The 144,179-nt window shown below is 43.8% G+C and overlaps 3 protein-coding genes, 1 long non-coding RNA gene and 3 pseudogenes across 4 annotated transcripts in view; 3 read left to right on the forward strand and 4 right to left on the reverse strand.

Annotated features, from left to right (window-relative positions):
* Nucleotides 1–27,416: 27,416 nt before the first annotated feature.
* Nucleotides 27,417–29,621, forward strand: LOC136537005 (ubiquitin-like-specific protease 1A; annotated as a pseudogene).
* A 23,292-nt stretch (nucleotides 29,622–52,913) lies between these two features.
* On the forward strand, nucleotides 52,914–54,081 carry LOC136539574 (uncharacterized). Its single transcript, XM_066531540.1, has one exon. The coding sequence runs from the start codon at nucleotides 52,955–52,957 to the stop codon at nucleotides 53,723–53,725; it is 771 nt and encodes a 256-aa protein (XP_066387637.1). The 5' UTR covers nucleotides 52,914–52,954; the 3' UTR covers nucleotides 53,726–54,081.
* An 18,344-nt stretch (nucleotides 54,082–72,425) lies between these two features.
* On the reverse strand, nucleotides 72,426–74,318 carry LOC136539575 (pentatricopeptide repeat-containing protein At5g67570, chloroplastic-like). Its single transcript, XM_066531541.1, has 3 exons — nucleotides 74,242–74,318; nucleotides 72,638–73,770; nucleotides 72,426–72,545 (listed from the first exon to the last, which is right to left on the reverse strand). Exons 1-2 carry the CDS (start codon nucleotides 74,314–74,316, stop codon nucleotides 73,006–73,008), a joined length of 840 nt encoding a protein of 279 aa, XP_066387638.1. The 5' UTR covers nucleotides 74,317–74,318; the 3' UTR covers nucleotides 72,426–72,545; nucleotides 72,638–73,005.
* A 3,917-nt stretch (nucleotides 74,319–78,235) lies between these two features.
* Nucleotides 78,236–79,933, forward strand: LOC136537007 (premnaspirodiene oxygenase-like). The gene is made up of 2 exons (XM_066529117.1): nucleotides 78,236–78,697; nucleotides 78,815–79,933. The coding sequence occupies exons 1-2, from the start codon at nucleotides 78,236–78,238 to the stop codon at nucleotides 79,931–79,933; spliced, it is 1,581 nt and encodes a 526-aa protein (XP_066385214.1).
* An 8,251-nt stretch (nucleotides 79,934–88,184) lies between these two features.
* LOC136537008 (uncharacterized) lies at nucleotides 88,185–93,232 on the reverse strand (annotated as a pseudogene).
* A 2,923-nt stretch (nucleotides 93,233–96,155) lies between these two features.
* LOC136537009 (F-box protein At5g07610-like) lies at nucleotides 96,156–97,070 on the reverse strand (annotated as a pseudogene).
* Nucleotides 97,071–142,433: 45,363 nt separating this feature from the next.
* The window catches only part of LOC136539576 (uncharacterized), a 3,140-nt gene continuing 1,394 nt past the window's right edge, over nucleotides 142,434–144,179 (reverse strand). Inside the window, exons 2-3 of the long non-coding RNA XR_010779715.1 lie at nucleotides 143,921–144,021; nucleotides 142,434–142,845 (exon numbers count right to left, since the gene is read on the reverse strand). This is a non-coding gene — a long non-coding RNA (uncharacterized lncRNA). The remainder of the gene's footprint in view (nucleotides 142,846–143,920; nucleotides 144,022–144,179) is intronic.

Raw genomic sequence — 144,179 nt, forward strand, 5'->3', positions numbered from 1 at the left:
TGATGACCTTTGGTCTGAAGAATGCTAGTACAACTTATCAGAGGGCAATGAATTATATTTTTCATAAGTTCATCGATAGAATTGTTGAAATCTACATTGATGATGTGATGATAAAATCCAAGGGGTACAAGGAGCATCTAGCTGATTTGCGGGAGACTCTGGAATGCACAAGAAAACATGGTCTAAAGATGAATCCTAATAAGTGTGATTTTGGAGTGTCAGCTAGACAATTCTTGGGTTTCATGGTCCACGAGAGAGGAATCAAAGTTGGTCAAAAAAGTATAAAAGCAATTGATGAGGTAGTTCCCCCGACTACTAAAACAGAGTTACAATCTTTGCTTCGTAAAATCAATTTTATCAGAAGATTCATTTCAAATTTGTTAGAAAGAGTTCTGTCGTTTTCTCCCTTGTTGAAGCTAAAAAATGATCAAGAATTTAAGTGGGGTGACATACAACAAAAGGCGTTTGAGGAGATAAAAGAATATATGAAATGTCCACCTATGTTGGTCCCTCTTCAGCAAGGTAAGCCTTTTAAGTTGTACATATTGGCTGATGACAGAACAATTGGATTGGCCTTGACACAAGAGTTTGAAGGAAAAGAGCGAGTTGTTTTCTATCTTAGTAGAAGACTCCTGAATCCAGAGACAAGATATTCTCCCACCAAAAAGTTATGCTTGTGCTTATATTTCTCTTGCACTAAGTTACGACACTACTTATTATCGGCCAAATGCATGGTTGTTTCCAATACTGAATGGGAGAGTGGGAAAGTGGATTCTCACGTTATCAGAATTTGACTTGAAGTACTAATCGGCTAAAGCAGTCAAAGGACAAGTAATTGCTGATTTTGTCACCCAGCATCATAAGCCAAGCATTGATTATGTAGAGCCGGTACCTTAGAAATTATTCTTTGATGGGTCATCATGCAAGCAAGGTGGTGACATTGGTATTGTTATTATTTCGCCTTGGGGGCAAGTTTTGAGTTTGCTCTTCCAATTGAACCAATGATTACCAACAACCAAGCGGAATATGAGGCTATTCTTAAAGGACTTTAGCTTCTTCATAAAGTAAAGGCCGAAGCAATTGAAATATTTAGAGATTCACAGTTAATTATTAATCAGTTGATCGGTGCATATGGGTGCAAAGAAGATACTTTGAAAGGATACTATGATGAGTGCCAAAAATTGCTCAAGGAATTTCTTCATGTCTCTTTTCAACATATGTCGAGAGCACAGAATCAAGAGGCTAATCGTTTAGCTCAAAGTGCATCAGGTTATCGAGTGTTTCAAGAAGTCTTGAGCAGTGAAACCTCGAATAATGATTGGAGAGTTGAAATAGCCGATTACCTTAGGAATCCATCATAGAAAGTTGCTAGAAAGCTAAGATATAAATCGACTAAGTATGTGTTACTGGATGATCAGCTATATTACAAAACAGTCGATGGGGTGTTGCTCAAATGTTTAAATGAAGAGGAAGCTAAGGTGTTGAAGGGCGAAGTGCATGAAGGGATATGTGGGGCCCATCAATCAGCTTATAAGATGAAATGGATTATTCGCAGAACTGAATATTTTTGGCCAACAATATTGGAAGACTATTTTGAATATTATAAGGGGTGCTAGGACTGTCAACATTTTGGTAATGTCTAGAAATCGCCTGCATCGACCATGAATCCGATAATCAAACCATTGCCATTTCGAGGTTGGGGAATTGATTTAATTGGCCAAATTTTTCCATCCTCAAGTAAAGGACATAAGTTCATATTGATAGCAATGGATTACTTCACTAAGTGGGTTGAGGCAATTCCTTTGAAGATGATAACCTCAAAGAATATGGTTGATTTTGTCAAAGATCATATTGTGTATCATTTTGGGATCCCTCAAACTATCACTACCGATCAATGGACAATGTTCACATCAGAAGAGTTTGGAGATTTTACTGCCAGTATAGGAATCAAGCTACTAAATTCTTCTCCTTACTATGCTTAGGCTAATGGCTAGGCAGAGGCATCCAATCAGATTATGATTAAGCTGATCAAGAAAAAGATTGAGTAGCCAAGGAAGTGGCATTCAACGCTTAATGATGCACTATGGGCATATAGAATGGCCTCTCATGGATCGATTAAAACATCACCCTATGAACTTGTGTATGGCCATAATGCGGTCCTTCCTTGGGAAGTTCAGGCTGGATCGAGGCGTGTCATGTTGCTAAATGATTGTCAGCCAAAGTCTACAAGAATCTTATGATAAATGACTTAGTGGATTCGAGTTGCCATCGGCTACGTGCTCTTGAGAATATCAAAGCCAATAAACTAAGGGTTGCAAAATATTACAATAAAAAGGTCAAGAGCAAGAAATTTTATGAAGGAGACTTGGTCTGGAAAGTGAAGTTGCCGATCAGGTCAAAAGACAGCAAGTATGGCTAATGGTCACCTAATTGGGAAGGACCTTATCGGATCAAGCGTTATGCGCTTGACAATGCATATATTTTGGAAACACTAAGAGGAGAGGAAAAATTTGGCAGAGCAATCAATGGGAAATATCTAAAGAAATATTATCCTAGCATTTGGATCAATACTTGACAACCGATTTGTTCGGTCGTCGGCTCTAATAGCCGATACCAGAAGGGTATCGCCTCTAAACCAAAAATAAACCCAAAGGGGTAGAAGCCAGTACAATGTGTATCGCCTATAGGAGCAGAGCAAACATGGATAGATTGATGCATGGAATATGAAGTACGAAGCAAAAGAAAATCACTCGAGATGGAGAAATTGTTTGCTAAATATCACCTATTACAAACTATGGGCCAGAAAACACTTTGGTTATTATATCATTGGCCTAGGAGGTAAGGGCTATAGAGTTAGCAACGCCGAAGAAATCCCCGACCAGGCGCTCTTGATCCCTAGGGTGTGCCATGGCTAGAAAACCGTGGGGAAGAAGCCGAAGCTCGTGGCTAGAACGAGCTTGCGTAGCAACCAACGCCATGGCAGCACCATGACGAATGCCATGCAAAGCGACCTCCCTGACACATTTTGGAATGTCATGCAGGCGAACCATTGGGACGGTGCCTCTGGCGTTGACAAATCCTGTCGTGTACTCCATAGCCAATTGGAGGCTTTCCAGCTAAGCTGACAAATCTAAAAAGATTCAAAGGGGATATGATCAGAATCTTGAAGATGAAATTGAGAGGAGACAAAAGTTATGATAGATATCTCACCCATGATTCTAGCCTCGGCCTTGGCCAACCTATCCTCGACCAAATCAGCCTCGGGAGGCGATCGACATCGGACCATGACCAGAGCCAATTCTATGAGGGAGAGACAGTCAGTGAGATTCTAGCCATGCCTATCGATGGAGGCGAGGAAGTCATCATTGTTGACCCACCTCCTTAGATAGCAGGGGAGCTGGTGGCAAGCTATTGATGAAGAGAACCCCAAAGGCTAAACAGAGTCGGCCCTATGCCCCAAGGCAGTGAGAGCATCATGAGTTACACCCTCCTAATGATGAAGGCGCTAGCATGATGACGTAGCTCCATTGAGGGCCTCCTTAGCAGACCTCTTGCTATTCTCCATGATCTCAAACTTATGGGAAAGTAGAAACTGCACTAAAGACATGAAAGGTTTGAGACAAAGCAGGATGTTTTTCGATCCACAGCCATGGCCCGTATATATGGCCCAAGAAAGTGAGAAGATAGATTTCACTGGGGGTATGGAATTGAAGCCAGATATAGAAACTGATCGACACTCTAGAAATTTAGGGGACGGATAACAAAGAGATAACAAATTTGAACTTATTGCTTCCCATAATTACAAAATGTCATGGGATGGATATGAAAGGTTTACATTGACCAGCGATCAACCCACCAACACTTCTTTGGATTGAAGGGAGTCTGGGTCCCCATAAGGCCGAAGGTCATCATGAACCGAGTCACATTAGCCTGTTGATAAAATTATGCCATAGGAAGGGGAAAGGCCGCCTGCTTAACAGATGCCCAGCTGATTTCTCATTGACTGGGAAACTATGGGAAAGAAGTCTGTGGCTTTCCCAATGGGCATTTGATGGAGCAAATAAGGGAAAGGTGTCCACATGTTTTAGCCCTTACAAACACTAGAACAGCTCTGTGAGCATAGCGAGAAGACTCAGGTGATATCACAAGAATTCTTCTAACCGCAGTAGCTGATCCTCTTGTTTGACAAGGCGCTAAGATGAGCAACACAATCACCCTATGCACAAGAATTCTTCTAACCCCTCAAGATCTTCATGGCAAAAGATAGACCATGGAGGGTTCGACAGAGTCAGAGGCATTCGAGGAAGCAGATAGAAGAGAAACATAGCTGAATTGTTGAATTGCTCTCTCTAGAGTTGAATAGATATTTTATAGTCAGCCTAGAAAGATGGATCCAAGCGCCCATGAAGCAATGATGCTCTCATAAAAGTTTTGAAGTATGGGCTCATGAGCTGACATAGACGGTGACAAACAGTAGACCCTAGGTCAAGATTCTCTACCCATGACTGTAGGACCTATCAGGAGTACAGACATGCTAATTTTAGAATAAAATTACTTTTATCCCAAAATTGGGGGCATGTGTTTACACCAGAATTTGGAAGAAAGATTGCAGGAACTCAAAAGCTCCCAAGATCATGTCATCAAGGAATCGATTGCATAAAGGTCAGTATTAGCTGATTCGAATGCAGCACTGGAATCGGCTCTCTTCAGATAGCACCAGTAGATAACTATAATAGCTACAATCGACGCTAGGGAAAAACGTGTTGGACTCTACAAAAAGGGAAAGATTAGGGTCCAAGTTATCTTAAATTAGGAATGTTCTCTCTTAGGCCAAAAGTTATAATGAGTCGTGCTTAAGTAGGATCCATGCGTAGGTTTTGGGTATAAATATTGGACCCTTGCTATTGTAAAGGACAACAATCAATCAAATACAAGTAACTTACTTTTTTGGCTCCGGCCACCCCTTAGGAGTAGGAGTAGAGTAGATCTCGATGAGTTCTTCAACGAGTAGGGCTGCATCGGTCCAGCCGACCTCCGGCTTGTCTGTAAGTACTGTCATGGCTTATACTTCTGTTCGTATGGCTGTGTCAATCCGGTTGACCTCCAATGCGACTCTGGTATAAGCTAGTTATCTACTCTTGTCTAGTTCAAGTATGACTGCATCGATCTGGTCAACCTCCACTGCTCGAATTAGATTAAGGTCAAGTTATTGACTCTATCTAAGGGTAGCATCCTTCAGATAAATTTATTAAGTTACCGATATTGCTTATTGCTTTCATTATTTAATTAATTATAGCAATATCACTTTGCCCGATTGGGATTGATCTAGATCGGACTTATATCCTGTTTAACCCATCATTTATTAATCTAAACTAATCTAATCTTCATCTTAAACAATGAGTTATGTTTTATCAGCTGTTTTATGTCAATCTTGGTTGTGCGTAGTGTGCGGTTAAGGCATGCCGGGTGTTGAATGGATCTATCGATTAACAAAAACTGTTCCATGACCCATTATCACGGCCTATGTGATTCTGCCTCACACCCCACTATTATTACCGTGGAGCGGGGATCAATATTTCGTAGATCTGTTCCTGATAGGGCATGACCTTAATTGCGCGCTATGCCTGAATTGGCTGTTTTAGCCAATATCGAGTGCTTTCACATATACGGTTCACACCACGAGACCATTGAAGAAAGGGTAGGTTGAAAGATATGTTAGCCCCATGATCTTATTATTATATTACGGTCTGCATGAGTTTGCCTCATGCCCCACTGATATTAGTTATAAGTTAGGATCATCGAATCTATTATTATTTCTACAGCCTCCATGATTCTGCCTCATGCCCCAATAGTCATATGTAGCACCCGATTTTAAGAACAAAACCAGATACACACCATATGTGAGCCCAGGAAGTCAAATATCACATATAGCAATAAATAAGGGTAATATCAAAAGACAATGCTTAAATACATAACGTATTAGTATAAAGAATATAACCTCATTGGATAGGCAGTGGAAAGACAACTCCGAACTTCAAGCGAAGACTCCAAATCCACAGGGACAACTAACTGGTTGATCACAAGCCTAATTCCTCCAAACTCTAGCAATCTAGTACCCATCTGAGATTTTTATCCAAATAATTGAAAAATAAAGCAAGCGTAAGTATATGTCGTACTCAACAAATATAACATGGGGTTCATGAGGCTCAAAAGGCTGACTCTGGTTTAACTGCGATTAGCTTTTAATTATCATAATTTTAGCAATTGAGTAGCAACAAGTTTATCACAAGCCCATATAACACACATGATCAGGTAAACATGAATAATGAATAGCATAAACAATAATCACTAGTGAGCATTTTCATCATCAGTATCATTTGTGTTCATCATTTGTTCCATAAATGTTCCAAGGCCGCTCGTGACCATGAGCATAGCTGATATACTAGTTTTACACTCTGCAGAGGTTGTACACTTTCACTGAGTCATAATTTACCCTTTTGCCTGAGGTCGTGAGGCTCTTAACCCACTACCAAGGAAGGTTGGTAGGGTTCACTATGAAGCCTTTCAAAGGTTCGTCTAACAAGTTAGGGTCATTAGATTCACTCGGCAAACAGATATAGAGCCCCCCTTCCTGATGGCACAATGACGCGCAGCTTATACTCAAGGGGACAGAGGCCACACTATACCAAATTCATCAAGCCATTCTTACACTAATAAAGGTAACCACTAACAAGCTAGAAAAGGTCCTCATACTGAGCTAAAGCCAGAGCCATATAACCCTCATAGCTGTACTGTAAGTCCCGGATGATCACTTACAGATAAGTCCTTAGGAAGAGGAATCTAGAGCACCATAAAATAGCCCAATGCTCTAGCCCCCCTTGTTCCATGTTGCTAAAAACATCTTTTAATGTTTATTGCATATACCATTAGTCAAGTTATAAGATCATGGTTGTAGTTGAGCACTAGCATCATACTACCCAACACAATAACCAAAAGGTATCAAGGTACAGGGTAACAAAGTACTAGAAAATCCTTAGTGGCGATCATGGTAGACACATCCAGTATGAATTAAATGATTAAAGGTGTATAGGACAACAAGAAAGATCCCATGCTATACTTGTCTTAAACACTAATCCTTTAGTAAGCTTTAATCTTCAACGTTCTTCTTCTTCTTGATCACCACGTATATCTCACCGACTGGACGTAATCATAAAGCACCATGCAAGCATCCATACAATCATACACGAAGCAAACAATAGATCTAAATTAGAACAGTACACCAAACATAAAATCAAGATGAAAAGTTTATAAAACGAATCTACGTCTCGCTACGAACACATAGATGCGAAAAACACTCTAATCGGAGCTACGGTGAAAAAGATACATCTACCAAAAGATCTGCTTCATACGTGGAAAAGAAAATTGTAGGCTTCATTTATTTTAACTATATAAAATTATATATATGAGATATTTTATAAATAATATAAATCAAATCAAGTCAATTTTAGATTTGAATTATAAAACTAAAGTAAAACAAACCATATTTTATTTATAAAATCTAGTTGCAGAATCATTAATCAAGATATGATTTAAAACATGAAATTTTAGAAATAGTAATATGATAAACACTGTTACTAACACGTAAATCTCATTGCAATGAATCTAGCACAACTTGAACGGGTCAATTCGGAGCTAAAATGTAGAAGATATGAAATAAATAAGATTTTCTTTAGTAAAATAATAGATTAAATCTAACCTTTGAATTTTAAAAGTTGAAAACATATTTAACAGTAGTATGAACATGTAGATTATGAAATTACGAACCTAATGCAAGTTGAACGGATCAAATCGGAATTAAAACGAAGAAGTTATGGCCAAAACAAAATCAGTGGCAAATCTATAAATAAGTGAAAACATATTTTTGAAGTCAACCGAATAAAATACGCTTTTAAAAGAAGAAAACAGAAGCTGTGGAATACGCAAAGGACAGTGGGTTCTATTTTTAAGAAACCAAGGGGCTCTTTAAAAAGTTGGCAGGCGAAAGGGTACGGATGAATGTTGGCCGTCAGATCTAACATCAACGCATCAAATCAGATGGAAGCGGGGAAAAAGAAAACCGACGGCCAGAATAGTAACGCCGGCAAGGTGGCACCATGACCGGTGATGGAGCTATGCCAAAATAGTGATATCGAGCGTGGTTTACAATGGGAAGGACTTGGGGAGGTGGAGAAGAGAACGGCGAGCTTACTTCGGCAGGTCTCGGTGGCGCGGAGCAAGCGGAGACAGCGCTGTGCTTGACTTTTGACGAAGCGGACAGCAGCGCTAGGTCACGGCATGGCTACGAGTGCTCAGGCGATATGGTGCAGGATTGGTGGCACAACGCGGGCTCGCTATTTATGGGACGGCCAGGCATAGCGCACACGGCAGGGGAGGAATCGGGAGCGGCGTGGACACAGAGTCCATGGCGGCGGCGGTAGAGTCCGCATCGATGACGGACCGAGGTAGGAGGTAGAGCTAACGGGTGGGCCCATAGTGTCAGCGAAACAAGGTGGGAATTGGGTGTTGGCGCGGCTTCGGCCTGGGCTGGCCTTCTTGCTGGGCCATGCAGAGGGGAAAGAGTGGGCCGAGCGGGAGGGAAGCGGGGAAGGTGAGTGCGGGCCATCCTGGTGGGCTGCGCGGGAAGGGAGTTGGGCCGGAAAAAATGAGAAAAGAGGGGAAAGAAGAGAAGATGGGCCAAGGGAGAAAAGACAGGCCAGTTGGGCCAGGCGGGAGGGAAGAAGCTGGACAGAGAAAAAGAAAAATTGGGCCTCGGGCTAGATCGAGAGAAGAGGGAATTTTCCATTTTCCAAATCTTTTCCATTTTGTTTCCAAATTCAAATCCAACTGCAAACCAAATCAAATTTGAATATGATTTGAAATACACTTTTTAATTCAAATAAAATTAAGAAGTTTTGGTAAGTTCTCCAAACATAAATTTTACACCTTTTTAAATTCTTTTATTTTTCTAATTCTCTTTTCCCTCTTTACTTTTACTTCAAAGCCATTTTCAAATTTATTTTTCAGAAGCATTTCAAATGTTTTCACTTTGAATCAATTCCACACAATTCAAAGAAACAAATGCACCAGCACGTATGCACAAACACGTTGCTAAACCCTATGATGAATTTTAATTAAATGAAAAATTTTATTTTCCTATATTTCATATGCACAAAAATTCACAACTAAATCATTTTAATCATGTTTTCAAAAGAGGAAAATTTTAGGGCATTACAATTCTACCCCCTTAAGATGAATCTCGTCCCCAAGATTTAGAAGACGTCGACTTGGAGATAGGGATACTCCGTCTTTAGACTCTTCTTTATTTCCTCATGTAGTTCCATCGTCTTGATAAGGATCTCACTTTACTTTGCATACCTATTGACCTTACTCCAAATAACTTGCCAAACTAATTTCAAGATTTTAACAGGCACCTTGAACAACTCTCAGGTAGCTCCAATCACTAGGCCACCTTTCCTTTTTAGTTCGTAATATCAATTCTTTTTCTTAAAACATTCACCTTCCAATGAAGCCTAACAAATCTCCTGGTCAGAAGGAAATTCTACTACCAATCTTCAAAACATTAATGACTCCAGGTGATAGCACTTTTCCAAGTCATAAGCAATTTCATTCCAACAAGGATAACACAAGCTCAAGACCAACTTAGTGAAGATGTCCTATAGATTCTTGTGTTCCTCCTAGATATCACTTTTACTTCTAAAAAGACAGTATTTCCATGCTCCACAATGGATAACTCTAGATGCATGTTAGGTAGTTCAACTCACACTTCCTTAGTTGACTTAATGAACAAGGTACTACATTTTTCTTCTTGCACAAGGACACATCCCACCCCCTGAAGCTCTTGACCGGATCTGGCAAAGCTAATTCTTAGGTTTTACTCCAACCTCTTCTTGGATTCCTTCAAACACTTAGTTGAGGTCTCTTGATCCAAACTAACTTAAAAGCTTTTTTAGTAGCATTATCAATATCTTGATGATCTTGGTTAAGCCTCCCTTGAACCTTTAATCAAACCTCATTGAGACTCTAAACTTCTTTCACATCTTTGGGGTACCACCATGCTTCCACTGCGCAAACTAGAACAGTAGGACACTTCATCTTACAAATTCTTCAACTTGGCTACCCTCTTAAGAAAAGATAAACTAGGGGACACCAAGCATAGCTTGCACATTCTTTTAGATGAGCTAACTAGTATCAAAATGTTCTGACATCCCAACGATACTCTTGTGTATGGGTAAGGACAAGAAATCTAAATTCCCCACGAGATGGAAAACAGTAGCACAGTAAAACAACTATAACTCTCATTCTGTTAATCCAATGATATTGTAACTTATACCGTTGGAAAACTTATAAAATTATCCACAACTTCCTTATAACACTTTTCCAAATTATGTAGTTAATTTGATCGAATATAGTACACAATAGAAACTGTTCTAGGTTCCAAACAACACGGATGCATCGCCTTGTGATTTTCGTATCTCCATAACCAAAATAGTTATCAGGCTTATTCTTGTGCTCAGAGAAAGATATTGAAGTCTACTATTGTCCAGAATTTTCTTATGATTTTTGGTCATCTAAGATTAGAGATATAAGCCAAAGAGTGTAGGCTACTCTAAAAAGATTGGATAGGGAAAATAGAAGAAAACCATAACCCAACTATTTATTTCACTAATCCTTATACCTTAGGCCTATAAACTAAATGAAATTGTGGGAACACCCAACAAGATCATTGCGATCATTACAAAGATGCAAAACAATCATAAGCATAATGACAATTCAACAAGCAATAAAGATGCACAATTTAATCACTGACTCAACTTGCGATACTATCATTTTTATTACATAAAGGGCACCAACTCCTATTCCTTAAACACGGTGTGGTTACATGAGCCTCTAGGGTAGCATCTCTTGCATGGGAGTGAGAGCGACACATCATCCACTTCATCAATTTCATCATGGGTTTCCTTCGTGTTGCATGTCACTTATCACTTGCTGGTGGTAGTCCAGTAGTGATCTAACTCTGGCTACTTCCATGGTGTAATTGTTGATTCTTCCATGGGCAAAATTTAGCATAATGTCCTTCTTGTTGGCAACGATAACACATGATCTTAGCTGTATATTTTGGGTTGTAAAATTCCACATAATTGTTGCTAGGTGTGTTGCTAGCTTGCTAACTTCGAAGGTTCATCTTTGTTAGACTTGACCGCTTTTTAGCTCATTTGATCTTTTGGGGTTGAAACTCCTTGTAGGTGATCATCCACCCATCTATGCATACCTCCGGTGGAAAGAGTGGAGTAATCTTAGCTTGAGAAACTTCTGACTCTTTAGAGTCTAAGTTTATCTAACTAGGGATTAGAGCTAGATGTGACAATGTAGTAGAACTCGAATGTTGATTGCTTCCCAATTCTAGCTCTAGAGAGACTACCTTCCTTTTCTTATCCACATTGTTCTCAGGTACAAGCTGAATACCTTCATACTCAATTCTTTCTCCTGATGGTGTTGTTAGAAGAACCAAACATTGGGCATGCTGAATCACTCCTTTATAGGTAGATAACCATCCCTGTCCTAAGATAACATCAATTTTCATTAACTCCAAAACAATAAGGTTTGCCATGAAGTTCACCCCCTTTATGTTAAGACTAACTTTTGGGCATATGTGGTCTACCTTCACTTCACCTCCTAGAGAGTTAATCATCATTGGTTTCCTTATCGGAAGCATAGTTATCTTATGATCTTCTATATATTGGCTAGAGATAAATGAATGTGAAGCTCTAGGGTCAAACAGCACTGTGGCGGGAGCTGAGTTTACTAGAATGAAACCATACACAACCTCCTTAGCTCCATGAGTAGTAATCATATCCACATTATTCAATCTTCCTTGGATGTAGTTTCCCTTTACTTTACTTCCTTGCTCCTATTTCTTCTTATCGAAGGCAGTTAAGGACAACGTAGCTTGGTCCCCTAGACCTTTGAAACTGGTGGTCTCCTCATTATGACCTATCTATATAGATGAAGAGAGAAGGTTCAGAATAGAGGCAAGGTTTTCATAACAGAACAGAGGCCAAAGTGAGCATAACTTTTAGAAAATAATAAGGTTGGAGGGAAAACAAGAAGTAAGCAAAGATAAAAGCATGCTAAAACATCCAGTTCTATCTAGGCTTGCATCGTATAGTCAGCATTGCTCTGATACCACTTTGTAGCACTCGATTTTAAGAACAAAACCAGATACGCACCATATGTGAGCCTAGGAAGTCAAATCTCACATATAGCTACAAATAAGGGTAATATCAAAAGACAATGCTTAAATACATAATGTATTAGTATAAAGAATATAACCTCAGAGGATAGACAGTGGAAAGACAACTCCGATCTTCAAGCGAAGACTCCAAATCCACGAGGACAACTAACTGGTTGATCACAAGCCTAATTCCTCCAAACTCTAGCAATCTGGTACCCATCCGAGATTTTTATCCAAATAATTGAAAAATAAAGCAAGCGTAAGTACATGTCATACTCAACAAATATAACATGGGGTTCATGAGGCTCAAACGGCTGACACTAGTTTAATTGTCATAATTTTAGCAATTGAGTAGCAACAAGTTTATCACAAGCCCATATAAAGACATGATCAGGTAAACATGAATAATAAATAGCATAAACAGTAATCACTAGTGAGCATTTTCAATATTAGTATCATCTGTGTTCATCATCTATTCCATAAATGTTTCAAGGCCGCTCGTGACCATGAGCACGACTGATATACCAGTTTTACACTCTATAGAGGTTGTACACTTTTACTATGAGTCATGATTTACCCTTTCGCTCGAGGTCACGAGGCTCTTAACCCACTACCAAGGAAGGTTGGCAGGCTTCACTATGAAGCCTTTCAAAGGTTCATCTAACAAGTTAGGGCCATTAGATTCACTCAGCAAATAGATATAGAGCCCCCCCTTCCTGATGGCACAATGACGCGCAGCTTATACTCAAGGGGACAGAGGCCGCACTATACTAGATTTGTCAAGCCATTCTTATGCCAATAAAGGTAACCACTAAAAAGCTAGAAAAGGTCCTCATACTAAGCGAAAGCTAGATCCATATAGCCCTCATAGCTGTACTGTAAGTCCTGGATGATCACTTACAGATAAGTCCTTAGGGAGAGAAATCTAGAGCACCATAAAATAGCCTAATGCTCTAGCCCCCTTGTTCCATGTTGATAAAAAACAACTTTTAATGTTTATTGCATATACCATTAGTCAAGTTACAAGATCATGGTTGTAGTTGAGCACTAGCATCATACTACCCAACGCAATAACCCAAAGATATCAAGGTACAGGGTAACAAAGTACTAGAAAATCTTTAGTGGCGGTCAAGGTAGACACATGCAGTATGAATTAAATGATTAAAGGTGTATAGGACAACAAGGAAGATCCCATGCTATATTTGCCTTAAACATCGATCCTTCAGTAAGCTTTAATCTTCAACGTTCTTCTTCTTTTTCTTGATCACCACGTATATCTCACCGACTGGACGTAATCATAAAGCACCATGCAAGCATTCATACAATCATACATGAAGCAAACAATAGATCTAAATTAGAACATACACCAAACATAAAATCAAGATGAAAAGTTTGTAAAACGAATCTACGCCTCGCTACGAACACATAGACGCGAAAAACACTCTAATCGGAGCTACGGTGAAAAAGATACATCTACCGAAAGATCTTCTTCATACGTGGAAAAGAAAATTGTAGGCTTCATTTATTTTAACTATATAAAATTATATATATGAGATATTTTATAAATAATATAAATCGAATCAAGTCAATTTTAGATTTGAATTATAAAACTAAAGTAAAACAAACCATATTTTATTTATAAAATCTAGTTGCATAATCATTAATCAAGATATGATTTAAACCATGAAATTTCAGAAATAGTAATATGACAACCACTATTACTAACACGTATATCTCATTGCAATGAATCTAACACAACTTGAACGGGTCAATTCGAAGCTAAAACATAGAAGATATGAAATAAATAAGATTTTCTTTAGTAAAATAATAGATTAAATCAAACCTTGAATTTGAAAAGTTGAAACATATTTAATAGTAGTATGAACATGTAGATTATGTATTTATGAACCTAACACAAGTTGATCGGATCAAATCAGAGTTAAAACGGAGAAGTTATGGCCAAAACAAAATCAGTGGCAAATCTGTAAATAAGTGAATGTATTTTTGAAGTCAACCGAATAAAATACGCTTTTAAAAGAAGAAAACAGAAGCTGTGGAATATGCAAAGGATGACGGGTTCTATTTTTAAGAAACCAAGGGGCTCTTTAAAAAGTTTGCAGGCGAAAGGGTACGGATGAATGTCGGCCGTCGAATCTAACATCAACACGTCAGATCAGATGGAAGCAGGGAAAAAGAAAACCGGCGATCGGAATAGTAACACCAGCGATGGAGCTATGCTGAAACAGTGATATCGAGCGCGGTTTACAACGGGAAGGACTTGGGGAGGTGGAGAAGAGAACGGCGAGCTTACTTCGGCGGTTCTCAGCGGCAAATTTTGTTTTCCTATATTTCATATGCACAAAAATTCACAACGAAATCATTTTAATCCTGTTTTCAATAGAGGCAAATTTTACGGTGTTACATCGTAGCGATAGATGAGATCTAATATGTTTATTAGATTTATCTCTATTAAATGGTTAAATGATGATGAGTTGTTTCTGAGTCTTTTATATAAAAGAGAATTTGGTTACCTGCAATCATTGGCTTAGCATAAACCAATTAGTGTTGATATTCTATTGCCATTGACTAATATTTGTCTAAATAACGATATTCATCCTGAATGATAACTGGTTTTTTCTTCCATAATTTTATGAGCTTTAAACGATTTATTCTTATGAGTATGTCGGAATCGGCTATTTAGTCGATCTCCTTCCACATCGGCTCTCTGAGCCATATATTCGAAACTGTCTGGCCACACTGGCATGTTTCGCTATAAATTACTGATTAACTTTCTCTCCTTATCAATTGTAGGGTCAAATTGACTGGCACATCTCGAGAGGAGTGCGCAGGATCGATCATCACTGCGTTGGAGCTAGGCGGATCTCCAGCCCCATCGAGCGGACCCTTCTGGCTTGCTTATGTGCCTTGGCATGATTGACACATTTTCGTGCCAACACCTAGGGCCTTCTTGCGGTCGACGGTAGGTCTACGGCGTCGGGCAGAGCGGCGACGGTGAGAGAAGGAGAAAAATCTAATTTATTACACGAGGAATTTCCCAAACTAGGGCCCCCCTTACAATAGTTTTGGTGTGTTTTGTCCAAGGGGTTGTTATATATTTATAGGGAAAAAACTCCCCACATCTACATCAACTAGCAATATGATACTAATTGATGTTGCACCCTCCATATTTACTAATGGACCTAAATAATCATTAAAGACCATTAGTAAATAAATGCATGGGCCTTTAGGATTTATTAGGATTATTGCACATGAGCTTTGAGAGTTGGTTGGAAAATGAGATATATTATTTATTTTCATAATTAATTAATTTTATGAATAAAATAATTCTAGAAAAGTCCAGAATTGATATTTAAGCCACGAAAAATACTCTAAGACCTCCGAAAATTTGGGGAAAATTCCCAGAGACACTTTGGAACATGATGAACCCAAATAAAGTATTTGGAGCTCATGAAAAGATTGTTGGAAACTTGGAACATAAAGATTAAGGTGAAAGAGGTAGGAATTAAATTCTAGAAAGAAGCTGAAAAATTCCTAGAGATAGATATTCATCTCCTAAACATATTTAAAAAAACACATTTTGCACATAGACACACAAGGTGCGACCAGCATGAATGCAACAAACATGTTTCTACCTTAAGATAAATTTTAATCTAACAAAAATTTATTATTTCCCCATGTTTTCATGAGCATAAAAATACAAAATTAAATCATTTTAGCTCTATTTCAGGAGAACCAAATTTTAGGGTGTTACAATTGTACCCCCCTTAAAATGAATCTCGTCCTCGAGATTTGGAAGATGGTGATAAAAGAGATACAGATTCTCCGCCTTTGTATTCTTCTCTACTTCCTTGTGTAGTTCCATTGTCTTGTTAAGGATCCTACTTTACTTTGCATACCTATTAAACTTACTTCAAGTATCTTGCCAAACTGATTCCAAGATTCTAACAGATACTCCAAACAATACTTAGGTAACTTCAATCACTGGGCCACATTTCCTTTTTAGTTCATAATCTTAATTCTTTTTCTTTAAATATTCACCTTCCAACAAAGTTCCTTACTTTCTTGGTCTAAAGTAGGTTCTATTACCAACTTTAAAACATTAATGACTATATATGCTTAGGTTAAGATGCTCAATTCTCAAGCACAATTTAAAGTCTATGGTGTTTTTTGAATCTTCTTAGCATTCTCTCTCTTGCTAAAGACATTGTCAATGACTTTTGCCTCTCCAAGTGATAGCACTTTTGCAAGGCATAATCAATTTCATTCCAACGAGGATGACACCAGCTCAAGACCAATTTAGTGAAGATGTCCTGTAAATTCTTGTGATCCTCCTAGATGTCACTTTTACTTCCAAAAAGATAGTACTTCCATGCTTCACAATGGATAACTCCAGATAATATGTTAGATAGTTCAACTCACGCTTCCTTAGGTGACTTAATGAACAAGCCACTACTTTTCTTCTTGTATAAGGACACATCCCACACCTTGACAAGGTGCATCATTGTAGATAGAAAAACTCTTGTTCTGAACTAGCAAAGCTAATACTTAGATTTTACTTCAACCTCTACTTGGACTCCTTCAAATACTTAGCTGATGTCTCTTGATCCAAGCAAACTTAAAAGCTTCTTCAGTAGCTCTACCAATATCTTGATGATCTTGGATAAACCTCCCTTGAACCTCTAACCAAACCTCATCATTGAAAACTCTGAGTTTCTCTCTCACATCCTTGGGTAGGTTCCTATCACATCATTAACTTTCTTCAATTCAAACCTTCTTGTCATGCTTAGTATTTTGTTGGGATTTCCTGAGACTCCATAGACCCATCTATAGTTATCAAATATCTCAATCCTACTTGTCCTAGGTATGTTGAAGATTGAACTCCTAGCAGAGGATAGCTCGAATTGTAGAGCCATATTGATGAATGCATCCATTCCTCATAGATGATCCAATAATTTATCAACCGAGCAAAGGATACTTACTCTAGATGATGAAACCCTTAAGTGATATACATCCTCTGGGTACCACCTTTCTTATCAGATTAACCGATTCTTCCAAGTGAGTGCTAGAGAGCATAACTGAACTTCATATGGCACCTTGAGCATTTGGACCCTTCTTAGTTAGATAGTTTGCATAGGCATGATTGTCTATCTTATTGATCTCCTCCAAAGGTTTTGATCTTGGGACTTGTGGGTTATGGGCCCACCATGCTTCTGCTGTGCAAACTAGAACGTATGATACTTTATCTTGCAAATTCTTCAACTTGGCTACCCCCTTAAGAAAAATTAAACTAGGGGACACAAAAAGGGTAGCTTGCACCTTCTTCCAGAAGAGCTAACTAGTATCAAGATGATCTAACATCCCAATGATACTCTCGTGTATGAGCAAGAATAAGAAATCTGAAATTCCTCGCGAGCAGAAAAACAATAGCACAGTAAAACAGCCGTAACTATCATTCTATTGATCCAATGAAGTTGTAGCTTATACCGTTGGAAAGCTTATCAAATTCTCCACAACTTCCTTATAGAACACTTTTCCAAATTCTGCTGTTTATGTTGTTGAAAATAGTGCACAACAGAAACTACTCCAGATTTTATACAGCGCAGTTGCATCATCTTGTGATTTTCAACTACTCTAGATTTTATACAATGTAGTTGCATCATCTTGTGATTTTCACAACTCCATAACTTAAATAGCTATTAAGGTGATTCTTGTGGTCACATAAATATATCAAAGTCTACTATTGTCTAGAATTTTCTCATGATTTTTGATCGTCCAAAATCAGAGATATAAGTCAAGGAGGACAGACCGCTCCAAAAGTCAGGATAGGGAAAACATAAGAAAACCATAACCCAACTATTTATTCCAATAATCCTTATACCTTAGGCCTATAAACTAAATGAAATTATGAGAACAACCAACAAGATCATTGCAATCATTACAAAGATTCAAAACAAGCATAAGCATAATGACAAATCAACAAAGCAATAAAGGTGCACAACTCAATCATTGACTCAACTTGCGATACTATCGTCCTCATTGTACTAAGAGTAACAATCCTAAGACTCATATTCAGATTACGCAAGAAGGTGATGAGAGATAGTTCTAAAAGCATATCAAATCAAAGAGTGAAGATGAGAACAAAGACTTCAAAATAAGCACCAAGGTAGAGATGAATAGCAAGGGTAGAGATATAGTAGAGAAGAAAATATCAAGGCTCATAGAGCAATGGTTTTTGTAGCAACTTCTAAACCTTAGAATGACCAGTTTCTACTAGTCTTGCATCCTACAGTTAGCATTGCTCTGATACCACTTTATATCACCTGATTTTAAGAACAAAACCAGATTCACACCATATGTGAGCCCAGGAAGTCAAATCTCACATATAGATACAAATAAGGGTAATATTGAAAGACAATGCTCAATATATAACATACTTAGTATAAAGGATATAACCTTAGACAGCAGACAGCGGAAAGACAACTCCGATCTTCAGGTAAAGACTCCAATTCTATAGGGACAACTGACTGGTTGATTACAAGCCTAATTTCTTCAAACTCTAGCAATCTGGTACCCATCCGGGATTTTTTTCCAAATATGTGAAAAATAAAGCAAGCGTAAGTACATATCATACTCAACAAATATAACATGGGGTTCATGAGGCTCAAAAGGCTAACACTAGTTTAACTACAATTAGCTTTTAATGAGTCATATTTTAGCAGTTGAGTGGCAACAAGTTTATCCACAAGCCCATATAAACACACGATTAGGTAAACATGAATAATGAATAGCATAAAAGGTAATCATTAGTGAGCATCATCATCATCAGTATCATATGTGTTCATCATCATTAACCATTAATGATCATCTATTCCATAAATGTTCCAAGGCCGCTCATGACCGTGAGCACGGCTGATATACCAGTTTTATACTCTGCAGAGGTTATACACTTTCACTATGAGTCATGATTTACCCTTTCACCCAAGGTAGCTAATCTCTTGACCTACTTCTAAGGAAGGTCGGCAGGGTTCACTATAAAGTCTTTCAAAGGTTCGTCTAATAAGTTAGGACCATTAGATTCACTCGGCAAACAGATGTAAACCCCCCCCCCTTCCCGATGGCACAATGACACGCAACCTATACACAAGGGGACAGAGGCTGTCCTATACCCGATTTGTCAAGACATTCTTACACCAATAAATGTAATCACTAACAAGCTAGAAAAGGTCATCATACTGAGCTAAAGCTAGAGTCATGTAGCCCTCACCGCTGTACTATAAGTCCTAGATGATCATTTATAGATAAGTCCTTAGGGAGAGAAATCTAGAGCACCATAAAAATAGCCCAATGCTCTAGCCCCTGGTTCCATGTTGCTAAAAAGAATCTTTTAGTGTTTATTGCATATACCATTAGTCAAGTTACAAGATCATGGTTTCAATTGAGCACTAGCATCATACTAACTAATGCAATACCCCATAGGTGACAAGGAATCTAGGATATTAAATAGCTAGGAAAATTAGTATGGTTGCCAAGGTAGACACATGCAGTATGAATTAAATGATTAAAATTGTAAAGGACAACAAGGAAGATCCCATGCTATACTTCCCTTAAACTTAGATCCTTCTTCTAGTCTAAACCTTCAAAGATCTGCTTCTTGATTCACCACGTATAGCTCACCGACTGGACATGATCATAGAGCACCACACAAGCATCCATGCAATCATACACTAAGCAAACAATAGATCTAAATTAGAATAGTACACCAAACATAAAATCAAGATGAAAAGTTTGTAAAATGAATCTACGTCTCGCTATGAACACATAGACGTGAAAAGCACTCTAATCAGAGCTATAATGAAAAAAGTTATGAATTAAACAAGATTTCCATTAATAAAATAATAGATTAAATTTAACCTCGAATTTCAAAAGTTCAAAATACATTTAATAGTAGGATGAACATGTAGATTACTCAATTACAAATCTAACGCAACTTGAATAGATCAAAACAGAATTAAAACAAAGATTTTATGGCCTATATAAGACAAGTGGCAAAACTGTAAATAGAAGAAAGCGTATTTTGAATCTAACCGAAGAAACTATGTTTTCAAAAGAAGAAAATGTATTTTGAATCTAACAGAGGGATTTTACGCTTTCTGAAAGAGAAAATGTATTCTAAATCTACTAGAAAGAAACTACGCTTTCGGAATAGGAAAACGTATTCTAGAAGTGCGCCATGGACTGCGGGTTATATTACGCAAAACTGTAGGGGCGCTTTTGCAAATAAACCTGGCGAAGGGGTACGGGTGATCTTGGACCGTTGGATTGAATCTGGATGGCCTAGATTAGAAAGGAGGGGGAGAGAGAGTCACCGGCCGGAGAAGAAAACCAGCACGACGGAGCTCCATTACCGGAGGCGAGAAACTCCCTAGAGCGCTCGGTTTGGGCCGTATTGGCCACGGTTTGATGAGCCGAGAGCATAGAGAACAAGAGGAGAAGACGATGAACTCACCAAGGGCCTTCTTGCAGTTGATGATGGGTCTACGGTGTCGAGCAGCGCGGCGGTGACGGCGACGGCGACAATGAAAGAAGGAGAAAAATCTAATTTACTACATGAGGGATTTCCCAAACTAGGGCTCCCCTTACGGTAGTTTTGGTGTGCTTTGCCCAAAGGGTTGGTACATATTTATAGGGAGAAAAACTCCCCACATCTACATCAACTAGCAATATGGTACTAATTGATGTTGCACCCTCCATATTTACTAATGGACCTAAATAATCATTAAAGCCCATTAATAAATAAATGCATGGGCCTTTTGGATTTATTAGGATTATTGCACATGGGCTTTGAGAGTTGGTTGGAAAATGAGATATATTATTTATTTTTAGAATTAATTAATTTCATGAATAAAATAATTATAGAAAAGTCCAGAATTGATATTTAAGCCACGAAAAATACTCCAAGACCTCTGAAAATTTGGGGAAAATTCCCAGATACACTTTGGAACATGATGAACCCAAATAAAGTATTTGGAGCTCATGAAAACATTGTTGGAAACTTGGAACATAAAGATTAAGATGAAGGAGGTTGGAATTAAATTCTAGAAAAAGCTAGAAAACATATTTTAAAAAATACATTTTGCACATAGAAACACAAGGTGCGACCAGCATAAATGCAACAAACATGTTTCTACCTTAAGATAAATTTTGATCTAAAGAAAATTTATTATGTCCCCATGTTTTCATGAGCATAAAAATAAAAAATTAAATCATTTTAGCTCTATTTCAAGAGAACCAAATTTTAGGGTGTTATAGCTAAGAAAATTACAAATTTATTAAGGCAATTAGAGTTTGGGCCAATTGCATTGCTGCCCTTGTTTTCAACTCTAACTCCACCTTTGCTCCTATTTTTTAACTTTGCGGATTTGCCCCCTGTTTTTTGAATCTGAAGCTTCACTTGCCCCAATTTTGTGAAGGAGAGTTAACAGTGTTAAGTGAAGGCTAAAGAGACACAAATGCCCTTGACATGAATGACAACACATATTTTTTGTAAATATCAAAATATAATAATTTGCAAGCCATGCACGCAACTTAATATTTTGTGTAAATATTGTAATATTTTGCAAGCCATCCTTGAATTTCATCATCCATTTTAGCCATCCTCGCAAGCTTGCAACGCAGTCCCATCGATAGCCTATAGCTCTCCATGCCTTAGTGCCACTAGCCTGCTATGTCAGGCCACGCTGGCATGGTTGCACGACCCCATGCCACCGCGTCAGAGCTTCCTACGTCGGCCACCCATCCCCCACACCGCTGGCCTGTGAACCTACCTGCCCGGCCCATCGTGCCGCCAGTAGGGGCCTTATGCCCCCACGCCCCCTCACCGCTGCTCTACGTGTGCCGGCCACCCATGGCCCGCCTCGTCGCTGGCCGCACCAACCCCACACAATCAACCCTATTTCCTCACTGCCACAAAAGAAAGGCTAAAAGGAGAAGAGGATTGCATCTTTCAGATATGGGAGGGGTAGTATAGTCTTTTCCCCTTCCTTCATTTTTTCAAACAATTTTGTTAATTCATTATTTATCAGCAGCTCACGGAGTTGAGAAACAGGGGCAAACGACATCTTTGTATTAAAAAAGTAGGGGCAAATATGCAAACTTAAAAATGAGGACAAACGGGCAGTTAGAGTTGAAAATGAGGGCAACAATGCAATTGTCCCTTAGAGTTTTCTGTTACACAAAAGCTATGTGTTGCCCATGCGAAACTTTGGCTCCCATCACACTATTTTTGTGGTCATTGGATCTAGCCTTTGACCGATCTAGATCGTTCCTCTAGCCATCGCTCGCCCGCCGCCCACTAGCCACGTGCGTTGTCTTGTTCATTTGGCCGACATCTAGGGCCCACATGTCAGCATTTTTTGGGAAACATGCGCCTTTATTTTTTTTAAACTGTTCATTTCCTTTCCCCATTTCCTTTCGTTTCCCCTGCTCGTCTGGCGGTGGTGGCGGTGAAACCCACGGTGGACGGAGCTCTTCCTCGGTGATTTGCCATCGCAGGTTAGTTTTGGTTCCTTTTTGCCATCAGATTTGGTAGATGTTGTTGTTGTCGAGTTGATTTATGTTCTATTTGTTCTCCTATTCAATGGATTAGTCGGATGTGGAGCTTTGGTTGAAGTGGTTTCTTCTCATTGTGTTTGAACCCTAGGTCCTCGCCATGTTGGAGTCATTGGTCGAGGTCGGGCCAGTTGTGGAGGTTGATGTGGTTCCGTATCTAGTGACTGAGTTGTAGCCGGATCTTCCCCTTTCCCTTTTCATCTTTGCCGCTTGTCTAGCGGTGTCAGAGGTGGATCCCACGACGGACGGAGCTCTTCATCGTTGATTTGTCATCACAGGTTAGTTTTTTGTCCCATTTTTTTCATCCTATGTTGTATATCTAGTTGTTTTTGTATTGATTTAGGTTCTATTTTCTCTCTGTTCTTCTCCTATTCGTTCAATTAGTCATAGGTCGAGCTTTGGTTGAGGTGGATTTTTTCATTGAGTCTGAACCCTAGGTATTCGCCAACCGCAGTCATCGGTCGAGGTTGAGGCTGTTGCAGAGTTGGACGCGGTTTTGGAGCTGGAGGCTAAGTTGTAGCAGGTGCTGGAGTTGGAGGTGGAGGTTGATTCCATTTCTGATTTGAAGCGTAGTCCTCCTCCATTGTGGATAAATACCTATGGTGAGTTTGTGTAGTTGTTTTTATGTTGAAATCGGTTTTATAGTTGTGCTTCTGTTCCTTCAGTTCCTTTGTTGTTTGAATTCACCATGAATTGTTGTACTACTTATATATCTAATTTTTGGGGTTGCTATCTATTCTTTGTTAGCCGTGAGATTGTTTGGACAAATTGCTTAGTTCATCTTGTTAGTGTTGATATTAGGCATTTTATTTGGCAATTCAATAATTTAGCTTATTCAATCTTTCAATTTGTTTTGATCTTATACAATTTTTGTTGTTTGCCTTCTGTGCATTCAGCCTAATATATGTTATTCATGCATTTGTCTGTTAAGTTGTTGACCGTGTACCATAAAGTTTGTCTTTCATGAAACTTTAGTGATGTTAGTCAGAATTCAGTTGGTATTGCTAGGAAGGATGGATCATGGTGGTTGTTGGAGGCAACAGCTAGATCTGTTGTCATCCCTGGTTTGTGCACCTTTTTTTATTACTTGTCTAGTTAATGCATGATCATAAAGATGTGCTATCTGTTTCTTGAGTTATCAATCACTTGAGCTCCTTCTCTTTGCTTTTTGGTTGGTTAGCTAGCTAATGTCTTTCTAGTTTGCCATGTTTCTTGAGAATTTGGTGTTTTTTGGTACATGTAATAGTTCTATATTGGCCATATTTTGACATCGGATGCTTAATTCCTATGACCTTCAGGCTTTCAATCTTTGTCCTATTTGATTTGTACCATATTTGTTTGGTAGCAGGTGTGAGAAAATTTTATGATTTGGTGATAATTACCCATATTACCTTTATTTTGTTAGTTTTGGTTTTTTTTCTAGTTGATAGAGTACAAGATTCCTAAGTAATTATATTATAGGTGCCCTTGTTAACACATTAAGACAATTTTGTTTTGTCAAGAGCTTGGCTTTTTCATAGCTTGCTGATGTGTGGTTGGTAGAGACTAGGTGGACTATGTAACTGAGATCACATGATTTTTTCTTTTTTTGGTTCTTCCTTGCTTTTTAGAAGTGCTATGTTGACTTGATTTGGTTTGTGCAAAGCTAATCAGAGTGGGTAGGGAAGTGATTCAAAGCAACTAATTTATTTGGGTTTGTGTGTTATCCATCCAGTGTGCACAATATCAGAAACTCTGTATGAGATAGATATCTGATGTCATTTCAGACTTAGGTGGTATCCTACATATTTTGGCACTTCTGTTGCTTGTATTCTCTAAATTTAGCATTGAGTCCATTCTGCTACCTCATAGATTTCATTAGAGGTCACATCTGGACTGTAGTTTTGAAGTTATTATATAACTGTGAAGTCTATTTTTCTGTTATTTATTTACATGTCAGATGGCTAAGAAAAGGAAGTGTTTGTTCTTGGATGGTGCAACTAGTGATGCTTCTGATGGTCTTGATGATGATGAGTTGTTTTTGTCTAGGAACTCTTCTGCTGTTGAAGATTTTAATGGTTGTAGTAATGATAGACTCTTTGATTCAGATGTAAGTACAAGTTTATTTTGTATGTAGAATTAGATGTCTTTTGTTCCTTGTAGTTCTTCTAATTTCTTTTTTGTAGGATTATATGTTTGATGGTCATCATTTTGTTAATGAGGCCTTGTACAAGTAGTATATGTAAGCAGTATGACATCTTCTTTTGATTCTCCTTTTTGTATTGTTTTTGTTTGTTCTTATTTATTTATTTTTCTTTTTTACCAGTGTTCTAGGCTTGATATGTTGAAGAAGAAGCTCATAACTTCTTTGAGTCATAATGTAAGCATTGATTTTGAATTTTCTGTATCTCTTTTTTTCCTTTGTGCTTTTTTTGTTATCATTTTTCTTTGTTCTAAATTATAGGTGAAGAAGAAGTTTGATGGTAGACCTAAAGTTGGTTTTTCAATGTTCTTTGTTTCAACTTTTTCCAATGTGATAAAATCTCTTTCAACTAAACGTCAAGAAGTGGTTTGGAAGTATGGTTTTGGATCTTTGCTTTTGTTTGATGAGTGTTTTGTTCCTAGAAATTTTGTTCATTGGGTTGCTCGCCTTGTGAACTTCAACTCTGGAGATATAGTTGTTAATGGTAAAGTTATATCTCTTACCAAGGAGGTTGTTCATTTGGTTCTTGATCTCCCTTTTGGTGGTGAGCCTTTTCCTGCTGACTATACCTCTAGCAAGGCATGTTTACTGTCAAGGTTTGGGAAGGACAATGCACCTCCTATTAGCTACTTCTTTGAGGCCCTGACTTCTAAGAATGAAATGTCTGATGATGACATGTTTGTTTGTTTCATTGTTGTTGCAATGAGTACTTTTCTCTGTTCCAATTCTTCTGTTGTTCCAAGTTAGAAATTCTTTGGCATTTTTGAAGACCTTGAAAAGATTTGATCTATGATTGGTGTGGGTTCATTCTGTCATGGTTGCTTAAGTATATGAAGTTATTTAATCAGTTGAAGAGGTGTAAAAATCTACTCAGCAAGCCACTCTTGGTGGTTGTCTATATTTTCTTGCTGTAAGTATATTTCTTCTTCTTCTTGTTCTTCTTCCCTTTTTTTAAATTATATGTTTATTTTAATCTTTATTCTTTGTTTAGGTTCTATATCTTGATCATGTTAACTTTGGATCACATCAAGTTCCTTCTACTATTCCTCAAATTTTTGTTTGGAAGAAAGATATGATTACTCGTTATGCAAGTCTTGATATGAAAGAAGAAGGCTGCTATGGTTATCATCCTATTATGTATTATTCAAGGATTTGCTATGCTAAGGTTCTTTCATCTTTTAATCTTTTTGTCTTTTTTTTGTTTTTATTTTTGTATAAGGAAGCTTTTGTATTGCATTTCTATGCTTAGGATATGCGATTGCTTCCTCAGCTTCGTGAGCAGCATATTGATCCTAAATTTGTTAGTCAGCTTGATTCTTATGCTCAGTGCAAACTTTCTGTTGAATTGAAGGATGCAATTTGCAAGCTTATTGAGAAGCAAGCATTGTTTGAATTGTGGTGTTTCCATTAATTTTGATGTTAATTCGATGAATGCTTTGTTTAATGATATGAGATTGACCTTTATCAAGCTTTGGAAGCATGTGTATTCTGTTACCAAGATGTCTCAGCTTTTAGTTTTGGAAGTTATTAAACTTTTGTCTGAGATTGTTGAAAAAGATGAAAATTTTGGTTATGATGATGGAGGCCTTTAATCATCTCCTGTTATTCCTGAACCTGATCCTGTGCCTTCTGTTGGTAATGGTAAAGGTATGTTATAATTCTTGTTTTTTCTGTCTTTTTGTATAATTTGTCTTTTTTGTTCTTTTTATCTTATTTTTTCCCTGTATGCTTCTTTATTTTTTAGCTAAATTTGATCCTGATATTCAAGAAGTTCATGCTTCTCAGTACAAACTTCATCGATCTGTAGCTGATGTATGTGTGTGTCACCTAGTATCTTCTTTTTATTTTTTATGTTGTTACATGTTCTCTTGATATACTGTATTATCTTTTTTTCTTTTTTCATTTTTTAGGCTTCTCAGTATAGTCGTGCTAAAGGTATGACCTAGTGGATTAACTATTAGTTTAAATGTTATTTTTCTTTATAAGTTGTTTTATATATGATTTATTTTGTTCTTTTTTTACTTTTAGGCATTGATGATGTTGGTGGCAGTAATTCTAAAGTTATGTCCAGATCTAGGAATTCTCTCGCTGATATATCTAATTCGAATTCTGTGAAGAAAACTTGTCTGAAGAAATCAGTGTCTATTAGACTTGATAGTTCTCTAGTTATAGAAGTTGTTAATCTTGAGAAGAAATATGTTCCTGATTCTATATCTCCATCTTCTGTTCCTGGGTTTACAAGATATTTTTCGTAGAAGGTTAGTTTTTTCATCTTTATTACGTATGTTCTTTTTTTGGTATATTTTTACTTATATGCCCTTTAGATGCTTTAATTTTGTATTTATATTTTTTAGTAGGGTGGTGGTGGGTTGAAGAAACCTAGCTTGCCATCTTCCAGTGTTAGTGTTTTTACCTTTTTTTTGTTCATTTTATGTTTGTTTCTCAGGCTCCTTTGGTAATACAAACTTTAGATTTTACTTAGTACTCTCCTTCCCCTCATGAGGTAGTCCCCAGTTTGAATATTTGAACTTCTGGTGGTAAAGTGTGTTCTTCATCAAGATCTAGGGAGCAGGTACTCTCCTTTGGTAATACAACTCCTACTAGTCCTAGTTTTATTTTGTATCATTAATGATCTATATTTATTTTTTATAATATATTTCTCCTGTGTGTTTTTTGTGGATGCTTGTGAAATTTCTATGTGTAAATGAGACTATCTTTAACTTAGAATGAAATAGGTAGTTCTTTGTGCATAAGTTCTTGTCGTCTGTTCTGTGGTCTTTAGTGTTTGTTTGTTCACTTTATTCAGGCAATTAGCTGTATCATTATATAGAATGGATGAGTATTGTTCTGCTTTAGAGTTTTTAGCATTAAAAGCTTTGGCGATTATCAGTGGTCTATGCTTGAGAAGGTAAATGAACTAACGCTGATCATGGCTAATTAGTATTTTATTTATGTTTTTTGTGTTTCCAGGTGTCTCCAGATGTTAAAGGTTGTTGGTTCCAAAAGTTTTGTTCAAAGTGTTGGTGAAATGACCAAGAAGACCAATGCTCTATACAATTCTAAATTGGATTTGATTGGGTCTAGTAGGAGTTCTCCTGTTGTCCAGCCTTCTGTTTCGACTGATGGTATTTTGTCTAGTTATGCTCACTCGAGTCATTCTTATGTCCCAAAGTCTCAAGGTTTATCTTTAGGTGGGAAGGCTCCTTTGCATGGTCCTACGCGTTTTGTTAACCCTTGTCCATTGTTCCATGGTGATTATGAAACAAAGAAGTTCAAGTTCTATAAAGTTAGTAAATCTAAAGTTGATAACTACAAGATTCTGTGTCAGTTGGCTTCTTCAGAGTTTTAGAAGTAAGTTTTCCCCCTATTTATTCTTCTTTTTTTATATTTTTGTTTTGACTTTATTTTGCATGTTTCAGTGAAGATGCAGTGTCTTTGTCTGGTGTTCGTTGCACCTTTTGGTCCCATGGAGAATCATTAAAGCCTAATGATCATCCAGATTTCTAAAAAATGCACTACTTTTTCTCCAATATTGGTGTAAGTTTTTGTTGGTTATATTGTTCTCTGTCTTTCGATAGTTATATTGTTATTATTGTATTTTTGGTTCTGATTATGGTTTTATTTAGGACACTCTATTACTTGATTTTGAGCAAGCTAACCAGGATCTGTTGATGCGATCTTTTCGAAGGTCTGCTAAGGCTAGACCTTTGCATCAATCCAATATGCTACAATCATTTTTCTTTTTACTATTTCTTGTTCTATTTTCATTTTTTTTCTTCCTATTGCTTTTTTTTGCAGTTGTTCTTCCCTATTTTGCACCAGAAGCATTGGTTTGTGTTTGTAGTTGATATCAAGGATCGTCATTTTGTTTTTCTTGATTCATACTACAATTAGAATTCCAAGTATCATGAAGATATTAAGGACATGCTTGTATGTATCTTTCCTTTGTTTTTGTATTGAGCTGATTCTTTGTGTTTTTAAAATTTTTTGTTCTAATTTCTTTTGATGTTATTGCAGATAAACTCATTTCAGTATCATTGGGACAAATTTGTCCAAGTTGACATGGATTTCAGCTTTTATGGTGTTGTGTATCCTAAAGTTCCTAAGCAGCCTCTAGAAAATTCGTGAGTATATGATATGTTTCTATTATTTTCCTTGGTTCTCATGTTATTGTTGTTATTATTCTTTGTTTTTTCTTGTCTATGCTTCATGTTTTTTTCTTTTCCATGTTACTTTATTAGTATTGATTTAGTTATATTTCTAGTTTCTTGCATTTACATTCAAGTTGTATAGTATTTATGTGTCTCTGTTTGGTGTAGCTCTTATGCAATATTACAATAAGTGAAGTCAAGATAGTATTTTTTATGAAGTCGAGTTTTTTTAGTTTTTTTTTGCAGTTCTAATTTTGGCATCTATGTTATGATGTTCCTTGAGTATTGGACTTCTCCTCAGGTTCTTTTAGGCAACATGTTCAGTGATGAAGATATTCCATCAATCAGAGTTAAGATTGCTAATTAGCTTTTTTCATCACAAGAACATTGGTATGAAGCATCGTGTCTATGACTACAAACTTCAGGTTTGTTTTGAAATTTAATTTTCTATTTTTATGTTTATATCATGACCTTTGTTTTTTCTTGTAACAGGACTAGATCCTGCTGGAGCTCTGTGCTTCATGATTCAAGCTATTTGAAATCTATGTAGTTCTTTTTTTACCTTTCTCTATCATTTAGGCAGTTGCATCTGTGTTAGGAAATTTAATTGAAACTCAGCATCACATATTGTTTTGTCCTTCACTAAAGTTGTAACACCCTAAAATTTGCATGTTTTCAAAATCGTTAAAATTGATTTAATTATGCATTTTGTGAGCATTTAACATAGGCTAAATAAATAGTTTTGTGAAATTTAAATCAAATATAAGGTTAGATACATGTGTGTGCACTCATGCTGCTGCATATTTTCTGTTGTGTTGATTGGTTTTAACTAAAGATGAAAAGGAGTTCAAAATCTCTTGAAAATGAATTTGAAAAGCCTTGGAAAATTCAGTTTCAGAAAAAGGAAAACTTCTTCCTCTGTCTTGTTTTTTTGGCCAGCTGGCCACTTTCCTTGCTCGGCTGGAGGCAGCCCGAGCCGCTTCGCTGGCCCATTATCTCGGCTTGCCCTCTCCCTCTCTCTGGCTGACATCATGGTCCCATGCCATCTATCGCTGACGAGGAGGTCCCACGCGTCGGCGTCGTCTCCCACATCCAGCCGAAGCCGAGCGGGACTTGTTCCGGGATAGGAAATCCACAGCCACGCTCATATCTTCCGCGAATTGTGGCGTGCGTGCCTCACCCTTGCCCCTATAAAAGCTAAAGCCCATCATCCGTGCCCCGGGTCCCTTGTGCGCTGCCACCTTTGCCCTAGCTTTGCCCCAAGCTGTGCCGTTTGGATCTCGTTGACAAGCAGACGAAGTCGCCACCGCTGTTGACGACCTTTGCTGCCCTGCCATCTTGCCTAGATAGTTGACGTATTCTGCATCAAGGTGAAGAAGCTTCAGGCGCGGTTCCTCCTCTATGTCTTGTTCTGCATTCATCACACGTCGCCGTCGAATTCGTAGGTAGCCGCACGCCGAGCCGTTTCGTTGCATCACCGATGAATTCGACTCCTTGCCGAGCTCCACCGTCATCGTTTTTAGTTCATGCATGGCTCTGAGTCAGCCCAAAGCAAGATGAGCCAAGCACACCGTCGGCATGCCTTCATCGTCCTTCAGAAATCCCTACGTGAGCTCTCTGGATCCTCTGTATCTTCATGTTCCTTTCCAGAGTCAAACCAAGAGCTTGCATGCCTTGTTAGCTTGACGATGTCATTGTTAGCTTTGATGACATCATCTCATGTTTTCTTGCCGTTTTCCTTTAGAAAAAAATCCACAAATACAATGAAAATACGGATGCTGGACCTTATCTGCTTTTCTTTCTTTTGTTCCATGCACCTTTTGCCATGTGCGATCTTCATAATCTAAAGACGCAAAGCAACTAGGCCTAGCGTATCTGATACACGTTAGCCTGTTGCTGGCCTCGATTCTATCGTTAACTATGAGGAATCCGACCATATTTCCTATACCAAACTATAGGCCGCAACATCCATCTCACTACTACAGAGCTTTAGTCCCGGTTGGGAACTAGCTCTACTCCCGATTTCCCAACCGGGACTAGCAATCCGGGACTAAAGGTGTTGTTCTTTAGTCCCGGTTTGTCACAACCGGGACTAAAGATCCTCCCAACTTTAAAAAAAATAATGCCTCCCACCGCTGCGTCCTGTGAGATTCGAACCCAAGACCTCATGCACTGCCTCGCGCGTAGCTTACCACCCCACCTACACAACACATCTAACAATAGATAGGATGCTTTCCTTTTGAACTAACCCATCCAGGGACCAACCGGGACTAAAGGGTCTACCTTTAGTCTGGGTTGGTATTACCAACCGGGACTAAAGGTTGAAGGACTTTGTCACGTTTGTCATGTACGTCTTTAAATAGGAAACTCAGCCATCGCATCCTTTTCCAAACCCTTGCAATCCCAATCTAGGTAATCAAATTGTACGCAGCCCTATGCTGTCGCCGCCGCCGTCTCGTCTTGCATCACCGGCCTCATGCATGATCCTAACCGCCATGCCCGACCAAAGCTGTCCAAGGAGTACCTTCGCCGCCCTACCTCTGAGCTGCTCTGTGCCTCGTCGTCGTCGTCCGCTCGCAGTGGGACCTACGCGCTCCAAGACTGCTCAACCACGTCCGGTCATTGCTGATTCCATCGTGTTTGTTCGCTATCTTGTGAACCACCGTCACGCCCGTCGATTCTGCCTTTGTGCCGTGGATCGTCGGATTCATTATCAAACTTGATCGGTGAGAACTCTAGGCACACGTTCATGTCTCCCTCATCCATCACGTGTGAATTGCATCTTGCCTCGGCTTGGTCGAGTGTCTATACCAAGCAAGCTATCCATCCATATACTGCTCAACCCGTTGCCTAGCAAGCACACCTGCATGCTTCCAACTCAGCGCCATGTATGCTTGTATACACACAAGCCAATACCTTCATCCATGCACTACGCCATGCAGAAACAACTACTCGTCTACACCTCCAATTCCCTGTAAACTCTTGTGTATAATCTGGCCGTATTCTCATCTTAGCTTTGTTTTATTTAGTCCTTTCTTTCTGTGTTAGTTTCCTAAAGATGTGACGTACCCGATAGTCTGTACGTTCACCATGTTATCTATTTAAGTGTTTATATAATCAAATAATAATTTTATTAATCTACACGCAACTAGTTTTATAATAAAAACAATATAGGTTTAACGTCCCCCTTTTATATATCAAATGTTAATTTGATTTATTAGAACATGAATATATTTAATTTATACCCTGCTTGGTCTAAACGCGTTAGGCATGAATCTCGTTTAAATTCTTATTATAAATAATGTTTGTTTGCTTATAACGATTCTTCAAAATAAAATATGACTAGACTAAACTTGGTGTTTTAATTAAAAAAAATATAAATTGACTAAGTTATATTCTGCACATGATCCTATGTAATTAAAAGCAAACCATGCGCCTAGTCTTTTCTTTTATAATATAAAACTCCCGTATCTTGTTCATCGTAGTTCCGGTTAGAGTGTTTCTCCCGTCTGTGTGATCGTAGCAATGCGTATGTTGGTTTTCAAACCTTTTTATTGATTGGTGTATTGTTCTAATCTACTATGTTTGCAATGCATGTTTGTTCGGATGCTTGTGTGGTGCTTTGTGATCGGTCTCAGTCGGTGAGTTTTGCGTTGGTGATCTATAAGAAGTTGGAGATCAAGAAGAAGTTTACTGAAGGTTTTGGCTACAAGAAAAAGAAGATAAGAGCTTAAGGCAAGTATAGCTTGGGTTTTCTTTCTGTGACCATGATCTTGGGCTTGTTTAATGAAATGTGATATAAACTTAAATGATGAATATTATTCTTTGGCAAAAGCTGGGACTTACAGTACAGCTGTGAGGGCTATATGGCTCTGGCTCTAGTTGCTTAAGAAACCCTTTTCTAGCTGGTTAGAGGTCTATGTGTTGGGTATAGGACAACCTCTATCCTATTGAGCCTAGCTTTGGAAGCGGCCTTTTACTTTATTTTTGGAAGGGGGGTTCCTATATCTGATGACCCCGTGGCCCTGGCTGGTTAGACGAGCTCTTGGGTGGCTTTATATGGTTCTCTGTGTTTTGGGCCTAGCTAACCTGGGCATACGAGAATCATGACTCACAGTGAAAATGTACACCTCTGCGCAAAGTTTGATAAACTGGTATACTAGCCGTGCCCACGGATACGGGTGGCCCGGAAAACTGAGGGAATTGTTGTATGTTCATTTAAATTGTTTATGTGCAATTCATTATTCAATTGCACTTGATCATGTGGTTATGGATTACACTACCTTGTTGCTATATTTGCGGAGTTCGACATGGACTCACTCTTGCAATTTCCCCCACACCTCAGGCTGGATAACAGTCTGTCAGAGACTTGAGAAGTTGGGCTTGTGGTCAACCAGTCAGTTGGATCCAGTGGAGTGGAGTCTGCACCCGAAGATCAGAGTTGTCTATCCATTGATTGCTTTCTAAGGTTATCTCTTTTGCTAAGTTCGCTATATACTAAGCATTGTGAATTGATACTGCCCCTTCATTTGTAGCTATATGTGAGGTTTGATTACCAGGGCTCACATATGGTGTGCATTCGGCTTTGTCCTTAAAACTGGGTGTTACAGAAGTTTTTCATCTAGATACATGATAATACCTCTTACATCATAGTAGTATGTTTCGAATATAAATATATGCTATTTCTATGTCCTCATTTGTGGTGCTAATGCTTTTTTTTGTTGATGGTCTTCTCTTTTCTTGTGCATTGCCTTTAGTTGCCAACTTCTGCTTCTTTTTGCTTTTTTCCACTTGGGCCTGCATTTCAAATTTTGTTAGTAATTATTTATGCATAGTATCATGTGTTGCTTGTCTATTGTAAATTATATATAAATAATGCTTAGTTCTGACCCCTTACTTCTATTTGCTGGTTTCTTATTCTTTTTGGCTTGTTTTGCTGCCATCTTCTCTCTGATTTCTTCTACTATTGTCTTTAGCCTTACTGGTTTGTTTGGTCATCCTTTGTTCTTTATCCTTTCTGGATCCTCTAGATGTAGACTCTCTTCATTGTGTTCTTCTTCATCGTGTGTGGAATCATCTCGTTCTTCATCAATAGCCTGTTTGATTAGGTCTATTTCTTGATCAATCCTGCTGAATTCTTCATCAAGGTAATTCATCAGTTCTTCACTCTTTGATCCTTTAGATGTTAGCAGTGCTGCTTTCCTAGATAACACATTGAATCTGAGCAGCTCATTGGTTGCAGGTGTTTCTTCTAGCTATTTACTTATCAATTTTGATTCCTTCTTCCTCCATCTATTTCTTCTTCTACTATCACTTTTAGTATGTGACAGCATAGTATTCCATCCTTGCTGAATTTTGCACAGATGCAACTAAATTCTTCTTTGCCTTTGGTAAGATCAGTTAGGACTACATACTTTCTGTTTGTTTGTAGCTGATGAACTCTGTTTGACTTGTGCCATACCTCAAAGCATTTTCCATCTTCTATCTCTTAGCATTTCTATCACCTTGAGCTAGAACTAAAACTTTAGGAATATATTCCTATCATATAGTTCAACTGCTTGTAGCTCTATCTTGTATCCAGTCTATAGTTCTTTATGTCTCTTCTATTTGCTCACATTATCTTCAGTATTTTCCATTATGCTAATTTTGTCTACTATTCTTTGGTATTCTTTCGTGAAACTAAGTATGTTGTATGTAGGTCCAACATTGTCCTTCAACTGAGCATTCGTTGGCTCACTTCTTCTAGTGCTTTGAAGAAATGGATTGAAGCACTCTTTGAAATACACTGGTATGAATCTGTTCCTATGTTCCCACATCTTGTTGAAGTACTTATTCTATTCTAGCTTGTAATCTACAATTATTTCTGCCATAGGTGTCCAAATTCTTCTGTTACTGAGTTGTTGACTATATCTTCAAATCTCTCTAGTAAGCCTTCATTTACTGCAAAGCACCTTCCATTCTTGTTGTAACATTTTGACTTTATATGAAAGAAGCAATTCCTGTGAATTGTTTGCGGCATTACTATTGCTATCGTTGCTCTCATAGCTTGGTCTTGGTCTTGGTTTGTAATTATTGTCTTTGGATGTTTTCCTCCCATAGATTCTAGGAATGCCTCAAATAACCATTTGAATGTTTCTGTAGTTTCATCTGAGATGAATGCACATCCAAAGATAACTGCATGTGCATGTCCTGATATCCCAACTATTGACGCAAATGGAAGGTTGTATCTGTTTGTCATGTAGGTCGTATCAAAACTTAGGCAGTCTCCGTACTCTGCATACCATTTCAGTGATATGCCTTCTCTCAAGTATATGTTCTTCACTTTGTTCTCTTCATCTACATGAAATTTGTAGAAGAATGTTGGATCTTCTACTGCCCTCTTCATAAAGTAGTGCATCACCTTGTTCATGCCATTTCCTTTTAGCTCCCTATTTATCTTTTTCTCTCATTCTAGACGTGCTTTGTTTTATATGGTAGGGCTATCACACTATCTCTTAGGTATGACAGTATTGCAATCGTCTTTCTTGTTGGTATGTTATTGTTGTTTAGTGTCCTTATCATTGCTTTCTCCATGTCAGTCATATATTTCCCGTCGCTAAATAGTTGATTCATGTCCTGTGGACTCAGCTCATGATTGTGGTCTAGGTCTAGCCTTACCACCTTCCATTTTTCATTTTCTAGTTTAACTTCCATCAACATAGGGCAGTTTGATTTGACTTGTATGCTTGTTTTCCTCTTTGTTCCTGTCCTCTTTGCTTCATGATTCATCAGTTCTTCTTCTTCTTGTTCATCTGTCTACTTCTTTGATGCTTTTCCATATCGGTGACATCTCATCTCCTATTTGTATACTTCATTATTCCTTTTCTTACATGTTGTTCTTGTTGTATGTGTAACAACCACTTTGAATCCTACTATGAAGCCATAGAAGCTGAACAAATGGTGTGCATCATCTCTGGTTTTGAATTCCATGCCAATTTGGGTTGTATACTTGTTGTTAGTATCTGCATTGTTCCCATCTACAGTTGCTTCCTGTTCTCTCCTAATGAACTCTTCAACTTCTTCTGTAAGTTCCTAGCTTCCATTTCTTTCATCATACTCTATTGCATGTTGAAGTGATTGTTTTGCAACTGAATAATCTGATGGATTCCATGCATCTGTGCTCTCATTTAGACAGGTAGATGTTCTAGATATTGTAGCTGTGTTGTTCTCTATACTCATAGACCTAGAATCAACCTGCAGCAATAAGTTTTTGTATGGTTAGTCTTCCTAACTTTTATTATTTTTGTTCTCTAGTCTTTTATTTCTTTTTGTATTTCTGCATGCCTCCTATACTTGCATTCAGTCGAATATGCTTGTGTTGTTTAATTCCTAGTTGTCGAATACTTCTATTGCAAAGTAGTCTTCTTGGTTATCCTGTTATGAATCAAGGCAGTTATTATTTGATTATTAATACAACACTAGTACTTTTGGACAGATCATGTCTTATTGTGGACTTACATCATATTGTGTTGTGAAACTAAAATTTGAGTGGTAGTTGTTCTCATTTCCTTCTTGCAGTGATGTGCAGTTTGCCTACATGTTAAGAAATTTGTGACTTTTTCAGTTATGTTTGCATTCATTTTTTATTGATATTGAATTTTTAGTTTGACTTACCTCGTACTCTAATGTTATGTTGACTATTTGATCAGTTGATGTCCTGTTGTATATTTGTAGCCACTGTTGGTCCTAGTTTTCCTGCACAGCAATTGAAGAGGTATTATTGTACTATAATAAGTGAAATGTCTTTTTTGTCTATGGTACATTTGAATTTGCATTTACCTATCTTGTGTGTCTAATTATCTCTTCTTGAGAACTAGACTATGTTTGCTGCATAAGTAGTGCGGTCAATGGTCCCTGCAATAGTAAACTTATCATTTTTTGAGAATTTTTTATATTGCCATATTGTCTTATTTTCTTGTGTTTTGTAATTTCATTATGTTTACCTAGTATGCCATCAATTGTGCTTGGTCTAAATCAATGTCTTCATTGTTCTTCATTCTCTGGTTTTACCATTCAGTGTGTTGAGTTCTTGGTATTATCCTTGATTCTAGTACTTGTTTGTGCCATTGTAAAGATTTAATAAATAAGACAGCAATGTTAATCAATTTTTATCAGTTGAAGTGTGTTGGTAAAGTTGATTCTAATGCTTAGTTTTACCTTGTTTGTTGCAGACGGGCCCTCTCCATCTATATGTCCCTGCATCATAATCATCTTAAATTAGTTGATTTCATTTATGATTCCTCCAAATCAATACATCGATTTTTCTTTTTATGGTTCTAGTGGATCTGCTCAGGTAATTGATTCTTTCCCCTTGTGTTCTTTATATTTCTAGTTTGAATAAGAATTTTGTTTTTACTTACCTATCGTGGTTTTGCACTCTATTTTGGTTCTTCTACTTCTTCTCCTAACATCTTTTATTGTTTCAATTCAGCTTCTTGTCTTCATAGGTTTGAGTTTTCCTCTCCGGTGGATGATTATTATTGTGATGTTCATGTAGGATTAGATCTCATTCAATGTAGATCATTTCTTCTTTTCTTTTTTTTGCAGATACCCCCTTATATATGTCATTTTCGTGTGCTTCAAGTTGATCCTTTTTTTATTTGGGCTTTTTCCTTTTTGTCTATCTTATCTTTTTTGTTTCCTTGTGGCCCAAATTTGTTGGTTGCTGCCTGCTATCATTTACTTTGTTGTTGGATCTTTTAATTTTTGTCCTTTTTATCTTTGGTTGGACTTTTGGTCCTATTATCTGGGCTTTTATTGTAGGCCTTTTTTGTGGGCCTTTTTAATCTTGTGGCCCATCTTAGACAGGTGGTTACTGCTTTTTCTCTACGGTTTTCATCTTCTTTCCATCATGTGCATTTATATCTCTTAGTTTTCCACTCCACAGTCGGTTATAGTTGCAATTATTTCTTGACCCTGTTCTACCTTCCCTTCTTTACTCCATTTCTCCTATCTTCCTTCCGTTTCTCGTTTCTTCCTTCCTTCTATTTATTATCTTTCTCCCTCCTGACTCTAGTATCTTGTGTACTTCTTCTCCCTATCTTTTTTCTCTCGTATGTTTGTGTTTCAAGAAGTTAGTTCTTTGTTTTGTTTAAGTTTTTGTATTCTGTTTCATTCAATTCTTTTCTTTTTGTTGTTTCTTTTTTTATTTCTTTTCTTTTCTTCTTTTTCTAAATTAGATTCCTTTTTCACTGTGAACATGTATATAGTTTTATTGTCTTTATATATATTATAGGTTCTAATTGATCTAAAACATAATACAAGAACATCAAGGGTGCTCTATCAAGGGTGCTTTCAAGGAGTCCATCAAGGGTGCCCTTTTCTTAGTTTTAGAAGGTAGGTTTTTTATTTTTGTTTTCTTTTTACCTAACTTTTTATTCTTTTTGTCTTTAATCTTGTTATTTATTTGTGCTAGTTCTTTAATAGTCATCTTTTTCCCTCTAGTTTTTATTAATCTATCTGTATACAATTTTCTATTCTTAGCTTCTAGCCTGTAGTATATTATACCCATTATGCATTGTATTTTTCCAAAGTACCTCTTTTATGCATTTAGTAATTATTTTAGTTTCTTATCTTAATGGGTTAGTAGTTACCAGATACTTGCTTCTTAATTTCTAATGTGTTTTCCCTAATCTGACTATTTTATATGATTTAATATTTATATACTAGCTAATTTTACATGTAGTGGTATGTATCAGGTTAGTATTTGCTTTGATTGTTTAATTGCAATTGGTAATTGCTTCTATCATCTAGTTTTTAATTTTAGATGTGTCATTGGTTCTTTTTTTATAGTTTAGTTGTGTATAATTTATTGTTATTTATTCACTATAACTATGATGTATGTTTACTATAAGTACAGTTATAGTGGTCTTCTATTTTTTAAATTTTATTTTAATTGTTGTAGATGGATACTGCTCTTAGTTCTGGATCATTTTCCATTTCTAAGATTAAGCTTTCTCATCATGTGATGGAGGTCCTTGATCTAGAACCTAGTCAGTAGGATCGTCTAATGGTAGTTAGGAGTTCTATTGTTGATATGGGTGTTTATGACGATGTTATGCTTGCTGCTTGAGCTTGGAAGGAGATTCGCAGACTATCTATGCCCTTGCTGATATGGCAGTTAGGAGTTCTGCTATGATGAGTATGATGACACTGTCTATGCCCTTGCTTTTGAGGCATTGCAACCTAGTTTCTTTTGTGGTTATCAAGTTCTAGTTGGCACTGGAGTTCTTCATATCTATCAAGTCAAGAGGATTGAGGAAAGGAATGATTCATTCAGCGAGTTCATTGAGATTCTAGTTTCTAAAATGGTTTGTTTTGTGTCTTTTGATATTTTCTTTAGTTTGTTAATGTGTATCATTTATTTAAGTTGTTTTGGAATCATTGTTATTATTTTTTCATTTTTATATGTTTTCTTTATATGGTAGGTTGTTGATGATGTTCCCTCTATTCTACACAATGAACTTGTTTCATTGTTTTTTGCTGATCATTTGGGCTTACAAGCTAGAGAGCAATCCAAGCTTATCGCTGCTAAGGGTGTTCATTCTCAGGACAATGTTAGACTAGTTGCTCATGTTATTAGGCACTTTCTTGGGGAATCTTTTGTGCCGAAGATGAATTATGTTTTGGATTCTTTGAATTCTTGTGTTTATGTTCTTGTGCCTGATGATGAAGTTGCTGCACTAACGGTTGGTCGATCATTTGAAGTTGAATTTGGTCAAACTATGTCTTTCCATCGCATTCTGAGCTTTGAAGTTCGATCTAAAGATGATGACTGTTACCAGTCTATCCAAGTTCGTATGCTTTGGCCATATCATTCTTCTACCTGATCATTGAAGAACTTCAAGGTCTATTTTGGTGATGATGATGTGTAATGTTTTGTGCATGTGCCTAGTGTCAAGTCCATTTGACTTTCATCCTGTCTGTTTAGAATACCTTTTGTTTTGTTGGTTGTATGGATAATGTTTGTTTGAAGTTCTACTTTTATATTTTTGGAATATGTTAACTGCTACTATTTTATTTTGTCAGTGTGTGTAATAAATGTTTTCTGCTTTTTCTTCTTCTTTTTTCTTTATATATGTTTGTCCTTGTTGTCAATGATTTGGAGGCAGTGAAATATTTTTTGTATATTTGGTGGCTGTGAGGTTCAAGTTTGCTAGCCTAGTGTCTTCTTTCAAGTGGCTAATTAATAGGTAAATTTTTTTCATATAATTTTTTTCGTTCTATGTAGTCTAAGTTATGTCACTTTGATTTTTAATTTGAATTCTTTTTGCAAATGCTGATGATGGAAGGACTTGGTCATACTAATGATGAAACAGTAAGTTCCTTGGTTTCTGATTTTTATTTAGATGTTGTACTTCTTGATATTGACCTGATTCTTTTCTTTTTTTGTTGATATATGAGTTCTTTAAATCTGAGATCTGAGATATCTGAGTGTTGTTCAAATTTGGTGGGCAATTGTTTCCTTTCATCTGGCGTGCTAACAGGTAATTTTCTTTGTACATAATTTTTTGTTTCTAAGTTCTATAGCTTATGGTACTCTGGTTTTTATTTGGCATTGCACTCAGATAATGATATTCTAAGCCCTTGGTCATTGTGACGATGAAAAAGTAAGATGCTTGGTCTTAGATTTTTATTTAGTTGTTTTACTTGATCTAATTGTTTATTGTTTTGTCATGTTTTTGTTCTTCCTGTGTTGATTAATGAAGTTTTGGAGATGTTCTGTTTGATGCTATGGTGGGGTGACGGTTACTGATGGGATTTTTTTTGTCCTTGATGAATTTTCAGTATGTCATGTTCTTCTAAACTCTTACTGGTATCATAGTTATAGTGTAGTTCTTCGTCACTTATGGTTCTTCATCAGGTGTAACTTTTAGGTATTATTTATGTAAGTAGTATTAAATGCTTAATGTTTATTACTTGTTTTGTTTTATATGGTCTCTATATTTTTAATTCCTATAGTTTTTAGATATTTGTTAACAGAATGTGTTCTATTTTTTTGTTATTCTTCTTATTTGTGATCCCATCATTCTTTTTCTTTTGGTTATGTATTTTCAAACTATGATAATTTATATTTCTCACTGTAATTTATTCCAAATCAATGTGTAATTTTAGTATTTTTATGCAAATCAATGTGTAATTTTAGTATTTTATGTTCTAAGTAATTGTTTTCATCTATTTTTGCAGTATGATAATATGTTAGGTTCATGAGCTGTGGTGTCAGATCGCTGCTTAAAACAAGAAATGAGATGCTAAGATAAGTATTTCAGCATTCTTTGTTTTCTTCTTTATATTTTTGTCTTTTTTTCTTTTCTTTTCCTTTTTTTCTTCTAGTTGGGCTTTTATTTGGTGTTGTATTATGGTCTTCGGCTTAGATTTAGTATTGGGCTTGGGCTTTTTTTGGGCTTTTCTTTGTATGGTTTATTTTTCTTTTTCTTTTTGTTTGTTTTGGGCCTTGAATATTTATAGGGCCTTGGTCTGTTAGTGTTGTACGGTTGGTGTATCTAGAGTCTTCCATCTTTGTTTCTCATTCCCACAAGCATTTACTGCAACCATCCTTGCAGCTACATCCATCTCTTCTAGTGTTTGACGACCCCTGGCTTTTGAACTTCTCCTCTTTATATCCCTTTTCCCTATGTAGTTCTATTCTACATTTCATTCTCTTCTTTTGTCTCCTTGGCTTCTTCCTCTCTTTTCCTTCATCAAGGTGAGTGCCTTATCTTTTTTTTTTGTACTGTGTTCTCTTTTCCATGTTCTCTTTCCCTTGTTTTCTTTCTTGTTCTTTCTCTTTTGTTCTTTGAATCTGATGTTACAATATGCTAGAGTGATCTTATTTCATACTCTCATCTTTTGCTTCTTAGGTTGATTAGTCTTAGTATTCTATTAGATTATTGGTTCATGTAGTTATCTATTACATTTTTTATGGTTTTGTTTCTCTTTGTGATCGATTTGTGTTTTCATTATCTAGTTATTGTTCATTCATTTTCATATACCTTTTGTAACACCCAAAAATTTGATTTTTTGGAAATAGAGCTAAAATGATTTAATTTAGAATTTATGCGCTCATGAAATATAGGAAAATAATTTTTTTTCATTAAATTAAAATTCATCATAAGGTAGCAACATGGATGTGCATAAATGCCAACACAACGCCGCCAAACCCCAGCTGTTGTCCACCGCTGCCACCGTTGAGCAACGTGTCTCTTTTGTGCCTCCACCGCCGACGTTATCCTCCTTCGTGAGTTCGCAGTCTTGCTCTCTTTCTCCCCATGCTATTCCCATCGTGAATCGAGGCCTAAAACGCCGTTTGGCGAAGCTCCGGTGAGGTCCGGCCATGGCGCCGCCGTCTTCTCTCTCTATTCTGACCGACGTGTGCCCTCTCCCTCCCTTGCTTCTGTTATAGTTCAGATTAGAGTGCTTTTTCACGTCTGTGTGTTCCTAGCGAGACATAGATTTGTTTTACAAACTTTTTGTTTTGATTTTATGTTTGGTGTACTATTCTAATTTTGATTTATTGTTTGCTTCATATATGATTGCATGGATGCTTGTGTGGTGCTTTATTATCATGTCCAGTCGGTGAGCTTTGCGTTGGTATAAAAGAAGTTGGCGATGTAGAAGTTCTTTGGAGGCTACGAATCAATAGAAGAAGGATCTAAGTTTAAGGCAAGTATAGCATGGGATCTTCCTTGTTGTCCTATACACCTTTAATCATTTAATTCATACTACATGTGTCTACCTTGACTGCCATTAAGGATTTCCTAGTGCTTTGTTACCTTGTGCCTTGTTACCTATGGGGTATTGCATTCGATACTATGATGCTAGTGCTCAACTACAACCATGATCTTGTAACTTGACTAATGGTATATGCAATAAACATTAAAAGATGTTTTTTAGCAACATGAAATCAAGGGGGCTAGAGCATTGGGCTGTTTCTATGGTGCTCTAGATTCCTCTCCCTAAGGACTTATCTATAAGTGATCATCTGGGACTTACAGTATAGCTATGAGGGTTATATGGCTCTGGCATTAGCTCAGTATGAGGACCTTTTTCTAGCTTATTAGAGGTTACCTCTATTGGCGTAAGAATGGCTTGACGAATCGGGTATAGGACAACCTCTACTATTATGTGTATAGCCATGATGGAATTGTGCCATTCGACAGGGGGTTCCTATATCTGTTTGGCGAGTGAATCTAATGGCCCTAACTTGTTAGATGAACCTTTGAAAGGCTTTATAGTGAAGCCTACCGACCTTCCTTGGTAGTGGGTAAAGAGGCTGATCACCTCAGGTGAAAGGGTAAATCACGATTCATAGTGAAAGTGTACAACCTCTGCAGAGTGTAAAACTGGTATATCAGCTGTGCTCATAGTCACGAGCTGCCTTGAAACATTTATAGAATAGATGATGAACACTGATGATACTAATGATAAAGATGCTCATTAATGATTATTGTTTATGCTATTCATTATTCATGTTTACCTGATCATGTGTTTTATGGGCTTATGATAAACTTGTTGCTACTCAATTGCTAAAAGATGACTTATTAAAAGCTAATCGTGGTTAAACCAGTGTCAGCCTTTTGAGCCTCATGAACCCCATGTTATATTTGTTGAGTATGACATGTACTTACACTTGCTTTACTTTTAAATCATTGGAAAAATCCCGGATGAGTACCAGATTGCTAATGTGGAGGAGTTAGGCTTGTGATCAACTAGTCAGTTGTCCCTGTGGAAGTGGAGTCTTCACCCGAAGATTGAAGTTGTCTTTCCGCTATTTGCTATCTAAGGTTATATTCTCTATACTAAGTACGTTATATATTGAGCATTGTCTATTGATATTACCCTTATTTGTAGCTATATGTGAGATTTGACTTCCTGGGCTCACATATGGTGTGTATCTAGTTTTGTTCTTAACACCGAATGCTACAAAGCAGTATTGGAGCAATGCTGACTATAGGACGCAAGCCTAGTAGAAACTGGTCATTTTAAAGTTTAGAAGTTGCTATAAAAACCCTTGCTCTATGAACCTTGATATTTTCTTCTCTACTATATCTCTACCCTTGTTATTCATCTCTACCTTGGTGCTTATTTTAAAGTATTTGTTCTCATATCCACTCCTTGATTTGATATGCTTTTAGAACTGTCCTTCATCACCTTCTTGCGTAATTTGAAGATGAGTCTTAGGATTGTTACCCCTCGTATAATGAGGACGATAGTATCGTAAGTTGAGTCAATGATTGAGTTGTGCACCTTTATTGCTTTGTTGATTTGTCATTATGCTTATGCTTGTTTTGAATCTTTGTAATTATTGCATTGATGTTGTTGGGTGTTCCGACAATTTCATTTTGCTTATAGGCCTAAGGTATAAGGATTAGTGAAATAAATAGTTGGGTTATGGTTTTCTTCTATTCTCCCTATCCTATCATTTCAGAGCAGCCTGCACTCTTTGGCTTATATCTCTGATTTTGGATGATCATAAATCATGAGGAAATTCTGGACAATAGTAGACTTCAATATCTTTCTCTAAGCACAAGAATCGGCCTGATAGCTATTTTGGTTATGGAGATATGAAAATCACAAGGCGATGCATCTGTGCTATTTGGAACCTAGAGAAGTTTCTCTTGTGCACTGTTTTAGACCAAGTTAGCAGCAGAATTTGGAAAGTGTTCTATAAGGAAGTTGTGGAGAGTTTGATAAGCTTTCCAAAAATATAACTATAGCTCTATTGGATTAACAGAATAAGAGTTACAACTATTTTACTGCACTATTAGAACGTCTTGAGACTAGTTGGCTCATCTAGAAGAAGGTGCAAGCTACCCTTCTGGTGTTCCCTAGTTGATATTTTCTTAAGGGGGGTAGCCAAGCAAAAGAAGTTGCAAGACAAAGGCTTCATACGTTCTGGTGCGTCACTTGAAAGTATAGGTTATGTCTCTAGATGGGAAGTCACTATCAAGTGTAGGTGTTTTTGCTAAAGATGTGTTGGATCAAGGAGCTCGGGTATTTTCCCATATTGGTTATAATTTCAAGTTATTATCGAATGGGAGTTCAATCTCCAACACACCCAGGATAAGTTGGCATGGATGACGTAGGAAGGAGATATTGGACATCTACAGTTGATTCAATGAGTTTTACTAAAGAAAGTTCTCTTCTTGGGATATGTTATTTTTATGGTAAAAAAATAAGGAGAAGAACTCGAGAAAAGCTAATGATGAGTTTGGTTGTAACTCACTCAAGTATGTAAGAGTGACATGGAGTTCCTTGGAATAGTAAAATTCTATCAAAGGTTCAAGGGAAGTTTATCCAAGGTCATCAAGATATTGCTTATGCTACTGGAGAAGGTTTCAAGTTAGTTTGGATCAAGAAACTTCAGGTAAGTGTTTGAAGGAATCCAAGAAGAGGTTGGAGTAAAACCTAAGTATTAGCTTTGTTAGATCAGGACAAGAGTTTTATAGCTACAATGATGCACCTTGTCAAGGTGAGGGATGTGTCCTTAAACTAGAAGAAAAGTAGTGGCTTGTTCATTAAGTCAATTAAGGAAGCATGAGTTGAACTACCTAACATGTTATCTGGAGTTATCTATTATGAAGCATGGAAGTACTATCTTTTGGGAAGTAAAAGTGACATCTAGGAGGATCACAAGAATATACAGGACATCTTCACCAAGTTGGTCTTGAGCTTGTGATATCCTCGTTGGAATGAGATTGATTATGACTTAGAAAAGTGCTATCACTTCGAGAAGCAAAGTCATGGCCGATGCCCTTAGCAATGAAGAGTTGTGCTAAGAAGGTTCGGGTGACACCAAGGACTAAGAATTATATTCCAAGTTTGAGCAACTTAACCGGAATCATTAATGTTTTGGAGATTGGTGGTAGATTCTCTTTCTGACCATGAAAGTGAAAAGGCTCCGTTAGAAGGTGAACATATGAAGTAAGAGGTCTAATAAGTATGGAGTAAAAAGGGAAAAATGGCCTAGTGATTGAAGTTACCTAGGCATGGTCTGGAGAAATTGTTAGAATTTTGGAATCAGTTGGGCAAGTTACTTGGAGTAAGATTCACAGGTATCCAAAGTAAAGTGAAATCATTATCAAGACGATGGCACTACAAGAGAAAGTAAAGAAGAATCCAAAGATGGAGTGTTCCTATCTCCTAGTTGACGTCTTGTGAATCTTGGGGATGAGATTCATCTTAAGGGGGGTAGAATTGTAACACCCCAAAATTTGAATTTTTGGAAATAGAGCTAAAATGATTTAATTTGGAATTTATGTGCTCATGAAATAAAGGAAAATAAAAATTTTCATTAAATTAAAATTCATCATAAGGTAGCAACATGGATGTGCATAAATGCCAATGCAACGTCGCCAAATCCTAGCTACCACCTCTTCCGTGCCTCCATCGCCGAGCAACACACCTCTTCCATGCCTCCACCGCCGACGGTAACCTCCGTGGTGAGTTCACAGTCTTGCTCCCTTTCTCCCCATGCTATTCCCATCGCGAACCGAGGCCTAAATCACCGATTGGCAAAGCTTCGATAGGTTCAGCCATGGCGCCGCTGTCTTCTCTCTCTATTTTGGCCGGCGTGCGCCCTCTCTCTCCCTTGCTTCTGTTCTCAACCGTCCAAATTAGATCCGACGGTCGAGATTGCATGTTACCCTTTTGGCTTGGCACATTTGCTAGAGTTCCTCGAGTTTTTGAATATAGAACCCACAGTCCACTCTCCAGATCTAATCTCATCCATCCAACTCTAATCCAACGGCTTACATTCCTCCATACCCCTTCGCCTTGGCAATTTTTCATAAAAACCCCTCTAGTTTTCTATGTTCTAACCCATCGTCCCTGGTTTCTTTCAAAAGAGCCCCCAAACTTTTGCTAAATAGGATCCGCAGTCCTCGGTTAATTTAAAAATAAGATTTTATTTATTTTAATTCAAAAATTAAGTCCCATCTATTTACAAAATTGCCATTACCTTCTGTAGGCTATATCTTCTCTGTTTTAACTCTGATTTGACCCGTTCAACTTGCGTTAGGTTCATAATTTCATAATCTACATGATCATACTACTGATAGATATGTTTTCAACTTTTAAAATTCAAGGTTAGATTTAATCTATTATTTTATTAAAGGAAATCTTCTTTAATTCATAACTTTTTCATTATAGCTTAGATTAGAGTGCTTTTCACGTCTGTGTATTCCTAGCGAGACGTAGATTCATTTTACAAACTTTTCGTCTTGATTTTATGTTTGGTGTGCTGTTCTAATTTAGATCTATTATTTGCTTCGTATATGATTGCATGGATGCTTGTGTGGTGCTTTATTATCATGTCCAGTCGGTGAGCTTTGCGTTGCTATAAAAGAAGTTGGTGATCCAGAAGTTCTTTGGAGGCTATGAATCAATAGAAGAAGAATCTAAGTTTAAGGCAAGTATAGCATGGGATCTTCCTTGTTATCCTATACACCTTTAATCATTTAATTCATACTACATGTGTCTACCTTGACTACCATTAAGGATTTCCTAGTGCTTTGTTACCTTATGCCTTGTTACCTATGGGGTATTACATTGGGTAGTATGATGCTAGTACTCAACTATAACCATGATCTTGTAACTTGACTAATGGAATATGCAATCAACATTAAAAGATGTTTTTAGCAACATGGAATCAAGGGGGCTAGAATATTGGGTTGTTTCTATGGTGCTCTAGATTCCTCTCCCTAAGGACTTATCTATAAGTGATCATCCAGGACTTATAGTATAACTATGAGGGCTATATGGCTCTGGCTTTAGCTCAGTATGATGACCTTTTCTAGCTTGTTAGAGGTTACCTTTATTGGCATAAGAATGGCTTGATGAATTGAGTATAGGACAACCTCTACTCTTATGTGTATAGCCATGATGGAATTGTGCCATTCGACAGGGGGTTCCTATATCTGTTTGGTGAGTGAATCTAATGGTACTAACTTGTTAGACGAACCTTTAAAAGGCTTTATAGTGAACCCTACCGACCTTCCTTGGTAGTGGGTCAAGAGACTGATCACCTTGGGCAAAAGGGTAAATCATGACTCGCAGTGAAAGTTTACAACCTTTGCAGAGTGTAAAACTGGTATATCAGCCATGCTCATGGTCATGAGCGGCCTTGGAACATTTACGGAATAAATAATGAACACTGATGATACTAATGATAAAGATGCTCATTAATGATTACTATTTATGCTATTCATTATTCATGTTTACCTGATCATGTGTTTTATGGGCTTGTGATAAACTTGTTGCTACTCAATTGCTAAAAGATGACTCATTAAAAGCTAATTGCGGTTAAACCAGTGTCAGCCTTTTGAGCCTCATAAACCCCATGTTATATTTGTTGAGTATGACATGTACTTACGCTTGCTTTACTTTTTAAATCTTTGGAAAAATCTCAGATGGGTACTAGATTGCTAATCTGGAGGAGTTAGGCTTGTGATCAACCAGTCAGTTGTCCCTGTCAAAGTGGAGTCTTCACCCGAAGATCAGAATTGTCTTTCCGCTGTTTGTTATCTAAGGTTATATTCTCTATACTAAGTACGTTATATATTGAGCATTGTCTATTGATATTACCCTTATTTGTAGCTATATGTGATATTTGACTTCCTGAGCTCACATATGGTGTGTATCTGGTTTTGTTCTTAAAACCGGATGCTACACCTTTCTATTGATTTAGGGTTTGCTTTTAAGTTTTTACTGTATGTCTTTTGTTTTCGGTGACATATATCTTTCTTTATCTCTTCATCTTTTCTATTTTTTTCTTTTCATTTTCTTTTTATATTTGAAAGTTGGTCGTGTTCATATTATTTGTAGTCTTATCTTTTATTTTCTTTTTCCCATAGTTCATATGGTTAATTTGTAATTATTCTTTTTTTCTAGGATTAAAAATTCATTGTCCAGAGGCTGCTCAAGGTATGTGTTCTATATTATTAATTTATCATTCTGTTAATCTTACATTTCGTTCCAGTAATATTTGTTGTACTTTTGTTGTTTTATTCTCAGTTAAATTTAATTTTTCAGTTCATTTCCTATAGCTCTAGTTCTAGGGTGATGCCTGTCCACGGTGAGAACTACGACCAGACAACTAGGAGGGGTGGTTTTCGTTGTTTTGTGTTGCTTTCTCTAGCCAACTAGGCACTCAGCTTTGATTAAGCTATTTTTTAGTGGCTGTGTTTGTGTTCCGCTTAGGCTTGGTCGTTTTCTAGTCCTTTAGTCGATACAATGTCTTTGTCTTGCAAGTTTCAGTTGTGTATGGCCATCTGTCTCAAGTACCAGCTGGTTGTGTATGCCTTCATGTTGCATTGCTGAGTGCCTGCTTCCTTGATGGTGCATAGTAGATTTTGAACAACAAGGTGTTATTTATGTTTTTTTTACTGCTTGGCCCTATAGAAAGGTATATGAGTATGGTTCAATTGGCATAGGTATCCTACTTATAGTGTAGTTTCACTTCACTTACTGTTGTTCATCATGTGCAATTTATATGTTTCATTTATGTAACTAGCACTTAGTGCTAGAATTTTTTTTTGCAGCTCCCATAGATTTTCAGAGATTATGTTGTTTGTTTTGTCTTGTTGATGTTTTTTATGTAGCTCTACCACTAGGTTGTTCCATGTGCACGGTGATGACTAGGACTAGCCGAGTAGGAGGTTGGTTGTCTCGTTCTGGGTTTGCTTTTTTATTTTGCTTGATCTGCCACGTTTTCTGCTATGATTATGCTTATTAGGTTAGGTCCATGTAGTACTTTGTTTTTTTATTAGGCTTTCCTTGTCTATATAGATTTCCTAGTTATAGTATAGTTCAACTTCACTTACAGTAGTATTCAGTTTTTTGTTCTGTTTGTTTTAGGGCTTTCCCATATGTGTACTGTTTATATTGTATATTTTTATTTTTATATTGTATATTTGTGTAATTTTTTTTGTTTTATCTTAGATGTCTGACGGTCTTACTCACGATTTTACCAAGTACACTTATGTGAGTAGGCCTGCGTCTAAGTATGTTTTTGAGATGCTTGATCTTCAAGTTGGTCAGCAGACTCGATTGATTGCTGCTAAGAAGACGTGTGGCTGGGTATATGAAGATAAAGTCATGTGTACTGCCCGTGCTTGGAAGTAGTATCGTGCTTTTGGTTTTGTCAAAAATTTCAGATTCTGCTATGATTTTGCTGATAAGACTGTCTATTGCCTTGCTCATCAAGATGGCATTTCTGACCGTTATTGTGCTTATATTACTCGAGTTAGTGAAGATAATGTTACCTTTTTTAAAGTCAATAGTATTGTGGTGAGGAATAATTCTATTAGAGAATATCTTGATATGGACATTCGCATTAGGATATGTTTCTTATTCTTTTTATTCTAATAGTTTTCTATTTTTTTCCTTTTTGTCTCTGTTTTTGTTTAATAGTCTTTGATGATTCTAGTAGTTTTTTTAGAGGTGCAAGTAGGTTTATTATAGATTTTTTATTTGTATCTATAATAATTTGCAGAAATCGTTGTTGGTGTTGTAGTTCTTAGGTAAATTTCTTCAGATCGTAATTTCCTTAATTTACTGTACAGGTTAATCGTTCTGCTGCTACTCTCGACAATGAAGTTGTCTCATTGTTTTTGTTTGAGCATTTCAATTTAGAGCCTGGTATCCAATCAAGGGTTCTTGCTGTGAAGGATTTGAAGATTGAAGACAAGGTGAAGCTTGTTGCTATGGTTGTTCGTCATAACCACGATCCTTCATTTGTGCCGAAGTGCAAGTTTGCTTTGGATGCAGTCAATGGTACTGTTTATGTGCTGGTGGAAAATGCTGAAGCTGCAGAACTGATGACTGGTCGTTGCTTCTGTGTGGATGAAGAGCATATTACTTTCTTTCATGTGCTTAAGATGGAAGAGAGGTCTGAATCTGATGATTTCTATCAGTCTGCTAGTTGTAGCCAGATTTGGCCTTTTTCTTCTATGCCTGGTCAGTAATCTTTTGAGCTCTCTATGGCATGCACTTATGGTTGTCGAATGTTATAGAAGGATTTGGTTTTACCTAGTTGTTGAAACTGTTGTTTAGTTGTTTAATTAAGACTTGTTATAATCTGTTTAACCTTATTATCTTGTAGTTTATTATGTTACTTATGGATGCTGGTTGTTTTTAATTAAATCTTGTGTAGACTTGTTATATTCCTGGTCAGTTTATCGTCCACTGTATTTGCATATTACTGTGCACTTTGAGTCTTCACTTTTCAAGTCTGCAGATTATATATTTGCCTGCTTAATGTGTTTTTGTAGTGATTCAATCCATTTACAGTTTATTTGTCTTATAATTATTGTCTCCTTTTATAATTATTACATTGTTTTGTTCACTGTAAATTTATTTTTAGTGTGGTGTGAACTTATTTGGTAGATTTTTCTGTTGTTTGTACTTGTTTATCTGGATATTTGTTATAGTTGTTTTAGTTAGCTTAGTCAGATGTCCTAGTTGATTTTAATAGTTGGTGTTTGTAATAAATCGAGGTCTCTAATAAATTGTGACCTGGATTTGTGGATACAATGTCTTTGTCGCTTGCAAGTTTCAGTTGTTCAAGTACCAGCTGGTTGTGTATGCCCTCCTGTTGCATTGCTGAGTGCCTGCTTCCTTGTTGGGGCATAGTAGATTTTAAACAACAAGGTGTTGTTTATGTGTGTGTGACTGTTTGGTCCTGTAACTTCTTCTTTGAGTAACTGAAACTTGTATAGGTATCCTAGTTATAGTATAGTTCAACTTCACTTACAGTTGTTCGTAATGTGTAATTTATAGGTTTCATTTATGTAAGTAGTACTCAATGCTAGAATTTCATTGTTATGTTTGTTTCAGGCAGCTCCCACAATATTTTTGAGATTCTGTTCTTTGGTCTGTTTGGTCAATGTTGTATTCCCAGAATTTTTGTGATTTTGCCTTGCATAGAAAATTTCTGGCTTTTGTTTTATGAATTTCTGTTGTTTGGTATGTTTGCTTAAGGGCAGTTTCCTAGAATTTTTGTGATTTTGCCTTTTATAAAAAAATTCTGGTTTTTGTTTTTTGAATTTATGTTGTTTGGTATGTTTGTTCAAGGGCAGTTTTCTCAATTTTTTTGTGATTTTGCCTTTCATAGAAAATTTCTGGTTTTTTCTTTTAGAAATTTGAAATTTTGTTTTTTGGAAATTTTGTTTTTTGAATTCGCAAAGGGCTTTAATCACACAAATTTTGCTTTTGGTTTTTTTTTTTGTGTGATTTGTCCGGTCAAATTGCTTGAGTGTGTTGGAATGGGTCAAATCACCCAAGTTCCAAATAGACAGATCCTTTATGTTATGCCCTTTTTATTCATCTTATCTAATTTCTATGGAAGTAGATGCTGAATCATTCACTTATCTGATCCGGATAGGGGCAATCATACCATACAAATCTACATCCAAGAACAGTCATATGCACTCACTGCTCTAGTAGTTTTCTTCTAGTAGCTTTTAGGCATGATTATTACAGTCGTGAACAGTGGAAGCTTCTGCCTGACCTGCGACCAAAACAGTCCACTCTTCCCACAGCACCATCACCGTTCCAATTTCCAAATCACCCCCTTATAAAGCGGAGGATCCCCTCGTGCCCGCCTGGCGCCCAACTCGAAAAGTCATCGACACGCCCATCATCGACCAGCAGCCAACCACCATGTTCTGCGAGTGCGGCACGGGCAGTTTCAAGCACGTCGACGAGGATCCGGACGATCTCGGCTGCACTGGCGGATCGCCCAAGGAGAAGGACAAGGAGAGGAGGAAGCACGGCGGCAAGGTCAACCCCTACGCGGAGCGCGGGCTGGACAGGTTCTCCGTCGTGCTCTCCGAGCTCGAGACCCGGCGGGCCAAGATCCTGCGCCGCGTCGGCTCCGACACCGGCCTCGTCTTGGTCCGCTTCGTCCAGTCCTCCAACGGCGACTGGACGCCCGTCGTCGTCAAGCTCCCCGAGGAGCCGCCGCCGTCCAAGAAGGCCGCCACCACCAAGAAACCGACGAGGGCGGCGGCAACGTCGACCGCCGCGCCTTTGTTGCGACCACCGGCTGCTGCTTCACCTGGACCCGGCAGTCCGCCGGATCCCGCCAGCCCGTGGGAGAGGAAGGGCGCCAGTGCCACTGTCAAGGTCGTCGCCGCCACCAAGGTGCCGGCGAGGAAGGCGTCGTTCTCGTGGGGGAGGAGGATGCGGCGGCCGTCGTGCTACTGGCCGTCCGTCATCGTGCTGACGCTGGTGAGCCTGGCCGTGTTCGGGCGGGTGTTCGCCATCTGCCTCGCGTCCATATGGTGGTATGTGCTTCCAACCTTAGGCAGCGGCGAGGATGCGCGCCCAGGCCCGGCCGGCATGAGGATGTCCATGGACAAAAAGAAGGTCGTCTCGCCGCCGCTGCCACACGCCATGTACGAGGTGGTCAGGTCGCCAAAAGGGAAGTGAGGCTGACGGAGTGCGTGCGTGCAGCTAGGCTTCATGTGAATAATGCATACGCACTCTTGAAACTTCTTTAATTTGGGGGTAATTTGATTTTTTTTAAATACTAGATATATACCGGTGCATTGCACCGATGACACAATTTTTTGAACCTCAATAATCTGACGCGGACGCGTGAACTCGAGGACTTCATACCAGACGCGGGCACATGGATATATCTTCGTATTGTAACTGGGTAGGACGCGAACGTGTGAGTTCCAAGTAGAAGATCAAGATTTGGTATCAGGTAGGTAGATAATAACTTTTGAGCCTTTTAGGTGTAGAGATTTTGGGGGTAATTTGATGCCTTGCATGGTTCTCTTGTATAGTTCATTTCATCATGCTTGGGTTACTTGAGCCCCTTTTCCTCCGTGGCTATCCGATTGAAGAACTGAACATGAGTTGATAAAACCTTTCATTTCGTTTTGATGCAATTGCTGTCAACTGTCTGCTTAGGAACAATAATGCTTGGAAAACGGCGTATTCTCCTGCGCCTACGAGCTAGGATGCCACATGTGCAAATTTAAGCAATTTTAGGGATACAGAGGGCATTTTGCAACTCCAAGAAACTATTTATATCCTTCCTAATTATAATAGGAATAGACATTATTTCGATAAAAAAACTTCCAATAATTTCTTTAATAAGATTTTTAAATATAGTCATCCTATATCCAGGTTTAATTTTTCGCTAGTCAAAGATTATGAGGGGACTGACTCTATAAAGTATGTACAGATATAGCAAAGCTATTAGAGGGTGAAAAGATATATTTATTCTAATAATTCTTTAAATAATAATTTAGAGAGCGAGTTTAAAAAACACTATTGAAGTGGGTGCGCATACGCAGTGTATTGAATATTGAAGCAGTTGTAGTGTTTTAGAATATATAGTATATACTAATGAATTTGTACTGTGTACTACTATCTCGCAAAAAAAAAGAAGGCATGTTCGCTTGAACTTATCAGCTGGCTTATCAGCTAGAATATATAGTATTTTTCTCTCACAACAAAACAGCTTCAGCCGGCTTATTAGCCGGCTTTAATATCCAAAAGACACATCCTAGTTCTTACGTGTACATCATCTGCATTCTGCAGTCTTGTGGAAAAAATAAAACATTTGATTTGTCGCTGCACATGTGCTTCTAGAAGTTGAAATGGGATATCCGTATGCATGGTGGGAAAACATACGAGGAACGGTGGAACTCCTTCGTTCCGTCCCAGTCATGCAGCTGTGACTGTGCATGACAGACCTAGCTAGATTGACAGCAATAATGTTGAAGAGCTGTTCGCTGAATTATAGACTTTTGAATTTGAACGAGAAGAGGACTTCAGCAAATGTGTTGTGCAAGACAAGAGAATGAATGCATGTCTCAGAAGAACGATCAATTTTGTTTCATGCTAGTCAAGAAACAACATTCTCCACAAATAATAATAATAATAATTAAAATATCATTAGAGGAAGAATATATAAATTTTGTTGGGACTTTTTTTTTAGAATTACATAGTTTGAAAGTTGTAGCGAACATGACATGCATGTAAAGCCCCCGTTTGACATCACCAGGAGCAGTAAAGCCCCGGCCAATAGATTTCAAAGATGGCAGCTTGATTCCACAGTACAACTAGCTTTCTGCGGCATTTCATTTCTGTCGTAATAGTTGGAATTTTATTATAATTCAACATTTGTAGGCACACTATCTCAGAACTGCAGATTAGAGACATGGTTAAACAGTCATCAGAGACACTGGAAAAATACATCACTTATATTACGTCATCTCTTATGTCAACACATCAATAACGTGTAAAAACACATCAGTACATCACTGATGACCCTTCATCAGAGATAAGACGGCAACAAGCGCAAGACAACAACAAAGCCCAAGGGGACAAGGAAGAAGGCCAGGGCAATACAAGGCCAGTTCCATAAGTGATGGAGTAGTTGGCGGTCTTTTGTGAATGAAACAACTCCATACAATAACTGTTGCGGGCATGGCAACCTGTTGGCCTCGATCAACCTCCATGCAATCGTCACCTCCTTGTTCCCCAATCTCAGACCTAAAGCCATGTTTGTCCTTCAAATATTTCACATAATATTTGCCCCACAGATAGGAATCAGTGAATCACAGCCACTTTTGCCTCTACGAGAAAATGGTAACTATAACCCGTCAAACTCTAAACCAATTTTGAAACCAAATCAAGTAATCGAACCATAACTGTCGCTGCAGAAAGTGATCAACATGTAAATATTTATAGTTTTGCTGTACGTTGTGATCAGAGGTGGCCTAGCACTCAATGACACAGGGTTTATATTGGTTCAGGCAACGTGCCCTACATCCAGTTCGAGTTGATCGGTGACTTTATTCCTGAGCCCAAGTGCTCGAAGTTTACAGTGGGGTTACAAATGAGAAGGAGAAAGATAGGGGTACAGGAGGTTCGGTCGGACTCTGGTCTGAAGGGCCGAGAGTGACGGGAGCCCCGCTATGTGCTAAGTGTTCGAGCGTGTGCTCGTGGTTTGAACCTGGTGGTTTTGTTGTTGTGTGCTAGTAAACTGATCGATCTGAATGAACTTATCTGTTGGGAGAGAGCGCATCCCCTTTTATAGATGAAGGGGATGGCCTCATAAGTGAGAGGGAGAGAGTACATATGCTACTAAGTCTTGTTGCCCACGCTGACGGGTACAGGATGATGGTAGACGCCCACAATACTGTTCAATGTCAGATGCATGTGGGAGGTTGCGTCTTCTTCTTTAGGTATGGCAGATGTCGATGCCTACCACACTGTTGATACCCAGAGACATGCAAGGTGTTTTACCATGTTCACCCGGTACGGTAAATGCCGGCGCCCACAGCACTGTTGAGCGGGGGACCACCACCAAGTGGGGGGCTTGAGGCGGAGTGGGTGACCGCCGCCGAGCGGGGGCTTGAGGCGGCGAGGGCTCGCCAGGAGGAGACCGAGGCGACGCTGCGGAAGTCCTTGGCGAACACCGAGGTGGCGCTACAAGGTACCCTGGAGACCTTGGAGACGGAGCGGAGCACCCTGGCGTCGGAGTGGAAGGCCCGGTCGGAGGCCGGCCAGGAAGTGCTCGCGCTTCGGGGCCGGGTGATGGGGACGGAGGAGGCGAACGCCCGGCTACGCGAGCAGGTGACCCGGCAAGCGGAGGGACTCTCCATCCTCGAGAACTCCCACCTCGGTACGTACCTTTTATGTTTTTCGTCGTGTTGGTTTCTTCTTTTAGCTTGCTTCTGAGCTTGTCGCCCTTCCTCCGAAGCTGGGCGGAAAGGTGGAGTCATTGGAGCAGGACCTGGAGACGGCCAAGGCGATGTTTGGCCGGAATGAGGAGGCGCTGGCTAAGTCCCTTCAAGAGCGACGTGCTCTTGAGGGGGAACTTGACCAGATCCACAATGTTGCCCAGCTTGTCGTCTCGGAGGTCTTTAGGTCGGCGCCAAGTACCAGTGCGCTCGCCATCCGACTGGCAGAGGTTTCGGATGAGGTCCAGGCCCTCATTACCCACGGGCTGTTCTACGGAGCGTCGGGGGTGTTGACTTTGGTGGTGACGTACCACTCGGACCTGGACTTCGCCACCATCTACAATGGGTATGCCGACGGCTGTAGCACGGAGGACATCCAGTCGCTCGGGGAGAGCTTGCTGCCACACGTAAAGTTGTTGGCCGAGCAAGTCTCCGCATAGTGGGTGATGGATGCTCACTGTGAGGACATGGCCGGAAGCATGCGTCAGGAGGACATTGCCCATCCTGCGGCTGGCGTGGAGCCTGGGTCGGGAGTGGACGTCGTCCCGCCTTCAACCGAGCCAAATGTCGTCTAGCCGGGGAGAGAGCAGCTCGTACCTTCGTCGATCGTGCCGACAATAGATGCCGCCGAGCAGCCTCAATAGCTTGTAAAGTATAAGTAGTTTAGCAGATGTAAGAAGTTAAGTCCATGTGGGAGCCCCCGTGCAAAACGTTTTTGTGTACTTAATGAATACAATTAGTTTCATTTTTTTGTGATGGAATCACTCCGTTTGGGGAAGCTTGTCCCATTCGTTCCTTAGTTTTTCCTTAGCACAATTTTATTTTTTATTCTTTCTTTTCCGCACTTGCCCGTTCATCCCATAGGCTGCAAACTTAGGAGCCCGAGCATGGCCCGCGAGGCTCAGCTGCTCGTAACCGTAGGTAGAGGCGGGGTGCGATCGGTCGGAATATTTAAAGCAAAACTATGTAAGGTAATTTAAAGGAACGAACTACCCTTTTTGTTCCGGTAGGAAGGAGTTTTACCATATGATAGTAAACGAAAAGAGAGAGGTGGTAGTGTACCCCCGTGGAGCCCTCGAGCGACCTGGGCCGAAAGTGTTCGGGTCGAGGCACTTTTATAGGAGCAAACGTTTAGTAAACAATGGTAAGACTAAATTTTAGGGGAAGAAATGACATAGCTGTTCCAAGTATTGGTGAGAACGTTTTTGTTGTCGTCCTTCAGTCGGTAGGCGTCCGGTCGGATCACCTTGACCTTCAGTCGTTCGGATCCTTGCCCGCTACGCCCCCTTTCTTGGCCGCTGCTTCTTCGCCTTTTTCTTCCTTTGGCTCGTCGGCCTATCGTAGGAGGCGCTTGAGAAGCTCGCAGTCCTTGTAGAGGTGTTTGACGGGGTAAGCGTGGTTGGTGCATGGGCTCTCCATGAGCTCGTTGAGGTGGTCTAGAAGGCCCTGCTGGGGCTGCTTGCCTGTGTGATCAGCCATGGAGACCAATGTGGAGTTGGCCGGTCGACAACGATCTTTTCTATTCTTTTTGCCCCTCTGCGTGGAGGGGCCTTCGTCCTGATCCTTGTGCTTGGCCTTGCCTTTGCCTTGGCCTCCATTGAAGCGTTGTGAGAGCGACGCTCTTGGGATGCGTTGGCCAAAGGACCGTGGTCCTAGGCCATCTGGGCTGGGACTCAGGTTGTCCGGCTAGCGACCGCGCTTGGGGTATGTTTCACCACTCCTTGCGACAGTTTGGCCAGGGTCTGTGTCGCTTGCCATCACTGTCGCTCGATGGACGTCATCATCCTGCCAAGACCAATGCCGATTCCTGATGATGCTGCGAGCGTCTTGGTTTGGCCCGAGCCGCTCACGTACAGGCGGTCGGTGTGGAGCGGGCGCCAGGTCAGACTAGGACGCAGATGCAGCCTCCTATGCCACGCTCGGCGGCTATAGTAGTGAGTGGGTGGAGTGATTCATCTGGTGCATCCCCACTCCCCTGGTGGAGAGAGAGGCCACGAGTTGGTGTCATGATGCGGAGCTCTCCGCCTGTTGAACGGCGGCGGTTTCCACCAGTGCCCGAAGGTTCCGGTGGATCACTTGTTCCTAGGGGTCGTTCGGCTCAGGAAGGCCGCGCAAAAGCTGCAGCGGTGATGTTCTGGTCAACCCGAGCAAATTGTGGGGGATCGTTCCCCCCGTCCATGATGTTGCACTGGAGCTGGCGGGCACGACCCCAAGCGCCGCTTGCCGTTTTATGCGCGCAGGGCGCAGTGTGGTGCGCCGAGTGTGCCGGCGTAGGTGGCAGCTGGTTCTACCGCCGTTGTCGTAGCTCCTCGTCGTGCTCTTGTGTGAGCACGAGGGTCTGTCTTGGAGCGTCCGCCATAGCGCACTCCCAGAACGGACGATGACTAGGTGCCATGTCGTCAATGCAAGAGTCATCACTCTCCACATCGTCATCCATGAGGTCGAGGAAACAGGTGGGAGCAAAGCTCACCATCCCCACAAATTCGGACGTGAGAGGGGGCAGCGCTGGCATCCTTTGGAGCCCCTGGGCATACGCATCCATGGGGGACACGAGGCCATAGGGGAACCGGTCGCATGGCGGTTGTGGCTGGGACAACAGGGTCCCTCCGGATAATCGGCGAAAGATAATGAATAGTAAGTAAATAATAGCATGTACATTACTCATAGTGGGGTTTGAGCAGAGAGTTTGCTCGGAATGAAGTGCAGGCGCCTCGTCGTTGAAGTTGTTGGGTGTCCCGAAGCCGGCGGGGGGCGCCCCTCCGACGGGTGTCGGGGTGGTTGCCTCCTTGTGGAGGCGTAGTACGTCGAGCCGGTCGGCAATGAAGTCTAGGCTTCCAAAGAGGAAGGCCTAGGATGGCTCAAAGACGGGTGGAATCCGCATCCCAACAGGTGGGAGTGCGGAAAACTCCAGTGAGCCGAGGCGAGTCGTATCGCTTGAGCCCGCCATGTCGAAGGTGGCAGAAAAGTGGGCTATCCGATGACCAAAAAGTGTTGAACGTACAGCGTCTTTCCCATGGACAGCGCCAACTGTCAGTGTAGAAAGTGACCAACACGTAAATATTTATAGTTTTGTCGTACGTTGTGATAGGAGGTGGCCTAGCACTCAAGGACACAGGGTTTATACTGGTTCAGGCAACATGCCCAACATCCAGTTCGAGTCGGTCGGTGACTTTATTCCTGAGCCCAGGTGCTTGAAGTTTGCAGTGGGGTTACAAACAAGAAGGACAAAGATAGGGGGTACAAGAGGTCCAGTCGGACTCTGGTCTAAAGGGTCAAGAATGACGGGAGCCTCGCTATGTGCTAAGTGTTCGAGCGTGTGCTCATGGTTTGAACCTGGTGGTTCTGTTGTTGTGTGCTAGTAAACTGATCGATCTGAATGAATTTATCTGTTGGGAGAGAGCACAGCCCCTTTTATAGATGAAGGGGATAGCCTTACAAGTGAGAGAAAGAGAGTACGTATGCTACTAAGTCTTGTTGCCCACGCGATGGGTACAGGATGATGGTAGGTGCCCACAATACTGTTCAATGTCAGATGCATGTGGGAGCTTGCGTCGTCTTCTTCAGGTATGGCAGATGTCGGTGCCTGCCACACTGTTGATACCCAGAGACATGCAAGGTGTTTTACCATGTTCACCCGGTATGGTAAATGTCGGTGCCAACAACACTGATGATGCATAGAGACATGTGGGGGAGCCTTACCATATTTGTCCAGTATGGGAGTTAATGGCGTCTACAACACTGTAGGGGAAAATTTCGGCGCCTACAACATTGTTTGGGTTCTATCATGCTAGGAGGGTCATAGGATACTGCCTGGCAGGTGCACAGGGTACGGTCCCTGGTATGGTGGTTTGACTTGTGTGCCCTACCTTACTTTCTCTGTTCGTTTCCTGGTCCTTACCGAGAGGGCGTCCCTGGTCGGTTGATCCCAGTCGGCTCTGATTGAGCCAATCGAATAAGAGCTATAAGTAGGGGTTTGGCGTATCCCCCATCGGAGACGCAGGTCGGAGTCGGAAGCGGTGTTTGGCCAGGCCTTCTAGTCGGAGAGGTCGTCCGGAGGTGGGCTAGAGACCGAAGCAAGCGCTTCAGTCGAAAAGGCAGACCGGAGTCAAAAGTGGGCGTCATTCCTCCTCGGCCAGGCCTTCCGATGGGAGATTGGATCGCCCTTCTGGCCTACCGTTTAGGTGCTTGGGTCGGCCCAAGAGTTTATGTGTTGGTTCGCGATGTTGTCTACTAGGCCGAGCCTTTGCTGGGAAGACGGTCCATGAGGGACCCCAGGTTTATGAACCCGATAATAACCTTTTGATATGGGCAAGTGAAGAACACCTTATTTGGATTGTTAGGGGGTCCAGGATGTCAACTCCATCACAGTCGGGTTCATCAACCCAGGGTCCCTCAAGGATCGGCTTCCATGCCAAGGCTCGGCCCAAGAGTCGAAAACGACAGACCGGAAGGGTGGCCCAGTCACCGACCGGAAGGACCGGCCGAAGAGGAACAACGACCTCTCATCGCGCTACTTTGGCCCACCTCTCCGACCGGAGCGTTCGCTTCGACTCCTGCCGCCACTGGACGACCTCTTCGATCAGAAGGCCTGGCCCAAAACACTACTTCCGGCTCCAACCCCGCGTCTCCGACTGGGGGATTGCAGGAACCCTGCTCACCGCTCTTCTCCGACCGGCGCACTCAGAGCCGACTAGAGCCATCCGACCAGGGATGCCCGCTCGGTAGGAACCAGAAGACGTGCAGAGAAAGGCAAGGTAAGGCTCACAAGTCAAAACCACTATACTAGGGACCATACCCTACATGAAACAGTACTCTGCAGCCACCCTGACACAAACTATATTGTAGGCGTCGACATCTCCCTCTATAGTATTATAGGGGCCGCTAAAACTCCCATACAGTAAGGCCCCCCGCGTGCCTCTGGACATCGATAGCGGTATGGGCACCAGGATTTACCGTACCGGGTGAACATAGCGAGACTCCTCACATGCCTCTAGGCATCAAATAGTATTTGCAGGTACCGACGTCCACCATCCCTAAAAAAGGCAGCACAACCTCTGTCATTCTACAGTAACATCAACAGTGTTGTAGGCGCCTACCATTATCTTATACCCACCGGTGTATGCAACAAGGCTCGGTAGGCGTGGGTAACAAGGCTCGGTAACATACGCACCCTTTCCTTTTCACTTGTAAAGTCATCCCCTTCATCTATAAAAGGGGGTGCGCTTCCTCCAATGGAGGGGGATTCTAGTTGATCAAGTTCACTAACTCACAACCACAGAACCGCCGAGTTCGTACCCCAAGCACACGCTTAAACACTTAGCTCATAGCATAGCTCCTGTCGCTCTTGGCCCTTCCGACCGGAGCCAACCAGACCTCTTGTACACCTCTTCTTTCTCCTTCTCGTTTGTAACCCCACTGCAAACTTCGAGCACCTGGGCTCAGGAATAAAGCCACTGACCAACCCCAACTAGACGTAGGGCACGTTGCCTAAACCAGTATGAATCCTGTGTCATTGAGTGCTAGGCCACCTCTGATCACAACGTACAGCAAAACTACAAATATTCATTAGTTGGTCACTTTTTGCACTGATAGTTGGCGCCGTCCGTGGGGAGGACGTTGTACATTCAACACTTTTTGGTCATTGGATGGCCACTTTTCTGCCACCCTCGCCGTGGCGGGCTCGGGCGATACGATTCACTTTAGCTCGCTGGAGTTTCCCACACACTCACCCGCTGGGATGCGAGTTCCACCCGTCTTCGAGCCATCCTAGGCCTTCCTCTTTGGAAGCCTAAACTTCATCGCCGATCGGCTCGGCGTGCTACATCTCTGTGAGGAGGCTCACGTCCCGGCACCCGTCGGAGGAGCGCCCTCCATCAACTCCAGGACACGTGGCTTCGACGACATGGCATCTGCGCTTCTGTCCAAGCAAACTCTCTGCTCAAACCCCGCTGTGAGTAATATACACGCTGTTATTTACTTACTATTCTCTATCTTCCGCCGATTACCTAGTGGAACCCCGTTGTCCCCAACGCAACCACCGTACGGCCAGTTCCCCTATGGCCCCGACCGGACGCATACCGACCGAAGGTCAACGACGACGCCCTTCTCTCCGAACGCATGGAATAGCTATGTCGCTTTTTCCCTAAGCTTCAGTCTTACCACTTCTTTACTTTGTATATGCTCCTGTAAGAGCACCCCGACCCGAACACTTTTTGGCCCAGGCCGCTCGGGGGCTCCACTAGGATACACTGCTCTCATTACGCTTAATGACTACCTCCCTGTTTCGTTTACATATGGTGGAATTCCTTCCTACCCAACCAACGGGATAGTTTGTTCCTTAGTTTTGCTTTACGTAGCTTTGCTTTAAAAACATTCCAACCAATCGCACCCTGCCTTTCCCTACGATTACAAGCAAACGAGCCTCACGGGCCACGCCCCGGGCTCCTAAGGTATTGGCCTATGGGACAAACGGGCAGGTACGAGAAAGAAATAATAAAAAACAAAATTATGCTAAGGGAAAACTAAGGAATGAAAGGGAACAGGCTCCCCCGAACGGAGCAATTCCATCACAGAAAACAAAACCGACGGTAGTCATTAAGCACACAGTAATATTTACACAGGGGCTCCCCCACAAACTTAAACTTCTACCTTCACTAAACTACTTATACTTTGCAAGATATTGGACAGGCCCGGCAGCATCTGCTGTCGGAGCGACTGACGGCGGCGCAGCCTGCTCACTCCCCGGCGGCACGACATTCGACTCGGTCGGGGCCGGGGCAATGTTCGCCTCTGACCCAGGCTCCGCGCCGTCTACAGACTGGGCAGCGTCTTTTCTGCCCATGCTTCTAGCCATGTCTTCACAGCGAACGTCCATCACCCACTGGGCAGAGACTTGCTTCGCCACCGACCTTGTGTGCGGCAGCAAGCCCTCCTCGATTGACTAGATGTCCTCCATGCTCAAGCCTTCAGCATACCCGCTATATATGGTGGCGAAGTCCAGGTTCGGATGGTGCGTCACCACCAATGTCAGCACCCCCGACGCCCCATAAAACAGCCCGCTCCTGATAAGGTCCCGAACCGCATTCGGGACATCCACCAGCTGGACCGCGGGTGTGCTAGTGCTGGGCACCGACCCGAAGATGTCCAAGATGACAAGCTAGGCAACGTTGCGGATCTGGTCAAGATCCCCCTCAAGAGCACGCCACTCTTCACAGGACTTGGCCAGTTCCTCCGCATTCTGGCTGAGGGTCGCTTTGATTATTTCCAGGTCCTGCTCCAGCATCTTCACCTTTCCACCCAGCTCTAAGAGAAGAGCGACAAGCTCAGAAATAGGCTGAAAAAAACCAACAAAGAACAGAAAAAGCATGTACCGACATGGAAGTTCTCAAGGACGGAGAGATCCTCTGCCTGTCGAGCTGCCTGCTCGTGCAGCCGGGCACTCGCGTCCTCCATCCCCATCACCCGACCTCGGAGCGCGAGCACCTCCTGATCCACCATCGACCGGGCCCTCCGCTCCGCCTCCAAGGCCTTCCGTGTTGACTCTAGGGCATTCTGTGCCGATGCCAAAGTGCTTCGCTCTAGCTCAAGGATCGCTAAGGCCTCCTGAAGTGCTGCCTCGGTGTTCGCCAGGGATGCCCACAACCCCGCCTCAGTCTCCGCCTGGCGGGCCTTCGCTGCCTCGAGCCCTTGCTCAGCGGCAGTCGCCCGCTCCGCTGCACACTGTCCCTCTGCCCACGCCGTAGCTGCCTCGGCCGCCTGGTCCTAGGACTCTTGACGAGCGGACGCTAGCTGACGCTCGAGCTCAGCCATCCGGATGTGTTCCATCCAGAGGAAGCAAGACTTGCAGGACGACATCTCCTTTAGACTCTACAAAAAATAGGCACGCTAAGGCAACCAACAAAAGGTTCAAAGGTTAAGGACAAAGTACGGAAAACTCACCACCACGACAAGCTGTAGATCGACCTCCACCAACTGCTGAGCAAACCTAACCTGCCTCTGGGCGTTTCCATGCTTCTCGGACAGGTTGGTGAGCTCAGACACCAAGGCATGCCCTTGCTCCCCAAGGATGTCCTAGAGCTGACGCTCCTAGGAATCCCGAAGGACAAACCGTGCCCCCGCTTGGTCCTCAGGGCAGGTCCACTCTAGGTCACCCTCCGGTAGGCTGCCGGAGGGCCCAGCCTCCGATTGGACCATCGCCAGCTCCCACGGTGACATTGGTGGCCCCACCGCGATATTCACCTCATCATCAGATGGAATGTCCACCACTTCATTCGCGTGGACTGCCACCGGGCGTCCTGACTCTGTCCCAGCCGCACTTTCCTCCGGCGCCTTCGGCCTCGGCGGCAAGGATGAGCTGGGCGGCCCTCCACCCGATGAGGCCGGGAGTTCGGTCTCCTCTCCTCTTCTGCCACGACCGATGGAGGAGGGACCACGAGGGTTACTTCTGACGTGGCCCCCACCATCGGCATTGGAATTGCTGCCAAATTTGATGCCACCGCCATCGCTATGGCAGCAACCGCCCCCGAAAGGGAAGGGCTCATTGCCACCACCCTGGTCCCCCCGTCGCTCGCTGTAGCACGCTGCAGGGTGGGCCTCTAGGTCTCCTGCATGGGAGTCGATGCAATGCTCAGCCCCATCATCCCTCGGCCGCTGACAAAAATTGCAGGTAAGTCACACTCCAAAAAGACTCAACCAGTAAAAGATTGAAGAAACAAAGCAGAAACATACCGAGAGGCGAGCGGCATGACTCTAAAACCAAGACCCAGTGGGCCTATAGCACACGGGCCACTCCCAGGCTATGACCTACGCCCCCTCACTTCAGCGGGGGATGGAGTCGTCCCAACAAGCTCATACCCGACTTGCGGGTCGCCACGACCCTTGGCTCGGGACTCCTCGACCAGAGCAGCAGGTGGGACCTCCTCCGGCTGCAAGTCGCGCAACATGCGGGCGCTAGTCTGCTCCTCAGACTGCTCAGCATGCTCGACCACAACCACGGCAGGCGGGGCCTCCCCTGGCTGCGAGTCGCGCGTTGGCACCGGTCCCGGCAACGTGCAAGTGCTAGTTTGCTCCTCGGACCACCCGGCTTGCTCAACCACGTCCACCACAGGCGATGACGAGACCAGCGACACCGCCAAGGGGCACGGTGACCACGTCCGTTTCATCGCCCGTCCCCCAACGGCGTCCACGCTCGCCGCACGCTTCCTCAGCGCGGGAACCACCGCACGCCACGCGGCCTCATGCTCCTCACCAGCGGACGTCGCCACAGGGTCGCAACGCTCCACCGAGGTCACAATGACCTCCTGACTCTCCTCCTCGTCGGAGAAGACCATGCCATCCATATCCGTAGGATCATCCGATGCAAGTTCCGACTCAACGTCGCTCCTACGTTCCCCAGCCTTCACGCGTCGAGTGACCTCTCGCTCCTTCTCCTGCTTCTGCCGAACCTCCCTGGTTCTCTTCTTCTTCCTAGTATCTGCCGCCTCCTTCTGGGTGGCCCACCGGGCCACGCCCTCCGGTCCCTTAGGAAGGTGTGGCCAGGACTTGTACTTTTCAAGCCCCTACGGAACGAATGGCCCAAAATCAAGAAATAGGAAAAGCAGAGGAAGAGACACGAACGGAAAGGAAGGGATCATACTAGTCTGGATACGACTGAGGCATTGAATGATATGGGTTTCCCCACAACTGTCTCCTTGGGCCTCAACTACAGCACCCGGCCGAGGCGGACTCTAGACCTCGTTGTCTGGCAGGTCCTCCGGTGATACATGGTCCAGATCTGGCTGGCCGCTGTACCTCCACATCGGCCGCGTCCTCTCTGCCAATGGTGCAACCTGGCGGTGGTAGAGGGTGTGGAACACCCGCACCCTATCAAGGCCCCGCTTTACGAGCCCCCAGAGCTCCTCCTTGATGACTCCCACCGTGTGCTTCTCCATGCGAGCCCAACCCCACGACCAGCTATCCTGCTTCTCCGGCCTCCCACCGGTGAACGCTGGGAACGGCACCACCGCTGGATTCCCAATGTAAAACCACTCCCCATGCCAGCCCCAGTTGGAGTCATAGGGGGTGTATGCGGGGTATGAACCTCCTGCGCTCGGCTTCCTCTGCAAGGCGAAACCTCCCACCGATGTGGTTTCGGCTGAATTCCCTGCTGTCAGGGTCCTCCCAGAGAATAGCCGCTAGAAGAAATCCACGTGCGGCTCCATCCCGAGGAAAGCCTCACAGACGGTGATGAAGCCGGTGATATGCAACACCCTTGTCGGATTAAGGTGCTACAGCTCCAGACCCCACTCATTAAGGAGTCCGTGTAAAAACCAGTGCGCAGGGTATCCCAACCCACGCTCATGGAAGGTGAGGAAGGACACCACCTTGTCAGGCCGAGGCTACGAAAACTCCTCCCCCCGGGAACCCTCCAGTGCGCCACCTCCTACGGTGGTAGAAACCCCTTCTTGACGAAAGCCTCCAGCACCGATTTCCTCACGGTGGACGACCTCTAGTCCGACATTTCGCTCTGGGATTGCAAGAGGATTGGTGAGTTCTTCTCATCCCCTCGCTCTCTCCCCTTTCTTTCCTAAAAACCTCCGCGGCTCTCAGGAACGCTCACGGCAAGAAGGAAGAGGGAAGGCGGCGGTAGACGAGGAACAGGCAAAAGAACGGGGCGAAAAAACCCTCTCCCTTCTCCTACTTAAGGAAAAGGAAATAACAGTCAGGGAAGGGCGCACCGATCGAGGAAGATGGAACGGCGGAGTGAGGAATTCTCTCTCTCTCTCTCTTTCCCATTTAATGCAGATAAGACACGCCCTGATCGATGAGACATGCCCTGCATGACGGAACGACTCCTGATCAGAGGGGATGTGGCCTGGCCATGGCCCACCACTACCGCACAACCAACCACCATTGCACGACGGGCATAGGAACCAAAGCGCCACCACACGCGGTTGGCTCCCTGCTTCCCCAGGCCAGACCTAGAGGAGCCCAAAGTGAAATCTTCCGCAGGAAGAAATCACCTGACCCCCTGAGTCGATCGAATCATTCAGGATAGACACCGAATGACAGGAAAGGAAGCAAAGGGGCACCCCATGTAGGCCATGCCGACTCTGTCATGAACGACGAGCATGGGTCCTGGTCGGATATTTCCGACTAAAGCTCTCCGAACCCCATCACTCAAGTCATCAAAGTGAGCACGTGTTCATTAATACAAAAACTGTTCACACAAGGACTCACCAACGATTGACGAGCGCAGGTCCCGGTCGGACATTTTAGACTAAAGCTCTCTAGACCCTGACACTCGAGCCATCAAGGTAAGCACTACAACCCCCTCTATTTCCTTACAATCATTTCAGACATCTATACGCGTATTCATTCCATATGCCCGAACCTCCCGGACGATTCGGGCCCTGAACCGCCCAGGGGCTCGGGAACTAAGCATCGCATGTGTAGCGAAATGCATCACAATGTTCCGTGTTGCGTCACGAAGGGCGGTTGCCTCATTCGACATGAGCAACCAACAGAGCCAGGGGAGAAAACCGTAGATGAGCCCCGTGCGGCCCTCGCCTGGTCGGGCAGACCGGGTCATCTCAACCTTCTCGTTCGATCCTGAACCTCTCGCTAAGCCCACAGAATCTCCATCAAGGAGAGGCCGTTAGGCCCCCTGGGTCAGTCTCCAAAATGACCCAGGCATCTGTCGGGTTGCAGGTAAAGGAGTAGTGGGATGTCACAAGAGGGCTATGCCGACCCTATCACGAATGACGGACCCGGATTCCACTCGATCATACCCGTTAGCGAACTCACCGAGCGATGTCGTTCGAGCCTGAGCGATCGGGATAGGCGACAAGACTCAGCCCCTCTGGTTGTGAGGAACCGAGGATGGGGTAACGCACACAACTCACATCGACCCCTACGAAGGCCCAACAGGGCTCGGGGGCTCAAGACAAACGCCAGGGACTGCGACCCCGAACTCGCTAGGATCCACGACTCTAACTCGCCCGGTCCCACGGTGCGCACCGACGCCAGGATCCGCGAGCACCACCTCATCCGATCTGTAAACTAACCAACTAACTACACTTCTGACTGCACTCCAAAAAACCAAGGACCGCGACTCCAAACTCGCGTCGACTCCGCACACACGTCATCCAGCTACACTTCCAACTACGCTCCAAAAAAACTAGGGACCACGACTCCAAACTCGCGTCGACTCCAAAAACACGACTCCGACTCGCTCGATCCCACGACGTGCATCGACGCCAGCATCAGTGAGCTCTGTCTCGTCTAAGACTAACTCCCTCGCTTGATCCCACGACGTGCATCGATGCCAGGATCAGTGAGCACTGTCTCGTCCAAAACACAACTCTGACTCGCTCGATCCCACGACGCGCATCGACACCAGCATCAGTGAGCTCTATCTCATCCAAGACTGACTCCCTCGCTCGATCCCACAGCGCGCATCGACGCTAGGATCAGTGAGCACTATCTCGTCCAAAACACAACTCTGACTTGCTCAATCCCACGGCGCGCATCGACGCCAGCATCAGTGAGCTCTGTCTCATCCAAGACTGACTCCCTCGCTCGATCCCACGGCGCGCATCGATGCTAGGATCAGTGAGCACTGTCTCGTCCATAACATGACTCCAACTCGCTCGATCCCATGGTGCGCATCGACGCCAGGGTCAGTGAGTTCTGTCTCATCCAAAACTAACTGCTTCACCCGATCCCACGGCGCGCATCGACGCCAGGATTTGTGAGCTCTGTCTTGTCTAAAACTAACCGCTTCACCCGATCCCACGGTGCGCATCGATGCCAGGATCAGTGAAGCTCCATCTCATCTAAAACCCTTGACTGACTCTCTCGCTCGATCCACGGCGTGCACTGATGCCAGGGTCCACAAGCTCACTCTTGCCCAATCTCTCAAAACAATTAAAAACCGCCTCGGCTGCACAACGACGCCTTGGTCAACAAAACTCTGTCTCAAAAATGAAAAAACTCCCCCACTGACAACACAGAAAACCCCCCAAATAGTTCTGCCCAAACCGCCCGGAGGCTCGGGGGCTACACCCGCGGGTGCGCTCGCGCGCACCCGCCGGCAAGACAAAAATCCCCCGGACGATTCTATTCGAATCACCCGGGGGCTCGGGGGATCCTGTCGGGTTCATCAACCCGGGGTCTCTCGGGGACTGGCTTCCATGCCAAGGCTCGGCCCAAGAGTCTAAAACGACAGACCAGAAGGGCGGCCCAGTCACCGACCGGAAGGACCGACCGAAGAGGAACAACGCCCTCTCATCACGCTGCTTCGGCCCACCTCTCCGACTAGAGCGTTCGCTTCGACTCCAGCCGCCACCGGACGGCCTCTCCGATCGGAAGGCCTAGCCCAAAACACTACTTCTGGCTCCAACCCCGCGTCTCCGACCGAGGGATCGCAGGAACCCTGCTCACTGCTCTTCTCCGACCGGCGCACTTAGAGCCGACTGGAGCCATCCGACTGGAGACGCCCGCTCGGTAGGAACAAGAAGACGTGCGAAGAAAGGCAAGGCAAGGCTCACAAGTCAAAACCACTGTACTAGGAACCATACCCTGCACGAAACAAGACTCTGCAGCCACCCTGACACAAACAGTATTGTAGACGCCGACATCTCCCTCTACAGTATTGTAGGGGCCGCTAAAACTCTCATACGGTAAGGCCCCCCGCGTGCCTCTGGACATCGATAGCGGTATGGGCACCAGGATTTACCGTGCCGGGTGAACATAGCGAGACTCCTCACATGCCTCTAGGCATCAAACAGTATTTTCAGGTACTGACGTCCATCATCCCTGAAAAAGGCAGCACGACCTCTCTGCCATTCTACAGTAACATCAACAGTGTTGTAGGTGCCTACTATTATCTTATACCCACCAGTGTGGGCAACAAGGCTCGGTAGGTGTGGGTAACAAGGCTCAGTAACATACGCACCCTTTCCTTCTCACTTGTAAAGCCGCCCCCTTCATCTATAATAGGGGGTGCGCTTCCTCCAACGGAGGGGGATTCCAGTTGATCAAGTTCACTAACTCACAACCACAGAACCGCCGAGTTCGTACCCCAAGCACACACTTGAACACTTAGCTCATAGCGTAGCTCCTGTCGCTCTTGGCCCTTCTGACCGGAGCCAACCGAACCTCTTGTACACCCCTTCTTTTTCCTTCTTGTTTGTAACCCCACTGTAAACTTCGAGCACCTGGGCTCAGGAATAAAGTCACTGACCGACCCCGACTGGACGTAGGGCACGTTGTCTGAACCAGTATAAATCATGTGTCATTGAGTGCTAGGCCACCTCCGATCACAACGTATAGCAAAACTATAAACATTTACTAGTTGGTCACTTTCTACATCGACAATCACCTTCCTCCATATGCAGTTCGTGCACAGGATCAACTAGAGATGTGGCCTTTGCGCTGCCGCAGTGAAGAACTCCCTGGGTTTGAAGCCATGGCAATTGTTGGGGGATGTGTGCACGATAGATAGATGAGAGAGAGGACAGAGAGGGAGAAGGGCCAAATTATTGTACATGTGACCCATACATTTGTAGGAGGCTATATGTAAAATGCTTCCACTAGAAACGGGTACAAGCAATGTCAAACCTCCCACCTAAGCCACGGTGGCATGCCACATCAGTGGTCAGGGGCAGAGACATGGGATGGACCGATTGGTACGACAAACTGAGTTTAGAGTGCTAAAAATGTAAATTACAAGTAATGAGAGTACGAGAATGATTTGAGAACACGGAATAAGTTTAACCACCTGTGAAATCTACTCTTATATGATCCCTATTGGATACATATTCAATACGAGGGACACACCTCCCCTAGCCTGTCTGTGTTACAGAGTCCAGCGGAAGAAGAGCTAAAGTTTCTATTTCATCTGATATATGTATGGCAATAGATGAAAAAATAGGTCTTTTTTAACCAAGCACAACGGCCATGTATCTTGTATCATCTATCAATAGACAGACGAGGATCAATGGTACATGTGATTAATTGTTTTAAGCAATAAATGAGTACACTGTAAACTGTTCGTTGAAGTTTTGCTGCACAAATCCAACATTCAGCCTACAACATATTGTATTAGAGCTATTTTTGGTTTTAGACATAGGGAGGATGCCTTACCCAAAGGCGTTTACCATCAATCAACACATTAAGCCTCCATCTCTCGACCTTGTGGTTAATATGACTTATAAAGTTCGATCTGGAGCACTTCAAGGACCTTGCGATTTTCTGCAAAGAACTTGGCTAGAGAAACCTCAAAGATATTCAGCTCTTCCAACTCAAACTGCAACTTCACATTTTTCAGATGATTACGCAAGCTACTGAACCAAGAGCCCATTAACTCATGGAGATCTGGTACGCTGCAGGAATCTTCATCGTCACCGTTGAGCACTAGCGCAATCTCCTTTGATCTCCGACTATTGAACAAATCCACAGACACATCAAATTTAGACAGGACCCACATTCTGTCGCCACCATGAGGTCCCCAGTATCAGGGCTCTGTACTGAACAAATTTTGACCTATGTTCCATCGTCAAATTCTGAAGGAATTTTTATTGCTGTCTTAGTATATGGTCTTAGATTCTTGTCTTAGATTAAATCCCTCTTTTGAGAAAAAGGATAAGATCCATACCAGGGCAGTAAAAAGAAAAGTCGTGCAGAAAGTTTGATTATTAACCTGAGCTAACTGCTCAAGTGGACGAACCCAGCTTTAAATTGCTGTTTCTGAGCATAAGTTAGTGTTTCTGCAACATTGATTGGATGAATTCACAACTACATATCTATACATTCCCTGCTTTTGCATAGTATGGACCATCCAAAACGAGATATGATGTGATCACACAAATAAGAGCCTCCTGATGATGATTTAGGCAATACGATTGCAGCTGGAATCCCATGAACCAACTTAGGGGCCTTCAAATTTCCAGCAGCTGTCGGTAATTTATGCAAGAATTGCACTGCCCATAGCCCCATATCAAATAACATCTGCCAGCATTTCATTTATCCTCTAATAAGAGTGGTTCTGCTTTCTGTTTTTGGAGAAAACATGCCATTTATCCTCTCCTGCTCCCATAACTCAAGAATCTCTGAAGCTGATGGCATCTCTCCATATGAATTGACACCATAAGAATTCATGGAATCAAGTACTTCGTCAATTGCAGACACCTGTGGACCCTGCTGCCCAAGATCAGAATGCTCGTGTTTGTCTTCCAATCGTAGACCGCTTAATGAGATGTCCCTGCTCATGACAGCACTGACACCTAACTGAGGGATCTCTCTATCAGAATCAGGGACGTCAAGAATTATATCAGTGCACACGTTCTTGCAAGTGAGCTGATCTTGTTCTGCCAGACTGCTACTTGCATATTTGTCTTCACTCTCAAGCAAAGAGAGTCCACACTGTTGAGTACTGGTATCATCTGTTAGCAAATATGTGCCCTTCACTAAAGTTATCCCGCATTGGGACTCCAGTGCTCTTACTAAACCAAGTGCAGGATCAGCATTGATAGTACCACTAGTACTGAGGTACTTTATAAGGCCCTCAAGGGCATCAATGTTGAATTGATACACATTTTTCTGCAGTAGGTAAACCCATTCGACTTCTTTCATTTTTATTGAAGCCTCAGTCATAAAATTCATGAGCTGCAGCGTCCTTCCATAATCTCTATGAGCAATAGACTGGCATATCAATTCAGTAATCAGCTGTACATCAGGGATCTCTCCTCTTTCAAGTATCGAGTCGAGCGCATGCTCCAGCAAATTTGACTGCACATAAATCATAAAGAGAATAAATAATTTCTTTAAAAAATAATTCCTGTTTAGGCCACTCTTGGAATAAAAATTCCACAACTACATCTGGCATGAAATTGTAGGTCTTTAACATGGTCCTTTCAATTGAAGTACATAAAAGTGTAAACATGACCAAAAAGTTTTCAGTGCACATAAAACAGACATGAGTAAGAATTTTTTTTGTTTCTCGAATACGCAGGAGAGCTGCATATCATTGCATTAAGAAGAAACATAGATTAACGCCCCCCCCCCCCCTCTGGCCCTCCCCAACCCGCCCCCACCACACACACTTACACAGGTTGCGCTAGCAGCCCACAAAAAACAAATAAAAGGGACGATAAAGAGAGAATTTAAATGACAATTATTTGGTTTTAAAATGGTATATACTTCAATAAGAGTTGAAATAAATCATGTATTCATTTGTAGACCGTAAGTTACAGCTATTACCTTTCCAGCTCTACATGCCTTGATGAGCAACCATGAATATTTGCTTTGATCTAGGCAGTGATGTGACAGAGCCATCTCTCTATCCCTGTTTTCAGGAGAGTTGCCACTTATACGGCTATTTCTATCAGTACTCCATCTTGGTTAGAAAGGTTACAACAAGGTTATGATGAAGTTCCTGAGGAAAAACAACTGCTAACTGAGTTGAGTGTGCAGTCTGATAATGGGAAAGGCTATACACTACAACATGGTATCATTAGACACAAAGGCAGAGTTTGGGTAGGCAACAATGTGTCGGCCCAGCAGCACATTGTGCAAGCTTAACATTCTAGTGGATTGGGTGAACACTCTGTGATTCATGCCACTTACCATAGGATCAAAGCTCTATTTTCTTGGCCAAAGTTAACCACAAATTGTCATTCAGTATGTTCAGAGCTACCAAGTGTGTCAGCAAGCTAAGAGTGAACATGTGAAGTTGTCTGAGTTATTGCAACCTCTTCCAGTCCCAGATCAGGCTTGGCACACAGTTAGCTTGGATGTCATTGAACGTCTGCCCAAATATATCAAATGGGATGTCATTTTAGTTGTGGTGGACAAATTTTTCAAGTATGCTCATTTTTTACCACCGTCTCAGGTAGCTCAGACTTACTTTAGCTATATTTACAAACTACATGGGCTACCCATTGCTATAATATCTGACAGGCATAGAGCTTTTACAAGCACACTGTGACAGCAACTCTTTGCCTTGTCAGATACTCAATTGCTCATGAGTTCATTGTATCACCTACAAACTGATGGGTAAACTGAGAGAGTGAATCAATGTTTGGAGGCTATTCTTGTCCTAGGGACTGGCAGGCATAAGTGGCTTCCATTGGCAGAATTTTGGTATAACACCTCATATCAGTCAGCTTTAAGCGAATGAAGCATCAATCTGATAAGAATCATTATGAAAGGGAATTAAGCGTGGGTGAGATGATGTATCTCAAGCTACAACCACATGTTCAATCTTCGGTGGCCTTTTGCAGTAATCATAAGTTGGAATTTTAGTATTTTGGACCATTCAAAATCATTGACAAAGTGGGATTAATGGCTTACAAATTGGTTTGCCTCCTTCAGCAGCAATCCATCATTCGTCCATGTATCTCAGTTGAAGAAGCATGTTCCTCCACAAATTGAGGTATTGGAAACTCTATATTCAGTAGCTACTGATCCATCAGTGCAGTTGAATCCAGAGTAGCTCCTTGCATCTCAGAGTCCTATGGCCAGGTGGTTCTCTCCTGCAAACCAAGTCTTGGTTTAGTGGGAACAACCACCTGCGTCCATGGCTTCATGGGAGGATGTGCAAGGCATGCGATGCCGTTATCCGACAGTTTGGGGAGAAGCTGCTACAAAAGAGGGCGACAATATCAAGAACTTGTTACCAAGTGAGGCAGCACCTGGAAGTTTTTTTTTTTTTTTTTTTTTTTTTTTTTGAGTGGAAGCCGGCACGTAGAAGTGGCTGAGTAGGAAGGAGCATGGGCCGAAGGCGACCAGTTCAAGCAAGGCGCGGGATTACCAGAAGGCTTAGTGGATGGGCTTGGCCCGTTAGGCTGCAGAGGATCGGCCCAGTAAAGGAGAGGCGGTGACGGCCTTTATAAGCCATTGTATTTGGTCTGAAGGATTCGTGCCTGAAATGAGAAACAAACCTCCAACTGAATTATCTGTTCTTGCCCTGTTTTTCTTCCCGTTTCCCGCTAAACTTGCTCTGCTTCCTTCCTCTCCCTCGAGCTGTGACAGGACGCTCCTTGCAAGGCTAGCATGCAGCGACTAGGGCTGAGCCACCGGGGCAAGGGCCAAGGGCAATCCATTGTACCGCAACATAGCACGAGAATAGGTAGTTAGTGCCCCTCGTCCCTCACGGCCTCGACCTTCCCTCCCTCCGTGGCTGCAGATGGTAACAAAGCCAGTAACTGGCTTCATCCTGTTGTGATTGCCAATTGTCACTGGAGGCTAGGGTGGAAAATTTTATTTGAATCTTGTTTGTGTGAATTACTATAACACTTAAAATTTTATTCTCGATTTGAAGATGATGGGTGAGACAAATTATGCAGATGTATAATATGATCTTTTAGCCATATCTTTTCTCCTGGTATCTTTTTACTCACAAACTTTGTTTTAGATGTTTCTTTAGCATTTTGAATTGATAATGTTATTTGCGTTCGTTGCCTTTTAATTTTATCATATTGTTTAGTTTAGGGCTAGTAATATTTTAGCTTTTATTTATTCAGCCCAACTCTTACCCCGTTTCCGGATCTGCACTGTTGTCTTTGGTTTTTGCTCATAAATATTTCATGTTGATGTGAACCTCTAGTTACATATAGATAGAGGCCAACTTGACCAGCACTACAACATATTCACCTTTAACCGCCGGTTCCAAGCCGGTCATCACTACCAGAATTGGAACCGGCATTGGGTAGTGAAGGTCGAGCAAGCGCCGAAAGTCCACCAGACTCTCAACCGGCTGTGAAGCAGATTTCAAAAGACAGAGAAAAATAAAAAATAGAGAACCGGGCACCGTCACCGCAGCTCTCAAGTCTCACCTCGTGCGCCGCCACCATACCACCACACCTCACCGGTAGCGACACTCAATAAAGAAGCTAATATTTATATATTTTGGGTCAGTCTTTACCGAGTCTTCGGTATTTAACACTCGCCAAAGAAGACATGTTTTACCGAGTGCCCGGGATTAGGTCAGTCTTTACCGAGTCTCCAGTATTTAACACTCGACAAAGAAGGCATGTGTTTATCGAGTGCCCGGGATTTGACACTCGGCAAAGAAGGCATGTTTGCCGAGTGTCAGGTCCGGGACACTTGGCAAACGCGCCGTGACCGTCTCCGCGCCGTCACATTATTTTTTTTCGCCGAGCGTCGGTTTCAGCTCTCGGCAAAGTATTTGCCGAGTGCCCGATAGAAAACACTCGGCAAAGAGACGTTTGCCGGCATTGTAGATGTCGTGTGTTGTTTGCCGAGTGTTACACTCAGCAAAGCCTTTGCCAAGTGTTTTGTGGGCTTTGCCGCGGCAAAGCCACTGTTTCCCATAGTGGTAGTGCGGTGCTAGTTAGAAATGTTTGACTTAGGATAAAACCGACGCAAACTATAATTTAATTAGAACGGTGGAGAGTGCAACAAACGCTGCAATACTCTGTTCCGGAGAAACCGCTGTGCTAGCTAAGCAGATAGGAACCTTTGGAATTGTACGGCATCACCACCCTTTTTATTTACTTGGTGTTCTGGTTGTTAGTCATCTTATTATACATCTGCGTGGAACGATTCAAATTGTGCTGGCTACATACATATATGATTATTATTATTATTGTTTCGCTGAAGAAAGGAGCTAGTTAGACGAAGCTTGATCCTTTGAATAACAACAGAGCAGCTGAAAAAGTACTTAGGTAGATGAGGTACGTATTACCGGGTAATATTAGACGACCGGTCACTAGTCAGCTTCATGAGCTGTCCATCACTCAAGGTCTCAAGAGGGCTACTGCCCACGGTATCTTTATCTCGTTCTCTAGTTAAGCCGTAAGAGCGTACTAACGTCGTCGCTGCACAAGAAGAGCCTACTACTACGTGTCGTCGCCGCAGTTCAGTGGAGTTGCCAGAGAAGCAACTGGGCTGACCTCTTCGAGTTTTGCAAGAGCTTATTCGACGATCGGGCAATATAATATCATCGGAGCACACGGTTGACCATTGAACCATACAAATGATAGCTGACTGACCGTTTCTCGCTGGGAGAGAGGACAAAATTGGAAAAACAATTTGGAAAGCGACGGACTGGAACATGCAGTCAGTAATAGTAATGTAATGTACAGCTATACCCACACGAGGCATGACTCTATATGTAGTGCCCCCATGGGCCAGGGCCACACACACAGCAGTGAGCAGTATCGTTCACAGTTGGCTCAAACGTACGTGCTGCACAGGTCTACGTGCGTCGTACGTACACAAGTCACCAACAATGGAAGTGTTCCAACGCCTCCTCGTCGTCTCCGCCATTGCCGTGGCCCTAGTGCACATCCTCACGCACCTGCTGGTGAGGCCCAGCAAGGTCGTGAGGCACCCGCCGGGCCCGTGGAGGCTGCCGGTGATCGGCAGCATGCACCACCTTGTGAACGTGCTCCCGCACCGCGCGCTCAGGGACCTCGCGGGCGTCCACGGCCCGCTGATGATGCTGCAGCTGGGCGAGACCCCGCTGGTGGTCGCGTCGTCCAGGGAGATGGCGCGCCAGGTGCTCAAGACGCACGACGCCAACTTCGCCACCCGCCCTAAGCTCCTCAGCGGCGAGATCGTGCTCTACCGCTGGGCCGACATCCTCTTCTCCCCGTCCGGCGAGTACTGGCGCAAGCTCCGGCAGCTCTGCGCCGCCGAGGTCCTCAGCCCAAAGCGCGTGCTCACCTTCCGACACATCAGGGAACAGGAGGTCTCACACTTCTCCATCACTAGTTCACTACTTCTGAGTTCTGAGACGTACAATATTTTATTTTGTACATCAGCCTTTAGCCCTTTACTCATGTATTATGCATGCATGCATGTATAGATGGCGAGTCAGGTGGAAAGGATACGAGCAGCCGGGCCATCGACGGCCGTGGACCTCAGCGAGATGTTCTACAACCTGGCGATCAGCATCGTCTCCCGCGCATCCTTCGGCAACAAGCACAGGAACGCCGGCGGCTTCCTGACCGCGATGAAAGCCGGGGTCGCGCTGTCCAGCGGGTTCAAGCTCCCCGACCTCTTCCCCACCTGGCGACCCGTGCTCGCCGCGGTGACCGGCATGCGGCGCACGCTGGAGGACGTCCACAGGACGGTGGACTCCACCCTGGAGGAAGTCATAGAGGAGAGGACACGTGCCCGGGACGACAAGCAGACAAGGTCTGCTTCTGGCCGAGGCCGAACAGACGCCGCCGAGGACGACGACGACGACGGCGAGAACCTCGTCGACCTCCTCATCGGCCTGCAGGAGCGAGCTTCCTCCGGGTCGTTCCACCTGAACCGGAACAGCATCAAAGCGATCATATTCGACATGTTCACGGCCGGGACGGGCACGCTGGCGTCGTCGCTGGACTGGGGCATGTCGGAGCTGATGCGGAACCAGAGGGTGATGGGCAAGCTGCAGTGCGAGGTCCGGGAGGCGTTCCGGGGCAAGGCGGCCGTCTCGGAGGCCGACATCCAGGCGGCCAGCCTGCCGTACCTGAAGCTCGTGATCAAGGAGACGCTCCGGCTGCACCCGCCGGTGCCGCTGCTGGTGCCTCGGGAGAGCATCGACGCGTGCGAGATCGAGGGCTACACGATTCCGGCGAGGTCCCGGGTCATCGTCAACGCGTGGGCTGTCGGAAGGGACCCCAAGTACTGGGACGACGCTGATGAGTTCAAGCCCGAGAGGTTCGAGGGTTGCGTGACCGACTTCATGGGGAGTAGCTACGAGTACATACCGTTCGGTGCTGGACGGAGGATGTGCCCTGGAATTTCGTACGGGCTGCCGGTCTTGGAGATGGCGCTCGTGCAGCTCCTCTACCACTTTGATTGGTCCCTTCAGGAGGGCACCGATGAGGTTGACATGACAGAGGCACCTGGCCTTGGTGTCCACCGCAAGTCGCCTCTCCTACTCTGTGCTACCCCGTTCGTTGCCGAAACAGCAGGGTGCAAAGTAACTGTATAGGTTAAAATGTATACTTCACTATTGTTAATACATACTACTCCGTTCCATAAAAAGAGTCTTATTGAAATCGTGATGGTCAAACTTTCTTAAGTTTGACTAAGTTTATAGAAAATGTTAACAATATTTGTATCTCTAAATAGTTTATTATAAAAAATATATTCAATGATCGATCTAATGATGCTAATTATTTACCATAATTACTATTTTTTTGGCATTGTCTTAAACCTGAGCAACGCCCAGCCGGGTCTCTCTCTCTCTCCTTCTCCTCCGGAGAGGTCCTCCTCGGCCGTCACGCCCACACCTCACCGTTCTCGTGCGAAGGCCGCACCCGTGCCCTACCGCGCTCATGCCACCTCCTTCTTCCTGAACTCCGGCGGGCTCAGAAGAAGTGGTTTGGCGGAAGGAATGCCAGCCAAGTGGTGGGGACAATGGGAGGGTGGTTTAGAGGCCCTGGCGGCGGCGGAGGCCGCCGAGCTAGATCGGGGCGGGGGAGCACCATGGCCATGGCGGAGCTCCGGCAAGAGGGGGAGAAGGCGACTGCCACGGGCATGCTAGGTTTCACGGCCATACTCCGGTGAAACCCTAGCGCGCCGTGGGGCAGTGGGCAGTGGCAGGGGCGAGGACGAGGAGTAGAGCGCGGCCTCCGGCAAGTAGGAAGAAGGGGAGGGGGCGCGGGAAGAAGGGCGTGGGAGGTTATAGACGACTGTGTGTTAGCCTAATGCACGCACGGCCGTGCATTAGCCATGCCCAATATTTATATATATATGTTTGCTTAAAGTTAAAAGTGTTTGACTTCTCAGGAATTGAAAATGACATTTTTTATGGGACAGAGGGAGTAGACCATGTTAAGTAGTTCTCACATGATATGTGAGAAAGAAAATAAAAAGGACTTTTATATTTTAAGTGTACGATGATTTCAGGTAACATTCTTGTACCACCAACTAGTACAAGTAAATTGTTACTTTTTGGATTTGTCATTTGTCTTTCTGTAACATATCAAACTTTTGTCAAAGCTCTTTAGTCTGCGTTGGTGTTACCAACTGGGACTAAAGGTCCTCCGACATCCATCAAACTTGAACCGTAGTCAAGCTGGGACTAATGTGATGAACCGAAGGTATGTTCTTTACTAGTGTATAGAAATAATTGTAAATTGTTAATTATCTTTGTGCCAATACAAATCAGATTTTGTTGGGTTTGTGGTTTTGTCCTACCGGATTTCATTCTTGGAACTGAAAATTACAGATTATGCCTACAAAATTGTAGCGAACTAAAGCTGCAGTTTAATATATAATAATGGAAATAACCATCGACTGAAAGGAAACTAAAATTCAGGCATATGGTAAGTTCCAAATAAAAAAACATCTGATAATCAATTCATGGGTAGAATATGGGTATTGGCAATAGTATCCATTGGAACTATCTATTCTATTTTTTCTAAAAAGTTACTCACAATTGCTACCTTAAAAAAACATCAACTATCACCTAAATCTATGTTTAAATTACTTGCATATGACATTATGAAAGACATCTCAATTAAGTGGGCCCTACATCTGCTTGGAACCTCTTACATTGACATCTAAATAAAAATACCCATATATGCCATTATAGTAATATCCTCTCTTTGTCCTGAAATATAAGAAATCAAAGCGGTTTCAGAGAAAATAAAGAGTCTGGCAAAAATACCACATTACACCACACTAATTAGGAGGGAGGTAGTAGTTCGATTATTGCTTTCCTAGTTTAAAAGGAATTTTTACATGTTATTCATTTCCTGCCATTAATTAGAGAGGAAAGGTATGGTGTACTTGAAAAGGAGTGTTCGATTAATAAATACATTAGAGAGAGATGATTTGAGGAGTTAAAATACCTTATATTTTGGTACAAATTTTGAACCCTTGATTAATTATATTTCGGGATGGATGGAGTACTTAAGTAACAATTTCTTAAATTTACCTAAAAATTTACCCGTAAAATATTAATACCGTACGCCCAAAATTGTGATTTTCTTTTCATTAATATTCTCCATGCCCTTGCAGCTAAAAAAAACTTTTGTGTCCGTTCATAAATTTGCTATCGATAATTATATTTATTTTTCAGTTTCATCATCCTTTCTTTTGTGTTACGAGTTTCATCACAACATACATAACATATGTAGGTATAGGAGGGAATTTTGTCCTGATTCAAGAGAATACTATTGTCCCATACAATCTTTGTTGATTGAGTTCAGATTCACAAAATCATTCTCCCTTCCATCGTCAGTGATCGTGATCGTGCTCTACTATTTCAGTTGTCTTCATACGATTCTTTACTTCGATACTCTCCAACCTCGTTTGGCGTGGAGTAGCGAGTGAAGTCGTCGGTTGGGGTGGGGTGGGGGGGGGGGAGGGGGGGGGGGGGGGGGGGGGGGGGGGGTGGGTTGGCCGGCCGAGCCAGTCGATTCGTTCACTCACTGCCACGGTCGCACGGAGACTGGACCTTTACATAGTTATCAATTCATTTTTCTAATCTGGTGTTTTGTATTAGCTGTCGGCACCATGCTATCGAGATCAATTTTTACAGGCACGTAGCCCACTGTTGGGAGATGCTAGAAGAAGCCTAGAACCAGCAGTTCACGGGACTTGGGAGGTTCGGAGTTGACTTTGTGGAGCTATAGGCGTTGCCGGCCAGGCGGCCACATTATTATTAGTGTAAATTACTTAGCTTTACCATAACAATATGGATTTAAATTAATGATGATGGAAGATGTTTGGTCTGGCTGCTTAATTACGTCTTAATCATAGTAAAAAATCACTACTTTTACAGAATCATATATACTCCTACTCTCTGTGCCAAAAAAAAAAAACAATTCTCACTTTTTGAGGAATCAAATGATTTGGAGTTGACCAAAGTTATATACAAAAGTACTAAAATTTATGATATAAAATAAGTATAATTAAATTAATTATAAAATATATTTTCATAATAAACCTAGTTGGAGACATAAATTTCAATAATATTCACTATAAAATTGGTCAAAATTAAGACACGTTGACTAGCACAAATCACATGATTGCATTCTTTTGTGGACAGAGAGATTATTAGTGCTACTAGGTCAACTTAGTACACCAATCACATAATAATATATGGGCGCGTTTGGCATCTTGGTGGATTCTTGAAACTAGAATTAGAATTGGGGAAAGCCAGTTCTTGAATGTTTCTCTCTTTGTGGCGGCAATAATTCTGTGAAACATTTCTCACTGCTCAATGCACCTATATCTATTCAAAAATCATAACTAGCGTGCCCTAGATGAACACAGCTGAGCCATTGTCGAACTCGTCCATGAGCCACTGCGGCCATCATCTTTGTGTACTTGAGCATGTGTCCCATCCCTCTGAACCCATTTTGATGTTGTGGCACCGCCCCATCCTCTCCATCTTCTCCACTTCATCGAGGGTCGACCTCTTCCTCCTGACGCCGCCATGCTACCTCCTCTTCCCGATGTGGTCGGCCTTCTCCTCGCTCAAATGGTCAGCTTTGCCTACACCCTACCTTAGCTGTATATGGTGCATTATGAATGGATGGATTATTGCTTAGATGGATTATGCTTATAGGTGGGTTGATATATAGATGGTTTAGTGCTTAGTTAGTTGAAAATGATGGATAGAATTTTGAGAATTTGATGCATACAAAAATGAATATATGGATGAAATGTACTTAGAAATCTAGATGGATGTGTGGAATTCGGTCCAACTTTAATTTATTACTACTTTGTTTGCTAATGATGTGTAGTATCAACGGTTTTGATGAACAAAGGATGCATTATGATCTAGATGGATGGTTGATTAAGGGGGGTGTTTAGCATGGCTCCTCCTGAGAGGCTCCACCGGAGGAGCCGGAGCCGTTTCAGAGGAGCCACAATTTGTGACGGCTCTGGCTCCTGTTTTTCACTGAAAAACGATTTCTCCTACAAAACGTTTGGCAGGGCTCCTCTGGAAGAGTCGTAGGTAGAGCCGGGGAGGAGCCCTACCAAACAGGCCCTAAAATATGTCATACTGTCATGGTTTATAATAGGAGGAATTTATGGATGCTATTTTCTCCTTGGTTATTCGCAATGGCCAGAATTTACTATTTCTATGGCATGGCATCGAACATTAAAGAGTCACACGGTGGTGAGGCGCAAGCTCTGAGACATGCGCAGGAGTAAAATTCCAATCTCCATTTTCAAGATATATATGTCATTGTAAAGGACATGCCTAAATATTAGCATGTACGCGTAGTAATAAGAATGCCTCATTGATTTGTGACAGAGAATATTAAAAGTAAAACGGAGAGTCGTGCATTATATATCTTGAGGGATTCGAGTCATAAACTACCTAGAGCACTTCTGGATCCATACAAATCTCTTTTATCGTCTCTTCATCCTCTCTTTTGTTTCATTCCCTCTCAAAGACTTGTTTTATTTCCACATTCATTTCAATTCTATGATTAATTTTTGAAGGAAAGAGCCAAACCCTAGGATCCAAAAGTTTCAAGTCGACAGTCAAATCTAATCCTACGCTGGAAGCTCCAAAGGCTAGTTACACTGCAGTTCAGCCAAAAGGTCATGTGGTTTCTCCAGTAGACATTTTCTCCTAATGTCTAGGAAGTTCCAAGTTTGGTAGTTAAATCTTATACACCGGAAGCCCGGTTAGTTGCACTGTATAGTGCAACCAGAAGGGAACATGTGAAAGGCAAGTTGAACTTTGTTTGTAACATGTTCATTCCGAAAAGTGAAATTGAGCTTGGTGTAAGAACATGTGTTGTGAAATTTAATTGGCCATCACTAAACACAAAGTTAACTCACTTTCAAATCAGAGGAAGAGATGATCTTAAATCGCTATATAAGATCAGTCTTCATGTGCCTGATTACATTTGTACTTGAGTATCTTTTAAGGACATCACACATTCACACCTGAAGTTCACTATCGGATCAGCATTCAAAGACTCCGGTCATCTTCATCCTCAAGTCAGCTCCATATTGCTCAGGACACCACCACCGCTGCCCCAGACGGTATGCAGTCTGCCTTCTGGGTCACCGGGGCGGTAGGGTCTCGATGGAGCTGTACATTGGCAGGAGACACTACCGTGTGTCTATATCCACCGCAACCACCTTCCTGCCACACCTACTCTACTGCTGTCATGGCTGTTGTCGCCCCCGCCCAAACACCACATAACTGGTCTCCACCACCCTGCCGGTGGTAGCACCACCGCCTTGCCTCAACGCCTCCTCGCCTGTCATGGAACAACTACTGCTGGACTGACCTGCTGCCACCAACATCCCTTTGATTCTAGCATCCCTAACCCTCAATACCCAAACCCCTATTCCCCAAACTATAGCTTCGCAGGAGTTGAGGAAGGCATGGCCACACGGTGGTCTATTCATTGGCCAAAAATTTGGGTGAGGGGGAAGTGTTTCACTGGGTACACTAGCAAATCTGTTTACAGTATAGCATACTTGTGTCAGGAATTCAGGATCCTACAAGTTCAAATACTGCAAGAACTTATCGGATGGCTTGTTGGAACACAGCTCAGGTTCACAGCCTCCCCAAAGATATTAGTTATTCATAAGATCCCAGACCTCCAAGGGCTTTCATTTACATCACAACTGGAAGAACATTTAGTCCCTCACTTCTATGTAATTTTAACTACCTTCTGACAGAGCTATTCTCTGTAGTTTCCTATTTATGCTTCTTTCCTCTTATAATGAGCTAAGTGAGAGCACAAACCATTTGCAACAATCTCCAATGCAATCATCCTTGAGGCCTTGACAAGAATGCCCACATTACACTAGAAACAAAAATTCCCCTATTATGATGTGAAATAATAATAATATACAACAGAGGCAACACAACGTATATTCCCAGTTTGCCACATAAATATGCTTAGTCACATAACACAGAGGTTGATATACACTAAAATATCCCTTGATAAAAAAAACACACAGGTTAATTGTTTTAACATCAAGAGTATGAAGTTCCACAAAGGCTAAAGTTATTTTTCATCCGATATTCAGGATATGTGAAATCTAAAAGATAGCTAATAAAACCAGCATATGATACTACAGCCATACATATCTAGCACAAGAAGCAAAATATAGTTCATTCCAACATTCGCCTTCTACGAAAGAAACATAATTTCCATCTCTCAACAACCATTCGAACAAGATTGAGTACCCGAATGAATTGAAGATTTGTTGCCTTCTTGTCCATGCTGGTGATCGACATCAAGATGATTTGACTTCCTGTTGATGTCAGTATGCTAGATGTGAATCTGAACTCTACTTTCTAGTTCCAGGCGGCCAATGACAGAGAAAAGAGGAACATAGGACAAACAGCGTTTCGAATAATTGTAGTCAAGCTCACACCCCATGTTGCGAATCACATGCACTTTTCTACTATCCATATCATAGCATCTTATTGTATGGTCCAAATCCAAAACAAATAATATCAAGTGGCACTCTGGATGAATCGTGATCAGATTATACTGCTACAGAGGACCAATCACTCTGGATGAAGGGCGGGCCTGGCACAACTGCAGACGCCCTCTTTGCCGAGTGCTGGGGGCACTCGGCAAAGCCAGCCAAGCACTCGGCAAAGGCTTTGCCGAGTGCCGCACTCAGCAAAGGTCTCTCGGCAAAGATTTTGTCGGCAAAAATTTCTTTGCCGAGTGCCAAAAATCGACACTCGGCAAAGTCTTTGCCGAGTGCCAAGCCCGCACTCGGCAAAAAAATAACTGCGTCAACATTTAACGCCGGCTTTGCCGAGTGCCTAGGGACTGGCACTCGGCAAAATTTGAATTTTTGCCGAGAGCCAGGGCTGAGCACTCGGCAAAGAAACATTTTTTTAAAAAAAATCTTTTTAAAAATAGTCTTTGCCGAGTGGTACCATCTGGCACTCGGCAAAATTGACCTCTTTGCCGAGTGCCAGGCTGTGGCACTCGGCAAAACTGGGGAAGTGGCTGTTTTTGCAGCATTTTTTTTCCAGCTTTGCCGAGTGCCACACCCCTGGCACTCGGCAAAGACTTCTTTGCCGAGTGTTGGCACTCGGCAAAGCTGGGAAATTTGCCAGTTTTTTTGTTTGTTGCTTTCCTTCGAAAGCAAACACGTAAAACTCATATATAATACATGAGACAGCACACAGGCATTTAGCATCACACAAAACGCATACATAATCCATAATACATCACAAGCACATCCAACATCCATCACAAGCACATCCTCCTGCATAATCCATCACACGCACATCCAATGTGCAAATCCATGACAACATCTAAGAAGTCTTCATCCAACACAAGTCCTAAATCAAGAAAAGTCAATGAAACATGAAGGGGCATCACCTACTGCCACTGATCCCAATGGGAGCCTGAAGGGGCACCTCCGTGCGGTGGTGGACCTGTCCAGCCGAGATATGTGTGCTGAGGCGAAGGAGTCGGGTTCGAACCCGACGACTGTTGCACAAAGGAGAATTGAATTCATTAGTATCTACACAAGCTAAAGGACTTGATCAACCATATATATATACTCACCGGAGTGCCTAGAGCCAGAGGAGTAGGAGGCACAACTGGAGCGAGTAGCGACTGGGGCACCACCACACCCGGGAGAGTGGTGCCGAGGCTCGACATGAATGAGAACATGTCCTGCATCCTCTGCGCCTCGGCCACCCTCTGGGCCCTCAAGACCTCCCACTCGGCCCTCTCGGCCTCCCTCTGGGCCCTCTCCCTCTCCCTCTCGACCCTCTCGGTCTCCCTCTCGGCCTCCATCCTCTCTGCAGTGGCCTGCAATATTCAATCACCAACGTTTAAACAATGCAAATGCAAGGTACATGTGTAAAAGTAATGAACGGCGAATGAAATAGAACTAACCTGGAGTGCCGCCATCTGCTGCAGTGTGCTCGCCGGCCGAGGTCGAATGGGGATGGAGGAGCTCGTGCTCTGTGCTCGGATCTGGACGAGGTTGGGCACAGAGGTCGAGTCGACCATGTTGGAGGCCATCCAGTACTGGCCATGCTGCTTCCCTCCTCCGAGCCTCATCACGAGGTCAGTATCAAGGGGCTAGGTGGCGGGGTCGAAGTCCTCCCCATGCCGCTCGCGGGCCGACGAGGCGTAGTCAGTGAGCTTGCTGTGGACGCTCGTGTTGTTGTACGCCTCGGGCCCATCCTCCGGGTTGTAGACGGTGTCCGGGGCTATCGCCTTGCCCTTGTGTGCCATGGCGTACGCCATGAACTCGTTGCATTCCTAGCCATCATGCGACTGGGACTATGAGGAAAACACAAAGATGATTAGAAGTAATGAAAATTGAGCGTTAGAACAAATAAATAAATAAGTGCGTAGCATGTACCCAGGCCTGGGCATACGAATTGAGGGGCCGGTTGCCTTGGTGGTGCGCCGGCCCACCCATCTGTAGGTGGCACTCCCGACGGAGGGCGTGCCTCTCCCTCCACTCATCGGAGACCCACTTGTCCACGATGGCCGCCCAACAGTCTCTGTGCCTGGCGCACCAAGAAGGACACATCTACATGCCATCAAGTATTGTATTAGAAATGTTAGAATATAAAATGAAGGCTACCTATTCTTCATGGAATGAGTCAGTAACAATGTTTTATAACTTACTGCGAGGTACTGCTCCCTGGTGAGTGTCATGGTCCTGGCCTCGCTCTTCCCTGGGTACCAACCAAGGACGTCGCACGAGTGGTTGATGTGGCGCTGCAGCCTCGCCTCGTAGTACAGGTCTGTGACTCGGCCCCTGCATGCCCTGTCCTGCACCTTCGTCACCCAGGCGGGGTCATGCCCCTCCTCCAATGTGAAGAAGTCCTGCATACAGACACCATGAGTCCTTTCATTATTTCAAGAACGTCTAATGATTTCATAGTATTGAGCAATGTAGTGTGATGTAGACTCACCCAGAACTCACGCCTGATCCGCTCCTGTACGGTGCCGTACACGGCGTCCACGGTAGAGTTGAAGTGGTCCCACGTCTAGGGAGGCGACTCAACCTAGGCGTGGGTGACCAAACCAGGGTAGTGCAGGCGGATTAGGCCGCCGAGGATCCCATTGCACTGCCGATGATCGCCCCCGGACACAAGTTCCCAGTTCCTACAGGAGTCAGTAAGAAGAATTGTTAGTCCGCAGTTTGGTTTTCAGCATATGAACAAGAAGAGATGCAAAATGAATGGATACTTACTTGTCGCCCTTGGGACGAATCACCGGCCTCCTCTAAAATGGGATCAGCCGCGTCGGGAGCTGCGAGGACCCGCGCAAGTACGGTGCTGATGAGGTGCTCGAAGTGGAACCCCCCGCCACCCCCAGAGGAAGTGTCACCCCCCGCCACCCCCCTAGAGGAAGTGTCACCCCTCCTGTCTGGGGGGCCAGCTGCTGGTCCTCGTCGTCAGTGGTCGTCGTCTGGTCCTCCTCGGGCGGGGGGACGGTAGACGACTGTACGGCCCTCCTCGGACAGCCGCGGGGGCGGCGGGCCGGATGGCTCCTCGCCGACGCCTCCGCCTCCGCCTCCGCCTCCTGAGTCGTCCTCGCGTAGAGCGAGTTGTAGGTCCAAATCCGCCTTCCGCCTGGCATTTTGTCGAGTGCCTACAAATACAAAGAGTAAACCAGTTAGCACAATATAGACAAATATAGAGATGCAAAATGAACGAAACATAACTAGAAAATAATAATAATATAGTATTACATGAATTAGAAATAATCTTCAGGATCGGCAGTGGCCGGATCATAAGTGTCGTCATCACTAGCAATATTGTCTAACATTTTCGCCTCATCTCCATCGTTGTCATCAATGGCAATGCCAAACCGTAATCGCTCAAGCAGTGCTAAGTCTTTGGCATTTTGCACCTCTTCTCCATCGTCCTCATCTCCATCGTCCTCATCAATGTCATTGTCTACTTCCATGCCCATCAGCGAAAACATGTCTATGTGAAACATGCCATCTAGCCCCTCGGGTTGATAGAACTCCCCTGTATATGTGTTTGGGTCAAAGTTGTAATCCTCATCGTTTGGGACAGGCACTTTGCCATGCGGTGATACCAACTGCGCAAGGTACCAACCCTCAAGAGTGGGATCTTTTTGGCACGCCCATGGAAGATAATAAACTTGCATGGCCTGTTGAGCCACAATATAGACATTGTCTCCTTGATAGAGGGAATCTTGTCGAATTTCAACTTGTCCAATCTCAGGGGCTCTTCTCGTGACATTGGGATCGAACCAATGGCATTTGAATACGACTGGCTTATGACCTCCGCGAAGCTCAAAGTTGAGCTCGTATATTTCTTCGACTATGCCATAGTAGTCGCGGTCATCGGTGCCGGGCGTATGAACTCCAGTATTTGTGGTTTTTCGATTGGGCCGACTGAGCTCGTGGCTTCTTGTGTGGAAGTGATAGCCATTCACATCATATACGGTGAATGACTTGACTTTATAGGGGAAGCCTTTGACAACCTGTTTCAACTCTTCATCCATTTCCGCATCCATGCGTGCCTGTAAGGTGAGGGCGGATAGATCATTACTCGCTCGTAGGAGCAAAGTGGGATGTCACAGATGGAACGATGTAAATTGGATGGTACCTTCTTTTCGAATCATGAAATGAAATCGGGCACACCACCTTTGAGAAGACTATCTTGTTCTTGAGGGGAAGGATCCCTATTTCCTATCCAGTATGTATTTAGAAATTCCCTAAAAAGCAAGAGACAAGGGGGTTGGATAGATAGACGATAGTGACGACGTATGTAACAAGCTCATTGAGAACTTACTGCACATAAGGGTTCACTTCGTCAAGGTTCAACAACACATACAACATGATAGTGCACCACTCATCATTCCGCAAGGTCTTGGTGCTCGAAGCGCTTGCCCTACCAAGTTGACCTTTGAAAAGGCTGAGATTTGATGACCTCTCGTCGGTGTTGTAACGAGGGATTGGATTGTGCACGCTGGGAAGGCTATCCTTATAGTATGATGTTGTGAAGTTTGACACCTCATCAAGAATGAATGCCTCTGCCATGGATGCCTCAATTTTGGCTTTATTTCTACACTTTTTCCAAAGAACCTTTAGACATCTCTCGATTGGATAGCACCAACAGGCTTGCATGGGCCCCCCATTCGTGCCTCGTGAGGCAGGTGCAAAATCAGATGCTGCATTGAGAGGAAGAAGCCGGGTGGGAAGATCTTCTCCATCTTATAGAGCAACACAGGTGCCACTTTCTCTAAGTCATCAATCATGGCCCGAGATAGCTCCTTGGCACAAAGCTGGCGGAAGAAATAGCTCAACTCTGCCAGGACACGCCACACATGCTCGGGGATGAAACCTCTGGTCATCACTGGAAGGAGCCACTCAATCCATATGTGGAAGTCATGACTCTTCATCCCTAACACTCGGCAAGTGGACACGTTCACTCCCCTCCTCAGATTCGCCGCATACCCATCAGGGAACATTAACGACTGAACCCACTGACATACTTCCCTCCTTTGGTCCTTCTTCAAAACGAAATTGACCGAAGTCCTTTTCCATTTCTTGCCAGGCGCGGGAGTCTTCATCACTTGCTTTGGTCTATCGCACAGTGCTGCCAGGTCCACTCTTGCCTTAACATTGTCCTTTGACTTTTCTGTGTCCATGAGTGTTCCCCAAAGCGCCTCGGTGATATTCTTCTCTGTGTGCATTAAATATATGTTGTGTGGAAGAAGAAGATCGTTGAAATAGGGAAGCCTAGTCAAGCCCGATTTATGAGTCCACATGTGGTAATGACCATATCCATCAAAACGACCTTTCTCTTTATCAACTTTGAGAGCCTCTATCTCAGCGCGGATCTCGGCAGTGGTCATCATCTGAGGTGCAGGATCAGTGACTTCAACACCTTTCGTGAAGTTCTTGATGTCTCATCTGAATGGATGGTCAAGGGGGAGGAACTGACGATGTTGGTTGAACGAAGAAAACTTGCCACCACTCTTTAGCCAAGTGAACCTCACACCTGCCTTGCATATTGGGCATGGGAACTTCCCGTGAACACACCACCCGCAGAATAGGCCATACACCAGGAAGTCATGCAGGGAGTAGTGGTACCACACATGCATTGTGAAGTTTCTCTTTGTAGCTCGGTCGTATGTCAGTACCCCCTTTTCCCAAGCATCGATCAAATCATCGAACACAGGCTCCATGAACACACCCATATTGTTCACCGGATGTCCAGGAATTATCAGCAACAAAAATACGTTCTTGGGTTGAAAGATGACACCGGGGGGGGGAGATTCAGGGGTATCACGAACACGGGCCAACAAGTGTATGGGGCCGCAGACAATCTATACGGGTTGAACCCATCTGTTGCCAACGCTACACGTACATTGCGAGCCTCCTTAGCTTTAACATGATGTATGCCATCGAAATGGGTCCAGGCGTCGCCATCCGATGGGTGTACCATCTTGTCCGGATTGTACCTTTTTCCATTTTTGTGCCATGTCATCTATTTCGTGGACTCCTCTGTCATGTACAGCCGTTGGATCCTCGGTATGAAAGGAAGGTACCGTAGGACCTTCGTAGGGATACTCAGCTGTTCCTTCTTGCCATCACTAGTGTCGACCTCCAGGTACCTAGAGGATTTGCACTTTGGACAGTGCGTTGCTCCCTCGTGATCTTTCCTAAAAAGGATGCATCCATTCAGACAAGCATGGATATGCTCATACGGCATCTTAAGTGCACGAAGAAGTTTCTATGACTCGTACAAGTTCTTCAGCAGGATGTGATCCTCCGGAAGCAGGGATCCAAAAACTGCCAACATACCATCGAAGTTGTCCCGACTCATGCTAAACTGCGACTTCAACCCCATGATGCATCCAATTGCATCCAGCTGTGATACCGTTGTCTTTTTGTGCAAGGGCTTCTGCGCTGAAGACAGCATATCGTAGAATGTCTTTGCGCTTTCCTTTGGCTTCTCCTCCAATCCTTCACCGAACCGTGCCTGCTGAATGTCATCCATCCAGTCTGCTACCCCACCATCTCCATCATAATCCTCGAGACGCTGTCTCACCACCTCCTCTCTAATACGATCGGCTTCACCATGGTGGATCCAGCGGGTATAGTTTGCCATGAATCCATACTTGATAAGATCTTTCCCCATGAGCCTCTTAATTTTTCTTTTCTTATTGCCACATCTGCTGCACGGACACGGCATTCAGGCTAACCCTTTAGCAGCCTCGCCAAATGCATGCTCCAGGAAAGCATTGGTCTTGGTCATCCATTCTAGGGTCATACTTGCGTGGCCCGTGTACATCCACTCACGGTTATCCATCCTCTAGCACATGCATATGTAAGCGAGTAATACAAACTGCAGGTAAATCCACAAGGCGTTCCTACTATACATCTAATAGGTGAAGGATAGGTCCTAATCCCACCCGAGGATGCGTAGATGAGGTTGGCTTCCATGGTCTACTCCTATCCAAGACAAAATTTTGGTAGTACCTCCCTGTTGTTCTCCTGATACACGTCCTGGCAGGGAGATTGTGTATCAGGAGAACAACAAGGAGGTGGTGCCAAAACTCTGTCTCGGACAGGAGCGGGCCACGAAAACCAACCCATCTACGCATCCGCGGGCTGTCCAAAAAACGTGGACAATCCGAAACAGGTATGGAATTTGGTATGCAAAGATCTGCATACCAACGACCGTATCTCTTTCGGACGGGAGACGCCTAATTGGGGTTACACGAGATACAAGTATGCAAGATGGGTTATACCTAGGGTGTCGGTGAGGTCAGGCTAGTGGGGCAGTGGCGAGTCACTGCAGTGGTGAGGCGACATGGTGCAGGCAGAACCGCAACGCCAACGAAGACGATCGGGGTCACCGAGTGCCTCCCAACGGTCCTTGTCCTGCAAAGAAAAGGCAAATGGTTAGACTCCATTGAAAATTTCGGCAGCACCTCCCCTGCACGGAGAGGTTCCCAAAACCTGCAGAAAACATTAGCATGAAGGCCAACAACCACATGTATACCAAACATAGGCACGAAGGCCATCAACCACATACATACAACAATAACTACTACTAACACTAAAACTATGAACAACAACTACAACTACTACTGTCACTATGACTTACTAACTAACACTAACACTACTAATTAACTACTACTACTAACACTACTACTTACTAACTAATACTAACATTAGGGCATACCTTGCCAGCGAGAATGCGAAGACCGAGGGCCGGCGATGACAACGGGGACGACCGCTACGGTGTGAGGGTCGACGAACTGAGGCGGCACCTTTCTTCTCCTCTTCTCCTCTTCTCCCCTTCTCCTTCTCTCCTCCCTTCTCTTTCTTCTTCTTCCTCCTCCCCTTCTTCTCCTTCCTCCTTTCCTTCCTCCTCTTCCTCCTACCTCCTCCTCCTTCCTACAGCGGGCGCGCAGGCGTGCGGGCGCGGGGCCGGAGGCGCGCGGGCGCGTGGGCCAGGGAGCCGGTGGGGCGGGCGCACGGGGAGCCGGCAGCTGCGGCGCGGTGGCTCTGGCGGTGGTGGCGTAGCGGCTACGGCGCGGCGGTGGGGCGGCTACGGCGCACGTGTGTGTGTGTCAGGTGTGTGCGTGGTGTGTGTGCGTGTGTCCGGTTTTTTTATATTTCAAACCTCTTTGCCGAGTGCCAGATCCACGGAACTCGGCAAAGAAAGTATTTTGCCGAGTGCCCCCGATCTGGCACTCGGCGAAATAAAAAATTAAAAAAAATCCTGTCCTGGCTTTGCCGAGTGCCTAGGGCTAGCACTCGACAAAATATTCACTTTGCCGAGTGCCAAACCTTGGCACTCGGCAAAATAATTTTTTTTTGTTTTTTGCCACCAATTTTTTTTCTTAGATTTGTATTTGTACCATGAACAACATGTTTAAATTTGGCACAATTTCATTGTTGTTTGCTATATTTCTTTACTTTATTTCGTTTTCTTGCAATTTTCCGGAAAATGTAGGTTTGAACTACAGGTGCATCGAATAATAGTTTTGATCCATTCCAAAAATGTTATTCTTGTTTGTTAGTGTCACTTTATGCTAAATCTAGGAACTTTCTCCAAATTTTGATCAACGTGCTCACGGGGCAACATCGCGAACTTACGTGCGAGTGGTTATTTAATTCTATAAAATTCAAACGAATCCCGAAAATCATGAAACTTGGCGAGATATCGTGATATCACATGCATATGCGGTGGTAAAAATTTGAAAATGTTTGGAGGACGTCATCACGTATGGTGTTCACAAACCAGGACATCATTACATGTGATGACGTCCTCCAAACGTTTTCAAATTTTTACCACCACATATGCATGTGATATCACGACATCTCGCCAAGTTTCATGATTTTCGGGATTCATTTGAATTTTATAGAATTAAATAACCACTCGCACGCAAGTTCGCGATGTTGCCCCGTGAGCACGTTGATCGAAATTTGGAGATAGTTCCTAGATTTAGCATAAAGTGACACTAACAAACAAGAATAACATTTTGGAATGGATCAAAACTATTATTCGATGCACCTGCAGTTCAAACCTACATTTTCCGAAAAATTGCAAGAAAACGAAATAAAGTGAAAAAATATAGCAAACAACAATGAAATTGTGCCAAATTTGAACATGTTGTTCATGGTACAAATACAAATCTAAGAAAAAAAGTTGGTGGCAAAAAACAAAAACAAAAAATTTATTTTGCCGAGTGCCAAGGTTTGGCACTCGGCAAAGTGAATATTTTGCCGAGTGCTAGCCCTAGGCACTCGGCAAAGCCAATATTTTGCCGAGTGTCAAACAGAAGGCACTCGGCAAATAGGACGGCGTTGGGTACCGTTATCCCCGGGCGCTTCTTTGCCGAGTGCCCAACTTTGCCGAGTGTCTGGCACTGGGCAAAGTTTGGCTTTGCCAAGTGCCTTATTTTGCCGAGTGCCAGACACTCGGCAAAGCCCTATTTGTCGAGTGCCAAGTTTCGCCGAGTGCGGCACTCGGCAAAGGTGGCCTTTGCCGAGTGCCCGATATTTGGCACTCGGCAAAGATTTGAGCACTGGGCAAAGTCCTGGTTTCCTGTAGCGTGGTGCAAGTGGTAGACTCTTACCGCCTGTACGGTGACCGGAAGGTCCCGGGTTCAAGTCGCGGTCTCCTCGCATTGCACAGGCGAGAGTAAGGCTTGACACTGACATCCTTCCCCAGACTCCTCACAGACTGAGAGCTCTCTGCACTGGGTACGCCCCTTTTTTTAAGGGCCAAAACTGATCATTCCATGTAACTTTGAAGTGCTGACACTATGTTTGAAGATCCACTCATCACTAGCATAGTCCTTAAGAACATATACTGATAGCTTCAAGTCATGTTCTTCAACCGTAGTGAGATAGTACAAGTGGCCTTGAGAGTGTCCAATGAAACCGTCATCATTGCCCTGTGGCACGGGGATGGTCCTCCATGAGTTCCCCTGGGTGTCAACCACCAGTACAGCTTCAACTACGCAAACACATGAAGAAAGCCATTGAGAAATACAGTGCTCATACCATCCCACAAGGCCACATCGTCACTCCATCCACTCTCCCTGTGAGCCCAATGCCCGGTCTCCGACGAGTGATCTCAAGCCCACCAACATAGTAGCCATATATAGGTGCTGCATGCGTCTCCACGAACTCAAACACATGGAAGTTCGGGGAAAGGGCCAGGTCGAACCCCAGCCGCGCCTCACAGATGTTACCAGCCTGGCTGGACTCAGGCAGCGCCACCCATTCCTTGTCGCTGGGTTGCAGACGACGTAGCAGTTGGCGCCCGGGGCCGTCCGGCTGTGGCAGAGGAGGAGGCCGTTGCAGCAGTCCAAGAGGGTGATGTCGGCGTGGCCTGGGAGGAAGGATAGGGAGGGGCGGATCAGGGGTGCACCGCTCTTCATGACGTTGGTGAAGTGGTGGGCAGTCTCGGGGAAGCGCTCGTGGCTGGTGGTGTGGTAGAAGAAGCCGGCGAGGGTCTAGGGCAGCTTCTTGCGGTGGTCGGGGTGGGAGATGAGGCCACGCCAGTGTTTGGACACGCACTTGAAGCGGCAAACTGACTTGACGGGCAGTCGCGAGAGTATATCCACGATGAGGTCGTCAGTGAGGCTGGTCAACTGGTTCCTTCTCTCCTTGGAGCCCGTTGCCATGGCTATCTATGGGGAGTGAGGCGGTCTGTGAGTGGCGACTGCGGAGCACGGAGGGGAGAAGCAAGGAGGAAGAGCCTTTTATCTGTATGTCATTATAAAAGATGGTCCCGACCTACAAGTAACTAAAAAGTTCGAACACACCTGTGTGCCATCGCGCTAAACTTTTTTGCCTTTCACACCATTCCGTCCACCTTCCGTCTGATTTTTGCCATTTTCCCGCTCTGACATGTGGGCCCAGCTAGTGAAAGTGTCCAAAATACCCTTCTCTCATACTTTTATCATTTTCTTTCTTTCTCTCTCCGACTGGTGGGACCAAGCTGTCGGTGTCTTTCGCACGCTGTAGGCAAAGAGGGCCGGGCCATAGGAGCGGAGGCACAGCGGGTGCCCGCAGCAGCCATCCGGCGGACGACGGAGAAGGCCATGGCAGGGGCGCGGGTGGCGGTGGCGAGGCGCATGACGCTGGTGAGGGTGGACGCGGTCGCCGGAGTGGAGGTTGCCCGTCCCGCGGTGGCGGGGAAGCTCGCCTACATGCTGGTCGCGGTGGCCAGGGGGAGCTTGTCGCTCGCCGTCGCGGTCGCTGGGGGGGAGCTCACCGCACGCTATCGCGGTGGCTAGGGAGATCTTGCCCATGCGTCGTCGTGGTGGCTAGGGGAGCTCGCCACATGCCATGGCGGTGGTCGGGATGGAGCACCTGTGCACGCCCACGGTGGCCGGGGGGAGCCCATGCGTGCGCCAGCGGTGGTCGGGGGAGCTCGCCGCGTGCCAGGGCGGTGGCCGGGATGGAGCACCTATGCGCACCTGTGGTGGCCGGGGGGAGCCCATGCGCGCGCTCGCGGTGGCTGGGGAGAGCCCGTACGTGCACCGGTGGTGGTTACCGGGGAAAAGCTCACCACCGGTTGCTCCAGGCGCTACTGCTGTAAGAGGTCGAGCTCGCCATGGCCGTCACGGTTTGCTGTGGGTTGCTATTTGCGTCGACATCAATGGCGATGCCCATGTTCATGAGCAGGGAATGAGCGAGGGTAGAGAGAGCCAGAGGGAGGGCGAGCAGAGCTCAACGCACCACTGGTTCCTCCTGGCACGCTCCATGCTCCTAGGGTCGGCCGTGCCGCTGAAAGGTCCTAAATGGCTAGAGGGGGGTGATGTCAATAGAATATCATCGGTAGTCCTCCGAGGGGTATCCCACGAAGGTAGATTGAATGCCAGAGAAGCGTGTGATCAAGAACAAGAAGGCAACAGAGTCACATGAGTTATACGGGTTCAGGCCATCAGTATAACGTAATACCTTACTCCTGTGTTCTGTTGGATTGTATTAGCTATCGTATGATATTACATGAGTTTGGAGGGGGTCCCTAGTTGGTTAGATCTGAGAGATAACCGGAAAGTAATAACTGATTACAGGAATCTTGGAATCATATATATCCTAATAGATCTCGTAGTATCTTCAGGATATCTTCCTGGTGTCTTGCGGGAGGCACCGAGCAGAGTCGTGCCCCGCAAGGCTTCATCTTGTGGGCTGGGCCACCCCTGGGGGCGCAGCCCATGTGGTCTGCCATGGGTATCTAGGGTCGTACTCCCCACAGCTAGTCCCTGAGCACCTTGTACCCGTTGTGCAATGCCGTCTTGAGCCTGTCCGAGCAGGTACGAACAAAGCCGAGCAGTCAAACTCATGGTCTGACCACCATAATGAGTTGCCGAGCAGTTGCGAGCAATTGCCGAGTAGCGTGGTCCGTCACCGAGCAGCATGATCCAAGTATGGCTTGCCATAAGGGTGTAAGCAGCTCAAGTTTTAGAATTAAAAATTTCTTCGCAGTGGACCAAGTGTGACCACTTAGAGTCCGACCACGCGAAAAGCATGTAGTCTTCCAAAAAAAGCAAACACATTCACCACGCGGTGAAGTGTGCCCACTTAGTCCCCGAGCCTGACAGTAGATGACATAGTCATGTGGTGCCAGGGTCCAAAGTAAAAAGAAAAAAAGAAGACCACCCGAGCAGGTAGCCAGTCCTTGGGTGTAGCCCTGAAAAGCACATTCACCGTAAGGTGAAGTGTGCCCACTTAGTCCTCGAGCCTAACAGTAGGTGACATGATCACGTGGTGTTAGGGTCAGAAACAATAGTCAACTGAAGAAAAATCCCTAATGCGGTGAGGAACCAAGACGTAATGCTGACGCAGTCCCTGAGACACAAGAGGAAATCCTATTGATAACGGAATCATGGAGAAAATACCAGAGTAATGGCTGTACAATATTAATTATTAAGCCATATCGATTGGCGAAGTTGTCAGCGAATATTCGGCGAGTAACAACCAATTGTGGCGATAAATTAGCAATACGGACCGGGGCTATGCGAAGGCCCAGGAAACGGCCCACCTTCAGTTGCAGAGAATTCAGAGAAGCGTAAATTACGGGAATGGTTTCCCAAAAACCCTCGAATGCGAAAAGGTGGGGGAGTGCTTTATAACTGTGCCGCCACACCCCACGTTCCCACCTTTGCCACTTTGCCATTTCATCTTCCTCCTCAGCCCTCGCCCTTCTAGATTCACATCCATACTTGCTTCCGCTGCCAAACCCTAACCAGATCTGAGAGATGGCACCGAAGAAGGGAGCTACGAAGCCGAAGAAGACAAGCCCCAAGAAGGCGAGTGCCAAAGTCAGGCGTGATGAAGAGTGGGTGCCATCGCGGACCGGAGAGGCAGAGCTCAACAGATTAGTGGAGGCGGGAGTCCTTCTAGACCGTGTTACCACCGGATGGCGGTAGGCCCTTGGTGAGCCCTTCCCAATGCCCCACACTGATGAAGCAGTGGTGTTTGAGGATTATTTTTGGCGAGGATTGAGATTCCCTGTTCATCCTTTTCTGAGGGATTTGTTGGATTTCTGGGTGGTTAGTTTGTGCAATCTCCACCCAAATACCATTTTGCATATCTCGGTCTTCATCCATTTCTATGAGGCATTTCTCGGAATCCTTCCGCATTTCAACCTCTTCCACCACTTGTTCTGGCTGAAGAAGAGAGGCGGTGGTGGTTCCAAGGTGGTCGGCAGAGTGTACCTTTAGCTATGCGATGGAATGGTTGGCGAGTACCTAACTGTACCATTAAACACGTCGCTGAAGGGGTGGAACGCCAGATGGTTTTATATGAAATAGATCCACTCTGCCATCCGTTGCGATGCTGACCACGTCCCAGAGAGCTAGAGAAGCTGGTCGGAGATGCCAAGCAACATGGATATGGAGCAAGTCAGGGAGCTCCTTGGCTTGATTAAGGGTGTGAAGACCTACGGTGGATTGGTGGCGGTGAGCTTCATAGTGCGCCATGTCCAACCCTGTAAGGAGAGGGCCCACCCCGCCTTTGAATTCAAGGGGGAGACCGACGGTTCTCAGGAGAGGCCAGAGATGCTGTCGAGGGATGTAGTGCAAGAGCGAGTGTAACAACCCAGAAATCCACACACCAAAAATACCAACTACAAATTTTTTTGAAAATCCCATGAGATGATGAGTGTCATGTATAGGAACCTAACCTAAGAGTTGCATTAGAAGTAACCCAACCCAAGTCATCACATAAGCATGTCATTTGTTGATTATGAATATTTAATCTCTAACAAATAAGTGTTGCATACATTTTGTGAGTTGGACTTTTCATTTGTCTCATGTAATGCCTAACAACCCCTTTTAAAGTAACGAACCAAAAGAAATCAAATCAAAGGTTTAAGTGAAAACTACCCATATTTTTGTATAACAAAACTACACCTAGTTTTGTTATACAAAATGGATAAATAAATTCCTAATATATATATTTAAGGAAGTTGTGGGTCACATATCTAAAACCCTAATGAATTTGGTGCACCAATTTTTGAATTCAAAAACCAAAACCAAATTTAAATTTAAACAATGGAGATGAAATGAAAAATAGAAAAGAAAAGAGAAGAGGAGAAGGCCTCGAAAGCCCAGGCAGCTCGGCCCAGCCAGCCCCAGCGCGCGCGTGGCCCAGCTTGCGGCCCAGCAATGCCCGCGCGCTCCCCGCCTTCGCTCGCTGCCGCTACCGCTGGACCCTGCGTGTCAGTCGCACGACGCCCATGCCCACGCGTCTCCCTGCCTTCGCTTGCAGCCGCTGCCGCTGGACCCCGCAAGTCAGCCCTACTATTCTTCTTCTCCACGCCGTGCACGACCACCACGCGATAGAGCCCCGACAGCAATGGCAGGGTGGGCCAGGGGGTCACACCCGGGGCATGGCCTTACCCCCCTTGCGCCGCACCCACGCAACCATGCACGACCATCGGATGGGATGCATGCCTCCGATCCCCCTCAATCTCTAGCCACCGAACGCCAGGCTCCATGGTCGAGCTCTGCTATAAAAGCCCCAGCCCCGGAGCCCTAGCGCTCGTTCCGTCGCCCCGCCACCACCTCGGTGGCCGTCCACAACCCACCCGAGCCAAGAGAGAAGAGGGAGAAGAGGAAGAAGGGGGGAGACGTCGGAGCTCGGAGCGCCGCCGTGGATCAAGCCAGAGCAGACGACACGACACTGCCTCTGGAGCTACACGGCCACAACCCTTCCCTGCACCGCTATCCTCTCGCCCTCAACACGGACGGTGAGCCATACGCCGTTGAGACCCTCTCCTAAGCCCCATGGACACGAGCACGCACGGGCGCACGCTGGGAACACGCACACGGCTGTGGCGAAGCCACCGCGGTTGCATCACCACAGTAGATGTCACGCCACCGCCTTGGCTAGTTTCTTCCCGCCACAGAAGACGCCACGATCGTGATCATGGGTAGGCGTAGGCCATCGGAGGACCCCGGAGGCCACACCGTGCCACGGCCAGAGCACCGCCGTCGCCGCGACAACTCCACCGGGGATAGGTTCGTTGGGAGCGCCTGGCGTTCCCTCATCTCGCCCATCTTGATCGCTAGAACCACACGCACGCCGTGACCACCCCACTAGAGCCATGTAGAGACCCGCACGCCTCGCCGCCGTTGTGCTCGGAAGGCCACCGCCATGGCCAAAGTCACCGGAGCCCCTGGAAGACCTCTCGACCTGCCCAACATGCTCGCTGGAGCACCGTGTTGCCCACGCGCACCACAGAAATGGCCTATGCCATAGCACCCGTGCCTTCCCGCACACCGTGGAGCTTGAGCCGCTAATCGCCATGGCCAGCGCCGTGGGAAGCCATGGCTACCACCTTGACCCCACAGACGCAGTCGCCGTGACCCGGGGAAGCTTTTCCCCTCTCCAATCGGACATCAGCACTGCCACGGGGGCTCACCGGGCGCTCGCCACCGATGGGAGCACCGCTGCGGAAGAAAACAGGGGAACACCCCCCCTCGTCGACCACCCGAGCGTGAGCTCAGTGCACGTGAGCCAAGCCAAGGAGAAGAGGCGGTGGACTTGGTCCACCATGCGCCCTGCCGTAGGTCTATGGACCATGAGTGCTGGTCCACCGTGAACCACACGGTGTGAGCCACGCTGTGGACAAAGCCCAATAAAGGCCCACGGCCATGACGTGGCAGCATCACAGCGTGCCACGTGTCCGAGTCAGCCTGGCCCAGACCGGCCCAACCCGAGCCCACCAGAGCCCAGTTCAGACCCAGCCCGTATTGACCGTTGACCGATCAATGTTGACCGTTGACCTGGCCCCACATGTCAGAGACACAGTGTTGCTGGACCCACATGTCAGATGATGATGTCATGCTGGTGTCGTGATAACATCATGCGGGACCCACATGTCAGAAGCTAGCACAGCCGAGGTGACATCATGCTGACGTCAGCTAATGACGTCAGCAGCCCTGGCCCCACACGTCAGTGACCTTGACCGTTGGCCGAAGACGTTGACTGTTGACTCACCGTTGACTTTGACCGGACCTACCTGTTAGTGACTCAATAGCCTCTGGCCCCACCTATCGGTGAGCATGACGTTGATGACATCATGCTGGCGTCATTCGGACCCCACCAGTCAGCTCGGAACTGTGATGATGATGTCATGCTGACGTCAGCAAGCCACGTGGACCAACCCCAGCATGACACGTGTCAGCCCAGGATTAATTCAGCCTTTTTCCATTTTCAAAAATAGATTTAATCTTCGAAAATTCATAACTAATTCATACGACCTCGGAAAAATATGAAACTAGGACCAAAATTCATCTAAAATCAAGCTCTATGCAATGGACCCATGTTTGAGTGCATTTGGCTCTTTTGAATTTTTATTGCTTCTTTGTGCTATTCTATAGACGTCGCTAACGCGACTATAATGCGGTCGTTTGTAGACTCAGAGGAGAACCGGACAGACAAGGATCGTGAGTACCGTGAGAAGTATGGAGACGACTACACTGAAGGTGCCACATCCCACCCAATCTCATAGCACCTATTACGCATAGCTAAAATAGAAATGCTAGTGCTTACTTTATTGTCATGATCACATTGTGGTAGGACTTGCATGGTAGTATGTTTTCTTGATGGCCTATACCTTGACACAACCTTACCCCTGCTCACCCTGCTATTAGGCTAGTCACACGCTTGCTATGATATTTCAGTGCTTACTACTTCTACTACGCTTGCACTATAATGATGCGTGGTGGAAACTGGTGTTATCTGGACCATGGGGAGAGTGCTGCGAGTATGACTTGGGTGTGTGGAGGGTGAGGGTTGTGTCGACCAAGTTGGAGTATACGACGAGCCTAGGGCGAGTCTTGCCGTGGGGTGCTACCTGGGCACCCCTAGAATGGATACCTGTGGTGGGTAAATGGTAAATGAGGTGGCCTTGGGTGTGATCCTGTGATGGGAGGAGCCCAGGGTGGAGGTGCTGTGGTGGCACAGTAAATGGAAACCCTGATGAAGACATTCTAACTTGGTCAAACCTAAGGACTTACTAGTACTTAGACTCACCGAGAAGCCTTATGTACCACTCGCCCTATATGGTGCGGGACGGCCGGACTACTTGGTAGGATATTGCCACTACTGCTAGGTTGATAGCGGACAGTGTGAGGAAGGTACGGGGTGCGGAGGATTTCCCCCACACCCTTCCGAGACTTCATGGATACCTTATGGACCCAGCTCATGACTCACAGTTTCAGCCACCCTAGACCGGACTTGGGGTGTACCAGGGCTGAATGGTAGAGTGGCATTATCCTAGGCTAGCAAGCGGCCGGAATCAGCCCAGTTGATGACGGTCAGTGAGGAAGGCGGATCTTGTGGTTATGTAAAACCTCTACAGAGTGTATGGTTGATCGATCGATACATATGCCGATTGGTCGGCTATGGACCTTTCCTGGGTTTCGCTTAAACTAGATAGAGAGATGAGTCCTTCTTTTCTCCCCTAGGAATGAATGTTCGGACGTAGCCAGGGGCTACGGGCCTTGAGACAGTGCCGAGAGGGAGTTGGCCTATCGACTGAGCGATGGTATGGCTGTGGTATGATGATGGTGTGGGGATGGTGGTTATTGTTCCTGGCTCTGGAAGGGGAAGGGGGTGGAATGGGTGTGTGAATGGAGTTAAAACTCGACCAACTATTATTATATACTTGATTTACTAATGCATAGGAAACCCTAGCCTTATAGGTTCCTCTTGATTACATCCAATTTTCATCCAATTTCCACAAAGCAATGCTCATAGGGTTGGGAGTGGCCAGTACAAATCGTACTGATAAATTTTGGCACACAGATTCTGCTGAGGAGTATAGCTTCGAGGAGTTTGATGGTTGAGGGTTTCGTGCCTACGCTCGAGTTTGGCGATCTTATCTTCAAGCTGTTCTGAATGAATGCTACTTTTGATTCTACTAATGTGGCAATGTAATAATTTATGTATTTTGCACTATTTGTACTCTGATATTATCATTGTATGGATATGATATTTGACTAGAAATTGGGTAATATGATCTACAACGGTCTTATTACACTTTGACTCTGTGGATTTCCCTTCGTGGAAATCGGGGTTGTTTCAGCGAGCTGCAGAGCTATTCGCTCTGTTTGCCTTGTTCAGCATGTCCAGGTATACGAGGCCTTTTAATTGCAAGAATCTACCTCCTTAGGTTAATATCTCAGTTTTTTGTTCTTGATGCTTTGTATCTTCTATAATTGCTGAGCAGTGGACTGATTCACTTATGCGAAGATCCATTCACAAGAAAGATCGGTGTACTTCTCGAGCGTACCGAATGGTGATTGGCCGAGGGGAGTAGACACTCGGTCACCAGCGCAACCTGAGGAGGGAGCCATCAGCATCTCTTTAGAAAGTCCATCCCCAGTGTTAGAGAAAGTCCAGGGAAGAGGGCAGCGATAGATGAAATGGCCCAGAAAAAGAGAAAGACGGCGGGTGCCGCTCCCATCAAACCGGGTGGCATCTCTCTTGGTGGAGACCGGCCTACTCGGACATGAAGTGCAGCCATGTCTAAGTGGTCAGATGATGACGAGGCTCCGGTGGCTCCTCCACCGAGCACTGAAACGTCTCCACGCAACACATGCATGGAGGTATGATCGAAGAGAGGCGAAGAAGTCCCCGAGTAGTGGATGAGGGGAGTCCCTGAGCAGTAGGCGATGGGAGTCCCCGAGCAGCAGGCGATGGGAGTCCTAGAGTGATGGGTGGAGGAGAGGCTAGTGGCGGAGACTGCGGGACCTCCACTCAAAACATGGGCGTCGACCCCAAGGCCGTGGCTAGAGGCTCGGGTAGGTAGCGCTGGTTCAAGAAATTGTACCGGCAGACCAAACCATAAGTATCTTGCCTTGGAGTTACTTTGGTTGTCATTCCTTAGTTTTTTTGGTGACTGACAAGTTGATCCAACATAGTGCAAAGCGTGTGGAGGATCTGACCCCACCTGTCCAGACTATCGAGCAACCAATGACTAGTCCTAGAGCGGAGGAGGTGGTGATAGACCACATTCCGGAGTCCCTGGGTGCTCGATGATCTGCAGAGGAGTCAACCAGTGCTACTGGTGAACTTGGTGGCAGCAAATAGTTGGCGTCGATGGCGGATGGGTCGGTGATGGTGCCTGGGGCAACAATGGAGGCCACCAGGCCTTCAGCGGCAAATGCGGGAGATGCCAATGCTGCTCCTAAATCTAGGGCAGCAAAGTCAATCGTGCCCGAGGAGCAGACGACTCCCCCCAAGGTGTCACAGAGCATGGTCGGACCTGCTGTCTAGACACGGAACCCTCTGGTGGTGCCTCCAGCCATGGTAGAGGAGGATGAGGTGGAAGAGATTGAATGTGAGGAGTCTCGACCCTAGGCCATCCGGATCCTCCACAGACGCGATGATGAGGTGGTGGTTGTTGAGGAGGAGGACACCACTAGGGAGATGAGGAGACTGAAGTCTACCCTTGCCAGAGTGATGAGGCAAATCGAGGTCAGTACTACATCTAGAACCCTCATCTTTGATGTTGGAGATCAGAGTTCATCATTGCCATTATGCGCTTATAGGGGATAACTCGGACTGCCAAGCAGCGCCACCAGCTGATCAAAAGGATGGAGCCCCTCACCGAGGAAAATGAAAAACTCAAGGAGGCGATGAACCTTATGGAGAAAAACATCCAGAGGGCCCATCATGAGCGAGACCTTGCTGAGTCCAACGCATAGGACCTGGAGTACTAGAAGGGTGTCCTATCCAAATAGCTGGCGACTGCATCCGAGCAGCTACATAGTAAGTCTAAGCAGCTAGCGAGTATTCCACTCAACTGGAGCAGAAGTCTGAGCAGCTCAAAAGCGTATCCAAGTAGAAAACAGGTATGGTATGTCAACAAATGTGCTTTGTACAGTTGAATAACCATATTTGTGATGATGATTGTTGTGCTTTGTAGAGCAAGATGCGGAGCTCGGCTAGCTACGCCAAACCATCGAGCAACTCTAGGAAGAGAAGGCGAAGGAGTCAGGACGAGCAGACAAACTGGCCAAGGAGCTAAAAGGTGAATACTTCCTAGTTAGAGTTACTGTTGAAGTAGTTTCCTTATGTGATGGAACCTTGTAATGCTTGTAGGCTATCATCATAAAGCCAAGGCATAGTTTGATGTGCTGGTGCAGGAGGCCAGGACCCAAAGTGATAAGTTCAATGTTGTAGTCACCATAGTTAAACCGGTGCTTGACTGCATCGACCTGGAACTAGCTCCTTAGCCTGACGACAGGCCGCAACATTTGGATACCATCATCTAGAGGTGCAAGGCAGCGTGAGAGAACTTTAAGGGCTTCAACTACGACACCATTGTTACCGCCGCTACTCACGTCCTTACTATGGTTTGGTCTCACTATCCATCCATTAACCTTCAGGCGATAGGGGCCGGATTCACTGAAGGGATGGGCGAGGTGGAGCACTAGTAGCTAGAGGATGAGGTGGAGGACACGGCGAAGAAGTTGGCCAGCGACATTGACCTGTTCGGTGAGGCGGACGGCGATGGTGAAGCTCGGTGACCTACTTAGAGGATATTATCTGTAACATCTGGAGAGGATAGTTAGAGAGCACAAGGGCGTAGAAAATATTTATGTATGTGTATAAATGTTATAAAGTGCATGTTTATGCAGTTTGTCGATGTTTGTGTTGAAGAATCATTGTAGTAACAACCCGAATGCAATTATACGTAGTATAAGTAGCATCCGAGCAGTTGGTTCGTTACTGAACTCTTTGGCCTTAGCCAACCCATAGTCCATAACGTCAAGTGTGGAGCCCATGCACGTGTAGGAGGAATAGGCATCACCAAGGAACCATAGCCGACCACCCATAACGCAGAGCGCAGAGCCTATGGCACATGTAGGGAGAGATCAGAGACTGGGTCTTCTCCATAGAGATCAGAGCAAAACATGTGCTATTTGGCGGTTAGTGAAATAACTTAGAAATATACGCAGTATAAGTGGCATCCAAGCAGTTAGTTCTTTACTAAGCTCTCGGCCTTGGCTAGCCCATAGTCCATAACGTTGAGCACAGAGCCCATGCACGTGTAGGAGGAATAGGCATGACCAAGGAACCACAGCCGACCACCCATAACGCAGAGCGTGTAGCCCATAGCATGTGTAGGGAGAGATTAGAGACTGAGTCTTCTCCATAGAGAATAGAACAGAACGTGTGCTACTTGTTGGTCGGCAAAACATTTCAGAGATATGGAGAAACGTGGTCGGCGATTTGGAGAAACTTGTTCGGCAAAAATGTTTGGAGATTTGGAGAAATGTGTTCGGCGATGTTATGGCAATTTTGTATTAGAGTTTGTTATGGAGTAGCTTAGAGCTCGGCAACCATAAGTGGAGAACAAAACATAGTGGAGAAATAATGGAGACAAATTATGGAGGTCAAAACTTTATTCATCATAAAGTGGGGAATACATATCTAGGGCATTTCAAGGATAGAAACATATGAGGTGTTCGATGTGCCATGAGTTGGGGACATCGATTCTGTCTAAGTCACATAGGCGATAAGACCCTAGTCGGGTAATCTCCTTGATGACATAAGGCCCTTCCTAGGGAGAGGAGAGCTTGTGCATCCCTTTGGTTTTTTGTTTTCTACAGAGAACAAGGTCACTGACAGCAAATGAACGACCTTTGATGTTGCGATTGTAGTATCTCCGCAAGCCTTCTTGATATTTGGCTATGTGGACATAGGTGATTAGGTGTTCTTCCTCAACCCTATCAACATCCTCTGTCTGAATAGCCACGGCTTGCTCTTCATCATAATTTTTTGCCCTAGGTGCTCGGAAGGCCATATCCGCTGGTAGTATGGCTTCTGAGCCGTAAACCAAGAAATATGGAGACACACCAGTGCTGTGACTAGTTTGAGTGCATATCCCTAGACCACAGCTAGTAGCTCCTTGAGCCATCTGCCTGAATGCTTTTCTTCTTTCTGATAAAGCCTCTTTTTGAGGGCATCAAGGATCATGCCATTCGCCCGTTCGACCTAGCCGTTGGCTCTAGGATGGGCGACGGAGACATATTTGACAGAGATGCACTGGTCTTTGTGGAAGTCACAAAAGTGATGCCTAGTAAACATAGTTCCGAGGTCGGTGATGATGCTGTTCGGGAGGCCAAATCTATGGATGATATCTTCGAAGAGCTTGACTGCTTTCTTTGCAGTAGCCGAGACGAGCAGTTTATATCGATCCACTTGGAGAACTTGTTGATGGCAACATATACATACCAGAAACCATCTGGTGCTAGCGTGAAAGGCCTGATCATATCCAGTCCCCAGCATGCGAAGGGCCATGAAGCTAGGATGGTTTGCAGTTCTTGTGCCCGCACATGTATTTGCTTGGCAAAAAATTGGCATCCTTCACAACGTCAGACAAGGTCTTCTGCATTGGAGATGGCTGTGGGCCAATAAAAACCTGCTTGGAAAGCTTTGTCGACTAGTGTTCTTGAGGCTGCGTGGTTGCCGCAGGAGCCAGAGTGAATTTCGAGAAGTAGCTTCACTCCGTCTTCTTGGGTGATGCATTTTTGCAGTATCCCTTCCTTAGCACTTTTCATCATCAAGTTGTCATCCACCAGCACATAATGCTTGCTTCAACAAATTAGGTGTTCAATTCCAGTCTCATCGGCGGGTACTTCGGCGCTAGAGAGGTACTTGATGAATTGTTCCCCCCCAATCGGCGGCTGGCGAAGGTACCATAAGTACCAGCTGCTTGGTAGGGGGAACTTCCTGAACTTCCTTATCTTCCTTAATGGATGGTGCTAGAAGATTGAACGAAGACCCTCGATGGAATCACGGCGCAAGAAGAGCCTAACTTGGATAGGTGATCGACAAGCTAATTTTGATCCTGTACCACATTGTGGTACTCGATGCCTTAGAATTTCCCGTCAAGTTTCCTGATTTCAATGCAATATGCATCCATCTTCTCACTAGAGCAGGACCAGTCTTTGTTGAGCTGGTTGATGACCAGCGCAGAGTCCTCATATACCCTAAGGCGTTTGACGTTGAGCTTGATGGCTATACAAAGTCCATGGAGACATGCTTCATATTCGGCGGCATTGTTGGAGGCCAAAAAGTGTATCTGGAGAACATATTGGAGCTTATGCTTGGTCAGCGTGATAAACAGGATGCCCATACTAGCATCATTGATGTTAAGGGTGCCGTTGAAGTACATCATCCAGTGCTTGGGGTAAGTGGCGGTGATGGGCTCTTGGATCTCGGTCCACTCAGTGACAAAATCAGTGAGCGTCTGAGACTTGATGGTAGGCCTGCTTCTAAATTTGATGGAGTAAGTGCTGAGCTCAACCGCCCACTTGATGATGCGGCCATTGGCCTCTTTGTTGTGGGAGGATATCCCCCAGAGGGAACTCAGTGACTACTATGATCTTGTAGTACTCGAAGTAGTGGTGGAGCTTGCGCCACATAATGAGGATGGCATATAACAGGTTCTGGACCTAAGGATAACAAGTCTTTGGCTCGTTGAGGACCTCGCTGATGAAGTAGACTGGATGTTGCATGTTATAGGCGTGTCCAGCCTCATCGCGTTTGACCACAATGGTTGTGCTGACGATGCGAGAGGTAGCAGCGATGTAAATCAGGAGAGTTTCATCTAGCCATAGCCCTGTCATAATCGAAGGCTTTGTTAGGAACAACTTGAGCTACTCAAAAGCCATGTCTACCTCCTCTGACTAGGAAAAGCACTAGGAGGACTTGAGGAGTTTGAAGAATGGTAGATCTTTTTCACCGAGGCGTGATTTGAAGCGGCTTAAAGCAGCCATGCAGCCTGTAAGCTTCTGTATATCCTTGACAGATGTTGGCCATTTCATGTTAGTGATGGCGGAGACCTTGTTAGGGTTGGGCTCGATGCCACGTGCACTGACGATGTAGCCTAGCAGTGTACCAGATGGAACTCTAAAGATGCACTTTGAAGGGTTCAGCTTCCATCAGTACCTTTTTAGATTGGCGAAGGTTTCTTCGAGGTCGGCGATAAGATCATCGGCGGTCTTGGACTTGATGACCACATCGTTGATGTAAGCTTCAACATTGTGGTTGATCTATTGATCAAGGCACATCTGAATGGCCCTTTGATAAGTCGCCCCAGTGTTCTTGAGTCCGAAGGACATGGTGGTGTAGCAGTACGCCCTAAAAGGCATGATGAACGATGTCTTGATATGGTCTTCTTCCTTGAGGGAGATCTGGTGATAGCCGGAGTAACAATCTAGGAAGGAGAGCAGTTCATAGCCAATGGTGGAATCTACAACCTCATCTATATGACATAGACCGAAGGGGTCTTTAGGGCAGTGTTTGTTAAGATCAGTGTAATCAACACACATTCTCCATTCTTTATTCTTTTTTTGAACGAGAATAGGGTTTGCTAACCACTCATGATGATACACTTCTTTTATGAATCTGGTAGCTAAGAGCCATTTTATTTCTACCCTAATAGCCTCATTCTTGTCTAGCATGAATCAGTGGAGTTTTTGCTTGATCGGTTTCACAGTCGGTGAGGCATTCAAGGAGTGCTCGATCTTCTCTCATGGTACCCCTGGGATGTCTATAAGTTTCCAAGCAAACATGTTGGCATTGGCACGTAGGAAGGAGACGGGCACGCTTTCCTATTTGGGGTCAAGGTGAGCCCTAATCTTCATGGGCTTGGAGGGGTCATCGAGGCCGAGGCCAACCTCCTTGGTTTCCTTGGACTTGGTGGAAGCACAAGGAGGCTCCATCGATGGGATCTCTAGGTCGTCGATGGGCACCATCTTGGCGTTAGTGACCACACTGGCCATATGGATGGAGAGGTCAGTGGCATCGATGAGGGCGAGACTCTCTATCTTGTAGGCATAGGTGATGGAGAGGTTCGCCCATAGGGCTAGGACTCTAGTGGGCGAAGGCATCTTTAGCACCAAATAAGCATAATGTGGTACAACCATGAACTTGGCTAGAGATGGCCAACCAAGTATGGTGTGGTAGGCAGTGTTGAAGTCGGTGATGTAGAAGTTGATGTGCTCGATGCGATAGTTGCTTGCCGTGCCGAACTGTACTAGTAGGGTGATCTCTCCAAGCGGTTTGGATGCCCTACTAGGTACCACACCCTAGAAGGAGGAGTCTGAGGGTGTAAGATCCGTTATCCCAAGGCCCAACTCCTTTAGGGCTCCGGCGAAGAGGAGATTCAGAGCGCTCCCACCATCGACCAGCACTTTTCTAAAAAGCACCTTCTGGATGGTAGCATCAAGGACGAGGGGGAAACACCCTATGTAGGGGATGTCCACCCATTGGTTGGCCCTGCTGAAGGTGATGGGGACCTCGGACCATGGGCGGTAGCTGAGGTTGGTGGCAGTGTCTTCTGTAGTGACGGCGAGCACCCGCCAGGTGGAGAGCTTTTGTTCTCTTATGCTTTCGATGGAGGCGAGCCCCTCAAAGATGGTGGTGACCACCTTGTCGTGATCCTAGAAAGCATTGTTATTGCCCCTAGATGGTCGATGGCCTCTGGCTCTATCATTGGTGTCGTCGTCCAGCTTCTTGTCCTAGAACTCCTTAGCCAAGTCGAGGCAATCCTTCATCTTATGCTTGGCATTCTTGTGGAGAGGGCACGGGACATCGAGGATCTTCTTGTACTGCTCGTCATAGTTGTGCTTGGTGCGAGGTTCATTGATGGCAGCGACGATGTGGTCTAGCCGATGGTGGTGATTTTGACCAGACTTGGGTCCTTTTGGCCGATCATGGCCGCCGTCATGATGGTAACTGCAGTCGTTGTAGCAGCGGTCGTTGTGGCATTGGTCATTGGCATGATCGTTGTAGCAGCATGTTGGGCGATGAGTGCCTACATCCTCGTTGAAGCGCACCTTGGCTTCCTCGGTGTTGGCATACTGGTTGGCAGTCATGATCATCTCACCAATCCCTGTGGGTGACTTACGGTTGAACTTGGAGTGAAGCTCGTGGTGATGGAGTCCTCAGATGAAGGCGGTGATGACCTTAGCTTCCATGATGTTGGGAATAGAATTCCTCATCTTGAAAAAGCATCAAATGTAGCTATGGAGGAGCTCAGATGGCTTCTGATTGATGCGGTTGAGATCATGCTTAGTGCCTAGCCGAGCGCACGTAACCATGTAATTGTCGGTGAAGACTTTTTTGAGCTCTTCCTAGGATCCGATGGAGTCCGGGGCAAGGCTTGTGAACTAGTTCATGATAGTTGGCACAAGCATGATAGGAAGATAGTTCACCATGACACTAGTGGCATGGACAACAGTGGCATAAGCCTATGGCCACTGTGTTGGATTCATCCTTCCCACATAGGGCTCGACCCCAGTGATTTTGAAACCACGAGGCCACTAAAGTGTTCAGAGCACCCTCGTGAATGCTAGGGTCCCTTCGAGGTTATGGTCGGCGTCGAGATTTGCAGCGTTGCCAGCATTGATTGGCTCAAGAGCTGAGTCTAGATTTCCGTACTCTTGCTCATACTCCTAGTGGCAGCGTACTTCTTCTTCATGGTGACCAAAACAGCATTCGTCGATACGTCATCATGCATCTCGGAGATTGTTGAGGTGCACTCAGACATCCTAGTCAACCTCCTAGTCATGCTAGTAGTGTTGTTTGATATGGTTGCCCCTAGCTCCACCCTAGAGAGGTTGCCTGTCATCGCGGTGCTGGTCGATGAAGCAACTTTGGTGGCGATCGGTTCTTGTGGCGATTAATCAGCAAATTGAAGTTGTGGAGTATGAAGGTCTCTGATCCTGGCGGATCTCATTGACCTGATAATGTGCTACTTTAAGCATGGCAGCAACCTTGGTGACCTCAGGTGTTTGCGGGAGCCAGGCAAGCTCATTGGTGGCCACTACAAGATTGACACTTGGTGTCTTGTAGATGTCGTGGCCATCAACGCAGACAAACTCATCATCGAGGTTGCGCTAGAGTGGCCTTCCATGCGAGTCAAGTTGCTGCTCAACCATAGCAAGAGCAATCTCGTTTGCCCGGTGCTGCATACGGTTGACATTCTAGTTCTTGTGGGCGGTGTGTTCCTCCTTGGTTTCACCGTTCCGAGGGGGGCTGTCGATGCTGACGCTGAAGATTGCGCCGCTACAGAATAGAGGTGGAAGAAGTAGTTCGGTGGTGGTTTTGGCAATGGTCTCCATAGAGCCCTGGGACTCAGAGTCTAGATTCTCCTCTGGGATGTCTTGGAGGGATGCTCTGGGATGTCGGCCAACGTGCAGCATGTTGATGGCTAGCGGGAGCTGGTTGGCGATCTAGGTGGCGAGAGGATGGATGTCTCCAACCTAGTCGGCGAATTTTCCCCTTAGGGCATCTTGGTAAGTGACAGCGGCGTTGATGAACCTAAAAGGTAGGGCTGTAACCCCTAGATTTTCTTGGGCGACCTCTGATAGATCTAAATCGGAGGGTTGTTAAGCCTTCAATCAAACGGTGACCATGTCTCCAATACCACTTGAAAGGTCCTAAATGGCTAGAGGGGGTGAATAGCCTATAAAAATTTCTACAAATACACTAGAGAAAGAGGTTAGTACACTAAATGGTGAAATACAATTTTGCTCTAGCTCTACGAGGGTTGCAAGCCACCTATTCAACAATTCTAGTTGCTATGATCACTAGGCACAAACAAGGGCTATGTCACTACTCACTAAGAGCTCTCAACAAGTCTACACTAAAGAGCTCCACTAGGTGATACTAAACTAGCAAGCAAGATAAGCTCTCAAAACTAATTACACTAAAGAGCTTGAAAACTATTTGTAAGGAATGTAAAAGAGTGAGTATGGTGATTATACCGCCACATCGAGGAATGAACCAATCACAAGATGAATACAATTTCAATCACTGGGAGAATACCAATGGGTAAGAGACAACCAAATTTTCTCCCAAGGTTCACGTGCTTGCCGGCATGCTTGTCCCCATTGTATCGACCAACACTTGGTGGTTCAACAGCTAATAGGTACCACACACCTAGCCCACCACAAGAGGTGCTGCAAGAACCTACCCACAAGTGAGGTAACTCAATGACACAAGCAATTTACTAGATCTACCTTGTGGCTCTTTGCTGAGGAAGGTGCAAGACCCCTCACAATCACCGAAGCCAGCCACGAACAATCACCAACACATGCCGAAGCTCCTCTGCTGCTCCAAGCCATCTAGGTGGCGACAACCCCTAAGAGAAACAAAAAATCCGTAGCCACAACAATCCCCAAATGCCACTAGATGCAATCACTCAAGCAAATGCACTTGAAATCACTCCTAATCTCACTATGATGATGAATCAATGATGGAGATGAGTGGGAGGTGTTTGCTTAGGCTCACAAGGATGTCAAGTATGTCAAAGTGCCAAGAAAGTTCAAGCTCTCTACTAGTAGCACATTGGAAATGCTCAAGTCATTGGATATTACAATCTTACCAAGCCCTTTGACCTTGCTTTTGCCATTATCACCAAATGTGATACTATCAATCCCATTGCTATCATTTTTATTGATTGAATTGAACATTCTTGAATCACCGGTCATGTATTGTGTGCACCCACTATCAAGCACCCAATGCCTTCCTCTGGCTTTATAATTGACCTATAAAAGAAGATCAATTCCTTTTAGGTACCCAAACTTGCTTGGGTCCTTGAAGGTTAGTTACCAAGGTCTTTGGTACCCAAATGGCCTTCTTCTTTGGGCCCACAATTGGTGTACCAATAAACTTAGCCTTCACACCATTGGCACCCTTGACAAGCATATAACAAGAATCAAATCTAATTGAGGATACATTAGGTTGCTTGTTCTTGTTAATCTTGCAATATTGATCTATATGGCCAACTTGCTTACATCTATTGTAAAACCGACCATTGCCCTTCACAAAGCTAGCTTTGGGAGTGATAAAGTTTGTCTTGCCTTTCTTGGGGGTATAGCCTAATTCCTCTTTGTTGAGAGAAAACCTTTGGCTACCCAAGTACTTTAGTAAGCAGGCATCTCCACCATAGGCATTGCCTAAGGCACGAGTGAGCTCATTTGCCTCCTTCTTGAGGATCTAATTTTCCACCATTAGTGAGGCATCACAAGTGAAACCATCACTCAAAGGTGAAGTAGTAGTGGTGGTGCTACAAGAAGGATTAGTGGGAGCAACAACAATGGGCTTATAAAAAGATTCATCGATAATATCACATGTTAGTCCCACATCACATGACACAATCACTTGCTCCTTCTTGGCTTCTTCCTCCTTGACTTGCTTGAGGAGAGAGGAGTGAGCCTTTTCAAGCTTAGAGTGAGCTTTGCCAAGCATCTCATTGTCTTTTCGTAGACTCTCATGAGAGGCATTTAGCTCATCAAAGGATTGCTCAAGAGATTTAATCTTCTTGTGCAATTCTTTGCACTCCTTTCTTTTCATCTCAAAGCAAGTGTGCACTTGCTCACACATGTCCATGAGCTCCTCCTTGGTGTACTCCTCCTCACCATCACTCCTACAATCATCACTTTCACAATCATCATCACTTACATCATATTTTACCTTGGTAGGCTTTGCCATGAGGCATGTCGATGCAGTATCGAAAATGGAAGGCTTATTGTTGATGGCGATGCTTGCTAGTGCTTTCTTGATATATTTCTTGCCATCATCACTAGAGCCATCACTATCCAAAGATCCATCACTATCCCAAGTGACCACATAGCCTCCACCCTTCTTCTTCTTTTGGAAGGTCATCTTCTTCTCATTCTTCTCCTTTTCTTTCTTGTCCTCCTTGTGCTTCTTCTCATCCTCATCATTGTCACTATTGTAGGGACAATCTGCTATGACATGATCGGGGCTCTTGCAATTGTAGCATCTTCTCACATATTCTTTGCTCTTGTTGTTGTCTCTTCTCATTGTTGCACCATAGCCCTTTTTCTTCATGAATCTTCCAAACTTGCACGCAAAGAGAGCCATGGCTTCATCATTAATGTCACTAGCATCTTCATCGCCACTTGATTCTTCTTTCTTGGACTTGCCCTTGTTCTTGGATGATGAGCTAGCCTTGAATGCCACACTCTTCTTTTTCTTGTCTTCATCTTCCTTCTTGTCATCGTTGTCAACCCCCTCCCTTTCTACATGATATGTCTCTTGTGTCATGACATCACCTAGTACTTGGTTAGGGGTGAGTTGCTTCAATCCTCCTCTAATGATGATCAATCTCAATGTCTCAAATCTAGGAGGTAAGCACATCAAGAACTGATGAGAGACATCATCATTATTGATCTTCTCTCCAAAAGCCTTCAAGTCATTGACAATTACTTACAATCTATGGAACATCTCCAGAATGCTCTCATCATCCTTCATCTTGAAGCTTGTCAACTTGTCCACACTTCACTAGCTTTCTCACAATCCTTGATTTGCTCAAACACCTTGGAATCAATGGCATTATAGATGGTGTTGAGAGCCATTGTATTGCATTGCTTGTTGGCCTTGTCGGTGTTGGTGAGATTGTCTGGATCAAGAATCATATAGTCACTCTCGGTCACATCCCACACTTGGTCATTGATTGAACCAAGATACATCTTCATCTTTCTCTTCCAATAATCATAGCATGTGCCATCAAAGAACGGTGGTTTGCCCCCCACATGGTTGAACACAACTTGAGCTATAATTTGACACCGAGGTTGTTAAGCCTTCAATCCAACGGTGACCATGGCTCCAATACCACTTGAAAGGTCCTAAATAGCTAGAGGGGGTGAATAGCCTATAAAAATTTCTACAAATACACTAGAGAAAGAGGTTAGTACACTAAATGGCAAAATACAATTTTGCTCTAGCTCTAGGAGGGTTGCAAGCCACCTATTCAACAATTCTAGTTGCTATGATCACTAGGCACAAACAAGGGCTATGTTACTACTCACTAAGAGCTCTCAACAAGTCTACACTAAAGAGCTCCACTAGGTGATACTAAACTAGCAAGCAAGACAAGCTCTCAAAACTAATTACACTAAAGAGCTTGATAACTAGTTTGCAAGGAATGTAAAAGAGTGAGTATGGTGATTATACCGTCACGTCAAGGAATGAACCAATCATAAGATGAATACCAATTCAATCACCAGGAGAATACCAAAGGGTAAGAGACAACCAATTTTTCTCCCAAGGTTCACGTGCTTGCTGGCACGCTAGTCCCCGTTGTGTCGACCAACACTTAGTGGTTCAGCAGATAATAGGTATCACACACCTAGCCCACCACAAGAGGCGCCACAAGAACCTACCCACAAGTGAGGTAACTCAATGACACGAGCAATTTACTAGAGCTACCTTGCGGCTCTTCATTGAGGAAGGTGCAAGACCCCTCACAATCACCAGAGCCAGCCACAAATAATCACCAACACGTGCTGAAGCTCCTCCGCTACTTCAAGCCATCTAGGTGGTGGTAACCCCCAAGAGAAACAAGAAATCCATAGCCACAACGATCCCCAAATGCCACTAGATGCAATCACTCAAGCAAGTGCACTTGAAATCACTCCCAATCTCACTGTGATGATGAATCAATGATGGAGATGAGTGGGAGGTGTTTGCTTAGGCTCACAAGGATGTCAAGTATGTTAAAGTGCCAAGAAAGTGAGCCCCAAGCTGGTCAAGAACTATATATAGTGCCCCTTGGTTCAAAGAGCCATTGGGAGCTTGTAGACATGACCGAACTCACTGAGCGGACGTACCCAGCGTTCGAGTGGCTACATCTAGTTAGCCGATGCCTACCATGTGTCCTCCCTTTGAATGTCATCCATTCATCTCTAATGACTAGCTCCTGATCACGCAAATACTTAAGTTAGGACCGAACTCACTCCTTGATTGACCAAACTCTAGAGTACACAGCGTCAGGTTATGAACAGAAAGGTTCTAGAGCCAATTTCCATTGACCGGATGCGTTAGGTTAGAGATGACCTAACACGCCCGTGCATCCGATCATGCCACCGCGCCCCCTTGCAATTTGTGGCCGGACGCATCGGTCGGTCCTGAGCCAGCATTTGGTCCTTCCACCTCGCTCTCGGCCAGAGCAGCACCCCTGATTATAATTGACCGGACACTGCCTGGGGTCAGGTCCCGCGTCCGGTGTAGCGTCTGGTCAGTGACTGACACTGCCTTTTCTTTTTCTATCTCCTCAACTGCTTCGCCCTTGCTTCCAACTTACTAACGACAAAGTGTAGAACTTATGTGCACATGTGTTAGCATTTTTCAAAGCATTTTACAATGATCAAAGTTAGCACACTAGGTTTCTAAATGCATATGCAAGAATCATGTCACCTAGTGGCACTCGATAAACCGTTTAGCCAAATATTTTCCATCTTTATAGTATGGCTATCGATCCTAAATACACTCACACCCTCTATGGTGTCTTTAGTGCCAAAACAAAAACCTATTTGATACCTTTGTCTTAATCAACCTTGTTTTTGTTTTTCTCTTTCTTCTTTTCAAGTTGGAGCTTGATCATCTTCAACACATGTCCATCTCCATCTCCATGGACTTCATCACCATGCTCCATCACTTGGTATGTACCAACCTTTCTCACATGACACTCATGATAAAGGTTCGTACTTAGGTTTCATCGATTAGCCAAAACCAAACTAGGGCTTTCAATCTCCCCCTTTTTGGTAATTGATGACAACCTTTTCACAAAGATATTCAATAAAATCTTTTTGGATTTATATTGCTTGCCCAAACATGTTACCATGTGTAAAGGATATGGACAAGTTTTATAAACCCAAATTGGTAGCATTAGCTTCCCCTACATATGTGCTAAGAGTTTGGATTTGAAAGCTTGTACATATGCATAGTTAGGAAGTGTGGGGAAGTAATGACTACCAAGTGATGCTAATGTGTAAAGAATAGACCTTTGAAGCATGATACCAATTGGAGTTGCCATTTGAACACCATCCTTAGCACCATGGTTAGTTAGATAGCACTTGCAAAACACAAACACTAGATACCACGTGAGATCAACATTATAAGCAAGGCTCTAGTACCACTTGTAAAACATGCAATGCATATCTAACTACCATCTTATGCATACTAGTTTTTTATTTCATCAATCAATCCTACATCTAGCATACACCACACAAGCATGGATATGGAATTTAAAAACTTGTGCCATGAAAGCAAACATATGTAATGCACATACAAATGCAACATACAAGTTTATGAGCTTGCTCCCTCTACTTATGTGCTTCAAAATTTTAATTGATCCCCTTCCTTTACTATCTTTGGTTTCTCTCCCCTTTTGCTTATCTTTGGGATTAACTTCTCCCCCTTTGTCATTAATGACCACAAAAGGTGAGCTTAAATTTTAGATAGGTTGTGTGAAACCATGATAAGTGAGGATCATTTTTCCAATTTGGTTCAATCTAGACCACTTGCAAAAGATATTTAACTTGGTTTGATCCAAGGGCAAGCTTCTTCACACCTCCAATCATGCACCATGTTGAGTTAAACACTTGTAGCTCATTTTCTAGATCAAACATTAGGTTCACAAGTCCACAAACATGTCATATGCTACCACTAGATCATTTCAAGCATACAAGCAATAGTGGTACCATACAACCATCAAATTCATTTGATTTTCATGAATGAGCCTATTTAATCATGAAGAGTGACTAGATGCACTAAACAAGTCCTTAGCAATGGACGAATGACATGTCAATCAACTTTACCTTGCTTTGCTCGATGGAGAGGCATGTCATATAATGGGGTGCATCAACACATATTAGGGAAGTCAAGTATGTTTAATTCATTCCTTAGATTGCAAAACCTCTTCTCATCACGTGGCTTGGTGAAGATATCGGTAAGTTGATCATCGGTGCCCACACTCTCAATGCAAATGTCCCCTTTTTGTTGGTGATCTCTTATGAAATGATGGTGGACATCTATGTGCTTTGTTCTTGAATGTTGAACTGGATTGTTGGTGAGCTTCACGGCACTCTCATTGTCACAAAGCAATGGCACTTGTTTGAATTTGATTCCAAAGTCACTCAAAGTAGCCTTCATCCAAAGTAATTGAGCACAACAACTACCGACCAAAATGTACTCTGCTTCGGTAGTTGAAAGTGCTACACTATTTTGCTTCTTTGATGACCAAGACACAAGTGATCTTCCTAATAATTGACATGTGCCCGATGTGCTCTTTCTCTCAACTTTACATCCCGCATAATCGGAGTCCGAATATCCAATCAACTCAAATCTTGCTCCTTTGGGATACCAAAATCCAACATTTTGTTGCCTTCAAATGACTTTCTCTTGGTGAGGCTTGAAATCTAGCACACATGCATACACTAAACATCACATCTGGCCTTGATGTGGTCACATAGAGTAGGCTTCCAATCATAGACTGATACATCTTTTGATCCACTATGTTGCCACTAGCATCACTATCCAAATTTTCATTTATCCCCATTGGTGTACTAATAGCTTTAGCATCATCCATTCCAAACTTCTTGAGCATGTCTTTGATGTACTTTCCTTGACTCACAAATGTGTCATTCTTCATTTGCTTGATTTGATGACCAAGGAAGTAACTAAGCTCTTCAATCATGAACATCTCAGACTCACTTGCCATCATCTTTCCAAACTCCTCACAAACATCTTGATTGGTTGATCCAAATATGATATCATCAACATAGATTTGCAGCACAAACAAGTCATTGCCTAACTTCTTGGTGAAGAGGGTGGTGTCAACCTTACCCATCTTGAACCCTTTAGAGAGCAAGAAATCTCTCAATCTCTCATACCATGCTCTAGGTGCTTGTTTCAATCCATACAAAGCCTTTTTCAACTTGTAGACATGGTTGGGCTTCTTCTCATCTTCAAAATCGGGAGGTTGCTCAACATACACAAGCTCATTGATGTACACATTGAGAAATGCACTCTTCACATCCATTTGGTACAACTTGATGTCATGGGCACAAGCATAGGCTAACAAGATCCTAATTGCTTCCAATCTTGCAACTGGGGCATATGTTTCTCCAAAGTCAAGACTTTCAACTTGAGTGTAACATTGAGCCACTAATCTTGCTTTGTTCCTTACAATAATCCCATCTTGATATTGCTTGTTCCGAAAGACCCATTTGGTTCCAATCACATTATGATCCTTGAGCCTCTCAACTAATTCCCATACTCGATTTCTTGTGAAGTAGTTTAGCTCTTCATGCACAACATTCACCTAATCAACATCCAACAAAGCTTCATCTATCTTCTTAGGTTCAATGGATGACACAAATGAGAAGTGTTCACAAATGTTCACTTTGAGAAAGATAGGATTTGTAGCGCTTGTCAAGCGGAAAAGCAAGTTGGCAAACCTCACCCACCAAAGAGCATCATGACCACCAAGCAACCATTGGAGCTAATACACATGGACCTCTTTGGACCGGTTGCCTACCTAAGTCTTAGGGGTAACAAATATGGTCTTGTTATTATTGATGACTATTCCCATTTCACTTGGGTATTTTTCTTGCATGACAAATGCCAAGTTCAAGAAAAGGTGAAGGTATTTGTAAGAAGAGCACAAAAGGAGTTTGGTCTCCCAATCAAGAAAGTGAGAAGCAACAGTGGGACCGAATTCAAGAACACTCTAGTTGAGGAGTTTCTTGATAAAGAGGGCATCAAGCATGAGTTTTCAACTCTATACACCCCTCAACAAAATGGTGTAGTAGAGAGGAAGAACCGAATACTCATCGAGATGGCAAGGACAATACTAGAAGAGTACAAGACACCGAACATCATTTGGTGTGAGATCATCAACACCACTTGCCATGCCATCAACCACCTCTACCTACACAAGAAGCTAAAAAAGACTTCATACGAGCTTCTAACTGGTAACAAGCCTAAGGTGTCTTACTTTAGAGTGTTTGGGTGCAAGTGTTTCATATTAAATAAGAAACCCAAAACCTCTAAATTTGCACCTAAAATTGATGAAGGTTTTCTTCGTGGCTATGGATCAAATGAGCATGCCTACCGTGTTTTCAACAAAATCTCCGGGAGAGTTGAAATAGCGGTAGACATGACATTTGATGAATCTAATGGATCTCAAGTGGAGCAAGTTAATTCAAGTTTTGTAGGAAAGAGGATCTGCCTTGTGAAGCAATCAAGCAATTGGCCATTAGTGATATTAGACCACAAGAAGATGAAGCTACTAAAGTGGAGGCATCTCAAGTTGCTGCTGCACCAATTTTTGCTAATGTACCTGATGCTGAACAGTAGTAGGCACCTGCTGTAACTCCAACACATGGTAGTGCCGTGCCTGAGAGCGGCAGTATCGCACCTGACCAGCCAGCAGCAGCTGATTTGACTCTAGTCCATGGACAAAACCAACAACCCATCTTTGAGGAAGATGAAGAACCAAAAGATGAACAAGAGGCCATTGATGATCCAAGGCTAAGGCAAACAATGCAATAGGATCATCCCATTGATAATATCCTTGGGAGTCTTCTAAAGGGGGTAACAACTAGCTCTCACTTAGCAAATTTTTGTCAATATTACTCATTTGTTTCCTCTTTGGAGCCTCTTAAGGTAGAGCAAGCACTTGGTGATCCTGATTGGGCGATGGCCATGCAAGATGAGCTCAACAATTTTGAAACAAATCAAGTGTGGACCTTGGTGGAGAGACCCAATACCAACATCATTGGCACCAAGTGGGTCTTCCGCAACAAGCAAGATGAGAATGGCGTGGTGACAAGGAACAACGCATGGTTGGCTGCTCAAGGTTTCACTCAAGTAGAGGGCTTAGACTTTGACAAAACATATGCACCGGTGGCAAGGCTTAAAGCAATCTGAATGCTTCTAGCCTATGCCACCCAAAACACAATTTCAAGCTATATCAAATGGACATGAAGAGTGCATTCCTCAATAGTGCTATTCAAGAACTTGTCTATGTTGAACAACCACCAGGCTTTGAAGATGCCAAGTTCCCTAACCATGTTTATAAACTCTAAAAGGCGCTCTATAGGCTTAAGCAAGCACCAAGAGCATGGTATGAATGCCTTAAGGAATTCTTGCTTAAACAAGGCTTTGAAATAGGCAAAGCCGATCCTACCCTTTTCACTCACAAAGTTGGTAAAGATATCTTTATATGCCAAATATATGTCGACGACATAATATTTGGTTGTACTAATCATACTTTTTGTAAGGATTTTAGTAGGATCATAACAAAGAGATTTGAGATGTCCATGATGGGTGAATTGAAGTTCTTCCTCAGATTTCAAATCAAGCAAGTGAAGGATGGAACTTTTATTAGCCAAACAAAATACACCCATGATATGCTCAAGAAGTTTGACATGGTGAATTCCAAGCTTATCAAAACTCCCATGCCAACCAATGGACATCTTGATCTCAATGTTGAAGGGAAAGCCATGAATACCAAGGTATATCGTTCCATGATTGGCTCTCTACTTTATTTATGCGCATTTAGTCCCGATATTATGCTTAGTGTGTGCATGGGTGCTAGATTTCAAGCCAACCCAAAAGAGTGTCACTTAGTGGCTGTTAAGAGAATCTTGAGATATTTAGTACACACTCCTAACCTTGGCTTGTGGTATCCTAAGGGCTCTAAGTTTGATCTACTTGGGTATTCGGATTCCGATTACGCTGATTGCAAAGTAGATCGAAAAAGCACTTTGGGGACATGTCAATTCCTTGGATGGTCTCTAGTGTCTTGGAGTTCTAAGAAGCAAAATTGTGTAGCCCTTTCCATCACCGAGGTTGAGTATGTTGTAGTCGGCACATGTTGTGCTCAACTACTTTGGATGAGGCAAACCCTTCAAGATTTCGGATGTCGATTTACCAAAATCCCACTCTTGTGTGACAATGAAAGTGCCATAAAGCTAGCAAACAATCCTATAAGCCACTCAAGAACTAAGCACATAGATATCTGACATCATTTCTTCAGAGACCATGAAGCCAAAGGAGACATCAAAATTCACCATGTGAGCACCGAAAAGCAACTAGCCGATATCTTCACTAAGCCTCTCGATGAGTCAAAGTTTTGTGCTTTGTGTAGTGAGCTAAATATACTTAATTCTCAAAACATGGTTTGAACTTTAGCACACCCTTGATTGTTGAACTAGCATGGATAGGAGAAAAAGAATTGCAAAGGTTTAAATATTGTGCTTTAAAATAATTTATCAAAAGCTACAAGTGCGTTATGATTATTGTTTGTACTATTTATCTACTAATGATCACAACGTGCTTGAGATATGTGTCCATGTCCTACATGGATAGATGTATTTAGAGTGTAGCTAACACCCCTTGTTGTTGTGGGTGCGGCGGTACCGGGCAGGTACTACGGCTATGTCGCTTTACGGTAGTGCAGTGTATCAGCCGCGGCAATGCAACACTTTGATGTGCCTAGCATTTGGGCCACAATAGCCATTACTATGGGCCCCATTCCTTATCTCTTTACCCATCTAGGCCACAATAACTTCTCTCCCTTTCTTCCTTTCTTCCCGACATGCTGCTCTTCATCTTGTGCGTCTGTGCCGCCTCACCGTCGCCATGCCTCTATGTCATGCCTTGGTGGTGCCACGCCAGCTGCTGGCCTTCCTCATCATTGCCAGTAGCTGTTAAGGCTCTTGGGTAGAGCCATTTCCTCCCTTGACTCCCCAATCTGTGAGAAAGTCAAGGTGGAACCCTAATCCATCCCGATCTATGTCATGGAGTTCTACTTTGATTGGAAAATGGTTTCTAGTGGCTGCATGATTAGGGTAGAACCAAGTTTGATGGATGGATTGAATCAAAACACATATTTATTGGTAGGGCATCATCTATACCCATGGTAGTGCTGCATGTTGGGTGCGACAGTGCTACGCACAACAACATGATTATGCAAATTTAGATGATTTTCTATCAATGATTCTCTGTTTTAGTTGGATTTATGCACCAGATTTATTTCCATCTTAAACATATAGCTACTTTACCTATACTATAGACAACTCCATGTGTTTATGAGGTCTATTTCTTTCTGAGATTGTCTAGTGGTTTAGAAGAATGGTTGAGAAATAGTCTAAATAGTTGAGAAGAAATGAATCATGGGAGAGGTGAAGCACTAAGTGCGATAGTGCCACCCCTAGGGTGCAGCAGTGCCGCACCTTCTGACTAGTTTGGTTCATGGTGCTTTCCTAACTCGAGATTTGAATCATCTCATCTATTCAAAGTGTTTTACAAGTGTTCTTCTATACCCCTTATATATAGTTTCTTATTTGGACCTATATTCATTTGGATAGATGGCTTCTGGAGGAGATGATGACCAAAGGGGTAAGCAAAAGATGGTTGTGCCTCATGACAAGGATCCTCCTCGATGTGGTCGTGGGAGGACAATAGCAGACAGTAGTACTATAGCAGGTAGAGGGGCTGCTAGAGATAGGGGGAGGAGGGATCAGTTGATCTAGGAGGAGGAGAACTTGGAGAGGGCTGGTCGTACCATCCCATCCGGTGCTTGCCTAGATACTCCACCTCACCTTGAGGAGTTTGATAGAGGCTATATCAGAGATTATCCAGAGGAGGTGATCATGAGACGTCCAGCTAATACACATGCTCATCCCATGATCAATTACGCGGGAAAGCAGAAGTTGGTGGAAGAAGCACGTGAGAATAACCCATATGAGTAGCCAAAGGATTTGAGGATCGACTACAGGTTTTGGAATGAATTCCATTCTAACTTCTATGCCTCTGTGATCTTCAACTCGAAGAAGTAAAAAATTGTCAAGATGCAATATGTTGACTAGGAGGAAATGAAGGAGAAGAATGAGCCTGAATTCAATAGAGTAATCAGGGCTTGTAAGAACTTTGGTCTCTCTGATCTCATGAGTTTCAGATATAATTGGAATGAAGAAGTGCTAGCTTAGTTCCATGCTACCTTCTTCTATGACATCTATACCAATGAGATACACTGGATGACTAAGGGACGACACTACCGTGTTGACTTTGTGACCTTCAGCCAGATCCTTGGTTTTGGTGAGGAGAAGCATGGATTCACTTATATCCATGATGATGCCAGAGCAGAGATCAGAGACATTGCATACATGTGGATTGACAGGAGAAGCGTAGATGGGAAAGTTAGTGGCTTGCAAAGCTACTACTACATCTTGAACAACCTAATTAGGCACACTATAAATCCCAAGGATGGAGCAGCTTCAGATCTTAATGGGTATGTGAGAAATGTGCTTGCTAGGTTTGCTCCTAGAGGTGACATGTTCAATCTCCCCCAATTCCTATGGCATGAGCTGAGGATTGCCATGGATGATGGGAGAAAGGGGCTGCCCTATGCTCCATATCTCATGTTCATGATTGAAAGGGTTACCAGTTACAAGTTTGACAAGGATGGTCTCCACATCGTCTACAAGATTGAGAAGACCCAAGCCTTAGGTGCTAGCAAGGCAGTGAGACATTCTCCTTGAGTAGAGGACATTCCTAAGTCCTCTCGCTCTAGATCTTGCAAGGAAAAGAAGAAGGAAAAGTTTGGGAAATGGATCATGGCCATTTTCACTACTTGTATCTATGCAGCGAGGACCACCTATGAGGACCGATTGGAGAACCGCAAGGCGAATCGGGAGGCTAGAGAGCATGCAGGGCTGACACCCCTTCCTCTAGTTGAGTCACCGCCAAGGTTTGATGACCTCCCTAGTCTCTCTGACATGGATTTAGAGGATACTGAGGAGGAGGAGCAGCCAAAGCTTGATCCTCACACGTCCTTGGGTTTGACCTTAGTGTCTTTGAGGAGGAGCACCAGACGCACTCGCCATACTTTGACCACCCATCACCAAGGGAGGGCGATGGTGTCCTCCAATGATGATGACGACGATGATGGCGGTGAGGGGGCTGCTGCATGTGGTGGGGCTATTGGTGGCGAGGATGTCGACTAGGATGACATCCAAGAAGATGAGGAGTGAGTTCATTGACATTTCTTATTTTATTCTCTTTTGGGTGCTTTATGCCAAAGGGGGAGAAAATTAGAGGGGTCAATAACTTTTTGACGCCATGGAGTGGTTGTTGTAGCAGGAGGTTCACGTTCTATCCATTGAGAAGTAGTCTTCGCTAGGTTGAGTTTGAGAGTAGCTCCAAACTCTAATTTGTGTAATAATGCTACCTTTGTACTCTATATATGCATGGATATGGACATGTATTACTTATGTGCTGTAGCTTGTGATATATCTATGCTAGAATACTTGTCATTTTATATATTACATGTTGTGTGGTGTTTGATTAAACCTGTGCTGTTGCAGCCAGTGTTGTGGCTAAGAAGCGGCAGTGCCACACCCAGCTATCACAACAAAATTGTTGTGCATAACCTATCATTTGCATCACGATGATTTACTTGACATAGTGTGTAGCACCCCACAGGAGCATGGATGTAGGGGGAGCCCCATCACCTTCACTAAAAATGTGAATCTTGGCCTATTATGCCAAATTTGATAATTCTATTCTCCATTCACATATTAAGGGGGAGGCTCTACACTCATGGCTTAAAAATCTCAGTATTTAATCCATATATTTTGTAAGCTCTAATTGGGTTGTCATCAATCACCAAAAAGGGAGAGATTGAAAGTGCAATCAAGCCCTAATTGTGGGGTTTGGTGATAATGACCATGCAATTAGAGAACTAATGAGATTTATCGAGATGACAAGTAGGGAATCTATATTCGAGGATGTTATATGAAACGGAGGAGCCTCCAATTACAAATGTTGATGGCTTGAAACTCAAAGGAGGATTAAATTCTTTTATATTTTGAATTTGAGTATAGGAAAAGCCGTACTATAAAGGGGACACAATGCTTAAGCTACCAAGTGCTCAATATCTTTACATACATCCTTAGTTTCATAGCCAAGACAGACAGCACTCCACCCTCACTCTTGCTGTCTTGCATGGTGCGGTAGTGCCACACCTGGAGAGAGGCACTGCCGCTAAGCGGCACTGCCGCACTTGGGCCACGGTACTACCATGACTTAAGTGACCATTGGAAGGCAAGGGGGTATTTATACTTTTCCCCTTCCTCTCCAACATCTCTCTCTCCTTCCCCAATGGTTTAGTTCAAACAAAAAACAAAAAAGTGCTCTTCTCTCTCTCCTCCATTGGTGACTCTGAGCTCCCAAGCTTCTCCTTTGATTTCCCCATCAATCCTTAAGAGAAAAAGGTCCCAAACTCGATTAGAGAGCAGATCCTTTGATTTCCCAACTCAAAAGAGCACTTAGTTCATGTTTTGGCTGGTGGTTGTGTTTATTACTCTTAGAGCTTTGCTCTTAGCCGGCTAGAGCATCGCCCATGGAACTTGTCAACTTGTGTGGCAGCCCTGGGAGGTTTGTAACCATCTCTTGAAGCTAGTAAACTCACCCATCTCAAGAGTTAAGTCTCTTGACTTAAGAATGATGAAGGGTTGCAAAGCCCTAAGCCTTAGTGGCTAACCTCAACAATGTGGACTTACACAAGCCTTGGTGGCGAGCTAAATCACGAGATAAATCTTGTGTCATCTTGTGCTTAAGTTATTTCATTTGCATTTCATATTGTGTTGAGGTGATTTCTAGGGTTTGTGGTTGATCTACTTGTGTGTGGTGTTTCTACCACTTCTAGTTGTTGATCTGTGTTACATATACCTGTAGGAAGCTCAGAAGTTTATCCGATTCAAGTTTCCATTCACATTTTTGAATCGTGCCACAAAGCTGTCTGTAGGTGCAGTAGTGCTGCTGTCTTGGCTCAGCAGTGCCGTAGAGCGGCAGTGCCACAAGTTGAATTTGATGAAAGTTTGATTTTTTGTTTTAATAGGCCTATTCACCCCCTCTAGGCTAACCAGAGATCCTACACATTATCACTAAATGTTATACTATCAATCCTATTGTCATCATTTGAGTTGATTGAATTGAACATTCTTAAATCATAGGTCAAGTGTTGTGTGCACCCACTATCGAGCACCCAATGCCTTCCTCCGGCTTTATAGTTTACCTGCAAAAGAAAAACAATTCCTTTTAGGTACCCAAACTTGCTTGGGTCCTTGAAGGTTAGTTACCAAGGTCTTTGGTACCCAAATGGCCTTCTTCTTTGGGCCCACAATAGGTGTACCAATGAACTTATCCTTCACACCATTCACACCCTTGGTAAGCATGTAACAAGAATCAAAACAAATTGAGGATACATTAGCATTGTTCTTATTCTTGTTCTTTATGCAAGATTGCTCTGAGTGCCCTACTTGCTTGCATCTATTGCAAAACTGATCATTGCTCTTCATAAAGCTAGCTTTGAGAGTAGCAAAGGCCGCTTTGCCTTTCTTGGGGGTATAGCCCAATCCCTCTTTGTTAAGAGATAACCTTTGGCTACCTAAGCACTTTAGCAAGCGGGCCTCACTGCCATAGGCCTTGCCTAGGGCGTGAGTGAGCTCATCCACCTCTCTCTTGAGAGTCTCATTCTCAGCCATTAGTGAGGCATCACAAGTGAAACCATCACTAGTAGTATAGGTAGGAGTGGTAGCGGTGGTGGATGATGAGCTACAAGAAGGGTTAGTGGGAGCAACAACAATAGGTTCATAAAATGATTCTTCAACAATGTCACATGTTGTGCCCACATCACATGATACTAAGACCCATTCATTATCTTGCTCAAGAAGCAAGGAGTGAGCCTTTTCAAGCTTGGTGTCAGTTTTGCCAAGCTTCTCATGGGCTTCCACTAGCCTCTCATGAGTAGCATTGAGCTCATCAAATGATTGCTCAAGAGCACTAAGCTTCTTTTGCAATTCTTTGCAATTCTTACTTTTCTTGTTAATTATTGAGTCAGCTTGTTCTAGCATGTTCATTAGTTGTTCATTTGAGAATTCATCATCATCACTATCATTTTCACTTTCACTATTATCATTTTCACTCTCATCATATTTTACCTTGGAGCCCTTGGCCATGAAGCATAATGGAGTATCAAATAGTGAAGGCTTGTTGTTGATACCAATGCTTGCTAGAGCCTTCTTCTTGGATGACTTGTCATCATCACTTGAATCATCATTGGTGGAGGCATCACTATCCTATGTGACAACATAGGATCCACCCTTCTTCTTTTTCTTGAAGGTCATCTTCTTCTCTTTCTTGTTCTTCTTCTTTTCATTATCCTCATTGTAACTATTGTAGGGACAATCCACTATAACATGATCGGGGCTCTTGCACTTGTAGCACAACCTTATATACTCCTTGTTCTTGAAGTGGTCTCTTCTCTTCCTTGCACCATAGCCTTTCTTCTTCATAATCTTACCAAACTTGCACACAAAGAGAGCTAGTGCTTTGTGGTAGAACCGCCTAATCTAATGCCTCCTAGGAGTACTTGTCTTCCATTAGACACTAAGTACTCAAGGGAGGACACTAAATTACATAGTTTCATCGGGCACACCCCATGGGAGAACCCAAAAATCCACATTTTTCCATCAAGATCACAAAAGAGAGAATAAATCTTACAACATTTCGCCATTTCTTACATCACTTTTTATGCAACATCAGAGTATAATATTTATTGTTATAACAGCAAAAAATAACCATGTTATCAGAGTTTCAGCGGAAATAAAATCATTTAATGACAAGTTAAACATTAACATGATGATCCGTTATATACATCATAACATATTATAAGTTTTTCCATTGTAAAATATTTTGGGTGAAAGTTTCACATAAACTCTATGTTCGCAACATTAAGGAAATCATCGCTGAGCCCACTAGGAGGTTTCCACACACAAGTGTCAGCTCCACATGTTCCTGCCACCTACAATAGGGTAGAACAAACCCTGAGTACTTGATTGTACTCCATAAGACTTACTCGTTAGGAGGAAAGAAAAGACTCCAAGGAATATGCAAGGCTATCTGGCTTGTGGATTTATTGCATCTACAGGAGCATTACTAAACACGCGTCCTTATATTCAATTTTATTAGCAGTCAGCATTAGTTCATTAACTAACCATTCTATGTAAGCACATGTGCTACTTTCAAGCAGGTGGTAAGCAATCAAAATCATTTTACCATCTTTCATCTTCTAGTTCTTACTACAGTGCTAGACTGTAGACAAGTCATACTGGATTACCCGACGATTCGTGAATCAATGTGCCCAGCCGGGTACCCCAAAACACATGCCCCGGTTGTACCCTAGGCACAAGCAGGACCAATCCACCACTCTCCTATCAAGGGGTCTAGGTCCCCGTTCAAACATGGACTCCAAGCCCCCACACATGAGTCCCAGACTCGGTGCGGTGCTTAGACCTCCACAATCCCCACCTCCAATTAGTCGGTCCGAAAAGATCCAGAACCCATGACAAGAGAGTAACGAGCCTTCCCTGCTCCCATAAATAAGTATATGCTCAGGATAATAAGTCTATGACCTGCCTAGAACCCAGTACAACGATCGGTCCTTAACAAACACAGGCAGAATAAATGCAATCCAAGCCTCGCTCGAATGCCAAACCAAGTCCAGATCCAAAGTGCTATTCCGCCTGGTCTCTAATTATCATTCATATATATATATATATATATATATATTCCATGTGATAGTAATATAATAACAATAATAATATATTTCCTATCTCTCGCGAGTGACATACAATCACTCAACTTCTACCGGAGTCCTGTAGCATAGCAATCTACACGATCCTGTCATACTAGTAAAACTCATAAGATAAGGATATATATATGCAAGTGGGTTTCATTCAACTCCTTAAAACTTAATGCACAAACATAATATAAAGTGCAGAAAAGTAGGGGTTATGCACTAGGGCTTGCCTGGGTAACATATAACCAAAAGTTAGTATTCCATCTTTATGACCTAATCCATAGCACCATCTTTCTAGCTACCCAGTTGGTTCCATGATCCATCATTATTCCTATTATGATATGCATAGATGAAATGCATGCTTTGGTCAAACAAACATACACACAGGCATTTACAATTGTTAAAAGACAAGCAACACGTTGTCGAGTGTTTAGGGTAGCTAATTGTCATCGAGCAACTTTGTATTTTTATATATATTAAAACACACAAGTACAAGCCAATTCAACCTACTAAACACACATCCATAACTAAACATAGCCAAGCCACCCTTTATTAGTCAAGCATGGAAAACCAGTAGCATAGAAAACATGTTGCAAACACAAGGTGAAATATATACAAAAGCTAATTGCTTAACTAAGCATAAAGATTAAATAACACGGTGACGGTTCAAACATAAATCTAGGAGATGAAAGTTTTATGGACGGAACATCTCAACTAAACATAGCTACTGTGTGAATATCATAGTTTTCGAACGAGCAATTTAATTACTACAACATAATCAAGATTTAATTGCAATTAAGCATATGACACATGATAAATTAATAACTCAGTAATTAAGCATCCACTAAACATGAAACTTTTACCATAGCACAAACACATCCACACTAGTCTACCATAAAAATTTCACTACATTTGGACTAATACAACATCCTTTATTAAATAAACATAAAGGCTAGATTACACCTACATGAAAAACTTCATACTAAAGCACATGATATAATATATCTACTGCATAGAGTTAGTCACAAGGATTCCAAAATATATTTATTTTCTTTTTAAAGATTTTTCTACTAATTACTATGATTTTCCAAAGTTTCAGATGATTTAATCATAAAAGAAAATGAAAAAGCCTAATAGGACAAACACGTTGCTCTAAAGCCCCTGGGATTTCACTAAACCAACCCACAGTACATCACACACTATACATCACTATTCATAAGAGTCACGGTTTTGCATTGGGAACCTTGGAAAAGTCTCTATTCTCTCCCCAAGGTCCTTCTCTTCACCTTGAAGCAGAGCAGTGAGCATGGGAGGCAGTGCGCCGGCCGATTCCTGGTCGAAGGGGCGGCTCATCGGCGGCGGTGCTATCGCAGGGGCCGCGGCAGCCTCGCGTGCGCGCTAGGTAGGACATGGCTTGCCTGGAGGCAGCCTGTGGTGGCGTGGTCGCACGCACGCACAACAGAGGAGGCGGTGGCCCGACGCCAGGGTGGTTCCGGTGATCTCTGACTCAGCCAAGGTACGCCAGGCGGAGAGGAGGAATAGGCAGAGGCGGTGGTGGTGGCGGCTTGGCCGGGCGCAGCCAACAGTGGCTCGGCCACGCATGCGGTGGCTACAGGGGCCTCCACAGCCATGGCGGCCTTAGCACACAGCAAGAACATGGGGGAGGGAGTGCAGGAGCTCAGCAGGTTAGGAGGGCGAGAGAGGGACGTGAGGGCACATGAAAAGAGGGCGAGGCGAGGGAGCAGTGCGGCATGGGCAGTGGCATGGGCACGAGAGAGGAACAGCACAGTGAGGACGATGCCGCTGTGCGCACATTGAGCCCATGTGCTCCTCTCGATAGTGAACTGGTCAAGTGGAGCAAGCAAGCAGCAGGCGCGCATGCGAGCAGTAGCAGGCGGGCAAGCAGGTGTGCGGGATTGTAGCATGTAGGCACAGGCATTCCTGTAGTTCATGCACATGGGCAGCTAGGACGATGCAGCATGCATGCGCAGCTACATCGTGCATGCAGCAATACCAGCTGGTCTGCGATCTGTGGACAGGCGGTGGTGCGTGCCTGGTGGGCCGGGCGCACGGGAATGGTGCTGGGCCTGAGTGCTCGTCAGTCGTCGATCTAGAGACGAACGGCTCATGAAGGCATGCTGGTGTAGGATACGTATAAGTGTATTTCCTATTGTATTTCAATATTTATTTTTCTATAGAAAAACGACAAGGTGATTTAAGCACATGGCCTTGCTCGGGCACACAGCCAAGTTGAGCACGGTGCTCGGCCAGCGCCGCGTGTCTGCGTGTGTAGGGAGGGTATGTGTGTGCATGGGCGTAGGGCCTAGGCGACCAGCAGCAACAGTATCAACGTAGGGCCAGGCATGCAGGCAGGCGCTGTGGCATGCGTCCAGGGGCATTGTGGGCATAGGCGTAGTGTAGGTGCTCTCTCTCAGTGCATGCGGCTCTCTCTCACTCTCTCTCTCTATTCGAGCTGCATGCGGCCGGCCTTGAAGAGTGCGCGCGCGGGCACATGAAGGGAGCAACAGCAAGGGAGATGACAGGCGCAGGCAACAGGCAAGCATGACACACTTTCCCCCTCACCCTCTCCTCATTAACGCGCATTGGACAGGGGCGAGGTAGGCGAGATGAGCGACTGTGAACGCTCACAATGAGCAGCGGCACTTTTGATTTCATTTTCATTCCTTTTCATACTAATTTTTAAACTAACAAACATCACATCAACACTTGAAACAAACATACTTACACACTCACGACGTTCTTACCTTGCTGATGCATAATTTTTCTACCCACATTATATATCATTTTAGCTCTCAAAAATTCATTTTCCAAGCCAACTTTTTATATTTTCAAACACGGCTGAAGCACTAAAGTTTGTTACTCGACATTTTAAATGCAACAAAAACTCATTCTTCAAATTTTATTTAAGTACTATATAAAGTCATATTGTATTTTTGTTTATAAAAATTACTTCCGTGTCAATGTTTAGAACTACTTATTCTACTCTTCGCGTTAGGATTTTTTATTAACACATATAGGCATTTACGTAACTAACTCACTATATTGATAGATCTATCTCTTATGCTATAATCTCAGTGCTTAGCGAGCTCGTAACACCAGGGATGTTACAACCAACCCCCTTAAAAAGAATCTCGTCCTAAGATTCGGAGCAAGAACCTAAAAGGGAACACCACGATTACACTTTGTAGATCAGAAATTATAGTAAAGATTACACGACGTCGAACACCAAACCACATGGAGATTTAAGGATACATGGTTAAGAGCAACCTAGTACAACCAAGGCTTAACCTAGAAGTCAGGATAGACGAGGGCAATGGAGAAACCACAAGAAAATTATTATATTAAACATGGCGTATGTCCACCAGATCTAGAAACAAGAGACTGAGAACTCAAACATCGTGAACCCTGAGACTAGACTAACCAAAGGGACTTGAACTTCTTCAAAAACTAGATCCCTTCTTCCTCTCAGATTACACCATCACCTCTAATTGACGAACCTAGTCCCCACAATGATGACTGGATCTCGTAGCTCTGCTTCGGATTCGAGGGGATGGGGATGAAAAAGAAGAGCAAAGACCAAGGGCATCTTATAGTGGCGAACGGAGGTGGGCGCGATGCACCAGCAGTGGAGACGGCATGGAATACACTAATGGTTCATGCTATGGGGATAAAGTCAGCCATGGTGCGCTCCCTGCGCAAGCAAGTGGAAGGGGAATAAAGGAGAGGAGAGAGGGTTCGCTCAATGGGGGAGGCGTGCAGGCGACCGTGTTCCCAAGAGAAGAAAATGAGAGGGGAAGGGGGTCCGGTACGGCATGGGATTGAGAGGGGAAGCATACAATACATGAGGACAACGAGTGTAGCACGATGTCGTGGCCACACGAGAGCAGGCTACTAATGGGCCCGACACAGACGATGTCTGTAGGGCACGCGATGACAGTGACCCGGCGTGTGTAGCGTGGTTGAGCTAAACATAGGGCTTAGGACTTGACGTCCACTCAGACTTTTCCAATCACTCTTGACTACCCACGGCTAACTTTCCTTGCTACTCTTATTTTTCTTTCCCTTGCTTCTCCACCATATGTGCCAACCTTTTGTATGAACTGAGATCATGATATACATGCCTCCTCCAAAACCACCTTCTCTTATTTTCTTTGAGGGAACACTATTTTATCAACATGTTGTGGATTTCTCATTCGAACACCCAAATATTTCCAAGAAGAATATTTGTATCAAAAGTGGTATGGTGGTGTAACTTGGTAAAGGTACTTGGTCAACAACCTTGATACCAGCACATGCCGAGTAGCGTCACCATGTGGGAGCTATTCCACAGGGGCCCTCGGTTTCATCGTGGCACCATAAGCTTTTAACTAGGCAACTACTACCAACTTATACGCAATGAACGTGGTGGGGTCATAGACCATAGAATCAGATGAGTATTGCAAGGGAAGATTCAAACAATAAGGGTTCCTTTCAGAACAAGGTACAAGGAATTCAAATTCAACAATGGATTCAATTTAAAGAGATTCAAGTGTTCTGCTGGGACATCCACAATTAGTCGATACAGTGTCCTATGTTATCCAATCATGGCTAGTCTACTGGCATCTGAATGGAACTTCTCTTGTAACCCACTTAACATCATCCTTGAAAACTATAAGCACATCTACTAAGACCTAAGGGCAGATGGATGCAATAAACCCAGTGAAGTAAACAAAATGCACATTCCAATGGTCTTATATGGGTACAACATGAAGGCACTCACTCTCCCATTCTTGACACATCATTAACCTTTCCTACGATCGGACTACCTCAACAACTACAGATGAAATACAATTGAAAGATTACAATACCGGTGGACAGCGACGAAAGACACTATTAACTATGGGTACATCATCCTAGAGCAACTAATCTACTTTGGTGTAGCACCCGGTTTTAAGAACAAAACCAGATACACACCATATGTGAGCCTAGGAAGTCAAATCTCACATATAGCTACAAATAAGGGTAATATCAATAGACAATGCTCAATATATAACGTACTTAGTATAGAGAATATAACCTTAGATAGCAATCAGTGGAAAGACAACTCTGATCTTTGGGCAAAGACTCCAATTCTATAGGGACAACTGATTGGTTGATCACAAGCCTAATCCCTCTAAACTCTAGGAATCTGGTACCCATCCGGGATTTTGCCATTGTAGTGAAATAAAACAAGCGTAAGCTACTATCGCTTAGCAAGCATAACATGAGGGGATGCAGGCTCAAAAGGCTTGACATGGCTAAACTACGATAAGCACTTTTAGTTGGTCATATTTTATTATTAATCATAAGTTGCTAAGTTATGCTTAAGCTCCCAAATGTGAATAGTTAGAGATATCAGCAATTTAATCATAACCCAAACCATCCGAGTAACCAACTATTTAGTAAGGATCTAGGTTGCTTATGACCGTGAGCACGGCTGATATATCAGTTTTACACTCTATAGAGGTTGTACACTTTCACCACGAGTCATGTTACCCATATGCCCGAGTTTGCACCTCCCAAAACACTTCCAAGGTGAACAGGCAGGGTACACTATGAAGCTTTTCCCTAGTCGTTCTAATAAGGAGCAGTCACTAAGGATTCCATCTTCTAAGTGTTATGGAGTCATCTCCAAAAGTGGCACTGATACACACAGCATAGTACACACCCTGGGGACGATGCCCATACCTAGCCCGGTATGCCCCTCTTGCCCTTTTGGTAAACTGCTACAAACTAGAAAGAGCAAGGTACTAGACCAAGACCAGAGCCATGTAGTCCTCATGGTTGTACTATAAGTCCTGGGTTGTCACTTAATGATGAGTCCTTATGGAGAGAAACTAGAGCACCATAAGAAAAGGCCCAATGCTCTAGCCCCCTTGGTTCCATGCTGCTAAAAAGCATCTTTTAATACCATGTTGCATATATCTTTAATTGTATTCTTTAATCAATATTGGTTGGAGAAAACTGAGCATACTACCCACATACAAAACCCATAGGTAAATCAAGGATAGGATAATCAATATCAAGGTAGGTAGACTTCAAGCAGTTCATTAACATTTGCATATGAATTGAGATTGCATTAAAGTGAATAGGTAACAAGGAGCCTCATATTATACTTGCCTTAAAACATCGATCCTTTGGTAAGCTTTAATCTTCAACGTTCTTCTTCTTCTTCTTCTTCTTCTTCTTCTTCTTCTTCTTGATCACCACATATACCTCACCGATTGGACGTAATCATAAAGCACCACACTAGCATCCATACAATCATACATGAAGCAAACAATAGAACTAAATCAGAATAGTACACCAATCATAGAAAAATAAGTAAAAGAGTTTGAAACACGATTCTACGCATCGCTACGAACACACCGTTGCGAGAAGCACTCTAATCGGAGCTACGGTTGAAAAGATACAACTACCGAGAGATTTGATTTATACGTGGGAAAGAAAACTATAGGCTTCATTTATTTTAACTATATAAATTCATATATATAAGATATTTTATAAATAATATAAATTGAATTGAGGCAAATTTAGATTTGAATTATAAAACTAAAGTAAAACAAATTATATTTTATTTATAAAATTCAGTTGCATAATTATTATTCAAGTTAAAGTTTAAGCCATGAAATTCCAAAAATAGTGACATGGTAACCACTGTTACTAACGCGTAGATCTCGTCGCTATGAATCTAACACAACTTGAATGGGTCAAAACGGAGCTAAAACACAGAAGATATAAAATAAAGAAGATTTCCTTTATTAAAATAATAGATTAACTCTAACCTTGAATTTTAAAAGTTGAAAACCTACATAATAGTAGTATAAACATGTAGATAATAGTGTTACGAACCTAACACAAGTTGAATGGGTCAAATCAGAGTTAAAACGGAGAAGTTATGTCCTGAAGAAGGTAGTGGCAAAACTAAAAATAAGTGAAAACGTATTTTGGATCTAAACCGAAGAAACTACACTTTCCTAAGAAGAAAACATAATCTATGACTGTGCTTTGGACTGTGGGTTAGAATCTATAAAAAGGCAGGGGCTCTTACGCAATTAAGCCACACGAAGGGGTATGGGTGAATATCGGGCGTCGGATCTAAATTGGATGGCTGAAATTAGATCAGAGGGGAAGGAGTGAGGAGAGCTAGCCGGAATAGTGCCAAACGCGGTGGCGCACCATGGCCGGTAGCAAACAAGCTCGCCGGAGTGCATGGAGAGGGGCCTACGGTCCATGGTGGAACAAACCGAAGACATGGGAAGAAGAAGGGGGCGACGGTGGACTCACCAAGGCCAAGGATGACGGTGCAGAGCGGATGACAATGGTGCTTCACTCGGTGGGCGACGGCAACTCGGCGGCACTAGGGTGCGGCGTACGGTTGCGGGTGCTCCGGCGGTGCAACGGCTTGCAATCGGGTTAGGTGAGGGCGACGGGGTGCAGGCGGTTTATCTAGGGTGGAGCGGCGTGGCGCGCACGACAGAGGAGTTGGGAGCGGCGCGGACATGGCCTTCATGGCAGCAGTGGAGTCTGGCTTGGGGACGGCTCAGGGTAGAAGAAGACTGGCTGAAGAGTGGGCTCCAGCAGTTAGCAACACAAGGTGCGAGGTCCGCCTGTTGGTGAAACACAAAAGAGGAGGGAAGGAGCGACGTTGCTGGGCCGACTGGGTCGGGAGCGTGCGGCTGAGCCGGCAGAGAGAGAGGATAGGGGAGTGACAGGCAACGCTGGGCTGAGCCACGGCTTGGGCCACCGGGAGCGGGAGCGGGCCTGCATGGAAAGAACTGAAGAAAAGCTTAGGCTAGGAGAGGGAGTGCAGGCTGGCTGGCTGGGCCAAATAGAGAGCAAGAGAGAGAGAGTTTTCTTTTCCTTTTCTATTTCTTTTCTTTTCTTATTTCAAATCCAATTCAAATATGAAACTCAAATAGTATTTCCAATTTATTTTTCAATTCAAAATAGGAGAAGAACCATTGTTAGGTTTTCAAAAATAATTACTTCACAACTTTTTAAACTCTATTATTTTCAATTTTTCTTTTATTTTATTTCTAAGCCATTTTCAATTTATTTTTCAAAAGCATTTTTAATGTTTTCAATTTGAATCAAATACACACAATTCAAAGAAACAAATGCACCGGCATGTATGCACAAACATGTTGCTACCTTATGATGAATTTTAATTTAATGAAAATTTTTATTTTTCCTATATTTCATGAGCACAAAATTTCATAAATAAACCATTTTAAACCTATTTTCAAAAGAGGTAAATTTTAGGGTGTTACATTTGGACCACGCATCTTCATTCTTGGGCTCGGCGGATTCTTCTACTGCCCTGGCTACGGATCTGCCTCCTCTCTAGGCAGTGGCTGAGTGAGGGGAAGCAAGGGCTCTACTTCTAACACTTCTAGAGGTGGGGGTGCTGGCAGTACTGCAACACCGGTCCTCCTTCTTTCCAGCGGGTGGACAGGGATTCCCTCCAGGATCAAGGGATCCCTGCCTTTCAGTAGCCAGCGTCCTCCGCTTGGCCCTGGTGACCAGGTAGGCCTCCCCCAACTGATGGGCATGCCAATCTTTAGCCTCCTTCAGAGCTTTCCACATGGCAGTCTCCTGATTCTCTGCAGCTGCCGCACTGGCATGCGCTTCAGCAAGTTGCACATGGAGCATCCTGGAGAAGATCTCGGCTTCCTTGACTCACCAGAGGCACTTCCTCAACTCCAAGGCTTGTCGGTCATACTGCTCATCCAGAGCAAGTAGGTACATGGTCAAGTGCACCATGGTAGGACTATCTTCTTGCGCATCCCACCTTTGCAAAGCCTCCATTCGAGCCCTCCATGCACGTCGATTCTTTTGCCAAAGGTGGAAAGAACCTCATGGGGGTACGAGCAATGGGCTCTTCATAGATCTGGCAAAGGTACCACAAGGCTTTGTGGGCCACAACCTAGTAGGTGTCGATGAAGCGAAACCCTGTTGCGGTCACATTCTAGGCTTTAGTGATGTCGGGAAACTCCTTACTCTTCCCAATGTAGATGGTAACTTCACACCGCTCAGTGCCATGCTTTTCATACTCATGGCCCTCATAATCAGGATGATCTTTGACTTCGAGCTTTTGCAGGGTGGCATACAAGATTTTGAGAAAACCCTTAGTGTTTAGGCAATAACTACTAACCTAGGCTCCTACCATTCCTGGTGGTGGTTGCAAAGGAGGATTGAGCGAAAAGCTTGCTCAAAAGGAAAAGCTAGGCGAGCTAAAGTGGACCAAGTCATGGTACCAATGGCTAAGCCAGGCCCTACTTATAATGGAAGAGCGGTCAGTGATCCTAGCGCATTCCACCAAGGTTCCTACATGGGCCACTATGAATGAATCGACCAAATTTTTCCACGCATCCGAGGTGAGCGATGTCCGAGGCCATTAATGACTAGTACAACTATAGGGCAAGGGTTTGACAAGAGCATAGAAAAGAGTATGGGGAGATGTGGGTCACATCCGGCATGAACCACAGGCGACGTGAAGCATGAAGCCACAGTTCAGCAGTAACTCCAGAACAGGAACGAGTCAGTCGTGCACCATTCGACACGCGTGACACCTATGGATGATGTATCCGCAAGCAATACGGGCACTACAATGCACAAATAGGATATGCATGTCTTATATGTCCTTCTACTATTGCCAACATATAGGGTAACCGTTCTCAGATTTTTAGCACATCGTTCTCTCCCTGTAGCTAGTCGATACTATCGGACTATGCTCGGGGTCAGTGTACCTATAGAAAACTTGATTAAGGCTACCTAAGTCAGCAGAGTGTCATCTATCCTAGATACATAACCATAGTAATAGGGATACTTATATAACTTCGCATGCAACATCCTAACTTTTTGAAAAGAATTTATTGTCAAGTTTTAATTTAGAAAGAGGTTCCAAAGCTTTATTTAATCATTTATGCTCTGATACCACCTGTGACAGAACCACCTAATCTAATGCCTCATAGGAGTACTTATCTTTAATTAAACACTAAGTACTCAAGGGATGACACTAAATTACATAGTTCCATTGGGCACACCCCATGGAAGAACCCAAAAATCCATATTTTGCCATCAGGATCACAAATGAGAGAATAAAGCTTACAACATTTAGCCATTTCTTACATCACTTTTTATGCAACATTAGAGTATAATATTTATTGTTATAACAGCATAAAATAATCATGTTATCAGAGTTTCAGTGGAAATAAAATCATTTAATTACAAGTTAAATATTAACATGATGATTCGTTATATACATCATAACAGATTATAAGTTTTTCTATTGTAAATCATTTTGGGTGAAAGTTTCACATAAACTCTATGTCCGCAACATTAAGGAAATCCTTGCTGAGCCCACCAGGAGGTTTCCACACACAAGTGTCAGCTCCACATGTTTCTACCACCTGCAACAGGGTAGAACAAACCCTGAGTACTCGATTGTACTCCACAATACTTACCCGTCAGGAGGAAAGAAAAGACTCTAAGGAATATGCAAGGCTATCTAGCTTATGGATTTATTGCATCTGCAGGAGCATTACTAAATGGGCATCCTTATATTCAATTTTATTAGCAGTCAGCATTAGTTCATTAACTAACCATTCTATGTAAGCACCTATGCTACTTTCAAGCATGTGGTAAGCAGTCAGAATCATTTTACCATCTTTCATCTTCCAGTTCTTACTACGGTGCTAGACTTTAGACAAGTCGTATCGGATTACCCAGCGATTCAAGAATCAGTGTGCCCAGCTGGGTACCCCGAAACACATGCCCCGCTTGTACCCTAGGCACAAGCAGGACCAACTCACCACTCTCCTATCAAGGGGTCCAGGTCCTCATCCAAACTTGGACTCCAAGCCCCCACACATGAGTCCCAGACTCGGTGCGGTGCTTAGACCTCCACCATCCCCGCCTCCAATCAGTCGGTCCAAAAAGAGCCAGAACCCACGACAAGAAAGTAACAAGCCTTCTCTACTCTCATAAACAAGTATGTGCTTAGGATAATAAGTATGTGACCTGCCTAGAACCCAATGCAACGGCCGGTCCTTAACCGACACAGGCGGAACAAATGCAATCTAAGCCTCGCTCGAATGCCAAACCAAGTCCAGATCCAAAGTGCCATTCCGCCCGGTCTCTAATTATCATTTATATATATATATATATATATATATATATATATATATATATATTCCATGTGATAGTAATATAATAACAACAATAATATATTTCCTATCTTTCGTGAGTGACAGGCAATCACTCGACTTCTACCGGAGTCATGTAGCATAGCAATCTACATGATCCTGCCATACTAGTAAAACTCATAGGATAAGGATATATATATATATATATATATATATATATATATATATATATATATATATATATATATATATGCAAGTGGGTTTCATTCAACTCCTTAAAACTTAAAGCACAAACATAATATAAAGTGTAGAAAAGTAGGGGTTATGCACCGGGGCTTGCCTAGGTAACATATAACCAAAAGTTAGTATTCCATCTTTGTGACCTGATCCATAGCACCATCTTTCTAGCTACCCAATTGGTTCCACGATCCATCATCATTCCTATTATGATATGCATAGATGAATTGCAAGCTTTGGTCAAACAAGCATACACACAGGCATTTACAATTGGTAAAAGACAAGCAACACGTCGTCGAGTGACTAGGGTAGCTAATCGTCATCAAGCAACTTTGTATTTTTATATATATTAAAACACACAA

The sequence above is a fragment of the Miscanthus floridulus genome, chromosome 2 (assembly GCF_019320115.1).
Source record: "Miscanthus floridulus cultivar M001 chromosome 2, ASM1932011v1, whole genome shotgun sequence".
NCBI lineage: Eukaryota > Viridiplantae > Streptophyta > Magnoliopsida > Poales > Poaceae > Miscanthus > Miscanthus floridulus.

Bases quoted from the DNA above. Each gene is read 5' to 3' on its own strand.
- LOC136539575 (XM_066531541.1), bottom strand. From the start codon at position 74,316: ATGGCTCTGTCACATCACTGCCTAGATCAAAGCAAATATTCATGGTTG. The intron at 73,771-74,241 runs GTAATAGCTGTA...ATTTATGTGCAG, and splicing joins AGGCATGTAGAGCTGGAAAG to TCAAATTTGCTGGAGCATGC.
- LOC136537007 (XM_066529117.1), top strand. From the start codon at position 78,236: ATGGAAGTGTTCCAACGCCTCCTCGTCGTCTCCGCCATTGCCGTGGCC. The intron at 78,698-78,814 runs GTCTCACACTTC...ATGCATGTATAG, and splicing joins GACACATCAGGGAACAGGAG to ATGGCGAGTCAGGTGGAAAG.
- LOC136539574 (XM_066531540.1), top strand. From the start codon at position 52,955: ATGTTCTGCGAGTGCGGCACGGGCAGTTTCAAGCACGTCGACGAGGAT.